The sequence below is a fragment of the Ananas comosus genome, linkage group 2 (assembly GCF_001540865.1).
Source record: "Ananas comosus cultivar F153 linkage group 2, ASM154086v1, whole genome shotgun sequence".
In the NCBI taxonomy this organism is placed as follows: domain Eukaryota; kingdom Viridiplantae; phylum Streptophyta; class Magnoliopsida; order Poales; family Bromeliaceae; genus Ananas; species Ananas comosus.
The window spans coordinates 1,328,560-1,430,908 of NC_033622.1; the positions used below are offsets into that span (position 1 = coordinate 1,328,560).

Here is a 102,349-nt window from a genome sequence, read left to right on the forward strand (position 1 = left end):
ATCCTGTAATTTAACTTACTTTTATTTTGTTACTCTGTGATTCAAAAACTTACTACTATATGGTTGCCAAAAAATTTTACTTTGTTACTATATTTGATAGTAAATTTTTTTATATTAAAATGGAGATAAAATTATAAAATAATTAAGTATAACTTTTTCAATCATAGAATAGAATGATAAAGTAAAAAATAAGTTAATTAGGAGATAAATTAAAATTTATTCATATTCACTACAACAGAATTAGGTTATAGGGACACATACTTAGGACACTTTTGTGTAAGTGTCCCATTTATGCCAAAACTTAAAAAAATATCTACTAATGCTTAAATATAAAGCCCAATCCAACAAAAAATAAAAGGTTACTCTACTCAACCTACCCCATTCAACCTATTCGGCCTGATTACAAATAGAAAAGAAAAAAAAAGAAAAATCGATTACAATCTCTCCTTCTCCTCTCACTTAATCCACTGAAATTCTAGACGAATAGCCCTTCCCTCTCGTCCTCCACCGCCACCGCAGCCAACAAAATAGAGTTTCGGTGGTTGATTAATGCTTAAATAAATATTAGTAAATTAGCAGCACTCTTTTTAGGTTATAGCGACACTCTTTAACTGTCACTATATACCTAGCGACCCCACATATAGCAACACTTTTTAAAAGTATCGGTAATTTAGCCAGCAACACTTATTTTGACTTATACCGATATTTAAAATTATCGTTATAGACTATTTTTGTTGTAGTGATTTTTAATGCGTTAGAAATACTTATTTGTTTTAAGCCAATAATAAAACTCCAATGATGAGGCCTCGACAAACTCAGCATTTCCTCCATAAAGGGGCCGTTTGGTTGGATGTAGTTGCAGAAACAGTGTAGTTGGAAATACATGCAGTTGTAAATGCTGCAGTTATAACTACACCTAGTCTGTTTGGTTTTACGCAGTTGCAACTGCTGCAGTTATATTTCTTCTATTTGGTAATATGAAGCTGATAGTTGTATTTATGAATTTTGTCACCTCTTCAGATAAAGTGGTAAGGTTACCTTCACTAAACATAAAATAATTGTATAAATTTATTAATTATTTAAATTTACTATTTATAAATAAATAAGTAGATATATATAATATTTTTATATTTTTCAATAATTCTTCAACTTATTAATCGACACATTTAAAATTTTTAATTTATTTAATTTTAATATGTAAATCAAACTTTAAAAATTTAAACGATTCTCTCATTTTTTTTTATCAAATTTAATAATTATAATTAATTAAAACTTATTAAATTAACATAGACGATCACATTCTATAAAAATTTAAAAAAAAAAACTATATTTATATTTTAAATAAAATAAATTTAAAAAAATTAATTTTTTGCACAAAGCTTGTATTGTCTAAAAAATTTTATTAGTATGAGTTTATTTATAAGTATTTTTATTTACCTATATACATATATTATTTATTTATTTAGCTATTTATTTATTTATTTATTATTATTAATTTGCGGGTAATCCTATCCCTCACCAACTGCTGCAGTTGGAACTACGACCAATTTGGATGTAGTTCCAACTGCAGCATTTGGGCCTTCTTGTGCAGTTGGAACTGCAGCAGTTGAACTCAACTACACTAAACCAAACAAAGGAATTGTGGCTGCACGCATTTGCAACTGCACTGCAGTTGCAAATGCGTACAACCAAACAGCCCCAAAAAGTAGAGCTACAATTAATATCCCGTGGTGATGAAGAATATGCCATATGTATGTTCCACAAAAGGTAGATCGACAATTAAGCTTTTCTTTTATTATTATGTCCTTATGAAGTTGATTGATCATCAATCATTGTGGGCTTATCTTATGAAAATCTAGAATAAGCTTAGTTTCTCTTCAAGCTCAGTGAGACACTTGAAAATATAATATTCCGTCCGCTAGCAATAATAATTTGTTACGTCCAAATCGCTGACCTAAAATATTTAAGTCAATTATTATTACTAGAGTGTTTTTCACTTATAAACCCATCACACTCTCCCACATTATCCAATGTGGGACTATTGAGACCCTAACGTCCTCGTTAGTTCGACCCGATCACACTCATGATCTCAAATTCACCAGGCGATGTGAGATCCATCTCACATTTTCGGCAGGTTATTGTCTCTGATAACAAATATAACGACCCGACCTGCTAGTAAAAATAACTCATTTGGTCCAAACTACTGGCCCAAAATATTTAATCCCAATTATTTTATAGTGTGTCTGTTATTTATAAACCTTTCACACTCTTCCATATTATCCGGTATGAAACTATTGGAAAGTCACAAAAACTATTGAACTAGACTAGAAGACTATTAATAGCACTAAGTCATCGGTGCTATTAGATTTTCGGCCTTTGGATAAAGAGATGTGTTGTTAGAATAATAGTGCACATCTAGGGTTAAGTGGGGGTTTGTGGAATAACATAATCTAAGTGAAAATGGTTAAAGGAATAGATTTAATGGCAGAAAATTTAGTGGTACCAAGTATTTGTTACTATTAATGGCATACTATATATATATATATATATATATATATATATATAGAGAGAGAGAGAGAGAGAGAGAGAGAGAGAGAGAGAGAGAGAGAGAGTAAGGCTACTATGCTATCGGAAGTATGGAGCTTTCCGTACTTCCAGCTCGTTTTCGATGTTACGACCTTCGAATCATCGATCGGCTGCGTTAAACTTGATCTAGAGTATATATATATATGTGTGTGTGTGTGTGTGTGTGTGTGTGTGTTTGTACCTTAGGTAAATTAGGAGAGTTGACCATTCTCTTCTTTTCTCTCTTTACATGCATCTTCCTAACAAAAATAATTTAGATATATATTTCCATGCATTTTTTTAAATTTAAATATTAATTCATTTGAGGTGTAGGTGAGGCTTTAAAAGAAAATGACTGGACCACAATTGGACAAGGGACATGGATTTTTGGGATTGTGTGGTTGTGACAAAGAGTTGCTCAAAATATAATTAAGGTAAAAATGTATAAAATTGATCTTAACTATTAGTGATCATTTGGACCTTACTATTTAACCTAAAAGAGTCTAATTTTACCATCTAAGTTTTTGATTATTTATTTGAGCCAACTAGTGATTTTTTAACTTCAAATTTTGAGTACATATTTTATCTTTAATGATTTAATTACTATATTTTATAAAATTTACGTAGCTATAATTTTTTTCAAATAAACAATTAGCTTAAATTATATGTTTGAAAAGTCATCAAATTATTTAAATAAAATAAATTTAAAGGTGGCATAGTAAAATGAAAATTTTAAAAGATTACATAGTCGAAACAAATGGTCTATAATTCCGGTAATTTATACATTTTTACCTATAATTACAATAGAGACAAAATTAATTAAATGTTTTTTTTTTAATGATACACTTTAACTTATGGATACAAATAGATGCATGTGGATTGTGAAAGGGAAATGGGAACAACTCTATGTACAACAGATCCAAAATAATGCAGTGGGTGATTTATGAGAGGCCACACACTGAGTAATTGCTTGATGCAGTAATTGGTACACCTCAAAATAAAAATATATAAAACTTATCTGAATTGTAGAGCCTTTTTATTCAAGTATATGCTCTTTTAAAATTTTCATTTGAATGCATAATTTTTAATTTATTTAATTTACATTAGTATATGGTTCTTCTGATATACAATTTAGCCTACTATTTATTCTACTAAAATTTATAATTACATAAATTGTATAAAATATACTAATTAAACTTATAAAGATAAATGATTCATTCAAATTTTAAAGTTAAAAAGTCAGGGACTCACTTGAATCAGAAAACTTAAAATGTTAGATAGTAAAATCAAAATTTTTTTAAATATTAGAGAGTCAAATTAAACTGTGTTATAGTTGATGTAAGTTCTACACTTTTTTATCTAGGCTAAAATTTTAGAGGTATAATGTAAATTAAGAGTAACCTATAAAGAGTTCGCTTGATATTAAGAACCGATTAATATTATTGGACGAAAAAGAGTTAGGATAACAGCATATATGTTAAGACAAGTTTTTCCATATTATGTGGAATCATAAAATTTATATTTTAAATAAATCATTGTGATCTATGTAATATATTATCAACTTATAAAAATAAATAAATATATTTTTATCGCACTTTCTGGCGGCATGTAATGCACTCTTTCCCCCACAATTTCAAACAAAGACTTGGCCTTTAATTTGCTAACTAAAATTATTGCTCCTAAAATTAGACGTAAAAATGTAGAGGGAACCCCTCAACTAGAGCTGAATTTTGAAATATGCCCATCAAATTTTTCTTGGTTGGAGTGACAGTTCCTAGCACCAGCGGTGAAGAGCTTAATTAATTGTTGGTACCCGAGATGATAAATTCGAAGTCTAATTGCATCACAGTTTCAGCTAAATTCAATAAAATAGATAGCATGTTATCTTTCTTTAAAAGAAAGAAGAACCCTTTTCTTGGTTGGATCCACACTTTTTTCTTTTTTTCGAGGATAAGTAATTTGTACTAGTTAAACAAGAAACTTTGTTAAATTTATCACTATTTCTAATAAATTTAACTATTCAGAACAACTTTTTAGCTGATATAATCGTAGAATTGAGGATTTCACTGATTATGAGCAGCTCCCAAAGCCATTAATTTGAACGAATCTCTAACTCATTTTTTTTTTTTTTTTTATTGAGAGAAAAATCTCTAACTCAAATTGGAATAATGAAAAGTTAAGAAACTATATATTGTAACGAGGGAAAGTAAAGGATCAGGAGAAATTATTTATAGTTTGAGGGGAAATTAACTCCACACATTTTCACCATAAATTCGAATGCGAACACTTGTGGGCTACACTTGGGACTACACTTAGCAATGGGGGATCGAGTCCACGTACGTGACATGATCTCTAACCACTCCCTTTCTTTGGAATGGAGTTCTAACAAACGAGCTACATATATATATTATATGATAGTGAAACAACATGAAAGAAATTGTATATAAAAATGATGAATAATAGTAATAATAATGGGGAAATAAAACCAACTCGCCAAATCACTAATCAAGGGGGCCATCTACCGTGTGGAAGTGAACTTGAGAAATGTGACCATCTTTTCTGCACGTGTTCAGGCCGCAACTCATCCACAGGACGCAGACCACTGACGGTGTAAAAGAGTTATCGAATGAACATTCTCAGAAGACTTTAGGCCACTTAGTGGGTCACCTAGATTAATTGAGAGAAATAACACAATTTTTAAAATTTTAATTTTACTATCTATTTTTTAATTTGTTTTAGTTGAGTCAGTTAACGGCATTTTGATTCTAAAATTTAAGCTAATTGACTGGCTTAAATCAAATAAATTGAAAGATTAGATAGCCAAATCCAAATTATCTATATACAGTTCATATAAATTTTATATGCTTTATACCTTTTCATTTTGGTCCTCAAATATTCATACTAGTGGTGCTATTTGTATTTTATATATATATATATATATATATATATATATATATATATATATATATATATATATATATATATAGAGTGAGGCTACTATGCTATCGGAAGCACGGAGCCTTCCGTGCTTCAGCTCGTTTTCGATGTTGCGACTTTCGAATTGTCGATCGGCTCCGTAACTTGATCTAGAGTATTTGAAGTACCTCAAAAATAAATTTTATGATTTTACGATATCATTTGCCTAGTGAACGAAGGGCTCAAAACAACGGCTGAAATAAAAATCTTACAAAATGTAATAATATGACATTAAAATTTTAAATCAAATATATTGATCTTGTTTTATATAGTATAAAAAATTTTCTATCAAAACTTCACGTGATTTGGATATTTCTATACCGTTAAACTTGCAAACGGCTCACTACGGCCATTGAAATTTGTTGATTTTGAGCCCATTTGATCACTAGGCAAATGATATCGAAAAATAATAAAATTTATTTTCTAGATACTCCAAATACTCTAGATCAAGTTTAACGGAGCCGATCGACGATTCGAAAGTCGCAACAACGAAAACGAGCTGGAAGCACGGAAGGCTCCGTGCTTCCAATAGCATAGTAGCCTCACTCTCTCTCTCTCTCTCTCTCTATATATATATATAGAGCTAGGCTGGTATACTATCGGCTACCAAGTTGTTTTCAATGATGCGGCTTCCAAATCGACGATCGGCTCTGTTAGACTTAATCTACACTATTAAAAGTATTTGGAAACTAAATTTCATAATTTTTCGACATTATTTGGCTAGTGATCAAAAGGTCTCAAAATTGACAATTTTAATGATTGATGTGATGCGTTTGTGAATTTAATGGCGTAAAACAATCCAAATTTGATGAAATTTTTATAGAAAATTCTTTTCACTATTTAGAGTGAGATCAGTACCTCTGATCTTAATGAAATTTTTATTTTCGGCCGTTTATTTTTAGACTACTCGTTTCATAGGTAAATGATGTCAAAAAATTATGAAATTTAGTTTCCAAATATTTTTAATAGTACTATAGATCAAGTCTAACGGAGCCGATCGTCGATTTGAAAGCCGAATCATTGAAAACAACTTGGTAGCACGGAGGCCTCCGTGCTACCGATAGTATACCAGCCTAGCTATATATATATATATATATAGAGGTGCATCACTCTTTTCCTCACAATAAATCCAATAATAACACGGTTTCCACTGTGAACTAAGCTAAGCCCCTCTCCTCTTCTTCTTCTTCGTTTTCTTCTTCTTCTTCTTCTTCTTGTTGCTTTGGGAGGTGTAGCCATGGGTGGCCACTCATGCTTTGAGGAGTACAAACCTGGAGTGGCAATGGTGGCCGTGCAGTGCATCTACGCGGCCATGTCGCTCTCGGCAAAGGCCGCGTTTACGGAGGGGATGACCCCCATGGTGTTTGTGGTCTATAGGCAAGCCATTGCCACCCTAGTATTGCTTCCTGCAACCATCCTCACAAAAGGGTTCTCTCTCTCTCTCTCTCTCTCTCTCTCTCTCTCTCTCTCTCTCATGTTGTTTATATTCAGCTTGTATGTTCATACACTCAATCTTTTATCACATCTCCTACTTTATTCTCACAAAAGATTTTCTCTCTCTCTCTCTCTCTCTCTCTCTCTCTTGTTAATTGTATCTAGTATATCTACTTGTATGTTCATACACGATACTTGTCGGTCCTTTATTACATCTCATACTGAATTGAACCATATTCCTTTAAGCCTACGTGAAATAACTGTAATTTACTAAACGATCGATAGAAATTAAAGTATGAAATCAGATGGAAAAAATTATATAGGTGAAACACACACAAATGAACAATAATACTCTCTAGATCTCTCTCTCTCTCTCTCTCTCATATTTCCTTTTGGTCTGTACCTGATGCATCTTTCAGTGTATTCCGCATTCATCATTTCTATTCTATCTAATTCAATCAATTATTCGACAATACGTAACCTCGTTGGATAGTAGAGATTGAATTATAAGATAAGATGCATAACTGATAAAAGTATGCATGTGATACATATGTACAAATTAGGTACAAACACAAAAAAGTATTTATCTTTCTCTCTCTTAATTAGCTAGTTGTTGATGTTTGTGTAGGGGAAGGCTAAGTGACATGGCAGTAGGAACGAGGGGATTTGCTTTGGTGTTTGTGACCTCCCTTATTGGGTAAGTAATTAATTAAAAGAAAAAAGATCTCCATATATAGCTATAGACCTTTTTGTATGGATTCTTTTTTTCCAAAAAAAAATAATTAATTTTTTTTATTTGTTTAAAATTAACAGTGGCACACTCAATCAATTCTTATACTATCAAGGATTACATTTGGCCTCTTCATCAGTAGCAACTGCTATGGTCAATCTCACACCAGCTGTCACTTTTGTTATGGCTGCTTCTGTTGGGTAATTAAGTTCCTCACATTATTTATTTTTTATTCAAAATTTAATTTAATTATTTCTCTTTTTTTTAGAAAATTTGTCTTTTGTTTTATGTTTCTTGTTTGTTTTTTTTATCAAGAAGTGTTCTAGAAGATTCTAAGCTTTGCTATGGCCCTTTTGTCTTTTAATTAACTTGCACTCTGGGCTAATTAGCTAGAAGATCTACCATCACTGTAAATATAGAGAAGTGTGTGTAAAAATAGCATTACTCTTAATAAAATGTGATTAGAGATATTATTTCAAATCTTGTTATTTCAAAACTCAAACATTCTTTTTATAAAAAAAGTATATATATTTGACACATCTACACAAAGTGATGCCTTATAAATCCTACTTTTGATATATCTACACATGAGTCCGACTACTATACTCTTGTGATCAGTATAGTCTCCTTTATACTCATAAGTTTTCGACCGTTAGATCTAACTTTTTGACCATTTTCATTTATTAGATTACACAATTCAATTAACCACCAATTCAACCCTAAGAGACCACTATTATCCTAATCGGTGATCATTATCATCCTAACCGCACATCCCTTCATCCAACAGTTGAAAACTCATGAGTACAAAAGGCTCTATACTTATAAGAGTATAGTAGCTCTAGCCATCTACACATGTCATACATACATTTAAAGTTTATCTTAATATTTTGAATAGTGTTAACATAAATCCCTGGCTCCATTTTCTACAAGTTCGGTTTTTTTGGGTTTTCCTTTGTGTTTGTGAGGTTGTTAATTTGTCTCCACCTTCAATTCTTTCATTATATGTAATAGTTTTTTAATTTACATATGTTATGCATGTGAGTAGTGCGGATGTTAATATATATTTCTGGACCAGTTTTTTTTAAAAATCGATCTTTTGGGTAAATGGAATGCCCCCACTTGAATTTTGAATCATGCAAATGTAGTGTAACATGGGCATGTGTTTAGTACCTGTACCTACGAGCATGTGCTATTGTAGAATCATCTCATTTTGGGTCCGTAAGCTTTCTAATGTATTAGAAATTACAAATTCAAATATTAACATATTAGAGTATGAACAAATCCCTAATGCATTATTTTATTTTTTTTTTTTTTTTTTTGGAGAATAGGTAGCAGGCTACCTGCTTCATTCATTGAAGATATAAATTAGGCTACAGGGGTGAGGCAACCAGGGCCTCGAAAGAAGAAAAACCACGAAAAAAAAAAAAAATCAAGAGAGGCCTTTCCAAAAAACAATCGGCTGCTTGAGCCTTCCCACCATTAATTACCTAACTTATTATTGGCATAATAAGTTAGGTAATTATTCTATATGATTAAAATTGGATTAATTATTCTCTAGTTTATAGAGAATAAAGTTGGATTAATTTCTAATAGCTAACTTAACCATAAAATTCAACAAAATATTTAATTTCAACTAACAATAAAAACTCAATTAAAAAAAAAAATAGAAGTTAAAGCTAATTCGAGGTCTCCGTAAATTTTTCCCAATTATTTATGAATGTTAGGATAATTTTGATGTTATTGTAGAATTATTTCAATTATTTAAAGAATTAATGACATAAAAAATCTGTGTCCCATGATGCTGAAAAGTTTTCTTTTTCCCTTTATTTCTCAACATAATCCAGTGTACATACAAAAAACATTTTAGGTTTAGAGCTTATTCTATAAATTAAGCTGTAATTTGGACTACTTTCATATCATATATTTACTCTCCTATTGTTACAAATTTCTTGTACTTTTACATAAAACTTTTCTCTTTTTTTTTTTATTTAAAAAAACTAAATCCTAACTAAAAATGTTATACCAGATTAGAGAAAGTGAATCTGAGAAGCTTGAGAAGCATGGCTAAGGTGATTGGGACTATTATTTGTGTCGGTGGAGCTATTTCGATGGCGTTTTTTAAAGGTCCAAAGCTTCTAAATGCGGATTATCACAAGCTAATCACACTTCTACACTCGGTGACCGACAAATGGATCGCAGGCGCGCTATTTCTCATTGGCAGCAGTTTTTGCTGGTCACTTTGGCTCATCTTGCAGGTACTAGATTTGCTTTGCGCTTCGAAAACTAAAGAGAACTAAAAACTTCAAACATTTGTATTTTTATTCTACCAGGTGCCACTTTGCAAATCGTATCTCGACCCGTTATCGCTGTCGGCGTGGATGTGCCTCTTATCAACTTTTCAGTCAGGTATACTCACATTCTTCCTGTTACCGGATTTGAGTGCTTGGAGAATTACTTCTCTTATCGAACTCTTCGCTTGCATATTCGCGGTAAGTTTTTGTTAGCGAAAAGTTTCTTCTTTTTGAAAAAGAACAGTTTTATCATCTGTAAACTATATGTGTAGGGTATATTTGGATCATGTGTTACCTACTGTCTCCAAACTTGGTGTGTATCAAAAAGGGGGCCTTTGTATTCTGCAATGTTTAATCCCCTTTGCACTGTAATTACTACGGTTTCGGCTTTCTTTGTGCTTCATGAAGAACTTCACATTGGAAGGTACACGACGTTACCAGTTTACTTCTCTTGTTTCAGAATATGATAAAACATATCATCAGAGAAATATGAAATTCGATATCTTGAAACAAAATTAAGTAGTTTTTTTTTCATTTTTCTGTACTGTCGCAGCTTGATCGGAGCTATTGCGGTTGTCGGAGGGTTGTATGTAGTGTTATGGGGCAAAGCTGAGGATCTGAACAAGATTAAGCCAATTCCTAGCGACGGTCGGACGAAGATCGCAATCATTGTAGATGCGCGACATGTCAGTGGCGAGAGTGCTGTCAGAGAACCCCTCATTGCAGAAAAAGCGCAGGTTGAAAGTTAGATGAAAAATGTGTATGCATGAGTTCAATTTCTGTTCTTTATTTATTTTGGGCTGTAATAACATGAAAGGTCTCTCATACTATTCGCGAATTTCAATCTCTTCTTTGCCTTTAAATTAAAAAATAACATTTGAGTTGAGTACGGAGTTGCGGGAATTTACTACATGGCCCAAGTGACTACACATACTCGGAGCAAAGGCGCAAGAACATTCACTTTCTACACCACATTTTGAAGATCCACTATAAAACAAACTTACCATCGAAAAAGATAAGCAGCAGCAGTTTACGAACTCGATCTTTAAAGGTCACAAAAATACAAAAATAAAAACTCTTAACTTGAATCTTCTGCTTCTGCACTTAAATCTTCTGCTTCTGCTGTATCAACTTCTAAATCATCGGACTACAAGGAACAGAAACACAATGTTTTGCACGACATCAATAGCCTAGATCGTACGAGTTGTTTCTTAAAACAGAGATTTCACGTATCATATATAGTGGAAAATGAATACAACAAAGCCACAAGAATAAGGAAAGAAAAGAACAGAACAGAAGCCCGCCGACAACTTTATACAATACCAAGTCCTACATTAGCTCTAATGAATACAGTGAAAGCAACTAATACAACAAATGAGCCACGGAAAACAACATGGATACAACAGCTAGATATGTACTAAAGCTAGCACGTAAACGACAAATCAATACCATCTGCGATGTACAAAAGTTACAGAAGAAACATAACAGAAAAAGAAAACAATACTAGTAAATCCACTGACATAGGAGGCGAGAAGGAAGTCCTCTAAGGATATCTTCCTTTCCATCCACCGTAGCCGTACGCATTGTCGCGCCGAATGTTCCGGAATGCGCAGCATCCGACCGAGTAGACCATGATGAGGAAGACGAGGACGACAATATTTATGATGGCGACCTTCTTCCAGTCCTTCTTGATGTTGGCGAGCACGCCGGCCTTGCAGGACTGGCAGCCATAGCAGAGGGTCGACGGGTCGTTGTTCCACGCCGAGCAGTCGGTGTTGTTGGTCGAGGTCAATGTCGTGGAGTTCACGGTCCACACAGTTGGACTCACATAGGTGAAGTCGCATTCGGTGGGCGGTTTGCAGCATCCAGACTACAGAGAGAGAGAGAGAGAGAGAGAGAGAGAGAGAGAGAGAGAGAGGCAAGTTAAAAAAAGTTATTAGGGCAAGAGTGCTAAAAATAACATATGAGCTATGGTCTATGATTTAGTTTGGATTGTTAGTTATACAAATGGCCTAAAGTGACTCAGAAAAAGTAGTATCAGAAACTGGAGCATCCCAGTAAGTATTAGGAGATGATTTAGATGATTTGAAAAGAATGTTACCAAACATGATTTAGATGATTTGAAAAAAATGTTACCAAACACTCGAAACTGAAATTGTTTGAGATGGCCTCTGAGATGAGGAAAGATGCAGTTTACAAAGAAAATTTGAAACCTAGTTGTCTCAATTTCGCTTATCAGAATTTGAATTTATATCACAGCTAAGAGCGTGATGCAAAAGCAGAGTTGGAAACCCAAAAAGAAAGGTAAAACCAGGATCAACCAAAACAGAAAAGATAAACTCAGATAACTCAGAAAGGTACTTTTGATAAAAGAATCACCTACAAAGTCACCTACAAAGTTGAGAGGACCTGGTGACCGAATCAAGAACTTTAGCATAAACGTAAAATAAAGCTAATATTAAACATTGCTAGATGATCAAAGGCAAAAGATACCGAGAATCTGAAAAAGAACAGAAGTTCAGTTCAATTAAATACACAATTGATGTCCAATTTACCAGATAAGGAAACTAAGAAAGGTGCCTGTTTAATTTCTGAGAAGTTCCAACATTTTCTGAGAAGTAAAATTCAAGTGAAGTAAAATTTTCTGATGTTCACTTGAACTTGTTATCTGGTAAAATTCAAGTGAACATAAGTGGAAACTAAGAAAGGTGCCTGTTTCCGTCTATACGAAAAGAAGACTAAATCAGAAAGAAATTAAAGTACGAATTTGATCAGAGGAAGAACAATCTCAGAACTAGAAGCATCAGGACTTAATAATGAGGCAATTTATTTACCAATGGGACCACACACCTGAACAAAATGAGAGTACAATATATGGTCCATATGAACAAAGAGACATGTAATATTGGATAATTAGGGCAAGTTACAAGAGCAATTTAGAATGGATAGTTAGAGAACATTTTAAGAAACAAAAAGAATTTAGAACTAATGCGCGAAAACGTCAGTTTAGAAGTGAAGTACTCAAACATAGATAGCAGATTAATGAAAATACTAAACTAGTTGTGCTCAGAATCATCAGAAACAAAAACAAAAGAATGTTTTGAAGAACATGGCTTCTAAGATACATAAAATTCCTTACAAAGTTCTTTGATAACATATCAAACAATGTTAAATTACTAATCAGAACAGTAAGAGACAGATTTTATGATATAATTAACAAATTGTTAATAAGAGTTAGCACCTACAATATCCCTAGTCTAATTAAAAAATCAGGATCGAGGAATATTTTTGTAACCCTTCAAAGAAAAAAAAATGTACATAGTAAAACAAAGATATCAAAACTGCAAAAAAAAATATTTTGCAATAGCAAATTGACAAATTTTGCACGTCTAGAACAGTAAAAGACAAATTAAAAATAAAAAAGGTGCCCAAAAAAAAAAAACCTAAAACGGAGCGTAGCCATTATGTAGACGGTTAATCTACAACCAAAACCACCTGGTAAGTTAAATTCTACTAAAATTCACCCAAAAAAAAAAGAAGAATCCCAAAAATCCCCCCAAAATCCACACAACAACAACAACAACAACAGCAGCAGCAGCAACGAGATGAGAAGACATGATCTACAATTAACCGTTTCGAGCCAATCATACCTGAATCGGGGAGAGATTGTCCCTGATGAACTGATCGAAGGTCTCGTTGCCCTGCTGGAGCCGCTCGCAAATCTTAGAGTCCTGCAAGCAGCTCCGGATCTTGGCCCAGTTCTTGGAGTTGTCGACGCGCTTCTGGAGCCAGTGGGAGTAGTCGCCGAGGCGGTACTCCTTGAACCCGCGGTTGGAGACGGCCTCGCCGGCGCCCTTGTTGGTGACGAGGAAGGCGAAGAGGGTGAAGGCGAAGAGGAGGAGGATGAGGAGGAACATGGCGACAAGGTAGAGCCAGAGGAGGAGGGAGGCCCTGCAGCAGGCGCCGACGAGGCCGGCGAGGGAGACGAGCATGAGGAAGGCGCCGAGGACGATGAGCGGCACCGTGAGGAAGCGCTCGCACTCGGTGCCGGACCCGCCGCCGCGGGTGGCGAGCCACACGCCGCCGCCGAGCACGGGCACGGAGAGGAGGAAGGTGAGGAGGTTGAGCACCCCGATGAGGTTGTTGCTGAGCCTAAACATCGCGATCCACCCCAACCAATGCCCACGCGTAGCACTCCGAGGATGATGAGGTCGTGGTAATGGAGATAGATAGAGAGAGAGAGAGAGAGAGAGAGAGAGAGGAGTGGGGACGAAGACGAAGAGGGAGAGGGAGAGGGAGAGGGGGTTTATAAGGATTGTGAAGCCGTGTGATGATGAGTGGTTGGTGGAGGAGAAGGAGAGGGGAAAATGTTCGCGTACGGTTTCTGGGGGGGACCCGCTGCTTTGAGATTCGCGCAGGTCTGCGAGATGAACGATGCATGTGATCGTCTCACGTGGGGATCGTGATTTTTATTCTGAGGTGAAGGGGAAGGGGTAGAACCGTAAAAAGGTGGCGAGCGTTATATAACGCGGAAGTGGTTTCCCCCCGTAACAGTTAATTTCGTATAATAATATATACATTCTAAAGTAAATATTTTTATATTTTTATCATAAAACTATGCTGCAACCTTATTAATAGCACCAAGTTATTAGTATTATTAAATTTTCGATTCTTAGATGATGCGATATAAGATTAGGATGATAATAGCACCCTTAAATTTGAATGAGTGGTTGTTTGAATAGTATAATCTAACGTATTGAAATTATGGTAAAAGAAATTCATCTATCAACAGAAAATTTAATAGCACAAGTGCTTAGGGCCTGTTTGTTTCGAGAAAAGTGGGGTGGAAGTGGGACGGGGAAAGTGACTTTCGGTGAAAAACTGACCACTTTCGTTGTTTGGTTCACCGTAATTTTATTACGCCCGAAAGTCCAGTTCACCTAAAATAATGAACTTGACTTCGCCCTCCCATTGGGCGAAATCAATTCCGGTGAAGTGAAAAAAAAGCAAGAATGGATTAATGTGTTAAGGTTACCTCTTCTAAAATATGATCAAATTTGATTAGGTAAGCTTTAATATATTTTTTGTTTAATTTGTACATTTAGAAAATGATGAAAAATGAATTTGTTAAATGTTAATAATTTTTTAACTTTTAGAATTTTATTTGTTGCATTATTATAATTTATATGCAAACAAATAATATAATTTTTTTTAAATTTTATTTTATAATTATACATATATAAAATTATATACATATATAATTATATTAATTTTATTTATTATAATTTATTATTCACTATAAGTTACAAAATAGACAATGATATCACTTTGGAGGTAAGTATACCGGGGGTGGAGAGCTACACTTTTTACGTCATCTACTTCCTACCATACAAACAATAGAACTCGCAGAACTGCACTTCCACAGTTAGAAACAAACAGCAGAAGTGATCTAATTTTCACCCCAACTCCACTTCAACTCAAAGTCCACTTCCACCCCAAGTCTACTTACATTGAAACAAACATGCCCTTAGGGCATGTTTGTTTGGATGGAAGTAGGGTGGAAGTGGAGAAGAGGAAGGTCGTTTTCACCCTAAACGACCACTTCCGTTGTTTGGTTCGTCATAAAAAGTTACGGTCGAAACTCGAGTTAATCTCAAACGGCGTAATTAACTCCGCCCTATCGTAGGCCGAAATCAATTACGGTGAAGAAAGGTGAAAAAAAATAATAAAATAATATAATAGATAAAGCTAGTTATATTTAAATATATTTAATTATGATACTAATTATTTTTTTATTCAGTTAATATATCTAAAATATGATAAAAATTGATTAATTAAGTATTAATATTTTTTTATTTTATAATTTTATTATTGTATTACTATAATTTATGTATAAAAAAATAATTTAGTTATTTTAAATTAAATTTTAATTATATAAAAATATAATTATATTATTTTTATTTATTAAAATATTTATTATTTATATATAAATTAAAATTTTATACTATACACTTTCTATCAAACAAACAGCAGAACTGATGAAACTTCACTTTTATAACTACAAAACAAACAGCGGAGAAGAAGTAGTTTTCACCGAACTCGAAACAAACAGCGGGAAAGAAGTCGTTTTCACCGAACTCGAAACAAACAGTGGGGAAGAAGTCGTTTTCACTGAACTCCAGTTCAACCCAAAGTCCAGTTTCGGTGAATATTGTGTATTAATATTAAGGGTCAAATGCATACAGCTCCCTGCAAACATAGCCAATTGCGGATATATCCCTGCAAAATCGAAACTCCATAAGTTGTCCCTGCAAAAGTCCCAAGTTATGCAGATATGTCCCTGCAGTTAACATCCGTTAGTGAGCTGTTTGTTTTTTAATAGCGAAGTCGTGAAATGACCATTTTACCCTCACAAATATATCCCTCCAAAAGTTTTCCTCTTCCCCTTTTCTTTCTTTTCCTCTTCCGGCCGCCGGAGCGGATGGCGGCGACGGCGCGGGTCGACCTCGCCGGCGACGAAGAAGAAGGAAGAGAAAGAATGAGAGGAAGAAAAAAAGGGAAGAGGAAGAAGGAGAGAAAGAGGGAGAAGAAGAGAGAAGAGAAAGATAAAGAGGGAAAGGGTTCGTCGCCGCGCGCCGCCGCCGGATCTTCTCCCTCGCCGGCGACGAAGAAGAGGGAAGAAGAAGAGGAAGAGGGAAAGAAAGAGGGAGAGGAAGAAGAAGAGGGAGAGGAAGAGGGTTCGCCGCCGCCGTCGCATTTTCTCCCTCGCCGGTGATGAAGAAGAGGGAAGAGGAAGAGGGAGAGGAAGAAGAAGGGAGAAAAGGGAAGAGGGAGAGGAAGAAGGAGGAAAAGAAAGAGAGAGGGTTCGCCGTCGCCGCCGTCGTCGCTGCCGTCGCTGCCGCTGTCGCCCTCGCCGGCGACGAAGAAGAGGGAAGAAGAAGAGGAGGAAGAAGAAGGGTAGAACCGTAAATTCACGTTATAATTAACCATGGTTAAGTATTTTAACCGTGGTTAATAAAAATTTTCTAACAGATCTGGACGGCAGGGACATATCTGCATAACTTTAGACTTTTGCGGGGATAACTTATGGAGTTTTCGTTTTGCAGGGATATTTCTGCAATTCACTATGTTTGCAGGGACGTGTATGCAAATAACCCTAATATTAATATCTAAGTATTATTACAAAGATATAATACTTATATTTGTATAAGTATTATTTAAATGAGAGAAATGTTATTCATATCACTGAAATTTAATCGTAAATATTACACGCACTACAGGAAGCTTTATATGACATTTATAGATTTTTATTTTTAAATTGTTAATATTAAAAAGAATATAAAAGTAGGATAAAATTAGTATAAAAAATAGATCTTTAGATAAAAAGAACATCAAATTTAAGAAACGTTTGGTTGGGCTTAAATGTTAAATGCAAGCAATTAGTGCATATATATTTCTTTTTTTATTAGATGTTATAAATAATATTGTAACTATAAATTATTTGCTTAGTTACATACGGTTGAAAAATATATTAATAATATTTTATTATTATTATTATTTTGTCTCACAAGTGGATGGTTGCATTATAAAAATAAATAAAAAGTAGGCAAATGGATAAAAGGCCAAAAAAGAGAGGAAAAAAAAAAAAAAGAAAAAGGAAAACAGTGCGCAGTTTGTACCGACTCACCTGGTTGCGCAGTTCAAATGCGAGGCTTGTCTTAAAACAATGGAAAAATTGGGGGACATTGGGACGTGCTTATTAGTTTCAGGAGCACATTTTTGCAGGTAGTGTCCCAAACCTCTTACTTATTCAAATTTNTTTGTATAAAAAATTCAAGTTTTGAATTTTTGTAAACTGAATTGTCTTTTTCAATTTTACAGATTTAGACCGATTTTTTAGAAAATTGTTCAAAATACTTTTATTTCTTTCTCTCTCTCCTTTTTTTTCTCTCGTAATTTTTTTTCCTCTCCGAAAAGAGAGACAGAGGCGGCCCGCCTCACCTTTATCCCGGCGCTCTCGCTCGCATCTGGGCACCATCCGCCCTCCTCGCCTCCAACCCCACAAAAGCGCTGCCCTTTAAGATGTCCCTCCGCGCCTCCGCCTTATGCACCCTCACCTGCGCGCTCACCCCCCACCCTCCTCGCCTCCGGTTTCGTTGAGGCTACGCGGCGATTCTCAATTTTTTTATCAATTTTTTAAAATTTCGGTCTGAATCTATAACATCAAAAAACGATAATGTAATTTTGTAAAATTTCAAAACTGGTGGATTTTTTATGCAAATTGGCCTACTTGTTAAAGTAGAACGAAAACTAGTGCTGCTATAAATATCTCACATAATAATATCTAATAATATCTTATCTATACAACTAATAAAAGGCGAACCCTCAACCCGCCACGCGTCGCCTCCGCAGCGAACCCCGCCCTGCAGTGGGCTCCCCGCGTTTTGCGGGTGCCTCGGGCGCGAGAGAGAGAGGGAGAGAGAGAACAGAGGGAGGAGAGAGAGAGAGAGCGCACAGAGAGAGGGGGAGAGAGAGAACAGAGGGAGAGAGAGAGAGCAGAGTAGAAGGAGAGAGAGAGAGAGAGCTCAGTCTCTCTCTCCCTCTCTCTGCTCGCGTGCGCCCGCGAGAGGGGACCCGCGCACATGGTAGGCCCCCCCCGGCTCTCTCTCTCTCTTTCTCTTTCTCTCTCTCTCCCTCTCTCCACCCCCATCCCCCGGTGCCCTCCCCCTCTCTCTCTCTCCGCGCGAGAGGGCCCACGTGCGCGTGACCCGCGCCCGACGGGTGCGGGTCGCCCGGAGGGGTTCCCGGCCCGCGCCCCCCGCGCGCGTGCTTCCCCCTCCTCCTCCTCTTTACCTCCCCTCCCCCTCCACGGTTCTCTCCCACTCTCCCCCCCCCCCCTTTCTCTCTCTCTCTTCCTCTCCCAGCGGGCCTGCAGTAGGAGTCGTGGGTCGACGGTAGCGGGCGGCTGAGCCCGGGCGGGCGGCAGTGGGGCGGCGCGCGCGGGGCGCGGCGAGCCGGCGCGAGCGGCGGGCGAGCGGGGCGCGGAGCGAGCCGGCGCAGGCGTGGCGGGCGAGCGGCAGGGCGCGCGGGCGAGCGGGCGGGGGCGCGAGCGGGCGCGCGGCGCGGGCGATGCTGCGGGGGGCGAGCGGGCGCGCGGGGCGCGGCGAGCTGGCGGCGAGCCGCGCGGGCGAGCGGGCGAGCTGGCGCGGGCGCGAGGCGGGGTTTTTTTTTTTTTTTTTTTTGCTTTTTCCATGTGGATCCACTCTCCCCCCTCTCTCTCCTCTCTCTCTCTCCTTCTCCTTTTTTTCCTTTCTAACGTCCACTTCTCTCTTTCGTCTCTCTCTCTCTCTCTCCCTTTCTTTTTTTTTCCCTTTCTACATATTGCCACTCCTCTCTCTCTCTCTCTTCTCTCTCTCTCTTTTTCCCTTTTCTACTAACTTTTTTTTTCCGTTATTTTGCAGTATTGTGACTCACATCCAAAAAATAAAAATTTACACTTAAATTTTAAATTAAAATTAAAATTAAAATAAAAATTTTAAATCGAATCTCTTATTTTGATGGATTGCGGGCGAGCGGGAGCGGGCGCGAACCAGCGTGGAGCGGGCTTTTTTTTATACTTTTTCCTGTGGGACCCACAAAATTTAAAAAAATAAATATAAATTTAAGTTACATAAAAAAAATAAAAATAAAAATTTTAATTTTAAATATAAATTAAAATTTAAATTTAAATTTTAAATCGAATCTCTTATTTTGATGGATCGCGAGCGGGAACTAGCGCGAGCCGACGCGGAGCGGGCTTTTTTTTTTGCTTTTTCCCTGTGGAACCCACAAAATTTTAAAAAAATTAAATATAAATTTAAATTTTAAACTGAATCTCTTCTTAACAGAAATTAAAATTTTGTACTTTAATTTAACATTTTAAATTTAAAATATAAATCTATATCTATATATCCTTTTAATCGGGAATCCTACGCCGGTACGGCCGGACTCTCTGCGTTTCGAATTTTAAACAACTCAGGTAAAGAAGACAACTCAAAAGAATTATCATTTGATTCTATTAATGTGTTATGTTTACAATTTTAATTTAGATCTTAAAATAAAAAAATTAAACAAGTTTGTTCAAAATATTTGGTAAATTACGTAAATTTTCCGCCGCGAAGCGCGGGTCTTCACTAGTATTATTAATATATGAACAAATCCATATGTGCATAGTCCAATCAATGACACTGTTGGTGACCAAAGCATATCTCAATGAGGAAAAGTGTTAGCTTCACACGGAATTTGATTCTGGTATATTTTTTCTATCCCAAACACCAAGTAGAATATAACGAACACCAAACACCAAACACCAAACACCAACACGTGTATTATTATCAATTTTATATTTCCACGTGTTCTGGGCCATATGCGAAGGCTAAAAATATCTACTTGGCTCATGGGTGACACTAGAAATTATTGGGTGAAACTGGTCTATGCTCCTTTTTTCTTTTTTTTTTTAACATAAATTCAAATTAGAAAGAGTAATTATTTCTCAATTATTTTTAAAAGGATATTTGCCAGGCATACTTCCTCAAAGTGAAAATGTCGCATATTTACCCTTCTAAATTTTAAAATATTTCTTATTTTGTAAATTTTAAATTTTAAACTATATTTCTGAAGCGATCAACGCTTTAATGATTAATAATGACAATCACAGCAATATTTATAAGAGAGAGATCAATTTATGTTGCTTTCTATTAGGAAACCAAGAGTATTTATTTTGCTTTAATAATAGGGAAAACTTCAAAAACCCCCCTTGTGGTTTCGTAGTTTCTCACTTTGCCCCCCTGTGGTTTAAAATGTATCAATTTGCCCCCCTGTGGTTTCTTTTTTCTCTTTTTCTTATCAATTTTATTATTTTTTTTTTAAATCAGTTATAAAGTTAAAATTAAAGGGTACTAAAGTGAATATTTGATAAATCTAGATGGGTATCTGAAGTTTTTTGTGTATAATTTAATTAAATATTAACGAAAAAGCAACCGAAAAGATAAAAACGAAACCACAAAGGGACAATTTGATACATTTTAAACCACAGGGGGGCAAAGTGAGAAACTATGAAACCACAGGGGGGGTTTCTGAAGTTTTCCCTTAATAATAAAATCGATAAAGGTAAAATAATCTTTTTAGGTAAACTATGATATCTTTTGATATATTTATAAATTTTTAAAGTTTACATACATATATATTTTTCTAACTTTGTAATAGTATATTTCTATTTATTTTGTTTTCTACTATACTACCAGTACATGACTAAGAGGAAGGATATGACCAATTACTTTAAACAAAAATACTACATAATCTTTTTCTCTTTAATCCTATCATCTATGCGTCCAAAAACAATAATTTATCTGTTGAACTTGTCACATTTTTGTTCGGCCAAACTTATCCTATTATCGCTCAACTTCAATTAGACTATATAGAAGAAAACAAAAAAAAAAGAAAATGAAAAAAAAACAAAAAGGTGTAGGGTGTGAAAGTGCCTAATGGAGCCATTAAACTTTCTACTAGTGTTAGGTGTAGTAGTTACTGCTTTTATAACTCTGCACACATTAATCAACATAGAGATTTTATTTTCTTTGAATCTTTTAATGCCAAACAGATTTTACTTAGAACAGCAGAAACTTTTTGATATATATACTATTTTTACATCTAAAAAAGTCGTCAGCACGGATACCTTTTATTGAACTTTTCAAACTTATTGACAGCTACTCGTGTAACAATCACTGACTCCATGGTTGTTAAATTAGAGAAAAATTATATTAAGCATGTTGAAGCCAATTTTTTTAAGCCAAAATTTTTATATTAACACTCAAACTTTTGAGTGGAGATTTAACATTTAATTAATTAAAAAAAATAAAATGTTTTTTAATCATCATTTGCTAATAAAGAAAATTATTGCTCACAATCTGCGCATTCATACACCACGCATCGACCGACATGGGATTGTGTTTTTCATTCCAACTTAGAAGTACAGTTTAAACTTTGTACATATAAGAGAAATTATTACTTGCGCCAAATCTATAATTTAAATATGATACACTACTAAAATTACATCAGAATCTAAATTATTAGATGTGCTTTATAACATTTAAATTTTTTTATATTAGAAAATTTAATTTTTCTATATTGTTGATTTTTCGGAGTACAATTTTTAAATAATGAGCATGCGGTGTACGGAGTGTAAGTGTACACCCGGTGCAGGCATAAACTAATTCAACAACTGTTTTTTTTTTTATATATATTTTTTTCTTATTCCGCTTCGCCGCGTGCGGTTAATGTTCCCAATCTCGTTTGGTTTTCTCACGTCGGCTCCCGGAGAGAGCGCCACGTGTCATGTACGATGATAGAGGATTAAGCGAACGTGAATCCGCATAGAGAGAGCCGTGTGGAAATTAACCGCGCCGCGTTGGTTGGTGGGACCGCCACGTGGTCAAAGTTTGTGCGTCCACGCGGCGGGTTCGGATTGGGCCAAATTGGACGGGCGTGGTCAAAGCAACGCGAGGATGCGAAAGCGCTACGAAAACGTTATATAATAATTGGAAATAAAAATGTGGAAGATACAAATAAAATTGTATTTATATTTCATAGTTACTTGTTTTCATTGTTATAATCATATAAAAAAATTTAACTATAGCAGTTGAAATTATATACACATTGGTTGTAGTTTCAACTGTTCGAAATTATTTTCGATTGTAAAACCTAAATATCCACTTATGTTAGTACACCAAATTCGCACGTAACTCTATTTTCTAAAAAGTACTATAATTGACCTCGCCGTGGGTGACGTCGAAGTTATTTATGAGAGAGAAAAAAATACAAAATAAAAAAAATAGTTGTTGTAATTTTTTTATCTTTTTATGTGCTAGTGCCTATTGCCTAGTGTGTAAAATTTTAGTAATATATATATAAAACAGTGTTATTATTACAGTTTCGAATCTATTAACTTCCTATCAAATAAATAGCATTTTAAAAACAAATTCTCTCAAATTTTAGTCCAGTTATATGTTATTTTAATATAAAGATCATTTACGGACAAACAAACAAACCCTAAACAGGATTTCTTTTCTACACCCTTCTTTGCCATAATCAATTTTACTTGTTTTATTTTAAAAATATAAAATGGACTGGTCGCCAGGAAACAAACACACTCTTCTGTACCCTTCTCATAAAAAAAAAAAAGAAAAAAAATCATATTATCAAATTATTAAATATTAAAAAAAATATTTTTGGTGCTCATTTAAGTATAATAAAGCTAAAGGACCATAAGTAGTTAATGTTACTAAAGGCAATGGTAATAGTTAATACTACTACGCAAAACAGTATTAGAGTGAAAGTATATATAATAATTGATCCATAGCTATATATACAATATGATATTACGTATAAAAATAATAAAATATTTTTCATCATAAATTTCAAACATAGTCTTTTCTAAAAAAAATACAATAAAAATTTATAATTTTTTTTTAAATTTTTTTTAGAGGTTTAAAAAGATTACTTTTATAAAGTTTTATTCTTTATCCATAGTGGTGATGTAGTCCTGAGATCAAATTTGGCACCATGCCCTTGTCACTTTTTATTATTCCACATTATGCATATTCTCATCCATTTCTCATGTTCTAAACTTTTATAATAAGTGTGTAGGACCCTGATCCATTGTACCATTCCACATTAGTCCTTTTCTAGGCATTTTATAATAAATGGTTGGGGCCCTGATCCATTATTTTATCTTTGGGGATGCATGGTACTTGTTTATCATATTTATTTTTTGCTAAATTATAAAAATTTTCTATAAATATTCATTTTTGTACTTTCTCTTCTCTACTTTTTAAAAATTTATATTTTGTCTTCTTAAAATTTTAAAAATATTTTCGAAAGATACGACGTTAACAGAGAGGGCAAAATGAGCAAATTGTCCTAACTTCTTCTATAAATTTTTTTTTTCTTAATATATATTTGTCATTTTGAATGGTATTTACAGTATAAATTATAAAAAATGGACGGAATAATGATGGAACTGAATGGAGGGGGACTAAATGCAATGATTTGAAATGTTGAAGGAGTAAATTATAAATTTTTAAAAATTAGGAAGGAAAAGTAAAAAATCAAGTTTTTATAAGAAGGTTTTCTCTAATTTAGCTTTTATTTTATATGCCAATCTACTCACACAAACAGTTAAAAGTGTCATATAAATTTACCAATAGATTAATAAACTACAATTCTCTTGAAAACCAAATATTGAATATCATTCTTGTAAGATCACAAGATTCAATAATTTATCCTTTCCTATCCACTAATTTCTCAAATTAAGAGCACGTTTGATACCCAAGGCTACTGGCCTGAAAAAGAGTTGAAAGAAAATATATATAAATACTACAACGTAATCGAATCATTGTGAAAGAGTTGAAAGAAAATATATAGTGTTAGGATTCGTCCACTTTGGAACTTATCTAAAATATTTTTAATTCATATGGGATAAGAAATAAATATTTATAATTATCTATTATATTCCTAGTCCACTTGGGATAAAGAATAAATCTAACAGATAAATCCTAATCTGTTTAAATCTCTATCTATCAGAGATTTAGTTAGAATATGATTAGGATTAATGTCTCCCTTATGGCTTATAAATATTTGAGGTATTGNTAACAGATAAATCCTAATCTGTTTAAATCTCTATCTATGTGAGATTTAGTTAGAATATGATTAGGATTAATGTCTCCCTTATGGCTTATAAATATATGAGGTATTGACCATATACGACACACGAAAGACAACAAAAAAAAAAGAATCATCTCTCCATAAAAAATTCTTTTTTGGGTTCGCTCTAGGGCACCATCTGAAACCCTAGAGATTTGGGCGGTGTGCGGCGATCGATTCTAGTAGCCGGATTGCAACGAGTAAGAACAACGTGCAACAAATTGAGACAGAATATTGGCGGATCAACAAGTTCGTAAAACAAGACGAGATTCAATCCTGATAATCGTAATACATTCCGCGAAAAAGAGGTATATAAAAATCTATATGATTTTTGCGAACTATTTATTTGGATATTTAATTATTTTATCCAACATATAGAAATACTACAATGTAATCGAATCATTGTGATCTACGGAGATTACCCTATTTTATTGTACATATACAATTTTTCTGTAATTCCAAAGCGAATCTACAATCAATCCAAAGCGAATCTACAATCAATCGATCGATCAATGAGGAATGCAAATGGGCCGGACGGGCCTACTGGACCAGGAGGTCAATGCAAAGAACGAAAAGATTGGATCTAACTTTTGATCCGTAACAGTTTTTAGTACTTGAAATTGTTTTCAGTTAGAATAAGGCTAAGGGCACGTTTGCTAGCGAGGCTCATCTAATGCTATTAGAGAAAACAAAATTGGGGCAAAACTATATAGGATATATATACTTTTTCTGTTTTTCAATGATACCATAAAAAATATATCATGAGCCACTCACTACGAGAATTGGAGTTGACATTAAAATTATTTTCAAAAGCGAAAATTATTTTCCCTCGAAAAAGTATTTTGTGGGAAGTCAAAACAATTGAAAAAGTCCATTTTAAATTATAGAAATTGTATTCCATTTGCCATGCACAAGCAGAGCATACACCACTATATACAAAAAAAAGACAAGAGAGAGAGAGAGAGAGTTCAACTCCAAATATTTACTTTTATTTTCAGGCTACAAAACAACTCATGACTCAAAAAAAAAAACAAAAGTAGAAAAAGAGAAAACCCAAAAAAGATTTATTATAGAGAGAGAAATTAACACAACTCACAGTGGATGTTTAATGCCCCTACTATTCAACATCACACACACACATTCTCCGGGTCTGGCACTAAACTAGTCCTCCAATATTCAGTGGCGTCCTCCCGATCCGAATCCAGACCCCTGCCCCTCTCCGTACCCCGACCCGGAACCCTCTGACCCAGCATATGAACCAGCATTAGACCCGGCGTATGAGCCTGAACCCGAACCTGAACCAGACGCAGAGGCCGAACCAGAGCCGGAACCAGAACCAGAACCGGAACCAGACACCGAGCCAGAGCCCGACCCGGACCCAGATGCAGAGCCCCCGTCACCAACACCGAGCCCAAGCCCTAGACCGAGACCGAGCCCAAGCCCTTGCCCGAGCCCCGGACCGCCGCCGAGGTTCACACTAAGATCCTTTCGAGCTGTGGGGCGGCTTTCGGTGCTAACCATGGCCAAGCACAAGAAGCAAAGAAGCAAAGCCAAACCAGAAGCACTTCCACAAGCCATTTCTTACACTCTTCTTGCAATGCTACTTCTTCAGGGAATCCTACAATATTTCCCAAGTGTTGTTGACTCAAATAGCTACATAGGAGAGCTATTTATAGGCCATTTTGTGCATCTAAAACCAGGGGACAACACCATGCATGCGAATTATCTTCAACCGAAAGCAAAGTGCGTCAATTATTCTTTGTATGCGGCCATGATTTGTACGTACAAAAGTTAGTGGCGCACTACTAGTTAATGGGTTAAGAGTTAGAGAGAAAATCACTTAGGTTGACACATGTATGAACATGAGAAGGGTTGGGTTACATTAGAGATTGAGATTAGTTCAGTTGAGTCACTAAAATCTTCGGATTTTGCACATGGATGTATGCATGATAAAGAATAATTGTTTTTTGCTTTTTTTTTTTTTTATTAGGCAAGATAAGCTTAACACAAAAGTTAACAAAAATGGCTAGCTAGTTCTTTGAATTAAATATGATAAGACGGAATCGAGAAAGAAAAAAGAAAACAACTAAAGCATACAAATAAGTACGAGATAAGCCTTTAATTGTTACTTTTTAGAGTAAACAAGCTATTTCAAAAGCTATACTAAACAAGCACTTAGTTTTAATTCTTAACTATTACATACTCTTTAGAGTAAACAAGCTAGTGCAAAAGGCTAGCGCTACACTAAACAAGCACGCACTTTAAATAGAGTTTAGACATATGGAATAAAAGAAGTTTGGCTTAGCTAGAGGCATGTATAAAAATCCCTACGAAAAAAAAAAAAATTCTAAAATGTCAATTACATGGGTAGTAACAAAGCATTAGAGAACCACATGTAGTGATCTTATTGCCTTTCTTTTTGGACCATGCATGGGTTCTTTAGTGAGGTGGGCATGAAGTTTGAATTAAGCTTTATAGCATGTTATGATGACACAACCACGATAGATTTCTCAACTACTCCCACTTCTTGTTGGCATCATCATGCGTGCATGAAACTTCTAAAATTTCTTCTTCATCAAACTTCTTAGTTTGGCGACAATTCGAGAGTAAGGCTTCATTTAGAATTGCAGAAAATATAATATATTATGTGCAATAGAAAAATGTAGGGTAAAATATATTACGTGTTTTTATAAAAGAATAATATGCATATATATAGATCACATAGATTCAGTTAAGGTATAATTCCCGTGACTTGATTGGAAAAAATGATTAATATAGGTTTATGTAATTTTTTTACCAATTTGTTTAATCTAATATCACTAAATAGCCTCTCTAGCAAATTATTCCTCTTACTAGTGAAAGATTTATAAATTAACAAAAAACAAAGGTAAATTGAAGGGTTTACATAAGTATTTTGATTCAAATTCCGTGGCTTGGTGTCTGTTTGGCCCAAATATAGGGAGTAAATTAATTTAGAGATGCAAATAGATCCGAGTTAGCTAAACTCTCATCCAGATCCATTTTGAGTGGGGCGTAAGTGAGGGCTAAAAATAAAGAGAAAAAAACTGCTCTGAGTCCGTCTTGATCCGCTAAAGAAGTGGAGCAAAAGGCGGGGGACTCCTTCCTTCCCTTAATTAATCTCTCCCGATCCACTAAAAATTCACTTCCACTCTGATCCATCTCGAATAAAACAGTAAATCAGAATAAAATATAAGATAAAAATTAATCAATCCGTCTTGAATCTACGCCAATCCACCAAAAAAATAAGGATCGTAGAGGAAGTCTACTATGTAACACTTATACCACATCATCACCACATCATCTATCTCCAGCCAATTATATTTCTCTTTTTGAGAAAAGTACAATAAAAATATTTTTCTGAAAGCTATAATGGGATAGGTGAACTACATGAGAGCTTTTTAATTGATTGGGGGCACCATGTCAATAATATAAGCGTTGTATTCTAAAATTTTTGTCTAGATCCTCTTCCTCTACATTTCTAGAAGTAATGATGGTGATAAAAATATTATTTAAATAGTATTCATAGGAAAAGCCAAAACCACAATTTAGTTTGAAATATACTTTCTAAATACAGCTATTTTAAAGCTTTATAACCCTACTTCTCCATTGCTAAATACATAATTGAATCACTTCCCGGAAGGAGACTTCCACCACCATCTTAATGTATTGTATTCAAATTTCTTTGGACCTCTAAAGCATCAAAACAATGGCTTTTTAGAAACGTAAAGAAAATACATTTCTAAACTAAACTTTAATTTTGACACGTGTACAGAAATATAAAGACCAAGAGCTCTAGTAATAATAACCGGACTTAAGTATTTTAAACTATTGGTTTGAACTCAACAAGTTATTGTTATTAGTTGGTTAGATAGTTACAGCAATTACCTTTCATATGGTTTGACGGTTGTCATCATCATTATATAGTAGGGGAGATTAGAAATCGTATTTCTAACTAAACCAAAGCATCTATAAGCTATATTAACTCTATCTATAAGCTATATTAATTCTATCTAGGTTTTGTTAGATTGATCTATTCAATGATTAGTTTGATTTTCGTATTTTTCGTCGGTTCGATCTAATCTTAAGGATTAACAGAATAGCACGATTCTCTCTGTGTGTGTTTAACGGCCACTTTAGAAGGTTTTTCTATCCCTATTGGATAGATGTACAAATTTTCATTACGTACACCCGGTGCACTATGTAAGCCGTGCGCCAGTGGTTAAGGTGTTAAATATACTTAAATTAATTGGATAAGGGCAATTAGATTGTAGGTTATATATCTATTCAAATTTGAGCCATTTAAATGTGAAAAATTCTTTGATTTAACTTTTGAACGTGTCTTTTTCTATATGTGCATTGTAAATGTTTGATCATGCCCTAAGTTGTTTAATTTGAAATTAGAGCCTTTTGAGGTTGATTTTTATAATCTATACTACTTATAAAAGATGGAGTTTTTAAATTTTTTTCTTTCCCAAAATATCGGTCCCTATTAATATAGTAGTGTAGATTAAAAATTTTAAAACTCTCTCTTTTATAAGTGGTATAGATTATAAAAATCAACCTCAAAAGGCTCTAATTTCAAATTAAACAAATTAGGGCATGATCAAACATTTACAATGCACATATAGAAAAAGACATGTTTAAAAGTTAAATCAAAGAATTTTTCACATTTAAATGGCTCAAATTTGAATAGATCTATAACCTACGATCTAATTGCCCTTATCCATTTAATTTAAATATATTTAACACCTTAACCACTGGCGCACGGCTTACATGGTGCACCGGGTGTGCGTAATGAAAATTTGTACACCTATCCAATAGGGATAGAAGAACCTTCTAAAGTGGCGGTTAAACACACACAGAGAGAATTGTGCTATTCTGTTAATCCTTAAGATTAGATGGAACAGGCGAAAAATACGGAAATCAAACTAATCATTGAAAAGATCAATCCAACAAAAATATCCAGCTCCCAAAATGCTCTACTATATCTACCCAAAAATCTCCCCCCAACACTACCCCTATAGTATGAGCACTCCACCCCCCTCCTCTTCCGCTACCGCGCCCTCTCCTCCTCCCTTTCCTCCCCAAATGAAGCGCATCCTACGCCTTCTCGCCGTCCTCGCCTCCTTCGTCTCCCTCCCCGCACTCGCATGCGGCGTGTGGCTCCTCGTGACCCGTGACTACGACTGCGAGGACCTGCTTGTGACGAGCGGCATGCGCGTAGGCGTCGGGGTGGGGCTCCTCGGCATGTTTGTCGTCAGCAATGCAGCCGGGTACTCGACCGTGCGGAAGGGGGTGGCGCTGGCCGGGTACGCGGTGCTGGCGGTGGCGCTCGTGGTGGCACTCACCATGGGGCTCGTGCTCGTCGGCGTGTACAAGATGGAGGCCCGACAAGTCCCCGCCTCGCCCGGGTGGTTCCAGACGCGCCTCGCGAGCACCGGAAACTGGAATGAGGTGAAGTCGTGCTTGTACAACAATCGCATCTGCAGCGACTTGGCGTACCGCACCGGCGGCCTCTCGGCGCACGAATTCGGCAAGATCAAGCTCTCTCCGGTTGAGGTATTACCACGTTCTCCATGCATGCATGGAACGTACGTCCATGACTCACATGCAATGTTACGGTTTCGTAGTTTAGGCGCATTTTTGGCTTAGCTTCTGCTCAAGTATTTGTCAACTTAATAAATGTGAATTGACAACTTAAAAGCTACTATTTTTGGTACAACGAGTTGTTTTTTTCTTCTTTTTTTTTTTGCCCTTTTGTTGTTGATTTATTTAGATAGAAGCAATAATCTGATGCTTCTGAGTTTAGGCGCATTTTTGGCTCAGCTTTTGCTCAAGTATTTGTCAACAAAGTAAGCAATGCAAGTACGAATTTAAAACTAAAAAGTTTCTATTTTTGGCACAACGAGTTGTTTTTTATTTCTTTTCCCCCTTTTTGTTGATCCATTTAGCACCAGAGTTAGTGCTTTTCGCAACTGTAATATTGCTGTAGATATATAGGAGTAATGATCTGGTGCTTCCTATATACTTTTTTGTAGTTTAGGCACATTTTCACCTTAACTTCTACCCAAGTATTTATCAACAAGTTATAAATAAATAAGCATGAAGTTTAAACTTAGATGCTACTATTTTTGTCACAAAGAGTTTTTTTTTTTTTTTTCTTTTTTATTGATCCATTCACCGCCAGAGTTAGTGCTTTTTGCAACTGCAAGTGCTTTTGTAAATGAGTCTTTTACATATTTGTAACATTTTGCACAATAAAAGCATCCTTGCCATGCAGAAGCATGACCAAATAAGCCCTAATTTTTTCTTGCGTACTAAATCTTAATCATTTTTTAAAAATTTTGTTTGGTTACGAATAAGGCGGGATGTTGCAAACCGCCGGACGAATGCGGGATGGCGTACGTGAGCGCGACCGACTGGATATTTGCAGAGAACAACGACTACGCAAAATACGCCGGAGGCAAGTACAGGCCCGATTGTCGTGCGTGGGGGAACCGAGCCGATCAGCTGTGCTTCAACTGCGATATGTGCAGGGACGGGTTCGCGAAGGCCGTCACGAGTCGATGGAGGAAGGTCGGGATCTTCCTTATCGTGATTTCGGTGCTCCTGATCGCAGTGCACGCGGCACGGTTCATCATCTTGATGTCAAAGAAGTAGAATTCATCTTTTGTTATATGTTTTAGCTATGGTACATTTTGGCCGAAATGTATTGTGATCAATATCATTCAAATTTATGTAGGTCATTTTTTGAAGTAGGACACTGAAGTTTAATTTGTTCTATTTAAATTAGACACCTCCTCAATTTGTTGTTTATTTTGATTCATATATATTATGGGTAGAAATTGGGTGCTATTAGAGCACGAAAACCTCAATGCTCCTAAACTATTTTCGACGATGGGACTTGCGAATTCCTCAATGCTCCTAAACTATTTTCGACGATGGGACTTGCGAATTGACGATCAGTTCTGTTTTACTTAATCTAACATATTTGAACTATTTAGAAAATAATTTTTACAGATTTTCTCCAATAAATCCATTTGCTTATGGAGTAAATTAGCATGATACCATTTGTTATACAATAGATTCGCATTTATATATTAAAATGTTAGTAACTTATCTACATTTGAATGCCATATATATTACTTAAGCTTAATTAAGAAACTGACACCATTATATAATTAGTCTAATACATAAATATAGAATCATTAGTATTTCATATTGAGGTGTCAAGGTATAGTACGTTAATGATCAGCTCTAATTGATAAAAGTCTAATTCTCTCAATTAGTAAGAATATATAATCATCTGTATAGGAAGAAAGGGTAATTGCGCTTTTCCGTAAACTATGAGGTCCGTGACACTTAATTTGGTCCTCAATCTTCAATTTGTTGCTAGCAAACTGGCTCGAATTTTTAGAATTATTATAATCAAATTCCATAACTCAATTTAATAAGCTAATTAATATTCACAAATTATTGACATAGAAGTGATATAGTATATTAATTATTATTACTTCATCAATGACAATACTTTCACAGTATTTCTATATTAATAGTTTGTCATATATTTAGTCAACAAAATTAGATTGTAGAATTTAATTGCAATAATTTTGAAAGTTCAAATCATAAATTATTACGAATCAAAGTTTGAGGACCAAATGAAATATACATATCTTATAGTTTGGGGACCAAAACTGTAATTTATCCTAGAAAAAAAAAAAGTTTCAACACACCTATACAGGTAGTAATTAAAGTGGATATACACCAAAATTTGTTATTTTAAATATCTTTTAACTTTTTATTGTTAATAATTTACCTATAATCTCTCTCTCTCCTAGTACTATGAATTAAAATCTCTCTCTCTTTCTCTCTACCCTAACTATCTCTATAACTTCGTAAGTTACTAACAAATTCGTGCTTATCTAATTATCTAGGGTATATTCTATATATAGTATATAAAAAAACAGCAACAAGCATAAATTTTAAAATTTTAAAAAATTTGATACTTTGGAGGGAACCCGAGTTACAATTTGTATTTGGTAACTGTTTGACTATATTTTGTTCGAAAAACAAACTGTTTCAAAATAACGACTTTTATGCTTTGAACTAAGGCTGTTTGATATTAAGACCCATCTGACGCTATTAGATAAAATAGAGTTGGGATAAAAGCATATGGGATATGCTTCTGCGTTTTTAATGGCATCGCAAAAAATATATCGTAACCAACTCATCGCGATATGCGGAACGCAATATTACGTACGGAAACAAACAGAACATTTTCCTTCGTACTTTCTCACCACACGTAATGCAATCTTCCCACAATCCCAAACAAAGCCTAAACTAACGTGCATAGTATGAAAAAAGAAAAAAAGAAAAAAAAATCAAAGAGGGCCATTGTGTTCGGCTGGGTATTCGACTTGCTCTAGCTCGGATCGTAATTAAATAAGCCGAGCTTGGGTTACTGGGGTCACCTGTATTAGGCTTCAAAAGCTCATATATATATATATATATATATATATATATATATAGAGAGAGAGAGAGAGAGAGAGAGAGAGAGAGAAAACTAGGTTGGAACACTATCAATAGCACCAAACTATTGGTGCTATTGATTTTTTAGCCCTTAAATTGAAAACTAGGTTGGAACACTATCAATAGCACCAAACTATTGGTGCTATTGATTTTTTAGCCCTTAGATTGAAAAATGGATGGTTAGGATGATGTGGGCCCCCTAGGGTTGAGTGAGTGGTTGGTTGAATAGTATAATCTAACGAATAAAAATAATCATAGGGTTAAATCTAACGGCGGAAAACTCGATAACACCAAATTCTTTGTGCTATCGATAGTACCCCAGCCGTCCGGCTATGGTGCTTGTAAATTTTTTACCGTTAGATCTATATCTTTGATCATTTTCACCTGTTAGATTATATTATTCAACCAACCACCCACTCAACCCTAGGGGGCCTACATCATCCTAACCGCACATTCCTTAATCCAAGGGCCGAAAATTTACGAGCACCAATGACTTGGTATTTTTAAAAGTATAGGAGCTCAATTCTAGCTATATATATCAATTCATAAACTAATTTTCTTAGTATTATGCTATGGCATTTTATACATTTATTTTGTATATTAAACTATAAAAAATATTCTCGTGTCAAGTTCTAAATAATGTTCTATGAAAATCAAATCGTAAATTGCTCTATATCAGAAATTTCAAATAGCTCGTTTAGGGCTCGCATTCGCTCGAGCTCGACTCGAATTAATTTTAAGCTGAGCTTTAGCTTGAATTTAGCTCAAAACTATTTTCAAGCCAAACTTGAGCTAAGTTAAGCTCACTCGAGCTCGACTTGCTTTCATCCTTAATTGCACGCAGTCAAAAATGCAATAAAAAAATATTCTATTTATTTCTGTAAGTGACAACTACTTAATCAAATAACACTTGTTCAATTAGAATACACTTTTTGTAGTTGCAATGATAAACATTATAAGCCTGTTTGTTTGGGTAAAATGGAGAAGGGTGAAGTCGTTTTCGGCCATAAACGATTACTTCTATTTGGTTCGCAGTATTAAAGATATGATCGAAACTCGAATTATCTAAAACAGTATAATTGACTTTGGCCTCCCTGGGCCGAAGTCAATTAGAGTGAAAAAAGGTGAAAAAAATAATAATACAATGGGCAATACTAGTTATATTTAAATATATTTAATTGTATATGGTACTTATTACTCTTTTAATTTAAAATATGATAAAATTTGATTAATTAAGTTTTAGTATTTTTTTAATTTAGTTTGTATATTTAAAATGCAATGAAAATTGCTTAGTTAAGTATTAATTTTTTTCTACTTTATAATTTTATTATTGTATTATTATAATTTGTGTATAAAAAATAATTTAGTTGTTTCAGATTAAATTTTTTAATTATATAAGAATATAATTACATTATTTTTATTTATTAAATAATAATTTATTATTTATTAAGTTATTTACACTACAATAAAAACGGTATATAGCGACACTTTTAAATATCGATATAGGTTAAAAAAAAATGCTGCTGGCTAAATTACCGACACTTTTTAAAAGTGTTGCTAAATGTGGGGTCGCTATATGTGAGGCCACCATAATGTTTGGCACCCACTCCTCCAGCGACCCGTGGCGGAGGAACACATGGCGACAGTAATCCTCTACGGTCCCTGCGAGATTCTCACGGCCGAACTCCAGCCACCGGAACCCTATCTCGTCGGCTGCGGTGGCGGAGGAGAAGTGGAAATGATGATTAATTTTTCTTTTTCTTTTTTTTACTTTTCTATTTGTAATTGGGCCCGAGTGGGGTGGATGGAATTGGTTGAGTAGAGGAACTTTTTATTTTTGATTAGATTGGACTTTATATTTAGGACTTAATAGATTTTTTTAAAAAGTTTTGGCATAAATGGGACACTTATACAAAAGTGTCCCAAAAATGTATCCCTATAATCTAATTCTGTTGTAGTGTTATTATTTATATATAAATTATTGTTTTATATTATGCAATTTCTGCCAAACAAACAGTAGAACAGAAAAAATTTTACTTTCATAGCTATGAAAACAAACAGTGAGAGAAAAGTAATTTTCACCGAACTTCACTTTAACTCAAAATTCAGTTTCAGTGAAACAAACAGGGTCTATGCGACAGGCTCTAAGTTATGAGATGGCCCATTCGACATTACAAGTCAAATGATCCACACACACACTACGCATTACGTTCTAGTGCGTGGGTCCAAATGATAAAAAGGGCCCTTTTAACGTGTCACAAGCAATAAAAAAACTAAGCCATCAAAATTGCTCCACTATAGAAAAATTCAATATCCTCCACAAGTTTTTTTGCCACGCTAACCCAGTTTACTTTTTTAGTGTACCAATTCAAATCCCTCAACCAACTCAAACACTTGCATATGACTCGTTTTTGAAGCATATTTATTGCTCCTTAATTTCTCACAATCCATAACATAGAGATCATAAAACAAATATACAGTGTCACTTCATAAACATGGCTTATGTGAAAGGTGTTTTAGCCATTGCTATTTTCGTCGTGGCTTCTTGTGTTATACATGTCGAGAGTCGGGTCGCGAGGAAAGGCCTAGGCATAAGCATCGGTGATGGCGGCGGAGTCGGTATCGGTGCCGGAACAGGAATCAGTGTGGGCATAGGAGATGGTAGTGCCTCCGGTTCTGGTTCGGGCTCAGGGTCTGCATCCGGGTCTAGTTCTGGCTCTGGTTCCGGAGCTAGCTCATCTGCCGGTTCGGGTGCTGGTTCATCTGCTGGATCAGGTGGATCGTATGCTGGGTCCGGTGCAGGGTCCGGCGTTGGTTCGGGCTCGGAACACGGTCAAGCGCACGGATCGGGCCAAGGGCAAGGGTTAGGTTCGGGTTCAGGTTCGGGTTCAGGGCATGGTGAAGGCTACGGAGAGGGTTATGGCTCGGGTGAGGATTCTGGGTCAGGTTCAGGTCATGGTGAAGGATACGGGGAAGGTTACGGGTCAGGGTCAGGGTCCGGGTCGGGTAACGGTTCTGGATATGGTTATGGCGAAGGGCGCGGATATGGATCTGGAAATGGTAGTGGAAATGGTAAATACTAAATAGAGGCCTAAGTTTACCATCCTAGTTTTTGGGCCACCTCTATGTACTTATAAATAATGAGATGGTGAATAAAAATAAATAGTTAGTGAGTTACCCCAATAATTTAATTACTTTGGAACAAATTTATATATTGCATGATATTAACATGATGAATCAACATAATGAATATCATTATATTCTTCAACAGAAACTGCTTTAATTGTGATCCTCTTCACTTTCAATTTTTCAGACTTAGATGATTGTAGTTACAAAAGCTAAAAAAATTTATCAAATTAATTAATAATTATATCAGATATAAGAGTTTTAGTTACTTTTCGGCACATAAAATGGGAACAGTTAAATAGCTAATAGCGTCATTAACTTAAATAATTTAATATTCTTAGTCGATACACTACAACAGAATTAGGTTATAGCGATACATGTTTAGGACACTTTTGTATAAGTATCACATTTATGCCAAAACTTAAAAAAAATCCTACTAATGCCTAAATATAAAGTCCAATCCAACTAAAAATAAAAGGGTACTCTACTCAACCCACTCCACTTAGCCTATTCGGCCCGATTACAAACAAAAAAGAAAAAGAAAAGAAAAAGAAAAGAAAAATCAATTATCATTTTCCCTTCTCCCCTCACTCAATCGACTGAAATCCTAGACGAAGATCATTTCCTCTCGTCCTCCTCTGCCACCGCAGCCAACGAGGTAGAGTTCCGGCGGTTGCTAAATGCTTAAATAAATGTTGGTAAATTAGCAGCACTCTTTTAGATTATAGCAACACTCTTTAACTGTCACTATATATCTAGCGACTCCACATATAGCAACACTTTTCAAAAGTGTCGGTAAATTTAGCCAGCAGCACTTTTTTGATCTATACCGATATTTAAAAGTGTCGCTATAGACCGTTTTTGTTGTAGTGATACTACGGAAAGAAATAGTAAGTTTGAATCTCTCCCGACTCCTTGTGATTCTTTAGTACAATTTATATGCGTACAATATTTGAATAAAATTTGATCAGAGTACAAAAGTAAGTTTCATTAAAAGAATAAATAAACACAATATTGTACACATAATAATGTTTCTGAGATCTGATTCATCAGAACACTCCTTATTTATAATCTGAGTCCTATGCTTATAAATTGGATAGTCACGCATTTTCCAAGCTCACATGTCAGTGTTCGGTACATTAAATAATTGTAATTTATTCAGAATTAAGCATATATAAATAAGAGTACAAATTATAATAATAGTAGTAATAAATAACATTAAAGTTCAAAACACCAAGTTATACTCAACAATAAAAACCTTATTTTATTCTGAAATGGACACCCTTTAGCTTTTTTTTAAAATTTGAATTTTTATAGTTAATCAAGTTAAAATATTTGTTAAATTTCATAGATCAATTAGCTATTAGCAGTTTGTTATTCTATTTTTTTTAATTTAAACAATTTTAATAGAACTATCAGCCAATTCGGTAAAATTTTAATTTATTTGGCCAAACTAATTCAAATTTTTTTTAAAACATAAAATGTTCAGAAAATCTAAATAAAGCAAATAGTAATTCAGAGAGCTATTTCAAAATGGCTTATATATTTTCTGAACATGTGTGTAACACCTGCTAAAATTAAAAGTTAAAAAGATCTCATCAATAGATTAAAAATATAGTAGTAACTCAGAGGACTATTTCAAAACCCCTATATTAAAAATATAGGGGTTCTGGATCCAACGCAAACCTATATGAGCTTGAGAATGTGATATATATGAAACTCAGTCAAACTAAAAGTTTAAACTTATTAGGTTTGAACTCATTAGTAGATATCAATTTTTTACTCCTTTGTTAAGCGAACTCACTCATTTGAGATCATGCGCTTTTTAAGTTGCGTTATTCTGCTATTCATCAGAGCTCATGCACCTGACCCGCGCCTTTCTGGTCCAACCATATTGAATGCATTAACCATCTAAACGCATGCGCCTAACCCATGCCTCTCAAACCAATTCGTTTTGGGGGGTGCCAAACCGTCATATCACGTATTGTGACTTCTCTCAGCGAACATGTCATATTCGTAAGAGCCACTCACTAACTTGATCGCAAGTTTAAGCCTATCAGGCTTGAACCCATCAGTATTCTTTACTCATTTGTTAAGCGAACTCACTTATCTGAGACTATGCACTTTTTAATCTGCGCCATTCAAGAACTCATCCGAGGCCATGCACTTAGACCCGCGCCTTTCTGACCCAACTATATTGAATGCATTAACTATCTGAACCTATGCGCTTAACCCATGCCACACCTCTCAAGCCTAATTCTCTTCGGTGGCGCCAAACCATCATATCGTGTTTCGTGACTCTCTCAGCAAACCCGTCGTATTCATGAGAGTCATCAATTCAATTACACCATATCATTTAGATAAATAGTCGAGGATTGTCAAATCATCCGCTCTAATACCACTTGATGGAGAGTTTTGAGGCCGGGACAAACCAACATGAATCAAGAATATGACATATTGAATGCAAATCATTCGACCTAAAAGCTTAAACCTATTAAATCTGTGCCCACTAATATACATCAATCATTTTCTCTCTTATTAATATTATCTGATATTAGACTATTCACGTGTGAACCCTTAACAATTCGGTGCATCAATTAGCTATGCACACCAGTAGGTCCCCCAATAACGTTGATAACGAAAATCGCGCTTAGTGGGTGTTATTAAAGCGCTAATCTTAATATTTAAGATAAAACTCATTGAATCGAATTTAATTATTATTTACTGGTTGAATTTGACTAACTTCAGTGAATATTTGTGTTCTTGTCAAGAGTAGATGTATACATTTTTTTAAAAGGTTAAAATACAGAAAATTCTCTTATAATTTTTTTTTTTTACTTTATAAATCTATATTTTAATTTTTTTAAAAAAATAGAAATATTAATGACAAAATAACAAAATTGTCCTGAAAGAATAGTTTTTTAATATTTCTATTTTTTAAAGAATACTTTTAGCATAAATTATAAGAAATTGGTGAAATAGTAACAGAACCCTAACAAAAGGGACTAAACACATTATCTTGAAATTTTGAGAGGATAAAATATAAATTTTTAAAAATTAGAGAGGAAAAGTGAAAAAAAAGATATTTACCGGAAGATTTTTTATATTTTAATTTTTAATATACAGTCAAATATTTGGGAAATAGCTCACAATTTTTTTTTGAATATTGCTTTTTTGTTGCTCCTAAAATTTATTAAACAAATTTTAATTAGTGAAACAAAATATTAAAACTTCTCCAAATAATACTTCTTCAGTTGAATCTTGGCTTTCTTTCTTTTTCTTTTTCTTTTTTTTTTACGGAAATGGTTATCGCACAACTAACATGCTCGTAAATTTTCAATTTTGAATTAATTTTTCACAACTATTATTTGTCCATAAATAAGTATTAAAGGGTTCAGGGTGGAGATGTATATCACTCCCATTTAATTTCATAAATGCTTATTTAAATTGTGATCTCGTTCTCATTGAATTTAATAATGCATTTAAAGAGAATTTCTCATCTCATGCACTACAACAAAATTAGATTATAGCGACACATGTTTGGAACACTTTTGTGTAAGTGTTTCATTTATGCCAAAACATAAAAAAAAATCTACTAATGCCTAAATATAAAGCCCAATTCAACAAAAAATAAAAGGTTACTCTACTCAACCCACCCTACCCAGCCCATTCAATCCGATTACAAACAGAAAAGAAAAAAAAAAAAAAAAAAATTAATTATCATCTTCCTTTCTCCCCTCACTCAATCCACTGAAATTCTAGACGAAGAGCCCTTCCCTCTCCTCATTCTTCGTCACCGCAACCAACGAGGTAGAGTTCCAGCAGTTGCTAAATACTTAAATAAGTGTTAGTAAATTAGCAGCACTCTTTTTAGATTATACTGACACTCTTTAACTGTCACTATATACCTAGCGACCCCACATATAGCAAAATTTTTTAAAAGTGTCGATAATTTAGCTAACATCACTTTTTTTTATCTATACCGATATTTAAAAGTATCCCTATAGACCATTTTTTTTTGTAGTGTCACTCCTGTTTAATTTGAGAGATTCGTCCTTTATTAAAGTACAGCAGATTTTTAGTATAACAAAACAATAGTCACCATTCATTTTAGCAAAAAATAATATTGAGCAAACATTCTTTTATTTTCTCCTGCATTATTTCATATAAAAAATTCATTTCAAAAATAAAAATTTATGTTACATTGAAATAGATTTTTTACATAGAATGCGGGGTGGGTATAAATTTTATAGGTATAAATTTTATATCCAATGGATAGGTGTACACATAATATTGCTCTTACCTGACCGACCGTCCCTAGTGCAAGTGGCAAAGGGCTTAGTGGTTGGTATCCGAAATCCAAATTCGAATCCTAGTTAGATTCACATTTACAGCTAAATTTATTTTTAAATAAAATAAACGAAAAAGGTAGCGTGCTGCCTATCTCTTAAAAATATATATATATATATTACTCTTACCTGAGTGTATAGAGCTACGTACGTACACATAATATGCTTTTTTTTTAAAAAAAAATTTGATTGAATATTGCATATCCTAAATAGTGCATGTGAAGTAATATAAAAAGACCATCTATTGATTATGGATAAATTTTACACTCCCCTTGTTCCAAAGACTTTATTTTCCGCTTGTTTTATCAATTTTTGTTTCAACTAAAGGTTTTTTTTTTGAATTTCAATGAAATTTTAATAAAATAATATATATATATTATTATATATTATATATATATATATAATATATATATATATATATATATAGTGCCGTCTGTATACTTCTGGAAGCAAGAGCGCTCCGTGTTTCAAGTTGTTTTCGATGTTCGATTTTCGAATCGACGATCGGCTCCGTTAGACTTGATCTAGATATTTGAAGTATATAAAATAAATTTTTGAGATTTTCGATATCATTTGCTAGTGATCGAAGTGACTCAAATCATAATTTAATGGCCGTGGTGAGCCGTTTGAAGTTAACGGTGTAGAATATCCAAATCACATGAAATTTTGATAGAAAATTCTTTATACTATATAAAACAAGATCAATAACTTTAATCTAAAATTTTAATGTCATATTCATATATTTTGTAAAATTTTTATTTTCAACCTGATTTTGAGCCACAAAATTATTTTCTAAATACTTCAAAATACTTTAGATCAACTCTAACGGAGCCGATCGTCGATTCGAAAGTCCGAACATCGAAAACAACTGGAAGCACGGCGGGCTCCGTACTTTCAGAAGCATACAAGGTCACTCTATATATATATATATATATAGAGAGAGAGAGAGAGAGAGAGAGAGAGTTGAGCTAAAATACTATCGATAGCAAACGAGCTCCGTTGCCACCCATTTGTTTTCGATGATGGAGCTTTCAAATCGACGATCGGCACCGTTGAACATGATCTATACCACTTGAAGTGTTTAGAAATCAAATTTTATACATTTTCGATATTGTTCTTTTATCTATCGAATGGACACAAAAATGAATGGCTGAAAATGAATATTCTTTAAAAAATGATGATAGAAATCTTGTAATCAAGATTAAGAGTATAGATCTTGTTTTAAATAGTTTAAAGAATTTTCTAACAAAAATTTAATTGATTTGGATATCTTTACACCGTTAAACGAGAAAACGCCTCACATCGACCATTAAAATTACAAATTTTGAAACCCTTTGATCATTAGGCAAATGATGTCGAAAAGATTTAAAATTTGATTTCTAAACACTTCAAGTGATATAGATCATGTTCAACGGTGCCGATCGTCAATTTGGAGGCTCTATCATTGAAAACAAATGGGTGGCAACGGAGTCCATTTGCTATCTATAGTATTCTAGCTCAACTCTCTATATATATATATTTATATATAAAGCTAGGCTTCTATGCTTTCGAAAGTACGAGAGCCTTCGTACTTGTAAGTTGTTTTCAATAATGGGACATCCGATTCGGCGATCAGTTCCGTTAGACATGATCTACGCTGTTGGAACTACCTAGAAACCAAATTTCATAAATTTTTTACTTCGTTTGTCTAGTAAACGAGCAGCCTCAAAATGAACGGCTGAAAATGAAAACCTCATAAAAAACAGTGATAAAAGACTCAAATTTCAAATCGGAAGTATTGGTCTTGCTATTGATGTTAAGTAGAATTTTCTATTAAGTTTTTATCTAATTTGGATACTTCAACACCGTTGAACTTAAAAACGTGCCACATCGGCCATTAAAATAGTTATTTTTGAGACCTTTTGATCGGTTGGTAAATGATGTCAAAAAATTATAAAATTTGATTTCTAAATAATTTCAATAGGATAGATTATACTTAACGGAGCCGATCGTCGAATCGAATTTTCTATCATTAAAAATAACTTACAAGCACGGAGGTCTCCGTACTTTCGAAAGTATACTTTCGAAAGTATACGAGACTTACTTATATACTGTACTGAAAAGCTATTGGACTCCCTGATTTGTACCAAGTACCAACCAACGCACATGGGGGCCTCATAAACTATGGAAACTTTTTCCACAAACAAATTAAAGGGAACATCTACTTTGGATGTACCAAACCCCTCAAGCTTTTCTCACACTCCATCTCTCTCTCTCTCTCTCTCTCTCTCTCTATCTCTCTCATACAAACTTTTTCTCTTTTTAACTTGCCTTTATCTCTAGCTTTATTTTCAAGGGAAAAAAACAAAAAAAAAAAACTCATACTTCTAGTCCTTATATATGTATTAGATATTGGATTCCAAATTATTGCCTACACGTAATGCATCTGCACATTTGTAAATCATACATTTATCGAATCTTCAGTTTCTACATTATTTTTCAGTGTTACCATTTTTTTTTTTTTTTGAGAGAAAGATAGCATGCGACCCACTTCGTTTATTTCATTTAGAAATAAACTTAGCTGGAAATATGAATCAACTAGGATTCGAACTTGGATCTCGGGTACCAACCACCAAACCCTTTGCCACTTGCTCTAGGAACGGTCGATAGTGTTACCACTTATTGAGTCACAATTTTTCTCTATGTATATATTATGAACTGTTGAATTAAAAGTATGAGATCGATGAATAACAGATGAGACTTCCTTTAATATTGCAGGAGGATTATGTTGCGTACAGTCAAAAATAACTCCTTTTGCCAATATATATATATATATATATATCGATAGCACGAAGCATTTTGTGCTATCAAGTTTTCTACCGTTAGATTTAACTCTTTTATCATCTTCATTCGTTCGATTATACTATTCAACTAACCACCCACTCAACTCTAGAGGGACAACATTATTCTAACCGCACATCTTTTAATTCAAAGATAAAAAATTTAATAACACCAAGTCATTCGTACTATTAATAATATTCCAGCCTAGTTTTTTTTTTTTTATGGTCCCACAAGAAATAGAGAATTATTTTCCTAATAAAAAAGATTAGATCTTGAATCAAAAGTTCGGGGACTAGTAGGCGAATTATTAATTTTAGTTGACTAAAGTCACTCAATTCTGAAAAATTAAAAGCCGAGGAAATTTCAACCAAAAAAAAAAAAAAGAAAAAAGTTGAGGGCAATTTCAAAACGACAAATAGTTTAGGGGGTCTCCCCAACTTTTAACTTTTTTCCTTTTCTAAAATGACGTGTCCCATAATTGCGGCAACCCCGATAAAAATCGACAGCATAAAAACCGCGGGACCCACGCGTGTGTTGGGGGCGGAGCCAATGAGAGCGCGCCGAACCCAACGGTCGTCAATGCTGACGTGGCAGGAGTCCAAAGCCGGTAAACCCCCGCTCACCGCCACCGTCCAAATCCCGAGTCCACCGGCTCGCCGGTGAATCTCCCGGTCACCCCCGCCCCTTCCCCGTTTTAGCCGCGACCGGTTCAACCGGTCGTCAAATACCCCGTTCGTTTCAAAGTTTGAATGAAGCTGCTACCATTTTTGCAAACAAACCCACTAAAAAACAGATATTTACATATACCGGAAACCCCCTCAAATATAGCTTAATTCGAACTGGTCCCCTCAACTTTCTTTCTTAACACCTTTAAATTTTGGAAAATTTTCAAATACCACCTTATAGTTTCACACTTTTTTATTTTAGTACCATATAGTTTAAAGTGTATCAATTTAGTACTCAAGGTTTCATTTTTCTTTTTTATTATCCCATCCACTAATTTTTTTCGTTATATTAGTGACAAAGTTCAAACTAAAAGATATTAAGTAAATATCCGATAAACTTAGGTAGGGTATCTGAAATTTTTTGTTTATAATTTAACAAAATGTTAACGGAGGAGCTGACGAAAAGAGAGAAATAAAATCATAGGATACTAAATTGATACATTTTAAAATACAGAATACTAAAGTGAGAAAATACTAAACCACGAGACTGGTATTTGAAGCTTATCCTTTAATTTTTTATTTTTTACGAACTAAATATAAAAATTTTATCAATTTTAATCAGTATAATTTTTTTTAACAAATAGAATAAGAATGATTACTTTTTATTTATATTTTTCTAAATAGAATTTATACATAAAATAGTGTAGTAGGAAATGGTTGAATTATTTATAAATCTTATATCCAAGTTGTTTACTTCACAACAAAAGTTACAAACATAAAAATGATTTTTTAAAAAAAAAATTATAATCCATTGTTTTGTCGAGATGCAATAAAAAGAAAGTTCTTTCGCCAATATATTAAAATTTAAAGTTTAGAATAATAAGAAAAATGCAGGAATACCTAACAAGGCATAAATTTAATAAAATAATATGCAATCAAAATGTTTGTAAAATTGAGTTTAAGAATTAAAATAAATTGTTCAGGGGTCTATTTACAAACCTTTGCATATTTTTCCCACTTTAAAGGGTTACGGACACGTGGCAGTTGAAAACAGCCAAACAACAAACATTCGGATATCTCGAGACTTAAATAACAAGTTACCCGACTCTTGCAAACAGAAGATGCAAATGGATTCGGGTTAGTGGAGCTTCTGTTTAGATCCGTTTTAAATGGGCAATCAATAGAAACCAATATATATATATATATGAAGTGAATGGTGAAAGATTTTTTTTTCTTTAAAATCGATCCACTCCAAATCCGACCGAATCCAATAAAAAGCGGAGCTGAAGATGGAAACTCCTCCCGCCTCCAGATCCGCCCCGTTTGCCGTCGAACCAGGGCCCAATTTCATAATAACTTTGCTTACAATGTAATTAATTTATTATATAGAGTAAACTTACAATGCTTTTAGGATCCGACGAATGTGTTCCTTTTTGCATCATTTCGATGATAGAACATCTAAATTCATGATTAAGAAAATTAAATATAATTTAAATTATTTAACTTTTATACAATATAAATTTTTAAATTTTTAAATATTATCTTTTTAGTAATTAAATAGTTTTAAATTTATCTTAGGATCCATTTGGCTCAGAATTTGTAATATTACGAAAATATTTTATATTTTCTATTAAAAAAAATATTTAAATCAGTATCATTCAATTCAAGTTGGATAATTGTAAAAAATATTAGTGAAATAATAAAATTATTTTAGACTTTTAGCCTATAGAATATATTTTTGAAATACAACAAATTTTGCATCAAATGGACTCTTATATTAAACATAGTTAATTTTAAGACCACTAGAATACTAGACAGATAATGTCAAAAAAATTATAAAAATTGATATAGATCAATTTAATAGTGTTGTTCGTTAATTCAGAAGCTTCGTCGCCCAAAGGCCGATTATATTCAATTCTAAAATTTTAAAATGATGTACTTTATATTTGAAACTTTTTAAATTGTTGCAATATAAGTCGTGTAGTTCAATTCGGTTAATGCAATGACGATGAGTCACTGATGTGTCGGTGATGTAAAATTTTAATTACTAAATTTTATACTGTAATATTTATCTCTAATAAAAGAGTACGAGAAATACTATTTGTACGCTTAAAAGTAGAATATAAATTGACAACCATCGAGCCATTAAAGAGTTTCGAAAGTCCTTTAGAGATTTTAATATCAAAATATTTGATAGGACTGGTAAAAAAAAATTGACATTTGAATGAATAAGATATAAAATTTAAAAACTTTTGCTCATTTTCAAATTTATTCTATAATTATCAAAAAAATCTCCATTAGTAAACCTAGAAATTTGAGAATATTTGAAGGAATTTGTAAGCATCAATAAGAATATTTTTATGGACTAAAAATATATTAAATATTTTTTAAAATTTGGAGGGTATATTAGATATTATATTCATAAAGTTTACATACTCTTTTTTATTTAGGTTAATTTCATTTGTATCCTCACAAAACCTTTAAATTTTAAAATTTAACAAATACCCTCTAAATACAATATTTCTTTCATAAATACTCTTACTGTTAATTTTTTCTAACTTTCCTCAATTTAAAATTTTTTTATTTTACTTCAAAATATTAAATTACCATTTTGCCCTTAATTTGTTTACTATTTGTTTAAAGGGTTAATTTCATCCGTACCCCTCTAAATTTCAGAAATATTATAAATGCTCCTATGAATTTTATCATAATATTACAATTATCCTTCTAAATTCATACTTTCTTTCAAAAATGCTCTCACTGTTATACTCCGTCTCTTCAAGTCATAGTAATCTTAGTTAAATGGCAATCTAACACTGGTTAAAATTTGCAATGTTATTTTGCCCATTAGTTGAGAAATTTTTTAAGGGTATATTAATTATATAATTTATTATTTAATATCTAACATTTTGTTCGTTATTTGTTTAACATCTAAACTAACACGCTGATATTCTTTAGTACTATTTAGCTCCTAACCTTTGTTAATTATTTATTTTAGTTAATCATATTTAAATTTTATTTAACTTAGATTTCTCTTTTAGCTATTACTTATTATTTTTTTTTTATTTTAACTTTTAGAAAGTAATTAAAATTATTAAATTTGTTGGAATCATCAATGGATTGATAAAATCTGTAATTTAATTGACAAAAATCAATCCAATTTCAAGAAACCAAATATTAAGAAGACTTTGATAAGAAAAAAAAAAATTTAATTAATTAAGGGGCTATTTCATAATATATATATATATAATAGTTAAGAAAATCTCTATATATTAATATTAGAAAATTTGTTAGGGTATACATGAAAATGTATGGAGGGTAAATTCGGTGTTTTTGAAAATGTTTATGTTTTTTTTTTAAGGTAAATATAAAATTTTAAAAATTTTAAAAGGTATTTACGTTCTTGTTTTTTAGTAGGGGTATCCTATCAAGTGGCATTTGCTCGTAGTAAATGGTTGAGGGGGTACACCACTGCATTTTTCACTTTTACTCCTTTCTGATTTTTTTTAATTTTTTTTAAAAAAGAACCACCTTTTTCTCTTCTTTTTTTTTTTTTTTCNCGTCCCCTCCCCTCCCCTCCCCTTCTCACTCTTTCTCTCTCTCTCTTTCTATTTATATCCGTCCCTATCTTTCCTCCCCTCCTTAGCAGGCGCAGAGTTTTCCTTCTCACAAAATTACAACAAGAAACAAAAAAGAAAAGAAAATCTCTGTCCTGCTTTCTATCTTTATCCTCCTTCTCTTCCTCCTCCCCCAATCTACTACTATTCATTCATTCTCTCCTCTTCCTCATTCATTCATTCATTCATCATCCCACCACTTGAGTTAGTTAGTCATATTATCATGAGAAATTAAAAGAAAAATAAATATCTATCTATATTAAAAAAAGAGATAGAGATAGAGATAGAGATAGAGATAGAGATAGAGAGATATAGAGATAGAGAGATAGAGGGATAGGGATAGGGAGAGTGATACCGAAAGAAGAAAGAGGGAGGAAATCGTCGTCGTCGTCGTCGGAGATGCGGGCGGTGAAGATGGGCGGGGAGGCGGCGGAGGAGGAGGGGTTTCCGTCGACGCCGGGGAAGGTGAAGATGGAGCGCGGGGGGCCCGGGCAGTACAACCGGCAGCTGCAGCGGTGCTTCGCGTCGACGAGCAGCCTGTTCCTGTGGGCGCTGTTCCTGGTGGCGCTGACGGCCTCGTACCTGAGCTTCCAGAGCTTCGTGGACACGTCGTCCCGCTACCTGTCGGCCTCCTGGGGCGGCCTCCACTGGGAGCGCCGCCTGCGCGCCTCCGCCCGCCCGCGCCGGCCCGACGGGCTCTGCGTGCTCGTCACCGGCGCCGCGGGCTTCGTGGGGTCGCACGCGTCCCTCGCCCTCCGCCGCCGCGGCGACGGCGTCCTCGGCCTCGACAACTTCAACCCCTACTACGACCCCTCCCTCAAGCGCGCGCGCCAGTCCCTCCTGGCCTCGCACGGCGTCTTCGTCGTGGAGGGCGACCTCAACGACGCCCCGCTCCTCGCCCGCCTCTTCGCCGCCGCGCCCTTCACCCACGTCCTCCACCTCGCCGCCCAGGCCGGCGTCCGCTACGCGCTCGAGAACCCGGCCTCCTACGTCCGCTCCAACGTCGCCGGCCTCGTCGCGCTCCTCGAGGCCTGCCGCGCCGCCGACCCCCAGCCCGCCGTCGTCTGGGCCTCGTCGTCCTCCGTCTACGGCCTCAACGACAAGGTCCCCTTCTCCGAGTCCGACCCCACCGACCGCCCCGCCTCGCTCTACGCCGCCACCAAGAAGGCCGGCGAGGAGATCACCCACGCCTACAACCACATCTACGGCCTCTCCGTCACCGGCCTCCGCTTCTTCACCGTCTACGGGCCCTGGGGCCGCCCCGACATGGCCTACTTCGCCTTCGCGCGCGCCATCCTGCAGGGCAAGCCCATCACCGTCTACCGCGGCCGCGACGGCGTCGACCTCGCGCGCGACTTCACCTACATCGACGACGTCGTGCGCGGCTGCGTCGCCTCGCTCGACACCGCGCGGCCGAGCACGGGGGGCCGCGCGGGGCGGAAGCGCGGGGAGGCGCAGTACCGGATCTACAACCTGGGCAACAGCGCCGGTGACGGTGCCGCGGCTCGTCTACCTGCTGGAGAAGCACCTCGGGGTGCGCGCGCGGCGCAACGTCGTCGAGATGCCCGGCAACGGCGACGTCCCCTTCACCCACGCCAACATCTCCCTCGCCCGCGCCGAGCTCGGCTACAAGCCCACCACCAATCTCGACGCCGGCCTCAAGAAGTTCGTCAAATGGTACCTCTCCTACTACGGGTGCGTTCGTTTAAGTCGACTAATTGACTCGGCACGTGTTTGGCTCGGACCACCCAAAAGTGTAATAATCATCCCCATCACCATCACCATCACCATTCATCACCATTCATCATCATATTTTTCAATTTTATTTTCCCATTTTTTACTTCACTTTTTAATCTCGCCTCTTCTCCTTCCTCTTCTTCTTCTTCTTTTTCTTTGTATTTTTGAAGTAGGAATTTTTTTTTTTGGTAATTATTATTATTATTATTATTATTATTATTATTATCGGATAAATTTTTTTTGGGGAAAAGAAAAAAAAAATTATATGAGAAATTCGTTTCTTCGAGAAGAGGAGAAGCGGCGGAGGAGAGGAGGAGGAGGAGGAGGAGCGCACTCAATATGTTGTGCCTTTTGTTTTTTTCTTTTTTTTTGTTTAATTAACTATTTTATTTTATTTTTATTTTTATTTTATTAATTTTTATCATCATCCTGTAAAGCGACTGTGAATGAATTATTTCCCGGATCTCGGGTTCTAATTGGACGGCGGAGATTGATTCACTTGTTTTTTTTTTTGGATTGATGTGTTTGTTTGTTANGACCGTCCATTTGGCTCCGCTCCTTTACTTTCCCGCCCCCAACAATGTATATCGGCGATGAGGTGTGATATTAATAAATAATAAATAAAAATAATAATAATAATAATAGTAGTACCGCGGTGGGGCCCACGTCGAGAAAGGTGGACGGTTCGATTAGCGTGCCGAACCCATGTGGACAGCATGATCTTGTTTGGAATATTCGGGAAAAAAAAAAGGTTAAAAAAAAAAAAAAGGAAATGGAGTGTGAACGTTGGAGAGTCGGTGAGCTGTAAATTTTGAGCGCTCGATCAACAAAAAAAGAATGAGGTGTGTTTGTGTGGTTATGTAATGTAACTTCTTTTTAAATTAAGGGTTAATTTCATTTAGGTCCCTACAAATATAGTAAATTATAATAATATTTTTATAAAGTTTAATTTTTTTTTATTATATATATTGTTTCTGTAAAAATTTTAATATTTTCAAATATGTTTCTGCCGTTAGAAAAATTTAGTTAATCATAGGATAAATACTTAATCCTGATTAGTTTATAAGATAACTTGATATTTTTTATCTCTCTTATATTGTACTATCGTGACTTTTGGACGGATATATTTATGATGACGTAATTGATATTTTATTTAAAATATAAACAGTTTTATAACAGTAACAAAGCAGAATGATATTTGAAAATATTAAAATTTTTATAGAGACAAAATATGAAAGTTGAATTTTATAGGAATATACTTGTAATTTATTATATTTGCAGAAGCCTGTATGCATTCAACTCTTAAATTAAATAGGAAAGAAAAAAAAAGTAAATCTCTCATTTAGTTCAAAACTACAATTTATCCATTAGGAATGTTAGTGGGTACGGATGCTCATAATTTTATCCGAACCCTGTCCTAAACGGGGCGGGTTGAATTGGTGCTAAACTGAAATAATTTCAATCATAGGTTAAAAAAAAACAATAACAACGAAACGAATTCGGATTCGGATTCGGTTATAGTTTTTGCGCAAAATTTGAAATCAAAATCATATAAAAGGTATAGAATACAGTTTTCTAAATACTTATTTTAATAACTATAAATTTTAATTTAACATTTACTGACCCATTAATTTTCCTACTATTGATTAAAACATTAAAAAAGGTCAAAACAGTATTTTAAAATTTTAACCAAATTTCAAATAGACCATAACTAGCGTAGGGTATTTGTGATAAATTTTAATATTTTGAAGGGCATTCGTAACATTATCTATTTTAAAAGAATATTGATAAAATTAATAGTTTCTAGAAGGGTATTCATAAAATTATTCCATTTATATTTGATTTACCATAATGTTTATAATAATAGTATTTGTTGTATAATATTATATGAGGTCACTCTCTATTATTTTATTATTTATAATTAAATGAAGTTTACAATACCCTAATCAAGTAAAAATACTTTATATTTGTGTTTACTTTCATAATTATAATTACACTTTTGACCCCTAAATTTTAAACACATAACACTTCAGTATTCAAAGGGTAATAATTTGTCATAAATTTTAGGAAAAACTTCAAAAAAAAACCCGTGGTTTAAAATGTATCAATTTGCCCCCCTGTGGTTTCTTTTTTCTCTTTTTCTTATTAATTTCATTATTTTTTTTTCTTAAATCAGCGATAAAGTTAAAATTAAAGGGTACTAAGTGAATATTTGATAAATCTAGATGGGTATTTGAAGTTTTTTGTATATAATTTAATGAAATATTAACGAAAAAGCTATCGAAAAGATAAAAACGAAACCACAGGGGGCAATTTGATACATTTTAAACCACAGGGGGGTTTTTAAAGTTTTTCCTAAATTTTAAATTTCAACAACTTAGATTATTATAATTAAGTCTAATTTAATTAACTAAATACTGATCCGTCCCTCTTGTCGCCATAGTAATATGTTATTTTATTCAATATCTCATTACTGATCAAAATACTTTAGCCTCACTACTTGCTTAATAGCAAAAATATAAAAGATTTGAGCTAGACATTATAACAAATTAAAATTTAAAAATTAAAATATTATGCGCTTAAAATTTGAGAACTAAATATGAAATTTATTCTAAAATTTTAATTAAATTTATTATTATTATTATTAGGATAAACTTCAAATATCATTCATGTGGTTTGCACTTTCTTACTTTAGTACCCTATGGTTTAAAGTGTATCGATTTGGTACCCTAAAGTTTTATTTTTTTCTTTTCGTCAGCTCCTCTATTAACATTTCGTTAAATTATATACAAAAAACTTCAGATACCCCAGTTAGCTTTATCGAATATTTGTTATTGATTTAATAAAAAAAATTAATAGAGAAAATAATAAAAAAAATAAAATAAAATTACATAATACTAAATTGATATAGTTTAAACCATAAAGTATTAAAATAAAAAAATATGAAATTACAGTAATGATATTTAAAGTTTTTATTATTATTATTATTATTATTTTGGGTGTAATACGTGCTTTGTAATTTGGATTGTACGGATGGAGAAACAAATACTTTTGTCGGAAGGAAAGTGCTTTACTTGCTTCGGATGCAACATCCTATATTCCATCAATGATGATAATCATGGATTTTTGCCCGAGTAATGGACGGTGGAGATTGTGCCACGTGGCAAAGTTTTTATGTGAAGCACTAGTAATGGAAAGTTCAACTTTAAAGCTAAGAAAAGAAAGTAATATTTTTTGGGCAAACTTCAAACGCCACCTCTGTGATTTCGCACTTTCTAACTTTTAATCTGTGATTTAAAGTGTATCAAGTTAGTGTTCTATAATTTTATTTTATCTTTTCGTAAACTTCTCCGTTAATATTTTTTAAAATTATATATAAAAAATTTCAGATAGTCAATCTAGATTTATTGAATATTCACTTTATTATCTTTTATTTTTAACTTTGTCACTGTTTTAACAAAAAAAATTAGTAAAATCAATAATAAAAAGATAAAAATAAAACTGCGGGAAACTAACTTGATACATTAATTTAAATCACGAACGGTATTTAAAGTTTACCAAAAAAATTATAAATCTTTAAATAGTGGGTGAATTTTTTTTTTTTTATTATAGAGGAGTTGAGCTAGTATGCTATTGGGAGTGTATAAGTAGTAATTATTATTAATTTTTTTATTGTTAAATTATTATTATTATTCTATCAGTTTTTATTAAATTTTAGACGTTTATTAATGGTAAAAAAAAAATTGATAGTAATATAGTGCAAAAGTTAATGTCTAATATAATATAATAAGCATTAAAAGATGAGGATAAAGAGTAAGTCCTTTTGTACTGAGTTGGGTGATATTATTGTGTGGGACCCACCAAAGCCCCAGAAAAAAAAAAAAAAAAAGGGAAAAAAAATAGAAGGGAAAGAATTAAAAAAGGGTGGGTAGGGGACTAGAGGTGATGAACAAGTTGTAGTGTGCCAACTATAAAGAGGGGGTATGGGTTGGCAAGGGTTGTGTGAGTGTGTAGTAATTGGTAAAAGATGATGACACTAATAATGGAAGAGAATGGGGCATATCTTGGCTTTTAATGGTAATAATAATATTAATAATAATGATAATGTGATGGATCCATGTACTCATGTGTAATTTCTATAGAGAGAGAGAGAGAGAGAGAGAGAGAGAGAGATGATGCATGTGACATTAATGGCCATAAAATTATTTGCAAGAGAGAAAGAAAGAGAGAGGATGCATGCATGTGATATGAAGGCCATATACATATAGAGAGAGAGAGAGTATGGCTATTATACTTTTATGAGTATTAGGTCATTCGTATTTATAGGTTGTTTTGAATAATGAAGTTTTCGAATCGACGATTCACTCCATTAAATATAGTATAGAGTATTTGAAATTTTTAAAAAATAAATTTCATAATTTTTCGAAATCATAATAAAATCTATCAAGCGGATATAAATTGAACGTTCAAAATCAAACGACGTCCTAAAAATGAATGATCGGATCCTGTCAATTTTGTAACCTTTTGATCGTAAGGTAAATGATGCAGAAGAATGATGAAATTTGATTTCTAAAAATTTTAAATGCTCTAGATAACGTTTAACGGTATAGATCATTGATTTGTAAGCTCTATCATCGAAAATAATTTATGAGTACGAAGGCAATCGTACTCATAAAAGTATAATAGCCAGACTGACTCTCTCTCTCTCTCTCTCTCTCTCTCTCTCTCTGTCTATATATATATATATATATAATAGAGCTACTATGCTATTGAAAGTATAGAGAATCTGATACTTCCGACTTTTTGGCTCTTAGATTAGCCTCTTTAATTATTTCCAATTTTTGAATTAATACTATTACCCTGTGGTGTATGGATACTACTATACCTTAAGGGGACCACAATCATCCTAACCGTACAATTTTTTATTCAAGGGTTAAAAAATCGAAAACATCAAATTCTATATACTTTCAATAATATAGTAACTCTACACTATATATATATATATATAAATATATATATATATATATATATATATATATAATATATATATATATATATATATGAGTCTGGTGGGTACTATCGATAACACCAAGGATTTGGTGCTAATCGAGTTTTCCACTGTAGATTTAACTCTTTGATTATTTTTACCCGTTAGATTATACTATTCAACTAACCACTCACTCAACCCTAGGTGCCCACATTATCCTAACCACTTATTTCTCAATTCAAGGGCTAAAAAATCAATAGCACCAATAACTTGGTGCTATTGATAGTAATCCAGCCTAGTTCTATATATATATATATATACACACACACACACATAAGAAATATTATGGGTACCACAATTGATTTAGAATTTTATTGTTGACATCTAAGATACTAAATTAGAAATCTAACTATTTTATATTTATAATTGAGTTTATTTCTTAAAATTAAGGGAAGCGACTGAAAAAAAAGAAAGAAAGCTTAATTTTTGTCAAATATGAATATTTTATTTTATTTTATTTCAAATTATATTCAGAGATGACCGTTTACAAGTAATAAGAGGCTTGGTAAGATTCGAACTTATAAACTCTCGTACTTTAATATCATTTGGAATAATTCACTGATTAATTATATAAAAATAATCTTGCACACAAGAAGCTTTCTTTCTGGTCTTCTTTTGATGGATTTTTTCAATCTGTATCCACTGATTAATTATATAAAAATTGCCTCAGGGCGTGTTTTTCCTCAATATATATATATATATATATATATATATACACACCGTATCATTTTAATTATTTTATGTTCAACAGTTGACCGTATAGTTAGATTAGAAGTACGTATGTCAACACCAGTTTTTAGTTGGAGGGCAATTAATTAGCATCATTAAATTTTGTTAGATTGAAAACTTGGGAAATTGTATTACGGAAAAGAAAATTAAAAAAACAGTTGAGAAACCAGTACAAAATGAATTTAGACATACTAGTTTAAGTTGGTACAAGACAAAAATAATAATAATAATAATAATAATAATAATAAAATCCCTAAGAAACAATAATTCGAAAATTTAGATAAGTTTCAAACAAACAGTTAATAAATTAAAATAAGAGATAAGATCAATGGGAGATAAACCAAATGATCCGCTACATAAGCAAGGAACTATCTGGTATTTTGCATGAGATCTCTAAAAACAAATATAGAACATCAATTTTTTTATTTTTTCAGAATAAGATAAGTTATATTTTAAATAAAATACAACATTTTCAAGAATCATCATAAAGTGTTATTGTTTGGTCACTCTACATAACCAAAAATGTGATGGATAATGTGTAGATTGTTTTATTTAGCTTATCAATATAACAAATCCTGCTAATGTATATTACTAGACTCATTTCAATTTTTTCAATAATATGGTATCAGAGTTAATTCTAAACCTTCTTGTTTTGTAAGATCCTAAGTTCAATTCTCACCTTAGACATTTAATTGATTAAAAGACGAAGATCGTAAGTTCAATTCCCACTTTTGACGTGTAATTGATTAAATTTTTGTAGTTATATAATGCTTTGAATCCCAACCTCTTCCCTCATAACTTTTGAGTGTAGTTGTTTTTTTTTTTTTTTTTTTTTTTTTTTTTTGGAGAAATAAGTACATTCTATCCGTTTCGTTTATTTCATTTAAAATTAAACTTAGCTGGAAATGTGAATCGATCAGAATTCGAACTTAGGACCTCGGGTACCAACCATCAAGCCCTTTGCCACTTTTGAATGTAGTTATTAATACATACTCCAGGGCTCAGTTCATCTTTTCGGTAACATAATCCAACCTAGTATAATATGATATTATCTAATAATAATGATAATCAAAATCCCTCAAAAAGGAATAAAAATAGCCAAACAAATTGGCACCAAAAGAGATACCGCACTCGTCACACTAAATATGTGGAGAGTTTGGTTGTTTATGCTCATAGGAAGTAATAATACACTTATGCACACACTATAAATTAAGATGATTTTTTTTTCATCAAAAGATTTTGTACCTTCATAATTAACGCGACAACTCAACTAAGAAGCATGCACTTCGGATCGAATATATCTGGTTCATTACGATCTAATAAAAGTATATACTACGTGTGGTATATACTTTTGCGTTTTGAGTACGTGTCCAAGAAATGGGCAGAGGTAATTGTTGATTACAAGATTTTTAATTCTGGATTGAGTGGTGACAAAATTTTACAGAAAAGTAAAGTTGTATATGTGGGTATAACTAACCTAATACAAACCTTGATGATCTGTATACAGTGGCATATTAGATTCACAGCTTTTTGCTATTTACCACATTATTGGATGCATTTAAATCCTTAGCCATTTTTTAAAGTTAAAACTGTAAAGAAAAAAAAATCCAAAAAATCCTGTAAAAGTAACTATTTTTGTTTACTAATTACCACATTACAGGTACTTCCTACGTTGGATATTTGTAAATCCTGGACCGTTTTGAAGGCTATATATATATATATATATTAGAGAGTTCGAAAATTAAAAAAACATTAAAATTCCGTTGCCGGGACTTGAACCCGGGTCTCTCGGGTGAGAGCCGAGTATCCTAACCAACTAGACTACAACGGATTTCATAAAAATGCCACGGATAAACTTTATATATACATTTTAATTTAAAAAGGTGAAATGAATACGATTGGAGCAGATTTGCTGACTTCGCGAGACGCTGAGATGCAACAAAACCGCACACAACCTCTTCTTCCTGGAAATTATTGTAAAAAAATTACTCCAAAAGGCAACAATATTTCAGCTATTTGAAGCACTTTGATAGCAACTCGCAAGAGTGAGTGATTCATCCGTTTAGTCAATTAGGAGTTCTTCTTTAGCGAACACAAATTTTGATGGAACTACAATCTAAACCTAACCAAACAAAATCTATACAAAACTAAAAACGAACCCAACTGAAATAATTCGGCAGACATTATGCTCAAACTTCACCGGAGAAGAAAAATGAGACCAGCTACATAGAAAAGAAATAGATAAATAAAAAGAATAAGTTTAAAGTAACTGGGTGCAAAACAAAATCACAAAACACAAACATAAGAAGACAATTAGTGTTTACTCAAAAAAAAAAAAAAAAAAAAAAAAGATCACAAATGGTAGATATATTTCTGTAAGCACGAGAATTTGGTGAAAAGAGGAAGTACACGATAGAACTGGACATTCAATAAAAAGCAGTTGCCTGATTCACAACATTCGCGACAATTAGATATAAGTTGAATCAGTGAGCATCCAGTAGAACAAACCTTTAAAAGGCCAGTAAACGAGAGATTTCGATACCGAAGATAGGTGGTAATCATGTAGTAGTGTAACAGTAATCACACTACAACTTCTATTTTTGATTCCCCTGCAGGGTAAGGATATAAAATATCACAATTTTTATGGAACTGACACGAGAATGGCCTAATCTGGAACAATATGAAAGGAAAATGTTAGCTTTTTCATCCTAACACATTTGAGCCAATGTGAATGCATCCTCACTTACCATCAAATCCTTTAATCTCTTGAATGAATCATGTACACAGCAGCTGCCTTTCCAAACAAGCAGCTGCTCTTCTATGCATGGTGTAAAAAATGCTTATTTTCAGCACCCCTCGACCCCCGTCTCTGCCAATAGAGAGGCAAAAAGAATCACACTTCTATTTTCCTCGATGATGACGTTGATTGTTGAATTTGACTTGCCGGAGTATCGGTCATTCATTTTCTCATGGAGATTAAACCAAAATTAACATGGCTTTTCAGGAAAAAGGACAGAAGAAGCTAATGTGGCTTAAACAAGGTTGACGGAACCTACAAAAAATCACAAAGTAAAACAAAGAGAGGTTTCAGTAAATGCTTGCTTGAAATTGAAGATCTAGAGCAAAATCTCAAAAAACAAAAGTTTATCTGAAACGAGTGAATCAAAATTTGTTACCTTGACATGATGCGGCATGATCTTTATATCACAAGGCACATGAAGCCATGCATCGGGAGTATATAACATGAAATTCTCGGGCTTGCTAGTATAGACATCTGCATATTGATGAATATGATAGGCAAATGCCGATTCCTGACCAGTGTCTGTGAGGAAGGTTGCACCGAAAGAGCTATTGAATAGGCTCCGCATTATATCCCGGCAGTGCCGCCTGTGCATATTCAGATCATCCATCAGCTTTTTGTACGCTTGTCCTCTCTCTGTGCTGACTACCGTAGCATGAACTTTCCCAAGCAATTCTTGAATTATATGAAATTGAGCCTGCAATCCAGGACACAATCAAGACATCTAAAAATGGTGCCTCGAGTTATATGCATGACTAACTAAAGGTGTAGAAGAGAGTTAACAAACTACAAAAAGTTCTTGATTCTGATTGGTTCCATGATCGTAAGTTTTTAGAAGATTATCGATTTTATAGATGCAAGTCGAATCTAGCCTGGAATTAGTTTTGAGTCACACTTTTCAGGGGGGTAGACCTCATCAAGCTTAGATTCATCTATATGCCTAACTTAACTGTTAGGGTGAGCATACACCTAAACAGTACCTATAATCCGTACTCGATTTGGGTCCATGCACTCATCTGAGCGTGGGGTTCACATACAGGTGTGTCAGAAGTTACCAAATTCAGAACCAGATCAACAGTACCTGTGGTTTTAAAATCTTTATACTCTTCCCTGGCCTGTGCATAATGAAAGACTTGGACAGGTCAAAGTTGCGATTCAATATTTGGGGTCAAGTACTAGTTTGAACCAATGAGAGTCAATGACAAGCATAGCTGCATTTATTTTATGATAAGATATTGGATCCATTATGCATTAAAATACAAGGCATTAAAGGAAAATAAACAACCAAATCCAGGATAACCGCAATCTCAACCTACAATCAATGAATAAGTACATGCCACAAATAGTAAACGTTGAAATTTTGCAGAATAAAGTTACAAATAAACATCTTTTTTAAGCCTCAGCAGACACTTTGAATACTATGAACTACTACCCAACCTAGACATGGAAAGATGAAAGAAATAATAATTGATCAATGAAGTTTGTGCCCATGGAGAACTGACATGTTTCATGGATGACAAAGGGCATTCAGTTTCAGAACATAGTACAACTAATTTACAGATATAGTTTGAATCTTGCACGACAGTCAATAATGGCCCTGTATACAACTAAAGGGTTCGATCGGAAATAAAAGAAAACCAGTGATTTTCTCCCATCCTCATGTACCAATGGTGATCCAGAAATTGCTTTTGTGAATTACGTAAATATGAAGTTCAAAGAGGACAAGGCAACACTGCTATAGACATGAGCCATGAGTGAAAACTACACTTGAAAATAAAGCACAAAGAGACCTTATAGTCCAAAGATAGTACACCTAGTTAATGCAGAAATTAAAACTAGTCATTCAAGATATGAAGAGTGAAGTGCCAGCATAATAGTCAACATTTCTACCTGTTTCGTTCGATATCTCTCATCATTCTGGATCTGTATTTCATTCTGCACAGATAAAGAGAATATTCAGAAGAAGTTAACATTTTTATAAGAATAATGGATTTGACAATAAATCTAGCAATCAATGTCAACAAAGTACTATTTAATAGCATAATCACTGGAAACTTAGACCATCAAAACCAACATGCTTTTAGTATCACCAGTCACTCCCCCCTGTATGTGTACGGACCTCTAAGTACCAAATTAATCACAGACAAAAATTAACCATGGCCTCTACACATATTGCATGAATAATAACAAAGGCATGTTACCAATGAATGATAACTTACTTCAGTATCTACCTTTTGCACAGAAAAAGAAAATCTCATCAAATCTGCAGAAAATCCAACCTAAAGTAGGAAGGCATAATCTTCTATTTGGATCAATATAAATGGACCGCTAAATATGGATCTCTTACTGTCTCTATAATCTAGATCGAAATGAGTCACTAGAGAGATAAAGATGGAATGAAAATTGAAAAATATTTTGGATCTTAATCTTTGATAGATTTAGAGGGATTCGAAAGGTCAAGTCCGAGATTGTTCAGCCAACTTTGTTTGCGATAGTGAAATAAATCAAGCTCTGAAGGAAAGAGAAGGAGGATAATTTTGAAACAAAATATAACCTCCTAACAAGCTCTTTTATATAAATATGGATATACCAATAGATACTACTGTAGATAAACAGTCTCTCATAAAGTATTACTGAATCAAAAGAAGAAAAAGAGCAAACCTCAAGTTCATGAATAATGGCGGCTGTTCGCCAACCAGCTTTTGAAGGTCCTCTGAGGTCACTAAACAAATGATCACCAAAGTATATCACCTAAGACAGGTTAAAAAAAGTCTTTTAGGTGCATGTATGAGAGGATAGATCAGAACAAAAGCAAACTAAAAGCAACCCCAAGGAACGCCAATCATGCCAATCATGCTAAGTTTCCTGCGTACCCCTTTGCAGACATATTCCTCTTTTTTTTTTTGAAGTTAAAAGAGTTGATGTTTCGCTTTCTAGCTTATGCACTTGGATGAACAATCCTGAATTTTTTGGCAAATAATCATTGAAGATAAATATCTTCGGATGCCATGCCTTAGGTATTAATGTTATTTATTAATTGGAGGCTTGACATTTCCATTTACCAACATCTAGTAACAGTGGGATTTGTCAATATAACTGTCTTTTGTGTTTAACAAGGGAGCACACCTGGGGAATGGTTTGCCAGCAACAAATTTTACTGGAGATAACAATATGGTATGTCTGTTCCAACAATACTAAAAAGATGGTCCGATTATTTTTCATGCACCGCATTATCTCACAGCCAGTTTCAGCGAACTTGTGCTTCGCATCAAGTGTATAAGAAAAGCAAAAACTTGAGGTTCAAGTGCCAAGAAGTCCTTCTAATACCAATTGTTATCCTGTTTGCAATTATTAACTATATTTAGGACATGTTTGGTTCATGATTGGAATAGGAATGGAAAATGAAATTGGATTGCTTCAGAATGGGAAATGGAATGACGAATCATCCAAAAATGTTTGGTTCATTATTGGAATGGAAATCGGAATAAAAATCTAGAATTTTTGAGAGAGGGTTTTAATTAAGAGAGAGGGAAGTGATGAATGGAGAGGATGGGAAGTGTTGGTGAAAGAGGATTTTGAGTAGTTTACTTTGTAATGGGCCAATCCGGGATTCAAAGCCGGATTGGACCATAAATGGATTTAGCCATTGAATGGGAATCCGATTCCTAGAAAACAAACAACAACTATCGGAATCAATGAATCTCATTCCGATTCCATAGTCTAAAATAGCTGAACCAAACATGCCCTTAGTGAAAGCCTGCCTTTGACACAAACAACTTCACAGGATAAAGAAAACTTTCCTACTGACATCTTTATGACAGTATGCTAAAAACTAAGCTTCAGATAGGGCCTGGGGTTCTAACAATTTGAAGGATGACTGCTGATGGTCAGCATTATATATATCACTGTAGTATGACTGGTGTAAACTATCAGCATTATAAATAGCTGTAATATGCCAAAATAAACAAGATCACCAGGTGGCAACTTCTCTATCAGCACTAAAGGGGGAAGAGAAAAGAGGTTTAGAACAAATAACTATTCAATAAGGCTGTGATGGCATATTAGAGTAATTTTTACATTAAAGTGTGTGTATATAATGACATAGCATTTGATTAAGCGTTTAGGTCAACATATTGAAATTTATTCCCACCAATAACATCACAAGATCATCTTCTAAGGGCAGATAAGAAGGAAACAGACGAAATTTGCTGGCTAAGAGACAACACCAGATGAAGCAATTAAGATTCTTTTCTACTAGACTAAGAAGAAACTCTCGAATGCACAAATTAATCAAAACTCCACTTGAAAATTATCAATAGACATATTCTAAGCTTATTTGTTGTTTCGAATTTGCTTCATCAAAATTATTATGGCACGCAAAAGGAAGATTGAATATCCAGTATATGGAAAATAAATGTCATTAAAAATTGGCAAAATTTGTTCACTGCAAGCATAAAATCTGGGCAATAATCAGTTAAGAGAGTGGCAGTCAACCAACAGGAAGGAATAAAAGACGAAATAATATGTTAGGTGAACAACTATAATAAACACAAGTCAAAGTTATTGTATTAGCTTTGCAAACCTCTGGGCCTTTCCACTTTGTGATCTGTAGAAATGATTTGAGGCAACCATGGTAATACACTTCATTCGGGAGAAACCTACTAACTGCAGTGAAAGCTAGAGTATCCCTCTCAATATCATAAGACCTACAGGAATTCACCGAGAAGGTTAAATTCAATATGGCACATTCGAACAAGTATAAAAGTCGAGGGATTCAAATTACTGATGCTTATTTTCCAACAGGATATGGATGCAAAATCATTATTCTTGTACTTTCTCCTATTATATTAGCAGTTGCTGCTTGAGAAAATTTAAAAAAACAACAAAGTAAAAGAAAGTACAGGTCATATCTCCACCGCCGTATGGTCCCTGTGGCAATAGTAATCACAGAAAAGATACAAACTATCAAACTAGAGTTTCCTTCTAGCAACAATTTATGGTTCAACAGATACATAAAGAAATACAGAGAAAGACCCAAAATAAAATAAAATAAAAGGAATAAGCATGTAAAAAGTTTCAAAAGTACAACCTGAATGGGTGCTCTGAAGTATAGAAACTTGGCTTATTAGCTTGAGCAATGACAACATCAAAAAGCTCCCTCCAGGATCTTCCATCCCTGTAGTCCTGTTCAACCAATTGGTCAATAATCAATAGGAGCAATTTGCAGCATAGAATGGATAATTGAAACAATAGTAATATATATTTTTCCTAACTCTGAGAAATTGTTCATAGATATATATTTTGAAGAAAATACATCATGGTCTTATTCTTGGAAATTACATATGGATTGACAAACAAATATAGATTTAAACACTGTCAAACATTGCTTATTTTCTTTAAAACAGAAATAATCCATATTACGTTAGCCAGAAATTTGCCAGTTATTTAATATAAACTTGATAAAGACAAACTTCCGCTAAAATAAACTTCAGAAGAACATAATAAATGCCTTTGGTGTTTCTCTTTGTTTAGGGAACTGGGATTAAGCAATAACTGCAACAAAGCATTGACATATTCGGGATTTAGCATATGTGCTTAGAAGGATTATTCAAAGAAACAGATACACTCTGCTCCATTCTCGAGTTCCATGCTCATATTGGATAGGGTATGGAAACTAGCATGTGCAATCAAAAGATGTTATAAAATAAATATAGCAACACACAATGGAGATCATGTTGGTGTTGGGCTCCTAGAGTTATATTGCCTAAAACAGCTGAAAAACCAAAACACAAGAATGCAGAGAAATTTTACAACTTAATATGTATTATGAGATCAATATTCAACGGGCAGACATTCCAATGATAAGAACATCTTTTACAATCCTTAAAACTTCAGAATTTAGATACTGAGAAATTATATAAATTAGTTAACCATAGTTCCCAAATTTACACTAAGTTTCTAAAATTAAAAGTTAAGAAGCCTCTATTGTGCATCCAGGTAAATAGGTCATAGTGGATTAAAACTAAACAGATACCAGTTTATTTGTGATACCATTCTAGATAATCTGTGGCTTATATAAATCAGGTTCATGTATGTTGAAAGCATGCACCCCGCTAGGGTTTTCATTAGTTTTTATAAACAATGTATAAGAATAGTCATGTAACAGTCATGTGACTTACTAAACAAATAACATATAAAATGTATACAAGAAATATACTCTTAACATATGTAAGAACTGCAAAAAAAATGTACACTAGCATACATATATATAATTATATCTAACACATCGTATTTACAGTAATGAGGAAACTACTATGTCACATTCCACGGCCAACGGACATTAGAGCACAAAAAGATGCACTGAATCAAAATCGACCGGATCATGCAGAGGGAAAGCAAGTAAATAATAAATATGAAGACCATAATGAAAGAATATAGTAATAAATCAGCAGGGAACTTATATACCATCAAGGTAAAAAGCTATGATGCACAGGGTATGTTTGATAACTTTGAAGTGAAAGTTTTAGTTGTCAAAAGCATACATACATATAAATATCTTCTATCAAAAGAATAATAAGAAAGATAGACATATCAATAAGAATATACATACAATGACATCAACCCAAACATCACCTATACATATGATATTTCATCTAGCATAGTTGTGCTTAATTGCGAAAAAGATGGAAGGTGCATATAAATAAATATCTTCTATCAAAAGAATAATAAGAAAGATAGACCTATCAATAAGAATATACATACAATGACATCAACCCTAACATCACCTATACATATGACATTTCATCTAGCATAGTTGTGCTTAATTGCGAAAAATATGGAAGGTGCATATAAATTTAGGTAAAATGAGGAAGCACCTCTAACATGAAACGCATTCCACCATCCACGAAATAGAAAGGTGAGTTGGTCAGAAGGAAAAGTTTCTTCCCCTTCTCCTTAAGCTTTTGTAGAAACTGCAAGACTTGGCTCTGCAGGTCAGATATAATAGTTTAGTCTTGCATGCTAGATCTTCAGCATAATAGGTGAAATATCATATACCCACAAATGATCTACATAAGTTTAAGAAATCAATAACTACGAAATATTTGTCAATAACAATCACAGCAAAGTGGTAAATATGTGCCACTTACATTTTTCACTAGGTACTTATGAGGATCAGACAGAATTGTCCTATGTAACAGGCCGCTTTTATGAACATGCTGAATAGCATGGTTTACATCTTCATATACATAGGAAGCATCAAAATCCAACTTAGCATCAACAAAATGCTGGACGATATCAGCAATAAGGCATGCCTGTACGCAAGCAAACATTTATTCTTCTTCAGATAGCAGATAAACAATGCAATCATGTAATGCCTAACCTAGTTGGAATGCTAAAGGAAAAAACCTCTGCATAAAACATCTCTATATACTACCAAAATATCATTCCATTTAACAGGCTATATAGTATATCCATTTTAAGAGAAGTTAAAATACACTTATTGTACAAGCAGTTAGGCCGTGAGTTAGTAAAAAGAGGAAGAGGAAACCTGAGCTAAGCAGTTCTAGAAAAGATGTTTGAGTTAGAGAAATGGAGAGAGGAAATGTCGCGAAGTAAAATTCTAAAGCTTGACAAATTAAAATTTGAACTTACTAGTATTATAGTCAACTGTTATGAGAATAACTAAAATAACATCCCCAACTTAATATTATCTAAAACAAGAGTATAACTTAACATATACAGTCCTGCAAATCATATGTTACTTTGCTAGTGCCTATAAGCCTCATTTCTGAACTGATCAGATGTGTAACACTAGCAAATATACTAGTTAGTGGAGAGAACAAAGAAAATCAAACCACCAGCATGTACGAAGTTTATTATTGCACTGCCAATGTAGTAGAAAAGAATGCAGGCAAAGTTGGATGCCATTGACATTAACCAACTAGGTGACAGGAAACAAATGGTGAGAGTTAAGTGCTTGCTTAGCCTAGCTTATGAAATAGCTTCTCTATTTCAAAGCTTCAATCAAGTGCTTGGCAGAAAAAAAAGTCTAAAGCTTTTGGTATGGTGGGAAACTACAATGAGATTCTAGGCCCTAAAAGAAGGTCCATTATGAAGTTTTCTATTTTGTTGTAGTTGGAAGGAAGTTGTTGCAGAATTATTTATGAAAAAGCCATAAGCCATCAGTACTTTTTCGAATAGGTCTACTAAAATTATGGCAAAAGCTCCAGCAAGCCAAATAGGAAAGTGCCTAATATGGTGCTTTATTAATTGGATACCATAATTAGATACCATTAACAGACTGTCAAAACAACTGCCTCATTCTAATGCTTCATTTCTCAGTTTTCAAGTTCCAAAGAGGCTGAGCAACTTACTATCTAGAGAAAGGAGAAAATAGGTTGAAGATGGGCTAGAAAAGCAAGGAAAAGTAAGGGGCATAGTCAACATTTACCTCACTAAAGCAAAAGAAATCCATCAGACCCACAAGTCTAAGTGCTTGATCCCGGCCAATATGCCGAGTGCCATATATTTCTACTATTTTGTCCACGCTAAGCTGCTTGCAACCACCACAAACATCACAGTTAATTAGAAGATAATGGTAAATCAGCCAATTTCTGTTAATCTATTTCAATATATTGATCTTCATTATATAGTAAACTGATGACGTTGAGAAAAGAAATGACAGCAGAACTATGTAAAGTGTTTTTGGAAACACAAATATATAGGAGCTTCAAGAAACACAATTATGTAGCAGACCCACAACAGGACTGATCAGCAACAACAGAAAGTTTAACTGCAGAAAGTGACAATACTTTGCTATTGAGTTTTGAGTATTAAAAAAAAAAATTAAAGAACAAGTAAACTTCACTAGGTGATGAGAAATTAACCTGTAGTTTACTAGTTTTATTACTATATTACTAACAGCTAAATTTCAAGATTAAAGTAACTTTAGTAGCTAATTTGCTGACATTATTTTATTAGCTTTTATTATGTGAACAAATACCTAATATACATAAGCTACAGAAACATGTGCTGGTTGATTCTTTTTAACAAATCTCAAATCGCTTAGCTCAAAGCATTTAATGCCAACATAATCGCAATGCTAATTAAGACTTTTTTCTTCAGCAGAAAATTGCAAGATTCCGTACATTTCTATGGCAGATAAGTATATTCATTACCTTTTTACGTCCGAAAAAGCAACCATCTAGCTCTATGGACCCAAAGAAATCAAGCTTCAGAAGGCATCCGTTGAGTTTATCATAGTACAGACCCCTGATTGGAAATTTGGGATCATACTCAAATTGCAAGCAGCTCTCAGGATACTTCAGCTAAACCAACCAATTCACAGGCACAAGTTCATCAAAGACTCAGCCGCAACAATAACAACACAACTTAAATACTAAAATAAAGAACTTAAAGATGGTCAACTAACCTCATTAACAAGGTGCTTCTTTGCCAGGTCATAGATCAAAATCTTGAGATTTTCGGAGTAATGGGCTAGCGTGTAGTCATAGTCAAAACCGTAAACTTGTATTGTATCCAACCTCACATTCTTGTTGACGTAAATACCTAAATTCCCCCTCAATAACAAAAATTGTCACGTTCAAGATCCATTCGTTACAATCTTTCTTTGTCCCAATATCAAGATAGAGAGAAAGATAGAGAGATAATACCTTCCGGATTCATCTTGGGTATTTCTTTGAGCACCTCAGGAATGTTGTCAAAGTTCCTCTTTGCTTCCTCGAACTCACGCTGAATCCTCTCGATCTCATCGTCAGCTCCAGCGGTGCTCGCGGCATCATCCGTTGTCAGCTCCGGAACCAGAGTTCCACTAAATCCACGACGAAACTCCCCAAGTCCAAACCCTAATTTCCAAAAGAAAACCAGCAAATTCTTAAGAACTCTCTTCAAACCACTCAACACCACATCAAGGGGGTAAGATCCGAGCACCAACCTCTCTGACTCCTCCGATGCGATGAGCGCGCCAAGACGGACGGTTTCTGCGGCAAAGAGATGGAAAACAACGTAATCGAGAGACTAATAGAGAGATCGTGAGGCGAGGAGAGAAGGGTATTGAGCTTACAACGATTGGATTGGAGGGGGAGAGGAAGAGGCGAAGAAGACGAGCTCGTAGCATCGCCAATGGAGAGAGAGAGAGAGAGAGAGAGAGAGGTGGGGAATATGAGGACGAGAGCGGGAGAAGGGATTAAAAAGGGTTGGGTTTTGGGAATGAATTGGAGTTCGGGGTTTTTATCGATTCGAGGATTCGAGTGTGGGGTAGGAACCTTGCAAAATTGCAAGGGATAAAATTGCATTCGCAGTCCATAAACTTCACTCTCGTTTACCTTACGCCCTTGAACTTTTAACTTTATATTTAAATTCTTTTTCTTGCTCGAAAGTTTTCATTTTAGTCCTTAAATTACTCAATCAGCTGGATTCGAATCACTCAAAAGTAAAGGTGCGAGTCAACTTTGATTCGAGAGTAATGAAAAAAAAAAAAATCACTAATAATTATTTAAATTCAAATATAAATCATATATTTATTTGATTAAATCATAAATTTAAAATTTATATTTATATATAAATCATATAAATTTATTGGATTAAATGTAAAATATAAATTTTAAAATTCAAATTTTAATTTAATAGTTCTATATTTAAATTTTGACTCTGACCTTGAATTTGAATTATAAAGTTCAAATTATAAGCTCAAATTTAGATTTAAATTTTGATTACAATTTTAAATATCAAATTTAAATTTCAATAAAAATTTATTTTTTTAATTTTAATTTGAACATGATTTCAATTTTGATTTTTCTTATGAACCAAACAAATTATTTTTTTGTTATTTCATTTTCAATTCCGATCTATTTCTATTCCTATTTTCATTTGGATTCTTCTTTTTGAACTAAATGTGTCCTAAAAGTAAATGTAAGTAGCCGCACATGGTTCATAATTATTTGTAATGCTCTTGCATTTACAACACTATCGGTCCTCTATCTATTTTATACTTTGGAATCTAGCCGTCTAATTTCTAATTTAAAAAAAAAAAACATTTAAAATATGATATAAACTCAAGAAACAATAAATGCATGATGCATAAATGTACAAATATACAAATCTAGATAATAATTTGTCCTTCAAATAGAAATATGGCTAAAATATAGAAAAAAAAATTAAAATAAATATTTTTTTACTTTCTGTTTTTCTGACTTTCAAAAATTTAAATTTGTTTCCCTCAAAATTTTAAGTCGATGCATTTTGTCCCTCTGCCAGGTTCCGTCACTCTATCTTTTTTTTTTCTACCGAAAATATTCTTAAAAATAACACAAGTATGTTAATTTTTTTTTTTATGAAATAAGGAAAAACAATTTAGCTATTTTGCCTTCTCTATTAACGCTACAATTTTTAAAAATATTTTTAAAATTTTAAAGGGACAAAATGTAAATTTTCAAAAGTTGAAAATAAAAATAAAAGAACAAATATTTATATAAAAATTTTCTATATTTATATAAAAACGAGTATTTGTATTTTATCTATTTTCTGTATTTTAGCGTGTTGTTTGCAAAATTTACGCAACCTTCTAGAAGATTCAAAGACAAATCGAGTACGCTTTTGTTCGGAGTCGTTTTCACCTTTTTTTTTTTTTCTTTTTTCTTTTTTCTTTTTTCTTTTTTCTTTTTATGAAGATGCATGTATAGTTGCTGGTAAGCGTTAACTAACTAATATTTCAAAAGTACATGCTCATAAAAAAAAAAAGATTCATTGTATTTAAAAATTTAGCTACAGTGCTCATAGATTTTGCTTTAACTTGATATATCTTAATATTTAGGTCTATTGTTGGGTATGATTGTAAGCGCTAACTAACTAATATTTCAAAAGTACATGCTGATAAAAAAAATATATCTGTCGCATTTAAAAGCTCAGCTACAGTATTCACCGATTTTGATCTAACTTAATTCATCTAGATGTTTAGGTCTCTTATTGGGTATCTTGTAGTTAGATTTTTTTTTTTTTTTATAGACCACATCACAAGTCAACTTATTATTTTTCTGAATCTATTAACCTATTTTATTTAATAATAAATAGCCAATAAAATGCAGGGACTAAACCCTAACTTTTTGATCGGCCGTCCAGAATATAACTAACCAACCATGCTGGGTGACGTTAATAAAAATTTTGCTGCAAAAATAAAAATGTAGAGAGCGTAACGTGACGTGTCGTTCTATTGGTTGGATTAAGTTGAAAGAAGTCAACCAATTTGTGCATGATGATTTTAAAAGTTTTTTTTTTGTGAATTAGAGTTACTATAAAAAATTATTTTTTAGTCATTATTTATTTGTATTGTTATGAAAATAAAGTTTTTCTCAGTTATATTATTTATTTGGCAAGAATTTATAATATAAAAATTTAAAGTGTGAGAGATAAATTAATTATTTTATTTTGTTTTTTACCTTTTTTATCTAGATGGCTTCAACTTGGGTTGCACCAAAGTCAATTATGCTCTTGTACGGAGTTTGAGTTTCAAATAAAGGTGTAGTTATGATAAAAACCAAATAACGAAAATAGATATTTATGGCGAAAAATCAGTTCACCCCGCTCTACTTTCAGTAAAAACATGAATACAGCATATTGAATACTCCACAATATTTTAAATAATAATTTCAATTAAAATGGTCTAATCAATTTTCAGAAAAACATATATATACATATAGTGCAGAGCTACTATGCTTTCAGAAGAATAAAGGGGTTGGTGCTTCTGACTTTTTAACCTTTCGATCAAGGATTGTATAGTCGGGATGCTAGTGGTCCTCCTTAGGATTGAGTGGCTTTTCTAAGATAATAATATTAATCCAAATGTAAGAAACAATAAAAAAGATGGCCTTTTTGCATAAAAAATTCACTTATTTTGGGCTTTTGCAAAACCGGGTCACCTTTTTCGTTTTTGCAGATTCGGTCCGCTTTTTCAGCAAACTGACCAAAATACCCTTATTACTTTTTCTCTTTCCTCTTTCTCTCTCCTCTTCGTTTCTGTCATTCTTTTTTTTTTCTCGCCGAAAAAAAAAAGGCGGACCGTCGCCTTCTTCTTCACCGTCGCCTCCCTCCTCACCATCCTTCTTCACCGTCGCCCCCCTCCTCACCCTCCTCTCCACCGCCCACGACCCCCTCCTCCTCTCCTCCGCCGCCGCGGACCCCGAGCCCGATCCCATTGCCGTGGCGGCAGCGGCCGCGGCGAATGGGGTCGGGTTGGATGCGGAGAAGAAGACAACGGCGAAGAAGAAGAAGGGGAGGCCAAGCGACAGGGCGCAGGAGGGGGAGGCGGAAGCGAATCGGGCGCCGCACCAGCACCGCGCGTGTTCTTCTCCGTCGGCGCTGCCCTCCTCCGCGCCGGCAAGAAGCCGCCGACCAGGCGCTCTGCTTCTCCCACACGACGACGTCGAGACGCCGCGTCCGCCGCCGACCCCGAGCCCGATCCCGTCGCCGCAGCGCAGCGGCCGCGGCCGCGGCGAACGGGGTCGGACTGTTTTTTATTTTAAACTGCATATCTTTAACAGATATTTATACTGCTTCTCCTTTGTTGCACTGTTTCTCCTCTTGTTGAAAGGAGAAAACAGTGCAACAAGAGGAAAAACAGTGCAACAGAGGAGAAGCAGTATAAATATTCTCTTAAATGGGTGCAGTTTAAGATAAATGGGTGCAGTTTTTTTTCTTGTTGCACCATTTTTTCTCTTGTTACACTATTTTTATTTTTAACTACACATCTTTAACAGATATTTATACTGCTTCTTCCTCTTGTTGCACTGTTTTTTTCTCTTGTTGCACTGTTTCTCCTCTTTAAAGAGGAGAAACAGTGCAACAAGAGGAAAAACAGTGCAACAAGAGGAGAAGCAGATTAAATATCTCTTAAATGAGTGCAGTTTAAGATAAATGGGTGAGTTTTTTTTCTTGTTGCAGTATTTCTCCTCTTATTACACTATTTTTTATTTTAAACTACACATCTTTAATAGATATTTATACTGCTTCTCTCTTTTTGCACTGTTTCTCCTCTTATTGCACTGTTTCTCCTTAAAAGAGGAAGAAACAGTGCAATAAGAGGAGAAACAGTGCAACAAGAGGAGAAGCAGTATAAATATCTCTTAAATGGGTGCAGTTTAGATAAAAAATAGTGTAACAAAAGGAGAATTATGCAACAAGAGGAGAAACGATGCAACAAGAGGAGAAAACAGTGCAACTTTCATTTAAAGAGTGTAATTTTTATCTTAGTGGGTGCAGTTTATATCTGAAAGAGTGCAATAAGAAGAGAACATTGTAAATATCTTTCAAAGAGTGTAATTTTCATTTAAAAAGTGTAATTTTTTTTTTAAAGCTGCAGTTTACATCTTAAGTAGTGCAACTTGTAATTTTTTGTAGTTAACGATACAATTTCATCTTCATCCTTTTTTTTATATAATTTTTTATCTTTATTTTTTTTCTGTTTTTTTTTTGTCACCCTCTCTGTCAATAGCCACGGTGTCGGTGACGACGCCGCTAAAGACCCCCCACTCCGAGGCTGCAGCGCCGCAGTGATCTCCACGGTGTCGGCGTCGGTGTCGGCGAAGATGCATCGTCGTCGGAGGCAGCAGAGAAGGAGGGAGAAGGAGAGACGGGAAGGGCAGGGAAGAGCGAGAGAGGCGCCGTCGTCGAAAACTGTGGAGGAGAGTCAGAGAAGAAAAGAAAAGAAAAATGCAAAAAAAAAAAGTCACAGTCCGGCCTTAGGGGGATCGGAGGCGAGGAAGGTGGGGGCGCCGGTGGCGACGCCGCTTTGTCTTCACCGCTCTTTGGGAAGAGAAAGAAAAAAAAGAATGAGAGAAAAAAGAGAAAAGAAAAAGGTATAAGGGCACCTCCGCTCCGTTTTCGCCGCTCTCTGGGAAGAAAAAGAAAAAAGAACGAGAGAAAAAAAAGAGGAGAGAGAAAGAGGAAAGAGAAAAAGGTATAAGGATATTTTGGTCAGTTTGCTGAAAAAGCGGACCGAATCTGCAAAAGCCAAAAAGATGGCCCGATTTTGCAAAAGCCCAAAATAAGTGGATTTTTTATGCAAATTGGCCAAAAAAGATTGATTCAAAGGCCAAAAAGTTAGAAACACCAACTCACTTGTACTTTCCAAAAAGTATAATAACCGTACTATTATAAAAAATACTATCAATACACCCTATAAGGCTTAGTTTGGTATTGAAGCCTATCAAAGGCTATTAGATAAAATGGAGTTGAGAAAAAAACATATAGGGATATGCTTTTACATTTTCCGGTGGGACCGCAGAAAATATATCGTAACTGACTCATTGCGATATAGGGAACGCAATATTACGTACGGAAACAAACATGGTACTTTTCCGACGTAGTTTCTCACCACACGAAACGTTATCTCCCCGCAATTCCAAACGAAGCCTAAGTAAGATGTAAATCTTATTTAAAGACATAAAGATTTATTTTTAATTTTGTAGTATTCCAAAAGAAATAGATAAAATTAGTAAAAGTGTTATTAGTCTTTCAATGGTTAGGTTATAAAATTTACTCTATTTTATAGGTGTACCAATAGAATTATTTGTCATGGGCATTACCAAATTAATAATATTGAAGAGTTTTTTTTTTTTTTTTTTAAATCCATGGTCACAACCTTTTTATAAAACCATAAGTCAACTTTGGGTGATGTATGTCCCATTGTCATCGAATTGAGGAGAGGAAAATTATGACTTTTTATTTTGTTTAAGACATCAAATGAAACACAATACATAGAAGGACCGCAGAAAATTATGACTTTTTATTTTCCGGTGGGACCGCAGAAAATATATCGTAACTGACTCATTGCGATATACGGAACGCAATATTACGTACGGAAACAAACATGGTACTTTTCCGACGTACTTTCTCACCACACGGAACGTTATCTCCCCGCAATTCCAAACGAAGCCTAAGTAAGATGTAAATCTTATTTAAGGACATAAAAATTTATTTTTTATTTTGTAGTACTCCAAAAGAAATAGATAAAATTAGTAAAAGTGTTATTAGTCTTTCAATGGTTAGGTTATAAAATTTACTCTATTTTATAGGTGTACCAATAGAATTATTTGTCATGGGCATTACCAAATTAATAATATTGAAGAGTTTTTTTTAAAAAAAAAAAATCCATGGTCACAACCTTTTTATAAAACCATAAGTCAACTTTGGGTGATGTATGTCCCATTGTCTCTTACATCCAATTGAGGAGAGGAAGGGCCTCAAATTATGACTTTTTATTTTGTTTAAGACATCAAATGAAACACTATACATAATTACATAGAAGGACCTGTTGCACTCATGGAAGCCAATTCCACCTTTTGCTCCACCTTTTCCATCTTCAATAGAAAAGTCAATTATATCGACCGTTCCTGAAACAAATGGCAAAGGCTTGGCAGTGGGTACCCGAGGTCCCAATCACAAATCCTAGTTAATTCACATTTCCAGCTAAGTTTATTTCTAAATGAAATAAACGAAACAAGTAGCGTACTACTTATCTCTCAAAAAAATGAAAAAGAAAAAAGTCAATTATTCAAGGAAAAACAATTGTCACAACCCCTAAACTTTTGCCCAATTTACATGTCGATCATGTGGCTTTTATAATATTTTGCTCTGATGCTATGCTGCTCAAAAAATTGATTTAATAGCTAGAAAAAAAATTCATAATTAGTTTTAACACATTCCTCATTCCTTATTCTTGTATTAATTTTTGAAATTTTAGAATGACATGCACCAATCTCATTATTAATTATAGTTTCAATAAGAGATAGGATGTTGAGTAAATTATTAGGCAACTGCGACCAACATAGTGATTTGCCAGATTCAAATGTTTTTTGTCTCCTCCATGAACACTTAAAAAAAATAATGATAATTAAATATATTAAAAAGTTAATCAGTACAATTAAAATTTTAAAAGATTGAATAACTAACTTAAAATAGAGAAAACTTTAAATACCACCCATGTGATTTCGCACTTTTTTATTTTCGTATCATGTGATTTAAAGTGTATTAATTTAATACCCCGTGATTTTTTTTCTTTTTATTATTCCCTTCACTAATTTTTTTTCGTTAAATCAGTTACAAAGTTAAAACTAAAAGATACTCAAGTAATTATTCGATCAACGTAGGTGAGGTATCTGAAGTTTTTTGTATATAATAATTTAACGAAATATTAACGGAGTAGCTGACAAAAAGAGAAAAATGAAACCACATGGTACTAAATTAATACACTTTAAACCATATGGTACTAAAATGAAAAAATGTGAAACCACAGATATGGTATTTGAAGTTTACCCTTTAAAATAATTAACAGTTCAAATAGACTTTGTATGTCTTTACCAAATAAAGTTCAGCTACTATGCTATCAATAGCACTAGGCGCTTTGTGCTACAAAGTTTTTCGCCCTTAGATTTACTCTTTTAATCATTTTCACCCGTTAGATTATATTATTCAACCAATCACTCACTCAACTCTAGGAAATCACTATCATCTAAGGGCCGAAAACTTACTAGCACTAATAATTTGGTGCTATTAATACTACAGTAGCCTAGTTCTACAAAAATAATTAATAATTACTAACAGGGAAAACTTCAAATACCACCCTTGTGGTTTCACACTTTCTTACTTTAGTACATATGGTTTAAAATGTATCAATTTAGTGCCATGTGATTTTATTTTTATCTTTTTACTATCGATTTTACTAGTTTTTTTCGTTAAATCAGTGATAAAGTTAAAACTAAAGGATACTAGAGTGAATACTCGATACACCTAGATGAGATATCTAAAGTTTTTTTTATATATAATTTAACAAAATATTAACGAAAAAGCTGACGAAAAGATAAAAATGAAACCACACGACACTAACTTGATACACTTTAAACCACAGGGTACTAAAGTAAGAAACTGCGAAACCATAGAGGTGGTATTTGAAGTTTATCCTTAATAATAGAGAAAACTTCAAAAACCCCTCCTGTGGTTTCATACTTTATCATTTTAGTACCATGTGGTTTAAAGTATATCAAGTTAGTACCTTGTGGTTTTTCACTTTATCACTTTAGTACCCTGTGGTTTAAAGTGTATCAAGTTAGTACCTTATGGTTTTGCACTTTATCACTTTAGTATCTTATGGTTTTAATTTTGTATCAAGTTAGTACCCTGTGGTTTTTAAACCAGAGGGTACTAAAGTGATAAAGTGAGAAACCACAGGGTACTAAAGTGATAAAGTACAAAATCATAGGGTACTAACTTGATACACTTTAAACCCCAGGATACTAAAGTGATAAAGTGATAAACCACATGGTACTAACTTGATACATTTTAAACTACAGGTGAAAAAAAATAAAACTACAAGGGGGCTTTTGAAGTTTTCCCTTAATAATAATAATAATAAAGGAGGGAACATTTGTATTGTCTACAGATGACGTGGTAGTCCAGGTCCAGTGAACAGTATCAGGCACCCAACTGCTGACGTGGTGAACCCGGTCCACGCTCCACAATCTCCCGAACGTAAACGAACCCCGTCACCTCCGCTCCATGTGGCGCGCTTTTACCATACAAACGCCACGCCCATCCCCACCCCGTGGTTGCATAACAAACCCCCCACCCCCCCTCCCCCCCTCCGCGCGCAACGAAAACGAAATACAAAAAAAAGAGCTCATAGTTGTCTCCGCACCACGCGATACCCCTCCCTCTCTACCCCCTTCACGAGAAAGCGAGAAACTCTCTCTCTCTCTCTCTCTCTCTCTCTCTCTCTCTCTCTCCATTCCCATCCATTCCCCCTTTCCCCTTTCCCCTCCACCTCTTCGATCCGATCGAGCGATCGCGGCTCTAGGGTTTGCAAATCGGAGGAGATGATCCCCGATCTGTGAACGCGCGATCGATCGATTTGGCGTTGCGGTGTGGAGATTCGAGCGAATGGAGAGGAAGAAGTACCCGATCCGGGCGGAGGATTACGAGCTCTACGAGATCGTCGGGCAGGGGGTGAGCGCGTCCGTTTATCGGGCCCGCTGCGTCCCCCTCAATGAGATCGTCGCGATCAAGATCCTCGACTTCGAGCGGGATAGTAGCGATCTGGTATGGTTCGAATCGGGAATGAGTAACTTTGTGTTTTCAATTTGTTTTTCTTTCCCCTTCTTTTCGATGCTAATTATCGATATGAAATCCAGATCTTGTAGGATTTGAAATCTTGTTATACGATTGCTCGTTGATCGATCGACTAGAGTTACTGCTAAACGTTCTTTTCTTAATCTCCCGTTCAAGTGTGTATTAGAAACAATTATTATCGGATCAATTTGATCTTGTTACCTTTGGAACAAGAGGTTATAATAAGTATTCAGAATTTTTTATCACTTTATACATGCAGATCGACAAGCATACATGCTGTGTTGAGCTTGAAAGGATGGTTGAGCACATGCAAAGTTGTTGTATTATATCTTTTTAATCGATCAAATACATGCAACCGTTCTGTTGTTTTATTCTCTATGTCATTGATTTAATATATAATGAACATGCTTATTTTGTATTTGAATAATTGTCTATGAAAGTGGCTACTTCTGAACACAGTTTTAATTTTATATTAGTAAGAAAAATAAATGAAAATTTTAAAAATTGGTAGAATAAAAGAAAAACACTAATGCAGCGAAATGCATCCTCTGTTTTTCTTCTTTTTAGACTTTTTTCGAAATGTGTGATTTAATCTACTGGACTATCTTAATGGCAGCAATCATGTGTCATCGTAAGTATTAGCATGATGCATATTAATCACGGTATGTATAATTTTCTTTGTTATATTCCTGATGCTTGTTGCCTTTTTTTTTTTTCTGAGAGAGAGAGAGATCCTTTTTTTTTTTTTTAATTACACACTCCTCTGTTTTCTTGTGAAACATCATACCTGATTGGTTGAAGGCGAGGTCTCAATATCGTTGTTTCTGTGCTTTTAAGTACCGCAGCATCTTGATCATTTGAACGGCATTTATTTAAACACACACCCACACCCACACACGCCGACCCCCCCCGCCCCAACCCCCAACCCCCAACCCCAAAACCTACTTTATGTAACAAAAGTAACTATTTAATTACCAATTATTGGACATCACTTGAATCTGATATTACTCTTTCCTGAATGGTACTGCTGCAATGAGATCCTCTGGATATAAAATGCATTTCCATGAAAGATTTCTTCTACTGTAGTTCTTGCTTTTAAATGACTTTCATTTTCTTTATACAGGGAAACATCACCCGTGAAGCACAAACTATGATCTTGATTGACCATCCTAATGTTCTGAAAGCACATTGTTCCTTTGTAAATGACCATAACTTATGGGTTGTCATGCCTTACATGGCTGGAGGATCTTGTCTTCACATAATGAAATCAGCCTATCCTAATGGTTTTGAGGAAGTTGTGATTGCAACTGTGCTGCGTGAAGTCTTAAAGGGCTTGGAATATCTTCATCAACAGGGTCATATACATCGCGATGTAAAGGTAAATGAGCATCTATTTCTAAAAGCATTGATTGGTCGTCATTACTTGCTTATCATTTTCTCTTCTTCTTTTTTTTGAGAAAAATGTAGCATGCTACCACTTCATTCATTTAGGAGGTAGTCTAAGCTACAAAGAGGCAACCAGGCCTCATAGAGAGAGTTAAGAAAAAAAAAAAACAGGCGATTACTTGCTTATCATTTTCAAAGACAGGCGATTACCTGATTTAATTTCTCAACTACCTCTAGCTTCATTGCCATAAGTTAGCCCTGTGAAAAAACAGACTACTTGCACTAGCATTATCGCTTGAATGGGTGAATCACATAGTGCATCTCATGCTAAATAGGTATTCTAATCTTAATATTGGTATGCCTATGTGTTGTTTTGTGAACTTATAACTTCGATGATTACTATCCAAATGGTATTTTGCTTGCTTTTGAGATTGTTTACTGTATACACCATTTTTTAATGAGTATAATTCTTTATTGAGTGTGACTTCTTTCGATTGATTGCGGGCACCAACCTTGTAGTTAATAAAGTTCAGCATGCGATGTGAAATTTGGCTTATCAAATTTCTTCCTATATGGTTTGGGAGCTTTTCTTGAGCACTCAATTCCTGCTTTTGCTATATTGTCAGCAGAATGTTCAATAGAACTATATAATAATTGATGGGGAAATCTGTTTCATCCTGTATTTGCTATCTTGTTCTGCGAAGTGTTTTAAGTGTCCTCCTAATTGCCATTGCTACAGTTGTCTCATCTGCCAAATGGATTGTTCCATACTATACTTTTCTCTTTTTTTCAAGTGATTACATGAGAAAACATCCATTGAACATACAGCCATTGTCCGAAGGGGACACAGCTAATTATGTAAATCTAAAGCGCTAATACATGGACTGCACAAAATCATGAGCCGGTTGCTTCTGTTAATATAGCAGTGATTCATCTAGTAAGCTGCTAAATGGAGATGAATAGTCGTGCTTGCGCTCAGAAGCAGTTGCTTTAGAAGGCTAAGTAAAAGATGCTGAACATGAAGGAAAATGAGTGGCCAAAGATTTAGAGCAAGTTTGAAGTTGTGTAAAGGAGAGGATAATAGAATGCCAAATGGCTGATACTCCTGTGGCCCAAGCTTCCAAAAACTGATTAGAACAGACAGAAGATTGATAAAGATGAGGGTGATGCTTTAAGAAGTGGAAAGCTACCCATTCACATAAAGTGTCCTTAATTTTATTTTTCTCTTGTATTTTTGTATCATAAACGTGGCCTCATAGATATTTTGGACAAGCATAAATGATCCTACACTCTATAATAACGAGAAACTTTGTGCCCTGCGAAACCATATCATTGTTCATGGTGCTGTCAATGCTGGAAATTTCATGCAGTATGAATAATTTTCTGGACTTTTCCTGAATATACTCACTCACTAAGATTGAGATATATTATCTTCTCTTGCAGGCTGGAAATATCCTAGTTGATGTACGAGGTGGAATTAAGCTTGGAGATTTTGGGGTCTCTGCTTGCCTTTTTGATTCTGGTGATAGACAGCGCACCAGGAATACATTTGTTGGGACACCTTGCTGGTGCTTATTCTAACCTCAGAAGCATCTTAAGATGCCCTTAAATTTCTATGTTCCAGGTCAAAATCTTTTGTTTATTTTGATAGGATGGCACCAGAGGTGATGGAGCAGCTACATGGCTATGATTTCAAGTTGGTCTATTGACATTTCTTAGTCACCGCATTATCTTCTTATGCAGAAATCCTTGGTGTGAGTATGTTCTCATGCATATGCTTTTAATAATTGATATACAGGGCAGACATATGGTCGTTTGGCATCACTGCCTTAGAACTTGCTCATGGTCATGCTCCTTTCTCCAAATATCCTCCAATGAAGGTATATTTTGAATAGATAATAGGATATCAAATATTTGATATTCTGTAAAGAGTTTGTATGCAATAGCTTTTGTATTTATCTATAGTACGTGCAGTCATGCACACTAGACATCATTTCAGTAGATAATAGTTGAGTCCATGCGAGTTAGATGACTAAAAGGGTCCTTTGTGGAAGATATTGCAAGGAAAGTTTTGCTTTATATGAAGTCCTTAAATCTAGTTCACCTGACAGGTCTTGCTTATGACCTTGCAAAATGCTCCGCCTGGCCTTGACTACGAAAGGGACAGGAAATTCTCACGGGTATAACTCTTTTTTTATAGCAAACGCTGCATATATTCTGTTTGAATGTGTTTCCTCACTCATCCACTGAGTTCCCATCTAAACATATAGCAATTACTCTCATTTTTGAAAAATATAGTATAATGAACTATATATCTTCTATCACAGTTTTTTAGGCAAATGATCGGTATGTGCTTGGTGAAAGATCCTTCGAAAAGGCCTTCTGCAAAAAAGCTCTTAAAGCATCCTTTCTTCAAGCAAGCTCGGTCTCAAGAATTCCTAAATCGAAAAATTTTGGAGGGATTGCCCACTCTTGGTGATCGTTATCAGGCTTTAAAGGTTAGAATCATGGCTGAATTTTCATCATAACAGACTAGCAATTAGCTCTTGGTTCTAATGAATGTATTGTACGCTATAATCTTGATAAACAGGAAAAAGAAGAAGACTTGCTTGCACAGAAGAAAATGCCAGATGGAGAAAAGGAAGAGATATCACAGGTTTTGCTATCATTATTATATTCCTCTCCCTGATACTTGTTTCGTATTGTTCATCAGGACTGAAAAATTCTCATGGCACATGCCACCATCTGTTTAATTTTGCTCATTATTATATTCCACTCCTGTTCTTTCTGAGATTAGCTGAGATCAGGTAGTGGAAACCATTGCAATGTGCACATACCACTGAAGATATTTTTAATGGTTTTTTCTTTTTCTTTTTTTGTTTGAATGAAAGGTGAAGAGAGTACTAGACTACTACCCTAAAAGAGAAGTACTATTCAGAGAAAGCAGAATGGGTGCAAAATAGAATCTGTGTATCCCCTCACATAATCACACTAACACAACATGATTTGCAGTCTTTCTCCTACTATCCAGAACCTTCTGAACATAGCTTGTCTTCAATCATGGTTATGGATAGTATTCCTTTCAAAAAATGTTCATGGATATAATTAGCAGTGTTCTACCTAGGATATTATGTGGGAGAACCTCGTAAGCTCAGCCATATATTGCCCTTTGGCAAGTCAGTGTACTTAAGAAGGATTTTCTTTATTTGTTCTTCTCTTAAATCCACAAGATAGCCCTGAAGAGTTTTTTTTTTTTTTTGAGAGAGAGATAGGTAGCACGCTACCCGCTTAGTTTATTTCATTTAGAAATAAATTTAGGTAGAAATGTGAATCAACTAGGATTTGAACTTGGGTCTCGGGTACCAACCACCAAGCCCTTTGCCACTTGCTCTAGGGACGGTCGGTATAGCCCTGAAGAGTTAATCATCTCTTTTCTTTATTTTGCATTCTTAAAATCACAGTTTTTTATATCAAATGATAATTCTCTTTTCATAGTTGTAATTAGGAGCTAATTTTTTCATTTCACTTTTCGTAGAATGAGTACAAAAGAGGAATCAGCAGTTGGAACTTTGACATTGAGGACTTGAAGGCTCAAGCTTCACTGGTAAGTGTGTGGCCTCACTACTCTTTCCAAGAATTCAGTTGAAGTTATTCCTGAGGGATCACTACTCTTTCCAAGAATTCAGTGGGTAATAAAGTGTTATCCTCTGTTAACCTTTGGAATTCATTCCTGAGGGATTAGGGAGAAATGGAGGAGTGGGAAGCTTATTCACTGTTCTCCTATTACCATGTATTTTGTATTTTGTTTACTCTCAAATAGGGTGCTCCGTGTTTAATTAAAAAAAAAAAAAAGAATTCAGTTGAAGTTTCCTATAATAAACTTCATTATTCTTCAGCTTCCAGATAATGAGGATAATATTCCAATTAAAGATCCTGAAGGGTGCGCAAGTTCTTTGTTTGAGATCGATGCATCACATGAAAGGAACCAAGAAAGCTCGCCGTTTGCCGCCAGTTGCTCATTGAAATACGAAATGGAGTCGGTAAGTTTCGACTTTCATATAGATGGTGATTTAAGAAGGTAAAATATGTTGACTGTTCTCTAACGGCTAGCAAGATTGCTAGGAAAATGATGATGTAATGGCCCGAAACAAATTCACTCCCATTTCATCACCCGATCAAACTAGTTCTCAGAGGTAAATATTGGCTTCCACCATTTAATTTTTATGATGTTGAGAGATGCTACACCTTGTTTTTTAATTCTCCACAGAGATCCATGTGAAAATAACTTATACTATCTTCCATGAGTATGTCAGTAGCTTGAGGCAATTTATTTTACATTAAGGTTGTAACTTTAGCATGCAAACCATTAGTTGGCATGGCCCAGTATTCCAACATGTCTGCATGCATTTTCTGCTGCTGGTATAACAACCATGTGCCTGCCCTGTATCTGCATAGGGATTGTAGTTTTTTTTTCGATATTTTATTCCATTTGTTCCTAAATGTATTTTATCTAATCTTTTTAACTCTGTCAATTGATTAGTTGTTTATTTCAAATAAATTCCATGAAAGCAATATGGGCTGTTATTTTATTTGGACTTAAAAATTTGGTGAATGGCAAACTGCTCCCAAGTTTATTCTCAATTTCATTGAAATCTTCAATGTAAATGTATTGTGATGCTTACAATGGATAAACAAAAAGATCTATAAATTGTGTCGCTAATTTCCTATGCATCACAGACGTGGCTTCATGTCCGACATGGACGTGCCATGGCACATGCCATTGAAAAAGTATATATTTTTTTATTTTACTCTTTTTATGCATATATAATATAAGATGATAAATACTTTGGCTCTTTAATGAAAGCATATGTACTCTTTTTGAACAGTATAAATAAATTATGTATTTCTTTTCTTATAATATATGAACTATCAATGAGAATTTTATGAACTTTCATTCATATGAGAAATATAATAATATTTTAGCAAAACTAATATATTATATATAATTAACATATTATTATATTAATAATATTATATTCTATTAGCATTGTCTATGCCGTATCCGTGTCCTAGTTTTTTGAAGCAATTGAGTTGTTGTGTCCACGACGCCTAGCTAATTTCATCTAGTCATTGTAAAATTAATTGGATTAGGTGAAAACAAGGGAACAAATTGGGAAATCAATTTCCCCTCATGAAAAACTTCCATTTTATCAAACTTGGATGATTGCAAATGCATGAATAGTAGTATAATGGGGTTTGGAATAAAACGTCAAAATTGTTGTTGAAAATATTGGACTAGTATGGTATTCAACGCTCCTTGCTGAACAGCCACTTGAAACCTTGTTTTACACTGTTTTGCACATGGATGGCTGTGCCAACCATGTTGATCAGCATATATCAGCATGAGCCATGCAGATAGCTTGTTAACATGGTGCAGCATCCACGCTGGCACCCTGTGCTACATGCCTATCTGTTTATTCAGTGCTGCTATATCTCAGCCAGACACGTGAGCAAGCCCTAAGGCCAAGGTGTCATGGTGAAGTAAGAATGATTTTGGTCAGAAAACCATCACTTGTATAAAGAATCCCTCATTAAGGTTACTTTTGCAAGTTGAATTAAGTGGTACATAGTCAGATATATGTCCTGAATTATCTCCAATACAGATATACAGTCTTGAAAAGTGAAGCAAATTGATTTTTCTCCTTTTTGGTACAGCACTAAATCTGATGCATCTGATAGCGAGTTTAAGACTAATGGTACAGCTGGTCAGCATGATATTATATCAAATGGAAATTGCAGAGAAAATTGTGTTGCTGAAAGTTATGAATCAGTGAGTGATGAAAAAAATGCTGTGAGTGTTCCGGCTAATTCTTTTCATGAAAGGAGGTTTTCTACAAGTTCTTTCTCCTCAGATATTTCTTCTTTATCAAAACTGCCAAGGTATGTTAAATTTCATACAACTACAAAAGACATTGCATGTGGCAGTCATCTCTGTTACTAGGCTCTCATCATATTTGTACAATATTAACATGGCCTACAATTGGATTTCAACTGCCAACCTTTTCGCTGGCTTTGGATTTTGAAGTTTGAATGCAATTTATGTTCTGTTTACAATAGCCCCATGCTGCAAAGTCTCTATGAGGTTTCGCTCTGTACGCTATATTCTGTTTGTCATAGTCATAGTGCTTCATTTCTGTCTAGAGCAACTTGTCTTTTTTATTTTGAATTTTGAAGGTCACACTATCTTTTATTATCTACCATCAAGAGTTACAGAATTCAAGGAATATAATCTTGTACTTTTCCTTGAACAATATTTCTTGCCTATCCACATTTATCCCATTATCGTTACATTATAGTCATTATTACAATTATTTCCACAAACCAAAAATTAAACTCACTTCATTTTTGGTTACCCTGGGATAAGAGGATAAGCCAGGGATTGAAAAAGGTTATCCAACCTAAATTTATCATTGAACCAAGCTGTACCTACCTATATGTATATCCCATTATTCTTAGTTAAAACTAAATAAACAAGCAGTTGTACTAGGGTTGTGATTCGTAATTTGTGAGCCATAATACTGAAATTGGGGAGAGAGAAAGAAAAGTAGAAGGGCCAAAAGAGAAAAGAGCAAGTAAATTGGAGAGTAGACCTTCACTTCCTGATTGAAGTCAGTGGTGATTCTTGTGTGATTGTTATTCCCCAACTAAACTAAACATTGCAAATTTTGAGTGATGCGTGTTTTTGTTTTCATAGATGTGGATCCTCTTTTTATTTAGATTTGCATATTCATGCATTCTGTTGTTTTTGTTTTTGCTTAGACATGATTTAACTACTGTTTGGTTCTTTCAGTTTGAAACACCAACATAGCATGCGTGGCATAGAGAAAGGCAACGGAGTGCCATCCAATGTAGTAGATGAAGAATCTACTGAAGGAATACTTAAAATATCCAAACCAGCAGGTGTGCACATTTAAAGGATGTTGCAATATAAGGTCCCTGTACTGCTGTAACCAAAATTTGATTTATATCTGTGACATTCTTGCTGCAGCATCGAATGCTGATGATAGTGATGATAAATCAAAACCTCCAGTTGTACAGCAGAAGGGTCGTTTTAAAGTGACCTCTGAGAATATTGACCTAGATAAGGTATTCTAAAAGCACACTTTCTCCTTGTTGGTTCAATTTGGTTTTAATGCAGTTCTTTTTCCCTCTTCTCAAGGCTCTTCCATCTATTGGCATCCCAAAGAGCCACAGCATGCAGGTTAGTAGCAGTTCTATCTATTATTTCTATGGCAGTTACTTTCTATGAAAGTGCCATTCCCTGCATTTCTACGGAAATATGTAAGAGTACTCTGGATTAAAAATAGATGCAATACTTTAGGATAATATGTTTCGAGGATGTATTAGTTATTACTTCAGTCGAGACACATATATTTGAAAGACTAGAATTTTTGCTGAATAAGCTGTGATAATCAATATTCATTCTATAGTTCATCATAATATTTGCTACACCTCAGTAGTCTATGACATACTCAGCTATATTCTGCTCGTCTCTTAGCGGCTAATGGGAAATAAATAATTTCTGATGCATCCTAGCATCGTTGCAGATAAGTTGCTAAGTTTTGTGCAATCAAAGCGTGAAAGTTTGGCAGAATCATTTACTTTTTCTTGTTTCAAAAACAATATATGTAACTTATGACACAGGTGATTTCTCAGCTTCCGACAATAAGCATCCCTTCAACAGCTGGTTATACATCAAGCCTTCTTGGTTATTCTATTTTCCCACAGCTGCAAGGTATTTTGCAAGCAAATATGCTCCAAAGGGTATGTATTTTCTTTTCTTCTTTTTTTTTCTTTTTTTTTTGTTGATGCCCTTTTACATTTCTTATCTTCTCTCTATTTCAGGACAATATTCTTAGTTTGATGAAGCAGTTGAGCATTAGTGAGCAATCACCTGTTTCTGCATCTTCATCGAGTCGTTCCCCTGAGGGAGTATTACCATCAGTTCCTGCCATTATAACTGAAAAGTCTGCCATTATAACTGAAAAGTCTTTGGTAAGCGACAGCAATATTTGTTGTAAATTATAATAATTTTTTCTTGATCCTGCAAACTATGCAATCTATTCTTCGTTCTTGTTAGCAATGCATATGCTAATATCAGTCAAGCTGCTTTTCCCTATGAAATATAGATATATCTTTGATATCGCGTTAGGCTTCCATAGACCAAATCGGTTTCATATTGCAGTGGCTTCATTATTAACACTTGATGAAACACCCTATAGCATAACTATGCTGCCTAGGAATTGAAGCCCCAAATGCAAATCTAGTTAATATTCAGGAGGAACCTTTTATAGTAGCTTTGTTGCAACAAAGTCATTTATCTAGAGTTTTTTTATTCTGTGTATTTCTTAGTGATCGATTGCAAGAACTCCTCTCTTGCAGTTAGAAGCAGCACAAGAAAGAGAGAAGGAACTGATACAAGAAGTCACTGATCTGCAGTGGAGGTATTGACCTTGTCAAGAACGACCAGACGCCATTCTAGACACAAATATGTGTGCCCATTTCTAAGATACATCGGTTTCATTCGTGCAGGCTGATATGCGCGCAGGATGAACTACAGAGGCTTAGAGCCAGGAATCAGTTTTGATGCAGATACAGCTTACTGTGCATGATGATATGAAGACATCAAAATGTTACACTGTCCCAGCTATGCCGGAACTTAAATGGTTAAAGAAAAGAAACATTATGGAGATGGTGAAGCATTTAGAGCCTTCATTACTAAAAAAACAAGAGTTTAAGATCAGAGCTTAGAAAAATATCATGTACTGAAATACTAACTTGGACAAAATAAAAATTGCTAGGGTAGGCCTGTTCATGCTAATGAGGACTAATGGTAGTAGCTTGCTTGAGCCCTCAGAGTATTCGAATCTGTGGGTGTAATAATGAATTTGAATTGCCTCTACATATGCGAATTTGTGGATGTAATAATGTACACGACGTGCCTGGTTTTTTAAGTTGTCAAAATGTTTGGAGTCTTTTATTGTGGTAAGAATTTAGAATGAGCTTTTTGAACCTTTAAATCAAAAGCTGGAACACGAAATTTGCTATGATGATTTCCATAAGAATTTCCGCTTCTTATCTTAAAATTCTTTCTCTTTTTTTCATCTAATTAAGTTGTAATGGGTAAACTACAATTTGCCCTCCCTAGGTTTAGTTTATTTTTACTTTTGCATTCTGTTGTTTAAAAAATTTTATTTTACTACTCTATGATTTAGCTTATTTCTTACTTTGTCATTATGTGGTTCAAGAAGTTACACTTGACTATTTTGTGGTTGGCACATAATTTTATTTTCCTATCCTATTTGACAATAAATGTTTCGGATAAAAATAATGATAAAATTACATAATAGTTAAGTGATAATTTTTCAACCACAAGATAACAAACTAGGAATAAGTCAAAGGACATAATGGCAAATTAAAGTTTACTTGTTGTAATATATATCTTTATGAATTGAGCTCCTATACTTTTAGTAGTACAAGTTATTGGTGCTTGTAGGTTTTTAGTATTTAGATTAAGAAACATATGGTTAGGATGATATATAGTGGTTCTCTAGTGTTTAGTAAGTAGTTAGGATGATAGTGGTTCTCTAGAGTTGAGTAAGTGGTTGGTTGAATAGTATGGTTTAACGGATGAAAATGATCAAAGGAATAAATTTAATAGCCAAAAATTTATAAGCACCAAATGCTACGTGCTTTTAAAAATATTATAACTGAACTCGTATCTTTATATATTATTTTCTTGCTTTTCAATTATTTACATGATATTTTTACATTGCATTCCATTGAACAGTCCTCACTAGTGACCGTTTTCCCCAAGAACACATATGGGGAGCCCAAATATCGAACAGTATCGCTGTGGAAATCGTAGGTGGACGTGCAAATCTCGCCAGATCATTTTTAACGTCTTTTTTTACTTCTTTATCGCAGATATTCCCATCGTACGTACTGCTGCCCCACCAAGAGCACATTCCCGACTGCCTCGCAGTCCACGTCGCATCGGTTTCCGCGCCAAGCTGCTGGCCGGCTGTCCCGCTGGAAGTGCGGTTCCAGGCAGCCGTGACTGCAAACAGCTGCTGCCGCCGCCTGCAAAGGCTGCGACGCGGAGGGCACGCTACTGTACATTCCTCCGCGCATTCCGGCACTCATACACGACCTTTCAAAATTATACATTTGAAACAGCCATGCAATTTCATATGTGAAACAAAATTAATAATATTAGAAGCCTCACGTGACTCAAACTCATAACTTTTTATTTTGATACTACGTGAAACAATCGTTGTACTCTAAAATTTTAAGCGGTTAGAGAACGATATGCACCTATTTTTTTGATATTTAACAATACAGAACTCACCTGAGCTATGGACCATTTTAATTCGACTATTCATTTTTTAAATTTTTAATTTTACTATTTAATATTTTAATTTGTTTGATTTGAGTTGGGCAACATTATTTTGACTTCAAAACTTTAATATGTCGTTTATCTCTACAAATACTATACATTTCAAGTCAAAGTACCTCTTGATGGGTTCAAATCAAACAAATTAAAAAATTTGATAGTAAAATTAAAATTTTAAAAAATTGAATAGCTGATTTAAAATAGTTGATAATTTATATAAATTGCGTACGTTTTAACCAATCTTAAATTATATAAAATAATATTTTTGTACTTTTAAATATTCTTTTTTTTAAAAAAATGTTGCATTTGGATCTGTCATCCGAAAAACTTCAAATACCATACTTATAGTTTCGTATTTTCTCACTTTAATACCATATGGTTTAAAGTATATCACTTTCGTGCCTTGTGGTTTTATTTTTCTCTTTTTGTTATCCCCTCCATTAATTTTTTTCGTTAAATCAGTGACAAAGTTAAAACTAAAGGTGACTAAAGTGAATATTCGATAAACTGTAGATGGGTATATGATTTAACGAAAAGTTAATAGAGGGACTGACGAAAAAAAAAAATTATCAACTATTTTAAATGACCCTCCATAAACTCAAAATTGGCTAAATGACCCTGCCAAAGTTTTATTTATAAAACTAACCTTCCTTTCGTCACGTGGGAGCCACCTCAGGATTTTCTCACAAAGACGGTGAATCGTTTACCGTCTTTGTAATATTTGTTGTGAAAGGCGGTGAACTATTCACCGTCTTTAGTACAAAATTTTTCTTTTCTGTTTTTTCAAGTCCGCCGTTCCTGTGCCCTCGAAAAGACGGGGAACGATTCACCGTTTTCTCCCGCCTTATGAAGACGGTGAATGATTCACCGTCGTATCAAGAACACCATATTCTGGACTTGAAAAGATTTGTGCATCAGAGTAAGGATTTGTACTAAAAACGGTGAATGGTTCACCGCCTTATGAAGGCGGTGAATGATTCACCGTCTTCACAACAAATATAACAAAAACGGTGAACGATTCACCGTCTTTTTGAGGAATATCTGACGTGACGCCCACGTGGCGAAAGGAGGCTTAGCTTTGCAAATAAAATTTTGGTAGGATTATTTTGCCAAATTTGAATTCTGGAGGGTCATTTTATAAAAAAGCCTCTATTTTGACTTCAAAACTTTAATATGTCGTTTATCTCTGCAAATACTATATATTTCAAGTCAAAGTACCTCTCGATGGGTTCAAATCAAACAAATTAAAAAATTAGATAGTAAAATTAAAATTTTAAAAAATTGAATAGCTGATTCAAAATAGTTGATAATTTATATAAATTGCGTACGTTTTTACCAATCTTAAATTATATAAAAAAATATTTTTGTACTTTTAAATATTTTTTTTTAAAAAAATGTTGCATTTGGATCTGTCATCCGAAAAACTTCAAATGCCATACTTATAGTTTCGTATTTTCTCACTTTAATACCATATGGTTTAAAGTGTATCACTTTCGTGCCTTGTGGTTTTATTTTTCTCTTTTTGTTATCCCCTGCATTAATTTTTTTCATTAAATCAGTAACAAAGTTAAAACTAAAGGTGACTAAAGTGAATATTCGATAAACTATAGGTGGGTATATGATTTAACGAAAAGTTAACAGAGGGACTGACGAAAAAAAAAAATTTTGAAGCCACAGGGTACTAAATTGATACACTTTAAATTACATGATACTAAAGTGAGAAAATACGAAACTACATGCGGTATTTGAAGTTTACCCAAATCTAAAATATAACAGTTACACCGACCATCCCTAGAGCAAGTGGCAAAGGACTTGGTGGTTGGTACCCGAGACCCAAGTTTGAATCCTAGTTGATTTACAATTCTAGTTAAGTTTATTTCTAAATGAAATAAACGAAACAGATAGCGTGCTACCTATCTCTCTCAAAATATAATGGTTACATGATGTGATGCGGTGTCTCCAATCAATTAAATTGTTCCGAAGTTCAATCATTCTATTATAATTTTTTTTAAATTTAATTTAATTATATATTTTTTAAGAAAAATATAATTGACTAGAGATGTGACTTCAGTAAGATGATTGAGGGGGCATTCACAGAAATACAAGAGTCCCAGCCAACCAATAAAGTTCGAGCCCACAGGGCCCCACATTCTCCCACTCTGATCATTGCTCTGACCAAGATCAAACGGTCCGTATAATTTTTGGAATAAAATATCACAGGTATAAAAATAAGAGCCTCTGAAAAATTCGAAGGGAATCCCCCACTTTCTCTTTCAATAAAAGTTGCAACATAAAAAAAAAGAAAAAAAGAAAAGAAAAAAAATATATATAGAACTTAATTGAAATTTTAGTCCATTTAAATTAACTATCTAATCTTTTAAAATTTTATTTTTATTATTTAATCTTTTAATTTATTTAATTTGAATTAATTAACAATTTTTTTATTTTAAAATTTAAGCTAATTGCTTACTTTAGTAAATTTATAATTGCGAGAATTGCATATAAACTCTAGAATTCAGAGATGTGCGGTTAGAATGATAATGATCTCTTCGAATTTATATAGTCATTTCAGATTGAATCGGTGGTTAGTTAAATATTACAATCTAACGGATGAAAGTAATCAAAGAGATAAATCTAACGGCGAAAAACTTAAAAGTATCAAATGCTTTGTGCTTTTAAAAGCACTATAGCTGGAATATATATATAAATATAAAAGAAAAACTACATCCCTCTTTACATTTCTCTAGAAAAGTAGAGAAAAATAATGACATATAATAATAATTAATAACATAATTAAAAACCAATTTGAGGAATTCTCTCACTTGCTAAGTGTTAATTTACTCAACTACGGTGTTAGTGGACCGTGTCGTGCCGTGCCGTGTCGTGTCGTGTCGATTTTTCTATCTCGGGCCAGATAATTCCATCTCTTCTACCTCATCGATCGACCGGGAATCGCCGTCGTTCCAGTAACCATCGTCGTCGTAGTGAATCATGTAGGTATTTTCGTACGCACTCAGAGGATCGTCGGTCGGAGGGGGCGGCGGCGGTGGCGGCGGCGGCCGATTTGAAGCCTCCCACTTGTCGGCGAGGCCGTCGCCTTCGAGCATTCGGACCACCTCCGACATCTTGGGCCGGTGGGCCGGGAGGTATTGGGTGCACAAGAGGGCCACTTGGACCATCTCGGCGACTTCGATCCGGTCGTAGGTCGGGCCGAGGTCCGGATCCACTAGTAGCTCCACTCTCTTCTCCTGGTGGGCCTTTCTCACCTGTATTTTGAAAATTATAATTAAAAAAATAAAGATAAATTAAAAATTTTATCATACTCATAGATAATTTTTATCAAAATTTAATAATTTTAGTTACTAATATTACTGAGCTAAATTAAATACCTATAGGAGTAAACAAGACTGTTTATTTTTCTTGTCATTTCCTCCAACGAGGCATCTGAATTGACGATCAGCGTAGTTAAATACCATTTAATGTTTTAGGTTTCAAATTTCATAAAATTTTCATATTATTTGCTTAGTATTTTAAGTGGTCTAAAAAGTGGCACATTTTAATGGCTAATAAATATGAGCTGAATTCCAAATTACTTGATCATTAGGCAAATGATATAATAAAATTATCAAAATTTAATTTCAAAAAAAATTAAATAATTTTAGATCATATTAAATAGAGTTGATCGTTGAATCGAATGCTTTATTGTTGGAACCAATGTGAAAATAAACGTCTCTATTTACTTTTAAAAGTATTCTAACTTTATATTTACTCATATATAGAAGTATCATGTAGTAATCAATTGAATTTGACTCCTAAATTTTGATATGTATTTTTAATTATAGCAATTTAATATAAAATTTTCACCTCAATTTTAGTTCAAATGTATAGTTAAATTTAACCCTAATAAAAGTTGATTTTGTTACATCATAACATGAACTCGCCTAAAAGTCTATTTTATTTTATTGTAGACTTAGCATTTCTCTTTACTGAATAAACTTATCGATGCTATACAGGTGCAATTGAAACAGCGAGGACGAAATTGAAATATCGTACCCAGTCGAGCATGATGCCGCCACCGCCGCCGCCACAGCCGCCCTTGTTGGCGTGCTCGGCCGGCGGTGGGATCGCGCGGCGGCCGGTGACGAGCTCCAGCAGCAGGACGCCGAACCCGAAGACGTCGGTCTTGTCGGACGACTGCCCCGTGGAGAGGTACTCCGGGGCGATGTGGCCGACGGTCCCGCGCACGGCGGTGGTCACGTGGGACTCGCCGTGGTCCAGCAGCTTCGCGAGCCCGAAGTCGCCCACCGCGGCCTCGCACCGCTCGTCGAGCAGCACGTTGGCGGCCTTGACGTCACGGTGGATGATCTTCGGGTCGCACTGCTCGTGCAGGTACACCAGCCCCCGCGCCGCCCCCACCGCAATTTGCTTCCGCGTGTTCCAGTCCAATGGCGGCTTACCTGTGCACAAATCAATTAAAATCCGTTACATTAATATATCATCAGCAGTCCACAAGATGTGCATTATATAAGGACATTCAAATTATTACTAATAGGTAAAAAGAGCAAAGAATTTATCAGAAATATGAACGATTTTGAGTCAGCAACTCAATCTTTTCAAATTTTGAATTCACTAAATCTTTCAATTTGATTTTATTATCATCTTGAGTCACCTAATATTTTAAATTTTGATCTAACTACCTATTTTTTTAGTTTGATTGGAGTCACCCAACGACACTTTGACTTCAAAATTTAAATGCGTTGTTTATTTTTACATGTTAAGTTAGTATATTTTATTCAATTCTCGCAACTATAAATTTATTAAAATACACGACTAACTTAAATTTTAAAGTATAAGTATAATTGACTGACTCAAATTAAACAAATTGAAAAATGAGACGAAAAAAATTAAAATTTTAAAAAATTATATTTTAACACTCTCTTCATTTAAAGACTACTATTTTTTTTTACTTGTGACATCAATTCTTTTTTATTTTTACTAAAAGTTATTTAAAATTTTTTGAATTTTAGGATTGAGATGTATATTTATTTTTTTAGTTGTATAAATATGAATTTTTTTTTCCAGTTCAGATAATTTAAGTTTATTTTCACCTTTGCTAATTTATTAGCATATATTATATAAAATTTTTAAGACACATCATTTCTCTCGAGGAAAAATGATAACTTATAAAATAATAAAATAATAAAAAGGAGGAAAAAAAGGAAAAAGAGGAAAGAAGAGCATTTGGTGGGGTCCACAACGACGGTCAAAATCAGGACCGTGAGACCGATGCGCGTCATCATTAGCCGTGCGATCACCGTCGTACGGTGATGATAACGACTGCGTACACAAAACCAAATTTTTTATACGGGGTGGGCCCACGTGACCGCATAAGGCTATTATGCGGGACCAACGCACCGTTGCGGGGTATAGAGAGAGAGACGAGACTCCCCAGGTAGGGCCCACGCTCACTTTATACAATATTTTTTTGGTAAAAATGCATTGAGACCCCTCAACCATGACTCGTCCTGTAAAAAGCCCCTCAATTTTTATTTAATTCTACTGAGACTCTAGTTCTAATTTGTTTTTATTATTGTTAACTAAAATTTAATTAATTTCAAAAAAAAAAAAAAGTTAACAGAGTATGATAAAAAAAAAGTTGAGGGCGCAATTTTGAAAATGTCAATAGATGAGGGGCCTTTTTAATTATTTGCATCAAGTTTTAAAATATAATTAATTTGGCGATTTTATTTTGAATGATTTATGCACGTACCGCGAAGACGGGAGGCGACGCTGCCGTTAGGCATGAACGGATAGACGAGCAGGCGCTCGCCGGGGGCGGCGCAGAAGCCGATGAGGCGGAGGAGGTTACGGTGTACGGCGAGGCTGATCATCTCCAATTCGGTCCGGAACTGCGCCTCCCCCGGCCCGAAGAGCCGCCGACGTCCTTCAGCCGCTTCACCGCCACCGCCGTCCCGTCCGACAACCGCCCCTTGTACACGTTCCCGAACCCGCCCTTCCCGATAACATTCCGACGGTTGAAACCGTCAGTTGCGTGTAATAACTCTCTTAGCGTGAACTGCCGCAGATTCCCCGGCGCTGCCACCACCTCTCCGTCGTCGTCGTACTCCGTCTCTGAAAAAAAAGAAAAGAAAAGAAAAAAAAAAAGAGTTCATTAAAATCGTAAAAATTCATTAACTTTTGAATAAATATAAGTATTTGATAGGGGCAAATTAATCACCATTTATACCAAGCACGAATTTGTGCTTCTGCTTTTTCGTGCGCCGCCATAGTAAGAAGGAAACAGTTAGTAGAAGAAGCGTAGAGACACCGAGGCTTGTGCCCATCGCAACGGCTAGTTTTCGACCCTTCGATCTCTCTGAATTAAATCAAAAAAACAAAAACATATCAATAATTAGAAAAAAAAAAAAGGAAAAACATCAAATACCCCCTATGTGATTTTATTCTTTCTCACTTTAGTATCCTGCGGTTTAAAGTGTATCAAGTTAGTACGCTGTGATCTTACACTTTCTCACTTTAGTACCCTGTGGTTTAAAGTGTATCAAGTTAGTACTCTATGGTTTCATTTTTATATCAAGTTAGTACCCTGTGGTTTCATTTTTCTCTTTTTATTATCAATTTCGGAATATTTTTTTTCGTTAAATCAGTGACAAAGTTAAAACTAAAGGGTGCTAAAATAAATATTCGTTAAACCTAGATAGGATATTTGAAGTTTTTTGTATATAATTTAATGAAATTTTAAACCACAGGATACTAGAGTGAGAAAGTGCGAAACCATATGGTACTAACTTGATATATTTTAAACCACAGGATACTAAAGCGAGAAAGTGCGAAATCACAGGGTACTAACTTGATACACTTTAAATCACAGAATATTAAAGTGAGAAAGTGCGAAACCACAGGAGGGATTTGAAGTTTTTCCAAAAAAAAATGTATAAAGCCTCACTTAACATGCATAATAGACCCCTAAACTTTATTTATTTATTTGTTTATTTATTTACACTTTTTTACCTCGTGAATTTTTGAAATGGAGCAATTTTAGTCAGATATGTTAAATTCATCAAAATTATTAATGATTCTGACAAATTTAATAATTTTAATTATTTTTTATTAAATAAAATAAAAACAATTACAATTAATGGCTTAAAAGTTATGAAATTTTAAAATAATTTTTATCTTATACAACTAGAGCTATTTAAATCAAAATAATTAATAAGCAATTGCTAGTAACATTATTAAAATTAATGAAATTTTTTAAAAAAAGGCTCATAGTTGAGTAGCTCTCCATACAATTTTACCCAAAAAAAAAAACAATACCCAACTCAAAAAAAAAATTGCCAAATTTGTGAAAACAGCTAGGACAAATGTAAAAATCCCAACTTAATTTTTTCCCAAATTTGTGAAAGGAAAAAAGTAAGGGCATATTTAAGATCCCTGCACAATTTTACCCAAATTTGTGAAAAATACAAGGGCATATGTGTAAATTTGCTCACTTACTCTTAGATGATTCCAAAAGAAAAGGGAGAGAAATTGGTGAAGGGGTTCTTGAGCACTCTTGTGTTGAGTGGGTCCCACATATTAGGGGATTACCCACAATGCTGTGTAGAGAGAGAAAGAATTTAAAGAGAGAGAAAAAAATAATTTAAAAAATTCAAGCTAGTTATTTATTTTAGTAAATTTACAATTATACAAATTTACAAATTTACTATATATGTTGATTAAACTAGTAAAAATAAACGATACATTTAAATTTTAAAGTTAAAAAATCATAAATCAACCGAAATCAAATAAATTTAAAAGTCTGATAATAAAATTTAAAAAAAAAATAGAGATAGAGAGAGAAACATACTTAAAGGTTCTTGCAGGAAACAAGGGAACAGGACCACTCAGGTTGTTGTAGGACAAGTCCCTGTAAAATAGTGACATTTTTAGTTGTTTATTATAAACTTGGAATTAATTTATGCAAACAAAAAAAAGGAAAAAAAAAAGTATGGAGACCTCCTCCTATTTTCAATAAAACTTAATTTAAAATAATTAGAAGCTCAGAAAATTCAATTTTTTTTAGAAAAATAGAGGCTTTTTGAGAGTTATCATATCGCAATTTTTTTCGTAGAAAAATTCTGTGCACGAGATGTTAATAATGCTGCTCATCAGCTATAATTACTTAACAGCTTTGATGCGTCGGCTACCACTGATGAGCGGCAAAATCAATCTATGCACAGAATTTTTCTATGTACGAATTTGCACGAAAACTAAGGTCGCTTCTCGTAGAAAAATTCTGCGCACGAGGTATTGTTTTTGCTGCTGCTACTCATCAGCTGTAGTTAACCAACGGACTTGATGCATCCTATCACTGATGAGCAGTAAAATTAAAATATGCACAAAATTTTTCTGCGTACGAACTTCATGAGGTGTTGTTGCTGCTGCTCATCAAGTTGTAGCTAATCGACGGCCTTGATCCGTCTTATCACTAATGAGCAAAAAAAAAATTAATTTATGCACAGAATTTTTCTGCGCACGAATTTGCACGAGAACTGAGATGACTCTCTAGTCTCCTTATATTCGTATCATTAATTTAAATAGAAGAATTAATAATTTGAGAATAATCAATCTATGTTCATACAAGAATGTGAGCTGAGGGATCTTCGACAATGTCGCAGGGAATGCTCCCGACAAGCTGTTGTTGTTGAGTCTCCTGATTGTCATGCATAATATAAAATACAGATCAAAATAAATATCAAAATAATATTTCTTTTTTCGAGAACAACAAAAGAGAATTAAAAAAAAAAATTTACGAAATATAAGCCCGAATTAGATTATTCGGGGGTAAATACACCGCTTAACTATTTTTATGTCGATTAAGATATGTTTAAAATTTTAAAAAAATTTATTGAATTTAATTATTCTATTGAATAAATTTACGAAATATATTGCAAAATGCTATTTTTTTATAATAATTAGCACCCTTTATTTTTTTTTGTGATTAAATAATTATTATTATCCACTAAATTAAAGATCTTTCTGAACTCATGAAAAATTTTAATCAGAATAACCAACAACTAACAGCAAAATTTTCAACTTAGCTTATAACAAAAAACTAGATGAAAAAAATAAATTAAGAGTTAAAAAAAGTGGTCAATCAAAAAGATTTAGGATTAGGGCCTATTTCAAAATAGTCTATAACTAAAAAGGATAATTTAAAGGGGAAACTTTAAATACCATTCCTGTAATTTCACACTTTCTTACTTTAATACTCCATAGTTTAAAGTGTATCAATTTAGTACCCTGTGATTTTATTTTTATCCTTTTATTATCGATTTCACTAATTTTTTTCGTTAAATCAGTGACAAAGTTAAAATTAAAGAGTACTAAAGTGAATATTCGATAAACCTAGGTGGGGTATCTGAAGTTTTTTTTTTATATAATTTAACGAAAAAGTCGACGAAAAAATAAAAATAAAACCAGGATTGCGGAGAGATTGTGTTATGTGCGGTGAGAAAGTACGTTGGAAAAATACTTTGTTTGTTTTCGTACGTAATATTGCGTTCCGCTATGAGTCGGCTACGATATATTTTCTGCGGTCCCACCGAAGAACGCAGAAGCATATTTGATATGCCTCAATACCAAACTAAGTCTTAATACGCTTTAAATTACATAACAGTAAAGTGAGAAAGTGCGAAACCATATGGATGGTATTTAAAATTTATCCTAATTTACAACTCACAAATATCGAAGGTTCGAGAGGCGACCCAGGGATTCTGGGAGCGGGCCCGAGAAGCCGTTGTTGGAGAGGTCGAGAGTTTGGAGCTTCTGAAGCAACCCCAGTTCCTGGGGAAGCTCCCCTGTTATGTTATTATTTTGCAACAACCTAAAAATAATAATAAAAGAAAAAAATATATAAATAAATCAGTAAAAAAAAATTAAAAATTGTAGGTATTTTATAAGAATAAATTAATGAGATTGTGTTTATTTCATTGTTTTAAAAAAATAATATCTAAAAATATCCTAAGAATTATATTAAGCAAAAGTACCTTTTATTTTATTTTATTTGAGAATTAATTGATAATAATTATTATTATAATAATGCTTACACTTGTTGGAGATTGGTGAGGTTGGAGATTCTCCCTGATAGAGTTCCTGATAGGCTCTGGCTTGGTGCTCCACTAAATTATAAAAAATAAAAAAAGAAAAAATTAAAGCCAAATTTAATTAATTTGAGTAATTTGTTTTTTTTAGCTAAAATGTAATTTAATTACCACGTAGAAATGTGACATTTTACACACACCATTTTCCAAATAAAGTTTCGTTCACTATACCATCCAAAATAAGAAAATCATGTTTTTTTTCCTCCTTTTATTAATATAGAAATAAGATGCACATGCAACACAATAGATTCACAAGATAACAAATATATATATATATATTTATATATGAGTTGAATTTTTGCGTTTCTAAAAGCACAGAAGCTCGACGTCTTCAAAATTCGTATCGTATTAATAAAAAAGATATATTATTAATAATGCCGTACGAATTTTGAAACGATCCCATGACTAAATAATTATAAGAAAAAATGCTCATGTACTTTTAATTAAAAGCATATATATATATATATATATAATGATAACTAAATTATAATATTTTATAGGAAAAAANAAGAAATCCTTAATTCAATCATAAATTAACCCACATGTGTAAAAGTTGAAGAAGAAAGGAGAAAAAAACAAAGTGGAAAAAGAGAATGATAATAATAATAATTAATAATAATTAATAAAAAGAAAAAGGAAAATCTCACAAGGCAATAACAAGGTTGAGTGAGGAGCAGGTGATCATGGCCCAGCTACAGGGATCAACAGAGTCCTCATCCCAGTTGCTCAAGACACCATGTGGGTCTCTCAGATCCCTTCTTATTGCTATCAAAGCCTCCACTAATTACATTAAAAAACAAAAAAAAGCAAAGGAAAAAAGAAGATAAATTAATTGTTAGATAGATTTAAACACACACACACACACACACACAGAGAGAGAGAGAGAGAGAGAGAGAGAGAGAGAGAGAGAGAGAGAGAGAGATTGGTTGGTTATGATAGTAGTTGGGTTTCACCTTCTGGGTTGAGAGGTTCAGAGGAGAAGGTGAATGTGGGGAAGGAGAGTGAGAAGAAGAGAGGAAGAAGCCATGAGAGGAGTGTGTAGAAGAGCTTGGAAGAAGCCATTGTTGGAGTATTAGAGAGAGAGAGAGAGAGAGAGAGAGAGAGAATATGAATATGAATAATGATGGTGATGTGAGGATAATGTGAGAGGGGTGGTCACTCAAATGCATCCTCCCTCCTGCATGAAAAGAATGATGGTAAATTTGCATGAAGACCCCTTTCTTATAGGATATTCTTATTGGGGCCCCTGAGTTTTCTGTTCTGTATTTTATCAAAACTCCTTCCTAAGTTTCGCTTTTTTCTCCTCTCATTTATCGGTCAATTATATAACTGAATGGTTTTGCAAATTTATCAATTAAATGAATGGGTTATTTCTTTCATTCCAAGAGGTTCAGAATTTAATTTCCAATTTCATTATTTACTATTATAAATTTTTTACATAAGTTTTTATTATCGTGGTATCTATTTTATTATTTATTTTATTAGTGTACATGATATCGATTGCCTGATTTTTACTATAAGTATGAGTAAAAGCGTTAATATTATTTTTGAATTATTGTATATTGAATCGACATTGTACGTCTTTACTTTAACAAAATTCAGATCAAAGAGATTTAGATTAAATTAAATAAAAGTTAGAAGAGTACATCAATGAGAAAGGAAAAAAAGAAAAGACTTAATATTTACGGAGAATAATTATGGGGAATGTAGCGTGTATAGCATTCCATGATGCATGATGCATGATGCATGATGGGGGGCCCATGATGAGGGGAAGTGCATGACATGGGGGGATAAAGTGAGCATGGCATGTGGATGCATGAGGAACTCGAAATCAAGAAGTTGATTCTGGTGCCAGTAGAGAGAGAAAGAGTTGAAGAGAGAGAGAGAGAGAGTTGAACAGAGAGAGAGAGAGAGAGAGAGAGAGTTTGTTTACTCACACTCCTAGCATGCATGTATTGCTTTGGAAATGAGGATAAAGAGAGGATAAAAAGAAGAGAGAGAGAGAGAGAGAGAGAGAGAGAGAGAGAGGAGCTTTTTATGTTTCTTTTATGCATTTTCTTTCTCTCTTTAGATAAAGGTGAAAAGAGAGAAGGGACTGTGCTGGGGCTCCTTTGGGTGATGCATCATTTTGTGTTCTACTGAAATTTTGAATCTTTAATTTGGTTTAGCAGTGCTTATACAAATGTTTATATGGTGTTTGGTTTAATTTGGATTTGATCATCAAAAAAATCATCCTTGAATGTTGGATTTAATCCATTTTGGCTCACTCCTGCTGCTTGGAGATTGGTGCAGTATATGTGGACTTGCATGATGAAAATGAGAACCAATGTGTTTTCCATTTTTGCCATTTTTTTAGTGCATTTGAAGATCCCCTACTTCCTAATTATTTTATATTAATATATTTCTATGAGCTGTTAATGTTTTCTGAATATGGCATATACAAACCATTCACTATAGAAGCCTCACATGGAAATATATCTAAGGCAAACGCAATAGACATTTATCACTATAGAAGCCTCACATGGAATAGTCTCTCCCACAGTTTAAACTTTTGGAAACAAATGTATATCTTCCTTGGTCAAACAACATTAGCTAATGCAATTTATTTGTGTCTCTTATTTTTTTACTTAAAACTGACACTGCCATATTTTCATGAATATTTTAAATGGTGAAAGATATAAAGGAAAAAGGAGAATGGCAAAGTAGGTATATATATTAAAAAAAAAAGAAAAGAAGAAAACATAAAGCAGAGTCATCTCACTTTTCCCCCTTGCATTTCACACTTTGGGTATCTCCAAAGCTAAAGATAATAAGCATGAGGGATTGGTGTAGCTTTTGGGGTGCTAACACATGTGAATGTAGCTATCTTGAGATCCCTTTGTAATCTCCAAAACTAAATTCTTTTGCTAACATATATAGGATCCCAATCATATGTGTAATAAATTGATAAATTTTTTTTCTCTACTTTTGTAATGATGTTAATATGTATTGCATAGTCCTTTATTAGCTACTTGAAGTGAATTTGGTGTAAG

General features: G+C 34.2%; 9 protein-coding genes and 1 non-coding gene across 13 annotated transcripts; 5 read left to right on the forward strand and 5 right to left on the reverse strand.

The window, feature by feature from the left end:
- Positions 6,663 to 10,867, forward strand: LOC109704522 (WAT1-related protein At4g30420-like). The gene is made up of 7 exons (XM_020225273.1): positions 6,663 to 6,969; positions 7,604 to 7,672; positions 7,789 to 7,905; positions 9,732 to 9,960; positions 10,036 to 10,194; positions 10,269 to 10,420; positions 10,550 to 10,867. Exons 1-7 carry the CDS (start codon positions 6,779 to 6,781, stop codon positions 10,743 to 10,745), a joined length of 1,113 nt encoding a protein of 370 aa, XP_020080862.1. The 5' UTR covers positions 6,663 to 6,778; the 3' UTR covers positions 10,746 to 10,867.
- On the reverse strand, positions 11,250 to 14,293 carry LOC109704533 (tetraspanin-8). The gene is made up of 2 exons (XM_020225281.1): positions 13,647 to 14,293; positions 11,250 to 11,866 (listed from the first exon to the last, which is right to left on the reverse strand). Exons 1-2 carry the CDS (start codon positions 14,154 to 14,156, stop codon positions 11,540 to 11,542), a joined length of 837 nt encoding a protein of 278 aa, XP_020080870.1. The 5' UTR covers positions 14,157 to 14,293; the 3' UTR covers positions 11,250 to 11,539.
- Positions 25,912 to 26,313, reverse strand: LOC109706867 (putative glycine-rich cell wall structural protein 1). Its single transcript, XM_020227881.1, has one exon. It carries the CDS (start codon positions 26,311 to 26,313, stop codon positions 25,912 to 25,914), a length of 402 nt encoding a protein of 133 aa, XP_020083470.1.
- LOC109706868 (tetraspanin-15) lies at positions 29,845 to 31,510 on the forward strand. Its single transcript, XM_020227882.1, has 2 exons — positions 29,845 to 30,315; positions 31,120 to 31,510. Exons 1-2 carry the CDS (start codon positions 29,845 to 29,847, stop codon positions 31,414 to 31,416), a joined length of 768 nt encoding a protein of 255 aa, XP_020083471.1. The 3' UTR covers positions 31,417 to 31,510.
- Positions 35,718 to 36,459, forward strand: LOC109706759 (glycine-rich cell wall structural protein 2-like). The gene has a single exon (XM_020227736.1). The coding sequence runs from the start codon at positions 35,781 to 35,783 to the stop codon at positions 36,366 to 36,368; it is 588 nt and encodes a 195-aa protein (XP_020083325.1). The 5' UTR covers positions 35,718 to 35,780; the 3' UTR covers positions 36,369 to 36,459.
- LOC109706871 (UDP-glucuronate 4-epimerase 1-like) lies at positions 47,825 to 50,905 on the forward strand. Its single transcript, XM_020227886.1, is given in 3 exon segments — positions 47,825 to 49,343; positions 49,345 to 49,557; positions 50,881 to 50,905. Coding segments are annotated over 3 exon segments (1,320 nt in total). The 5' UTR covers positions 47,825 to 48,261.
- TRNAE-CUC lies at positions 57,134 to 57,206 on the reverse strand. Its single transcript has one exon. It is a non-coding gene; the product is annotated as a tRNA-Glu (tRNA).
- Positions 57,782 to 68,419, reverse strand: LOC109706468 (5'-nucleotidase domain-containing protein DDB_G0275467). 4 transcript variants are annotated; one of them, XR_002215205.1, is made up of 15 exons: positions 68,260 to 68,416; positions 68,131 to 68,176; positions 67,850 to 68,041; positions 67,609 to 67,745; positions 67,355 to 67,504; positions 66,628 to 66,729; positions 65,324 to 65,488; positions 65,051 to 65,161; positions 63,265 to 63,359; positions 62,749 to 62,881; positions 60,837 to 60,926; positions 60,066 to 60,110; positions 58,552 to 58,872; positions 58,123 to 58,427; positions 57,782 to 57,984 (listed from the first exon to the last, which is right to left on the reverse strand). XR_002215205.1 is itself a non-coding variant. In XM_020227290.1 (14 exons), exons 1-14 carry the CDS (start codon positions 68,311 to 68,313, stop codon positions 58,398 to 58,400), a joined length of 1,671 nt encoding a protein of 556 aa, XP_020082879.1. In that variant the 5' UTR covers positions 68,314 to 68,416; the 3' UTR covers positions 57,782 to 58,397. The 4 variants fall into 4 exon arrangements, 3 of the variants coding, with proteins under 3 accessions (XP_020082879.1, XP_020082880.1, XP_020082881.1); XM_020227290.1 differs by having other exon boundaries at positions 57,782 to 58,427; XM_020227291.1 differs by having other exon boundaries at positions 57,782 to 58,427; positions 62,758 to 62,881; positions 68,260 to 68,415.
- Positions 76,829 to 87,778, forward strand: LOC109706845 (serine/threonine-protein kinase BLUS1). The gene is made up of 19 exons (XM_020227856.1): positions 76,829 to 77,282; positions 78,436 to 78,690; positions 80,142 to 80,266; positions 80,350 to 80,394; positions 80,497 to 80,578; positions 80,810 to 80,878; positions 81,026 to 81,196; positions 81,289 to 81,354; positions 82,234 to 82,302; positions 82,595 to 82,738; positions 82,821 to 82,891; positions 84,414 to 84,638; positions 85,549 to 85,658; positions 85,747 to 85,844; positions 85,918 to 85,959; positions 86,403 to 86,522; positions 86,604 to 86,753; positions 87,141 to 87,202; positions 87,291 to 87,778. The coding sequence occupies exons 1-19, from the start codon at positions 77,124 to 77,126 to the stop codon at positions 87,343 to 87,345; spliced, it is 2,118 nt and encodes a 705-aa protein (XP_020083445.1). The 5' UTR covers positions 76,829 to 77,123; the 3' UTR covers positions 87,346 to 87,778.
- LOC109725715 (probable LRR receptor-like serine/threonine-protein kinase At2g23950) lies at positions 91,842 to 100,416 on the reverse strand. Its single transcript, XM_020255025.1, is given in 12 exon segments — positions 91,842 to 92,420; positions 93,208 to 93,611; positions 94,925 to 95,075; positions 95,078 to 95,286; positions 95,393 to 95,530; positions 96,670 to 96,770; positions 97,022 to 97,081; positions 97,796 to 97,867; positions 98,897 to 99,040; positions 99,264 to 99,335; positions 99,965 to 100,097; positions 100,271 to 100,416. Coding segments are annotated over 12 exon segments (1,959 nt in total). The 5' UTR covers positions 100,380 to 100,416; the 3' UTR covers positions 91,842 to 92,054.

Bases quoted from the DNA above. Each gene is read 5' to 3' on its own strand.
- LOC109704522 (XM_020225273.1), top strand. From the start codon at position 6,779: ATGGGTGGCCACTCATGCTTTGAGGAGTACAAACCTGGAGTGGCAATG. The intron at 7,906-9,731 runs GTAATTAAGTTC...ATGTTATACCAG, and splicing joins GTTATGGCTGCTTCTGTTGG to ATTAGAGAAAGTGAATCTGA. The intron at 9,961-10,035 runs GTACTAGATTTG...TTATTCTACCAG, and splicing joins CACTTTGGCTCATCTTGCAG to GTGCCACTTTGCAAATCGTA.
- LOC109704533 (XM_020225281.1), bottom strand. From the start codon at position 14,156: ATGTTTAGGCTCAGCAACAACCTCATCGGGGTGCTCAACCTCCTCACC. The intron at 11,867-13,646 runs GTATGATTGGCT...CTCTCTCTGTAG, and splicing joins ACAATCTCTCCCCGATTCAG to TCTGGATGCTGCAAACCGCC.
- LOC109706867 (XM_020227881.1), bottom strand. From the start codon at position 26,313: ATGGCTTGTGGAAGTGCTTCTGGTTTGGCTTTGCTTCTTTGCTTCTTG.
- LOC109706868 (XM_020227882.1), top strand. From the start codon at position 29,845: ATGAAGCGCATCCTACGCCTTCTCGCCGTCCTCGCCTCCTTCGTCTCC. The intron at 30,316-31,119 runs GTATTACCACGT...GTTACGAATAAG, and splicing joins TCAAGCTCTCTCCGGTTGAG to GCGGGATGTTGCAAACCGCC.
- LOC109706759 (XM_020227736.1), top strand. From the start codon at position 35,781: ATGGCTTATGTGAAAGGTGTTTTAGCCATTGCTATTTTCGTCGTGGCT.
- LOC109706468 (XM_020227290.1), bottom strand. From the start codon at position 68,313: ATGCTACGAGCTCGTCTTCTTCGCCTCTTCCTCTCCCCCTCCAATCCA. The intron at 67,746-67,849 runs GTATTATCTCTC...GGGGGAATTTAG, and splicing joins ACCCAAGATGAATCCGGAAG to GTATTTACGTCAACAAGAAT. The intron at 63,360-65,050 runs GTGCTTCCTCAT...TTGGTTGAACAG, and splicing joins GAATGCGTTTCATGTTAGAG to GACTACAGGGATGGAAGATC.
- LOC109706845 (XM_020227856.1), top strand. From the start codon at position 77,124: ATGGAGAGGAAGAAGTACCCGATCCGGGCGGAGGATTACGAGCTCTAC. The intron at 81,197-81,288 runs GTTAGAATCATG...CTTGATAAACAG, and splicing joins ATCGTTATCAGGCTTTAAAG to GAAAAAGAAGAAGACTTGCT. The intron at 85,845-85,917 runs GTATTCTAAAAG...CCTCTTCTCAAG, and splicing joins AGAATATTGACCTAGATAAG to GCTCTTCCATCTATTGGCAT.